Here is a 144,179-nt window from a genome sequence, read left to right as displayed (position 1 = left end):
ATGGAGGTGAAGCCAGGGAGGGCGGTGAAGGAGATCAGGTCGGTGATGATTGACCTGGGCACGGGTTATTGCAAGGCGGGCTACGCCGGGCAGCCGCGGCCCTCGGTGGTGCTCTCCTCCATGGTGGGCAGACCCGTGCAGATGAGCGCCAAGACGGGCGACAACCGCCAGGAGAACTTCGTGGGAGACGAGCTGACCAGGCCGGAGCACAAGCTGAAGCTGATCAACCCCTTGAGGCACGGCATCGTGGTGGACTGGGACGGGGTGGAGGCCATCTGGGCTCACATCTTCTACAAGGCCATGAAGATCCTGCCCGAGGAACACGCCGTGATGTTGGCCGACCCTCCCCTCAGCCCCACCACCAACAGGGAGAAGATGGCCGAGATCCTCTTCGAGACCTTCAGCACGCCGGCCATGCACATCGCCTACCAGTCCATCCTGTCGCTCTACTCGTACGGCCGCACCACCGGCCTGGTGGTGGAGTGCGGCTACGGCGTCACCCATGTGGTGCCCGTCCATGAAGGCTACAACATGCCCCATGTGACGGGCAGGGCCGACTATGGCGGCGCCGACCTCAACGACTACCTGCTGAAGCTGCTCAACGAGGCGGGCAGCAGGTTCACCGAGAAGAACCTGCACATCGTGGAGGACATCAAGAAGAAGTGTTGCTACACCGCCCTCAACTTCGAGCAGGACCTCAGCCTGGACGTCAACGAGTACATGGTGGAGTACGAGCTGCCGGACGGGCATGTCATTACCATCGGCAAGGAGAGGTTCCGCTGCCCTGAGGCTCTCTTCAACCCCTCCCTGATAGGCTCCAAGGAGCCCGGCATCCACTCCCTGGCCCTGCACAGCCTGGACATGTGTGATAGCAACCTCAAGTACGACATGTACAGCAACATCTTGCTGTGCGGGGGCTCCACCATGTTCGACGGCTTCTCCGACCGCCTGCAGAAGGAGATGAACAAGATGGAGAAGGGCATGAACCCCGCCGTGCACTGCATCCCCGAGAGGAAGTACTCGGTCTGGCTTGGAGGGTCAATCATGGCTTCCCTCAAATCCTTCCAGCAGCTCTGGGTGCGCAAGAGAGATTATGATGAGAGAGGTTCATTCGCTGTTTACCGCAAATGCTTCTGAAACTTTTTGCTGCACTTTTTATTTTAATACTTGACCGGTATTCAAACACATCGTCTCATTTAATTTATCATGATTTCTACCGGATCAAAACGCAACCTTTTCTTAACATAATAAAGCATTTCTCAATTATTTGCTTTGCCCAATTCATTAGTACTTACCAGTGGCCCAGCCAAATCATGAATACCTGGGATCCAAGCTCCAATTCACGGGTGGTAACCCACTAATTGCACCTGCCAATCTTAGAAAGATACATTTATTGCCATTCATTGATTTCTGCCTGATAAACAATTCTCACACCGTGTAAGTACATCACCTCGAATGACGCAGGCTCTAACTTGTGGATCAACTGCCAGTTAAAAATCATCCAAAAGTCCAAATACATCACCTTCACTGATTCCCCCCTCATCTATTCTATCGGTCATCCTCAACTTAGTTCTGTTTCGTAAATCCAGATTGACTGCTGCCTTTTTATCTCTTCAAGATAATTTCCCCTGCTACTGGTGTTAGGTTAACATAATTTGTCGGGTCTTGTTTACCGTTCTTAAAATACTGGAGTCAGATTTGCTATTCTCCAATCCATAACAATGGCCACAAAATCTATATGATTTGGGAAAATGATATCCAGAGAATTCGCTATCTCTGTCATTTCTTTCAAAAATCATATTTTTTAAATATGCAACCATTCATATTAGTTTGGTTGAATTGTCTGCCCATTTGTACCTGCTTTTATCATGAATAAAATGTAAACTAATTCTGGATTGAAGTTGGAGAACATCCTTCAATGTTTGTCTTGCTGGTACTTTCTTGGTGTCCGAGTTCAAACGAGTCTGGAGTTGGGCAATAAATGACATAACCTGTCCGATGGAACCATGTGAGTGTAACTAACAATGGCACAGCAATAGAGTTACTGCCCCACAGCGCTTTCAGCGCCAGAGACGTGGGTTTGATCCCGACTACGGGAGCTGTCTGTACGGCATTTGTAAGTTCTCCCCGTGACCGCACGGGTTTTCTCCGACATCTTCGGTGTCCTCCCACGCTCCAAAGACCTACAGGTTTGTAGGCTAATTGGCTTAGTATAAATGTAGTGTCCCTAGTGTGTGTAGTGTTAGTGCGCGGGGATCGCTAGTTGATGCGGACTCAGTGGGCCGAAGGGCCTGTTTCCGTGCTGTATCTCTAAACTAAACTAACACATTATAGGCTGGAGGTTAACCTATGAGAGGATTGGGTTAACCTAGGAGTGGGTTGACTGCTGCCCAGTAGATTATGAGGTTTCAAGAGTAGATCTGGGTTTAATATCTTGATTTCCACAACAAATGTTGAGTTGCCGCAAAGAACGTTATTATGAATTCTCTACTGTGAACATTTCAGTTAGCCTAATGACCCTTTTATCAATCAGGGTGATGACAACGATTAACAAAATAGATTGCTGTGGGATAGATGCAAGAGCACTCAAGACAGGTACACAGTTAGAATTGAGGAGCTCATCCAACTGTTCCTCCCAGCATGTACTGATTGCCTCTCTGCTCTTGACAAAGTTATCTCTGTTCTTGGTTTACAGTAGATTGGGAGTCTGGGTGTAGATGGCCGTATAAAGATTGGGGAAAGGGGATTAAGGTAAAGGTCAGGGATGAGTAGTGAGACAGGTCAAAAGGCAAGTGGAAAAAGCAGTGAGCAAGGACAATGGAACATGATCCCACACATGTGTGTGTGCATATGTTCTAAGGGAGGCCCAGTTCCCATGGTAGCTGGTGTAGAACCAATGTAGCCAGGACCTCTACTACAACCTGGAGGACATTGCCTCCTGAGATGCAGAGCAGCAAAGTGGGCAACTTCAACATCAGGGTTGGAAAAGATATACAGTACACAAGGAAAAGCAGATGCTGGAGTAACTCAGCAGCTCAGGCGGCATTTTTGGAGGGCATAGATTGAAAGTGATTCAGGTCGGGATCCTTCTGGTATGCATTCGGTGTAACATAAAGAAGGCATGGTAGGCTAGAGACACCAGAACAGCTCCCAAAAAAGAATTGGGTACTTACTTTAATAACATGAAAATACAGGTTCAAGGAGATAATTGAACAGGACTGATTGCTCCATAAGAATTCAGATTTGTTGAACCAACTGGGTACCTTTAGTGTTGTGAGGATCGGCATCCCAAGCTCGTCAATCTAATTTTACTATATAAAAATATATCGCCCCAAAGTGTAATCTATTTCTCGTAGCTTCATAAATCATTCTATTCTTTCCTGTTTCTATTGACAATAAATTTCTTGAAAACTATTAACATGCTTTTTACAATCACAAAATATGATAATGCCACTGTTCTACTCTTAATATTATAACATTGGTCACAGCCAAGATTAAAGGAATAAAATAAGACACAAAGTACTGGAATACATCAGCGGGTCAGACAACATCTCTAGAGAACATGGAGAGGTGACATTTTAGGTTGTTTCAGACTGTCAGAAGAAAGGTCACCTAATCATGTTCTCGAGATATGCTGCCTGATTGAGTTACTCCAGCACTTTGTCGTCTTTTTTTTGTAAACCAGCATCTGCAGTTCTTTGTGTATCAATATTAAAGAAATATCTGCATTTTACTTTCTAGAGCCTCAATGGGAGCGTTTTTGATTTGGTCTCAGTTGTAATCACAGCAAGGGATTTTGACAAAACAGTAAGGAAGCCACGGCTTTGGAAGGCCACACCAACTATATTGTGTATAATTTTAATTTCCTCACACAGGGAAAGATATACCTACCGTAGAAATATACCAAACAAAGTTTCATTGGGCAGAGTTTGTTGTCCTGTGTAGAATATAATGACAATGAACTACAGGTGATTTCAGTATACATTGTTCATCAAGAGGACTTGACAGATGCTGAGAATTTGTTTCCTCCCAGCCTGGAGCCAGAAGTCAGGATAAGTGAGCAAATTATTTAAGACTGAGATGGCTGTGCAATTTTTTCATACAAATTGTTTGTGAATCTTTTGAATTCTCAACCAAAGACTGTGGTTACTCAGTCAATTAATATACTCAGGGCAGAAATGAATAGAATTTTGGGCATGAGGATAGTGGATGGATATTGGATTTGACAGAAAAGTAGAATTATTGTTGTAGACACATGGCACTGCAGTTGCTGGTCTACAAAAGGACACAAAGTGCTGGAGTAACACAGCAGGTCCTGGTGAGGGGGATTTTGATTGGCAGACGACAAAGACCAGAGATGAAAAGACAAAAAGTGAGAGATAAGATTATAAGATGGCACAAAATTATGTGTTCATTTAAAATGTTGTAGAATTATGCTGTCTGAAGGAGGTTGGCATACCATTGCTTTTAGTTATTAGATACACATGTTTTCGATTTGGTATAGGTGGTGGTGGATTGCAAAGGTGGTGGAATAAGCCTTGAGAAAAGTTATTTTCTAAAACTAATAACTAGTAATACAGTTTTCAGAAAGCAAAGAAGATAATATACCAAAGCACAAGAATGATAGTAGTAAATTGGAGGTGAAGTGAACATGGCAAGGACAAGGTGAAGGACGACTCGTATGTAGTGTGGAATACAAAACAGGTGAAAATGGAGCAGTATTCAAGGACAGAATCGGACGTAACAGCACTTATTCATTACCTTTATCACTAGTGCACAACACATTTCAGTGTGTTGCTGATAAAGGGAGGAAATATGGTGCTTGTGATGAAGGGAGGAAATGGTTCATTTCATCCAAGATGTTGCTGAACTTCTTGAGCTCTGGGGAGTTTGCACTCATCCAAGTGACAAGTACTAAAGTGGTTTGGATGGTGGAAAGGATTTGGGGATTTGTGAACTGATTAATTTGATGGAAATGATCAGCTTCTTACCCACATTTGTTAAAGCACCAGCAATATATAAATCTCACCACCAGTTATTTCACAATTTACAAAATTACATTTGCACTGTATGTATTTTGCTTACTTATACATTTGGAACCAATCAATCACCATACAATTCTCCAAAAACATTAGAATATACATTGACAACTATCATCCAGAAGAATAACAGACATCTGAATTTGTGTTGCAGTCAAAAAGCAAAATTTTCCAAACGCCTATAAATAAAACCACCTACAACAGTTCTCCATTTGCAAGAGGTCTTGGACTAAATTTAGAGCACATAATGGTACAACGACGCCTCCATACTATTCAGCTTTGTCAGTGATGGCTTCCCTGGTCCAGACTGCATCTGAAGTTTGCGGTTTCCGCTGCAAATTTGTGGAGCGGTTCTGTTCCTGCTGCCTGGCAGTGTTTATTTCACACCAGTTTCCAAGACAAATTGCTTTCTTCATCCCTTTGCTTTGACTTCAAAATTATTATGGTACAATGGAAACATTTGTAAAATAATATAAAATCAAGAATTTTGCATGGAAGTAAGCCAGCATAATCAAGGACGAGTCGCATCCTGGCCACTCCCTCTTCTCCCCTCTCCCATCAGGCAAAACATAAAAGTGTGTATGAAAATGCACACCACCAGATTTAGGGACAGATTTTTCCCAGCTGTTATCAGGCAACTGAATCACCTTACCACAACCAGAGAACAGTGCTGAACTACTATCTACCTCTGTGGTGACCCTCGGACTATCCTTGATCGGACTTTGCTGGCTTTACTTTGCACTAAACATTAGTCCCTTATCATGTATCTATACACTGTAAATGGATCGACTGTAATCATGTATTGTTTTTCTGCTGACTGGTTAGCACGCAACAAAAGCTTTTCACTGTACCTTGGTATACGTGACAATAAACTGAACTGGTTAAGACATTTTCAATTGATGATTTATATTATTGGTATTACATTCGTTTTGAACTGCCTTAACATTGAACAATATCAGCAGGAAAACTTGTCTTGTTAGTTTTACGATTGTCATAATTCTGTAGTTGAAAGATCAGTCACATTTTCTAGCTGGACGAAGCATCCATAGCGCCTTTGTGCATCCATCATTTTTACTTTCCTGCCTTGTATTCACATTGTCTCGTGCTGACTGTATTATACATATGCAGCAACAGACAGTCCAAAGATGGCCATGCAGCTGACTGGAATTGCTTCATAGAATATTCAGCTTCCACTTCACTTTCTTATTGAGTTTTGGTGGAACAAAGATTTCATCATCTAAAAAAAAGAAATACATGCAATCAGACAATACCAATTTATCTGTTGCAGGTACAATGGCAACATTTAATCGACATTTGGACAGGTACACAAATAGGAAAGGTTTAGAGGGATATGGGTTAAATGTAGGCAAGTGGACTACCTTTGTTGGGCAATTTGGTCAGCATGGACGAGTTGGGCCGAAGGGCCTATATACCTCTGACTATGATGAATGGTATAGGTTGAAAGACCTGAGAAACTAGTCAAAGTTGAGCTGTTGCATTGGTCAAATAACAGCAAAGCAGCTGTCTTTAACTGTCAGTGATTATATCATTTTAATTCTCTACTTTTATTTAGTTCTCTCATGTGATCACATTCAGAAGCTCTACCAGCCAACTGCTATATGTCGTCACCGCCTTGTGTTTCAGTAACAATAAGGACTTCTGCTCCCGCAGGACTAAATATCGTTAATGATGTTTAGATAAAACCACATCCTAAATGCTTTGAAATTTAGATCCATGTAGCAGTTTGATTTCTTATTTTCTGATTATGTTATCTACAGGTGTCTTCATCTTCTAACTTCCAAATATTACCATTTTCCACTCAACGCCAAAACCTACCCCAACTCTCTCACAGCAGGAGTGAAGGGGCGGCACGCACACCCCCATCCACATCAACGGGACGGAGGTGGAACGTGTTTCCAGCTTCAGGTTCCTGGGGGTCAACATCTCCGATGACCTCTCTTGGACCCACAATACCTCAACTCTGGTCAAGAAGGCTCACCAGCGTCTCTTCTTCCTGAGGAGACTGAAGAAGGTCCATCCGTCTCCTCAGATTCTGGTGAACTTCTACCGCTGCACCATCGAGAGCATCCTTACCAACTGTATCACAGTATGGTATGGCAACACCTCTGTCTCCGACCGGAAAGCACTGCAGAGGGTGGTGAAAATTGCCCAACGCATCACCGGTTCCTCGCTCCACTCCATTGAGTCTGTCCAAAGCAAGCGTTGTCTGCGAAGGGCGCTCAGCATCGCCAAGGACTGCCCTCACCCCAACCATGGACTGCTTACCCTCCTACCATCCGGGAGGCGCTACAGGTCTCTCCGTTGCCGGAGCAGCAGGTCCAGGAGCAGCTTCTTCCCTGCGGCTGTCACACTACTCAACAATGTACCTCGGTGACTGCCAATCACCCCCCCCCCCCCCCCCCCGGACACTCCTCCCACAGGAAAAACACTATGACTGTATGCATGTAAATAGATTTATTTATTGAAAGCATATTCTATGTCGCTCTTCCAGGGAGATGCTAACTACATTTTGTTGTCTCTGTACTGTACACTGACAATGACAATTAAAGTTGAATCTGAATCTGAAGGAGTGTTGTACATTTGGAGGTGACAACTTTTCAATAAGATATTAATGCCAGGCCTTGTCATCTCTCTTAGGTGGATGTTAAGAGATATTATGGTGGAGAGACCAGAGGAGTTATAGAAACATAGAAAATAGGTGCAGGAGGAGGCCATTTGGCCCTTCGAGCCAGCACCGCCATTCATCGTGATCATGGCTGATCGTCCCCTATCAATAACCCGTGCCTGCCTTCTCCCCATATCCCTTGACTCCACTAGCCCCTAGAGCTCTATCTAACTCTCTCTTAAATCCATCCAGTGACTTGGTCTCCACTGCCCTCTGTCGCAGGGAATTCCATAAATTCACAACTCTCTGGGTGAAAACGTTTTTTCTCACCTCAGTCTTAAATGACCTCCCCTTTATTCTAAGACTGTGGCCCCTGGTTCTGGACTCGCCCCACATTGGGAACATTTTTCCTGCATCTAGCTTGTCCAGTCCTTTTATAATTTTATATGCTTGTATAAGATCCCCCCTCATCCTTCTAAACTCCAGTGAATACAAGCCTAGTCTTTTCAATCTTTCCTCATATGACAGTCCCGCCATCCCAGGGATCAATCTCGTGAACCTACGCTGCACTGCCTCAATCACAAGGATGTCCTTCCTCAAATTAGGAGACCAAAACTGTACACAATACTCCAGATGTGGTCTCACCAGAGCCCTATACAACTGCAGAAGAACCTCTTTACTCCTATACTGAAATCCTCTTGTTATGAAGGCCAACATTCCATTAGCTTTCTTCACTGCCTGCTGTACCTGTAAGCCAACTTTCAGTGACCGGTGTACAAGGACGCCCAGGTCTCGCTGCACCTCCCCCTTACCTAACCTAACCCCATTGAGATAATAATCTGCCCCCTTGTTTTTGCCGCCAAAGTGGATCTCACATTTATCTATATTATACTGCATCTGCCCACTCACTCAACCTGTCCAGGTCACCGTGCAACCTCCTAACATCCTCTTCACAGTTCACACTGCCACATAGCTTTGTGTCATCGCAAACTTGCTAGTTTTGCTCCTAATTCCCTCTTCCAAATCATTAATATATATGGTAAACAGTTGCGGCCCCAACACCGAGCCTTGTGGCACTCCACTCGCCACTGCCTGCCATTCTGAAAAGGACCCGTTCACTCCTACTCTTTGCTTCCGGTCTGCCAACCAATTTTCTATCCATGTCAACACCCTACCCCCAATACCATGTGCTCTAATTTTAGTCACCAGTCTCCCAGCTTTCAAAGGCTTTCTGAAAGTCTAGATACACTACATCCACTGGCCCCCCTTCATCCATTTTACTTGTCACATCCTCAAAAAATTCCAGAAGATTAGTGAAGCATGATTTCCCTTTCATAAATCCATGTTGATTTGGACTAATCCTTTTACTGCTATCCAAATGCCCCATTATTACCTCTTTAATAATTGACTCCAGCATCTTTCCCACCACCTAAGTCAGGCTAACTGGTCTGTAATTCCCTGTTTTCTCTCTCTCGCTCCTTTCCTGAAAAGTGGGATAACATTAGCTATCCTCCAAACCACAGGAACTGATCCTGAATCTATTGAACATTGGAAAATGATCACCAATGCGTCCACTATTTCTAGAGCCACCTCCCCGAGGACCCTGGGATGCAGACCATCAGGCCCAGGGGATTTATCATCCTTCAGTCCCATTAGCCTACCCAATGCTATCTCTCACTTAGTTCTCTCCCTTATCCTGGTCACTATTTATCCATCAAACAACTAAAGCTGGTGATCTAATTGTGAGCTCATTGTTGAGCTGAGTTCACTTAAAATTAGCTGCCACTCTTTCCATATTACAGTGACCGCATGTAAAAGCTTAGTTACTGACTTGGTTTGAAATGTCTTACGTCTGTCGTTTCTTTTCTTGCACAAAAAACAATTGTAAAGTGTGGGTGGTGGGTTGACTTTAAATATCACTGCTGCTTTAAAGGTTACGCTCTCATCTCTGAATTTTAACGCTAGGCTTTGCTCTAACCACAACTTTCACAACTGACCTTGGTGAGCTGTCATTCCACTTATTGGCCGCTGGAGGGCGGCGGCAATACTGTTCGCAGTAGAATCTGGTCCAAGAACCTAAACCAGCAAAACAATTAATACAAGTGGCAAACATTGAAATATGTACAAAGTTAACCTTTTAATATACCAAATTCCTGGTCTAATATGGCCGAATTCTGCTCTATGTCTTATGACAAAACAGCACATCATAAAATTGACATAATAAAATTTGATTAAATCATTTTTTCTCCATTCATTTTAGACAAGCTCACTTTCATAGGAATACTTCAGCAACATATTCAATTGCTTAACCCCATTCTTCTGGCTTGTGACTGGCACCCTTGGTTCAATCTGTGAAATTTGGTGATCTTGCAATCCTTTTCTTACTGTTTGGAGGAATTCACGTACTAATTGGGAAACATCTCTCGAGTGCATAATCTGGATCAAATAACTTTACAAGGGATGTTTCTTGAACAGGCATAATGGAAAGTTTTTCTCCAAGTCACACATCTTCCTGACATGGAAATTTATTGATACCCCTTCATCATAATTGGGGTACCCCTTATCCAATATAGTGTAAAAGAAAAGCAGGAGGGGCTGGATACACATAGGACTTTGGGCAGGACGTGGAGGAGCCACAAACTTGCAATGTTAAATTTCCTTCTCATACCACAGATGCTGCCTGTTCTGCTGAATGTTTCCAGCATTTTCTATTATTAGATTTACAGCATCTACAGCCTTCCAAGTGACACCCAAATCTGGAAAGATTAAAACAAATCTGCAATTCATTTCCCCTTCCTAGAATTTCACCCTAGAATGAAAAGAATCCTCAACTTAAAAATGTTTTCATTTCCGCCTAGCCAGGTGCAAGCAATCAGGTTCTATGGCTTAGTGGGATTTGTTGCTTATCCACTATTTAATGAAATATGAGAACATGGAACAGGTATTAATATTTCTAAATGTAACGGGTTAATTTAAAAAACCTCCTTTCAATTAGAGTATGTTATTTAGGTGTTTTAGTTATTTATTTATTTTATTATTTACTATTAGTTGATAGGAGATGTCAGTGGGATGTTGGCCATCTCAGAATAAGGAGGCATTGGTTAGATTTGTGTTCTTCAGGAGCAATGCCAAAGTACTTATTTACATAGAGGGTTATGGGAACTCTTAAATTCTTCTCCAATAAGTCATTTGAAATTTTCAAACTGAAGATTGAGAGATTTTCAAGGATGAAGAGTTGGACGATGTTGGAAGATATATAAATCACCCATGATCTGTGAAAAAGTAGAACTGGCTTAAACAGTTGAAATCCCCCCCCCCCCCCCTCCTTTAAAGCATATCTGTGATATAAATTCTGCACTTTCACCAACACTACTTCCTGTGCCTTCAGGCTTTTATACAGGTTTTGCATTCTTATCAATTCATTGAAAACTGTTTTTTTTTGCAATTATAAAAACAAAATAATTTAATTGTGCATAATGGAAACTGATTCTTGCACCTGATGACATCGCATACCTGGTAATCTTCCATGTGCAGTGTCTGATACCAACAAAACCAACTTGTTTTACAGTGTACTGCACAGAAAAATATCAGCAAAGTCAAGCCACAGCAATATCATTTTGATTATGCTAGGTATTTGCGGAGGAATTTCCCAATACATTTAGAAACATAGAAAAACAGAAAATATGTGCAGGAGTAGGCCAATCGGCCCTACGAGCCAGCACCACCATTCAATATGATCATAGCTAACTATCCAAAATCAGTACCCATTCCTGTTTTCTCCCCATATCCCTTGATTCCGTTAGCCCCAAGCTATATCTAACTATCTTGTATTGACCTCCACTGCCTTCCGCGGCAGAGAATTCCACAGATTCACAACTCTCTGGCTGATAAAGCTTTTCCTCATCTCCGTCCTAAATGGCCTACCCCTTATTCTTAAACTGTGACCCCTGGTTCTGGAATCCCCCAACATCAGTAACATTTTTCCTGCATCTAACCTGTCCAATCCCTTAAGAATTGTATGTGTTTTTATAAGATTCCATATCATCCTTCTAAATTCCAATGACCAGTCGATCCATTCTTTCATCATATGTCAGTCCCGCCATCCCGAGAATTAAACTGGTGAACATAAGTGCACTCCCTCAATACCAAGAATGTCCTTCCTCAAATTAGGAGACCAAAACTGCACACAATACTCCAGGTGTGGTCTCACCAGGGCCCTGTACAACTGAAGTAGGACCTCCTTTCCTACTGTACTCAAATCCTCTTGCTATGAAGGCCAACATGCCATTTGCTTTCTTCACTGCCTGCTGTACCTGCATGCTTACTTTCAGTGACTGATGTACAAGGATCCCCAGATCCCGTTGTACTTCCCCTTTTCCTAATCTGACACCATTCAGATAATAATCTGTCTTCTTGTTCCTGCCAGCAAAGTGGATAACCTCACATTTATCCACATTATACTGCATCTGTCATGCATCTGCCCACTCACCCAACCTATCCAAGTCACCCTGTAGCCTCGTAGAATCCTCCTCACAGCTCACACTGCCACCCAGCTTTGTGTCATCCGCAAACTTGGAGATGTTATATTTAATTCCTTCGTCTAAATCGTTAATATATTTTGTAAATAATTGGGGTCCCAGTACTGAGCCTTGTGGCACCCCATTAGTCACTGCCTGCCATTCTGAAAAGGACCCGTTAGTTCCTACTCTTTGCTTCTGTCTGTCAATCAGTTCTCTATCTCTGTCTATACCCTACCCTCAAATTCCTCAAAGTTGGACCAAGCTTTTAAAAACCTGTGTGCCTTTCCCATGGTTTAAGGAGTGCATGTGTTCCACTGAAATACTCAAGAGTCATAAAGTCATACAGTGTGGAAACAGGGCCTTCGGCCCAACTTGCCCACAATGACCAACATGTCCCATCTATGCCAGTCCCACCTGATTGAGTTTAGCCCATATCCTTCTAAACACATCCTATCAACGTACCAGTCGAAATGTTTCTTAAATGTTGCAATAGTACCTGCCTCCACTATCTCCTCTGGCTCATTCCATACACTCACCACCCCAGGTTACTATTAAATCTATCCCCCCTCACCTTAAACCTATGCCATCTCAAGTCAAGTCAAGTCAAGTCAAGTTTATTTGTCACATTCACATACGAGATGTGCAGTGAAATGAAAGTGGCAATGCTTGCGGACCTTTGTGCAAAAGACAAACAACCAAACAAACCATAAACACAATCACAACACACATATTCCTCTACATAATAAATAATGGAAAGAAAAACGTTCAGTAGAGTTAGTCCCTGGTGAGATAGGCGTTTACAGTCCGAATGGCCTCTGGGAAGAAACTCCTTCTCAACCTCTTTGTTCTCACCGCATGGCAACGGAGGCATTTGCCTGACCGTAGCAGCTGGAAAACTCAATCAGGTGGGACTGGCATAGATGGGACATGTTGGTCATTGTGGGCAAGTTGGGCCGAAGGCCCTGTTTCCACACTGTATGACTTTATGACTCAGTCCATCTAGTTCTCGATTCCCCTACTGAGCAAGAGACTCTGTGCTTTTACCCAATCTATTCCTCTCATGATTTTGTACACCTCTATAAGGTCACCCCTCATCCCCCTGCGCACCAAGAAATAGAGTTCTAGCTTGCTCAACCTCTCCCTGTAGCTTAGGCCCACAAGTCCTGGAAACATCCTGGTAAATCTTCTCTGCACCCTTTCCCCTCATAAGGACCAATTCACAAAAAGAGACCATTTAACAATGTGAAAATAGAAAATCCACTCGTCATTTACTGGTAACATCATTGCCTCACTTACTGGACAGAGAGTTGATCTCTTCGCATCGGACAGCCAGATATCAGTGATTGACTTTTCCAATAGCTGTAGGGTACCTTCTAATACTTGTTGCAGCTCTGAAGCTAGATCATTAAAGCCAAAAAGGACCAAAACTTTCAATAAGTCGTGAACTTCACCTGGACAAAAGAACCAAAAGTTAGGTTTGTAAAACTAATGTTTTAAAAAAAATATCCGTTAAATAACAAGAACAAGAAAAACAGATAATAAGGAAGTAAGTTTAAGTAAGTAAGTTTATTGGCCAAGTATTCACATACAAGGAATTTGCCTTGGTGCAATGTAATGTAATGAACATCACATTGAACTCAGAGATAACATTCTTTTGCATTTGAACTAGACGTTAGGGTTCAAGTTTCATTTTAGAGACGTGAATACAAAATTAAGGCTGACAGTCCAATGCAGTACCGAGGGACAGCTGTACTATCCCAGGTGGTAGTTTTTGAATTAGATGTTAGATTCAAGCCCACCTTGAGGAATCTAGAAATCCAGATGAATTTGTTTTTGCTCCAGTTTCCAGCATACGTAGTTTTTTGTATCTTAAATTTACAGCTTTACTTTCTTTACAAAGGATACAAAGAGGGTGGAAGAATACCTGTCAGTTTGTCCACAGTGCAGATTATTTCTCTCAATGCTTGCAACAAAGCTACATCTTCCATCGGGCTCCCCTCCTTCAAGCTGTACCTTTTCCTTTCTGCCTTGCGACGGTTTTTTGAGCTACGTCTGCAAAATTCAAAGTGATTGAATAGTAGCACAGATTATACTGAAGTGTTAATAATGGGTTATTATCTATAGATGATTCATCAGCTTATATAAAACCTTTAAGATAATAATCACCAAATATGCCTTTGTAGGTTTCACTCTCATCTCGAGTCAGAACATGTGGCTTGAGCGCAATGGTCTCCAGTACATTGCTGAGAGGGCGCTATATTGCTGGAAGTGTTGTCTTTCAAATGAGGTAAAACCAATAGACAATACACAATAGACAATAGAAAATAGGTGCAGGAGTAGGCCATTCAGCCCTTCGAGCCAGCACTGCCGTTCAATGTAATCATGGCTGATCATCCCTAATCAGTACCCTGTTCCTGCCTTCTCCCCATATCCCCTGACCGCTATCTTTAAGAGTCCTATCGAACTATCTCTTGAAAGTATCCAGAGAACCGGCCTTAGTCTGCAATCTAAGGTGGATGCAGAAGATACCACGGCACTATTCCAAGCAAGGTCTGATCCTCAATGCCCACATTTATCATTTAACTAACATTATTAAATAAATCAAGTCCACTTGTTATCACACTGCTGTTTGTGGAAGGTTGCAGAGTTCAAATTGACTGTTATTTTTCCTATATCACAATATGTACTTATACCTCAAATCTTCTTCACTGGCTACAAAATCCTTTGGGATGTCCAGAGTTTCTGAAAAATGTCAGTCAACTGCATCTTTTTTTCCTAAATGTCTGCTTACATTTCGAGTCTTTGTGGTAACAAATGATTTTGCAAAGTTGAAGTTCAGGACTGCAAAGTAACAGTTTACAAGAATAGAGTTTTTGCAGTGAATCATGCTTATTAATTAATCTAGTTTAAATGTTACTGCTGATGATGCTCTAAATGGCTTAAATGATGCACCGTCAGTAAGCCCTAAATAATATAATACTTTTCATTTTTACAGGCCTTTAAAAGCACCAGCGAAATGTAGCAATCTATAAATGTTGTTCTTCATGCTATATCAAACCCACAGTCTTTCATGAACAGTCTGCATTTTGCAGTGGTTAAGAATCTGATCTCATTTGTATTTAAAAACATGTGCAAACTCTGTTCTTGCAGTACTGTTACTTTGCAGTGCTGATCTTTGAATATGTACCATCTTCTGTCACCACAAAGACTCAAAACGCAAGCAGAGACTTGATATAGTAGCAATGTTACAAAATTTTGAGATTTAAAAAATCAAGTCTGTAATTTATCCCATCAGATAAAGCATAAAAAGAAGTTTATTTTGACACCTAATTCACTTTCATATCTCAAGTATTTAAAAAGTTATGGTCATTTTCATACTCGGAAATTAGCATCTTGTTCCCTATTGATTTTCTATGGACATAACAAAAAAGCTGTGATCGTGTGCAGTCAAAAGCCCATAACCTTCTTAAAAATTAAGAGAACTGAATGAAATTTTCAGTTATCGTAGATTGAACCATTCTGAAACAAATATAAAATAATCTTACTTGGATGACCTGAAATTAAAGCATATAATTAGTTAGTTACCCAAGTGTAGCTAATTTCAAACTTCAATTACTAGATCTAAACATCTATCCATTTCTTAATAAATGATTAACATTTTTAAATAGCCTAAGTGTCCAAATAATATTCATAAATAATTCACAATAAAACATGATTTTTAAATCTCATTTACATTAATTTATAGGCCAAATGGAAGGAATTTAGTGTTCAATTGCTGTAAATTAAAGTCCATTTAAATCAGTTTTCTAGTGGGATCCTGAGAACGCGCTGGTTTAGAACGTTCACATTGCGGTAGATTTGTGCCCTCAAATGCCCAGAAAAATACTGCGGGATATAATGGGCCCAAAATGAGCTACTCGCAATATTAAACTTTGTATAAAGGGATCTTAAGAAGCCCTTTTTAATGTAAAAATAAGCAGCATACCTTCTATTATTTGCTCTCTGCGACCCTGACAGCTGCCGGTGGTCGCGGGTTTAGAGATTGATTTTTAAACTACTATAACTATTATACGAGGCCTATAAAACTAATAATAGCTTTTGCGACGGGGTCTTCCAGCGATTTTTCGTTAATAATTAACTAGGCTGAACATCTTCGATTTGAACAGCCTAGAGAAAATCGCGTTTTAAACCCGCCCCCCTCTAAACGGCGCCTAAATCGCGCACACCCGCAGCGACAGATTTTCAGCGACGCTTCAGGTAGGCTTTGCAACATACCTAGATATAGCATCTTCTACAAGAGAAGACTTTTCACAAATTAGTAATTTAAAATGCAGGAAACATATCTTTTAGACTATACAATTTTCTCAAGATGTGCCTGTCAAAACCATTCATTGCTGTTCAATTCCTGGAGTAACTTCTCACTCACCCCCTCACATTCCCCCAAGTTCCTACCTCCAGACCATGGTGTCATAGAGAACTACAGAATGGAAACAGGCCCTTCGGCCCAATTTTCCCATGATGCCCTATCTACACTACTCCCACTTATCCATGTTTGGCCCACATCCCTTGTGACAGCCCCCCACCCCCCCCTCACCCACCCCAGGGAAATTGTCCCTCAGGTTCCTATTAAATCTTTCCCCTGTCGCCTTAAACCTATGTCCTCTGGGTCTTCATTCCCTTACTCGGGGTAAAATACTCTGTATTTACCCTATCTATTCTCCTCGTGATCTTAACACCTCTATGTCACCCCTCATCCTCCTGTGCGCCACAGAATAAAGTCCCAGTCTGCCCAACCACTCCCTATAGCCGAGGCCCTTGAGTCCTGGCAACATCCTCAAATCTTCCCGGTCTTGACCCGAAACGTCACCCATTCCTTCTCTCCAGGGATGCTGCCTGTCCCACTGAGTTACTCCAGCTTTTTGTGTCTATCTCAAATCTTCCTTGTGCTCTTTCCAACTTAACAATATCCTTCCTACGGCAGGGTGACCAAAACTGAACACAATACTCCAAATGTGGCCTCAGCAACGTCTTGTACAATTGTAACATAACATCTCAACTTTTATACTCGATGCCGTGCCTGATGAAGGCCAATGTAAGACTGATGAAAGTCTTCTTGACTAACCTATCTACCTGTGACGCCACTTTCAAAGAACTATGTACCTGCATTCCTAGATCCCTCTGCTCTATAACACTCCCCAGGGCACTGCCATTCACTGTGTAGTCTTGCCCTTATTTGACTACCCACCACAGATTAACTGGAAGTACTAATGCCTCTGATCAGAAAATCACGAGTTGACGTCCCACCTCCAAGATGATTCAGTCCAGTACAATAATTCAGCAGTGCCATTCTGTTGCAGGTACCTTCATACAGCAGTGTCATTAAATCAACAAAGGGAGCAGGAGTTTCCTCCAGTGTCGTGGTTCATGTTTATCCCTCAATCCACACCGTAAGAATGCATTACCGTGGATCATCAAACCTAATCTTGATGAGAATATTAACAAGAAACTTACGCTGATATCCTGGAGTTACTGTGTGAATGTTTGGAGCTCATTCCACCCGCTGACCACAAGCTGCTCTTCTCTGAATACAGATCGGAGTCTGGGCCATCAGCCATCTCCTCATCTACCGAAGTTTAAGAGAATTAAACCACAAGTCAGAGCTCATTATATACACAAAAAAAAACTGAACCATTACTAAAAATAACATGCCCTAGGTAGATTGTGCAAACATACCTAAAAATCCTTCCTGCGCTTTCATTTCCCATACAATTTTCAGGCGGGATTTATGATGGATAAATAAGGTTTTCTGAGAATCTAGGAATGTCATCTGGTTGCTATGAGCTAGAAGGGGGGTAAAAAACAAAATAATGCTCATTATTTATACCATAAATTTCTTTGATTAGAAGCAATTCTACAACATAACTAAAGGTTTGAATTTTTTTTGGTTTTAATAGGTAAAAAGCAAAAAGCACACTAAATGGCCAACTGGTAACATTTTATTCCCACCACTCAAAATAAACTACTGAGGCAATGAATAGTAACTTGGTAATTAAGATAGTGGTAGAGAAAGGCAATATTTTACCACTGCTACCCTACTATCAAGTATGCTTATTGCTCCATCACTCATCCTCATTTCCACCAGTGTGTTCGTTAGTGCTGCATCTGCTGGCTTAAAGACAGATTGAAGCATGAGGCACCAATTAAAAGAGTGGTCGAAGGATGAGCGTTTACTTCAGAACTACCTTGAGTCAGTGGACTGGAACACGTTCAAGCCTGAATGAATATACCTCATTTGTCACCGCATTCATCAAAGAAAGTGTTGACAACTGCATTCTGACAAATACAACTAAAGTCTGTCCAAACTGAAAACCTTGGATTCAGATTAGTTTATTGTTATGTGCACAAAAGTGCAATGAAATTGCATGTTGGCATGAAGCTCAGAGTTAACAGTATACATAATAATAAACACAGCAACAAAATGGTGCAAAGATAGCAGTATAATCTGAAGTGGTGCAAAATAAAAATTCAAGTACATTAACAGAATAACTGAATGAAGTTGAGTTAAAAGTAATTCCATGTGGCACCACATCTGGGAAGTGGGTGGGAAAGAGGTGATTGGTTCAGAGCAGACACAAAATGTTGGAATAACTCGGCAACGGTTTTGGGTCGGGGCCCTTCTTCAGACCTTTTGATTACATTTTGATTGGTTCAGCAGTGAGGAAAAAGCTATTCTTAAGTCTGGATATCTGGCTTTTCCCAGAAGAGAAAAAAAGGAATGGTCAGGGTGGTAGGCATCCATGACGATTTACCAAATACCAGCAGCTATGTTAACGAGGACATTATTGTGTTCGCCCCTCACTTCCTTAGGTCACCAACCATCTGTTTTGTCTTGCTGACATTCAGGGCTAGATTGTTGTCCTGACATCATGACAGTGGCATCATTGGCGAACTTAATGATCGAATCGTCATTACACATGGCCATGCATTCATCGTTATACAGGAAATAGAGCAGGGAAATGAATAGGGAGATTCACTCCCTGCTAAAGTTCAGATCCAATGCTTTCAAGAAAGATGATCTAGGCCCTTCTGCACAATTTTCATCCACTGACCAACATGCCCCATCTAGACTGGTCCCAGCTGCCAGGTATTCTTAGGCGATTACAAAATAAGCTTGATGCTCAATTCAATTACTTTTGTTGGTGTCATAGTAGATTTTGCATGTCCTTGAGGATTCTCTTGAACTCCTACAGTTGCGCTAGAGAAAATATTCTGACAGGATGGATCTCAGCCTTGAATAACATCTGCCCTGTTCTTGATGCCTGAACTTGAAGAGAGTGGTGAACACAGCCCAGTCCAACACAGGCTCGTCAGTTCCTTCCATCTAGTCCATCATCATGGTACATTGCATCAGGAAGGCTGAAAGTATTGTCAAGGATGCCTGACACCTTAGCCATTCCCTTTTCCTTATCCATTCTTTCTTCCGGGAGAAGATACAGGAGCTTAAAAGCTTGGACATGCAGACTTAATGAGAGTCCCCCCCCCCCCACCAATGTTATAAGAATCCTGAACCAATCACCTCTTTCACAACCCAATCCCAGAGGTGCCACCACATTAACTCTACTTCATTTGACTATTTCATCATTGTAACTTTAATATTTCTTTGCACTATTTTGGGTTGCATTACAATCTTGCACCATACTGCTGTTTTACATTTATTGTATTTATTATTACTGTATGTATACTGATAAATCTGAGATTCATCTGAGCAAGGAATTTCATTGCACCCCTGATAATAAACTAATCTGAATTTAACTTCAAATAATAGTTGAAGATCAAGACTTCAGCCTAGGTACAAAACTCATGGTCTACTCAGCAGCAGGAATCTTTGTCCTCTTATATGCTTGGACTGTCCACCACAAGCACCTCATGGCTCTGGTAAAATACCAGTAATAATTTCTCTGGAAATCCTCCAAATTCACTGGAATGATAAACAAACCAACACCAGTGTTCTTTGGATCTACAACTGACAGGATCACATTCTGTGCTGAAAACCGCTTCCCATCAGATTGCAACTAGGGTTTGATCCAACTCCGTGCAAGTGTAAACAAAGCACCTAACCATACAAAATCTGATGCAATTTATTGACTTAAGCTTTATTTCAACAGCTAAAACGAAAACATTTTACTGAATGCTAATAAAAACTGAAAAGACATCCCCAAATTAAATCAAAATAAAAAGCAACTAATTATGCCCTAAATATAACCTTGATTTATTACATAAATACACAAATTCAAGAACATTTGGGTCATCTACTGAGAGAACTGGTACCAATGTCAAATGACATTCAGGAACACTTACATTTGCTTGAAGCAGCGAGCATCAGTTGCTGCATTAAATTCTGTAAGGCAGTGCAACTTCACCAGTGGAGCAACCCGCAAAGGATCAAATAAGTCACTTACCTTCCAATATGGAAGGTTTCAGGTTGGTTTCCAAAATATCAGTCCTTTTGTACTTGTAAATCTAGGAAAATTTGAGAAATTTGTTTCATTATATGTTCTAGTGGTTGGATTAATATTTATCCTGAGTCAACATCACTAAAATCATTCTAGCTTTGATCTGTGTGGGAGTTTACTATGCATAAATTGACTAGGTCACATTTTCTACAGTTCAAAAGTGCTTGTACTTTAAAAAGAATGCATGGGTTGTTATGGGCTGTGGGATTTCCTAAGGATGCAAGAGACATTATATCAATTCCAGTTATCTTACATACAATACTGGAGGCTAAAACAGATGTTACCCATTAGATACTATATCACATCGGTAAGAGTTGCAAAAACAACACATTTATTGAGGAGTTATAGAATACCAAATATATTCCAGGAGAACTATAAAAGTTGAATATAAATTTTTAGCTGTAAAGTACATCCAGCCTGACTAGCTGAGTCTGCAGAATATCAAACAAGAGGTAACTAGAGGGACGCTGTAATCCATATAACGTGGCAATTTGGGGAACACAAAGAGGGAACAAGGATTTAGAGGTCATGTATCCTTATGTCTATAAGCCGATACACCAAGTTGTAAAGATGCAAAGCATTCCTCATTCTGGCACAGTAATTGCAGTAAAGCAGGAAAATGACTCCAGGTTACAGTAACTATAAATACAAATTTGTGGTCTCCACTTAAATGAACCCACAACTTTACGTAAAAAGTTATTAAAAAATATTACCAGTCTTAATGACTCGTCCCAGGCACCTCCTTCTAAAAGTGAGGTAATGGCTTCTTCATAGTCCTGCAGTGAGAAAGGTCATCGGAATAAGGACAAAATTCTAAAGGTTGCAATAATCACACAATGGAGTGGATACTTATTGAGCGTTGGGCAAGAATGGCGAACAATTAGCTGAAATCTTGAATAGGATACTTTCTAAAAGTATGTTGGTGATATTTTAAATGGAGTTGCAATAAACTTGTCTAAAACGGTCTTCTCATCCTCAAAGAAGCCATTCTCGATTCGCCACTGACCTGCAGCCAGGTCTGGATTATGTGTCTGGAAATCAACTGAGGGAATTCCTGAGGATACAGAGTTGGCTTAATTCAATCGAAAAAGGCATGAAATCAATGAATTAACTCAAGGGCAAAGGGGAAAAAAATCAGTTGGCAGTGTATGGTCTTGAAGTACAAAATGGGACTGGTTGGCTTATTGTGCCTTTGTTGGCCTTTCACAGAGTTGTACGAGTCCCACTCCCCCTGCTCTTTCTCCACATCTGGCAAATACTTCAAGTATTTGTTCAGTTCTTCTGAATCTACATCCATCAATCTTTCAGTCTGGTCAACAATTTGCTGTAATTTTATCTGCCCCCTGCATTCCCCCTTGCCCCACCCCCCTCCACCACAATATCTTGCTACTTGTTCTTGTACAAATCATGTTATGTCTGCGACCTCTGATTATTAAAAACATATGCTCCTCATTTAGTCCATCAAAACCTTTCCTAGTTTTGGTCACCCATATCATGCCTCTCCAGTCCACAACTTTCTCTACTCCAAATGAAATAAATCTTACTGCGTAAACAATATCTTTCACCCAGGTACCATTCAAGTACCGTATTTCCCGGCAATGAAGACACACCTGCGTCGAAGACGCACCCCCATTTTGAGTTGCTAAATTTTGAAAAAAGGCTGGCGGGACATAGTTTCTCACGCTCAAAAAGATAAAAATAAAGAAAATAACAATTCAATTTGCCCAAGGCTTCCAGATCTCCTCCATTCTGAATGACTGAATGGGTGGGGCAGTTGGGGGGTGACCGCAGGTGGACAGATGGTGGGAGAAATGGGAGCACACGTTAAATCAGTTGTGATCTTATTGAATGACAATACTAGTTCAACTAGTTCAAGGGACCAATTGGGGGGAGAGTTCCTTTCACAGCTTGTGGGGAGTCTGGTCCGGGTCAGCACGGGCAGGAGCGTTGAGAAGGAGGGGGTCGGGGATCATGCCAGCAACTCACTCACTCACCACTGCCGCGGCACTCTGGGCGCGGAGCCACCACATGGTGGCCGGGGAGGGAAGTAGCTCAGGTTGCTGCGAGCGGCCGCCGGGGCCTCAGCGCTTTCTGCCAGCCCGCTCACCTCTGGCAGTGCTCTCCGTCTGAACATCTCTCTCCTGCCGCTCGCCGGCCTCGCTCATGTCAGCCGCTTCCCACAAATCTTTAAATTCCGACTGCCGCCGGGAGTAGGACATGGCCTCACTGGCTGCGCTGGGAGACACTGCACGGCATTCACTACCCGGTCCGTGTCTTTCAAGAGCAAAGATCATAGAGCGGAGTGGGTCAGCGGGCGATGGATAACAGGACAGCGGGCAGTGGAGCTTACTCATGTGTCAGCGTAAGTAACCTCAATTGGTCCCTTGATTGCACTGACACAGGAGTAAGCTCCACAGCCCGCTGTCCTTTTATCCATCGCCTGCTGACCCACTCTGCTCTATGATCTTTGCTCTTGAGCTGGTCCCCTCACTGTCCGGTCACGGCGGCCACTCGCAGCCACCCGAGCTACTTCCCTCCCCAGCAGCAGTCGGAATGAGCGGCATGAGCGAGGCTGACATGAGCGAGGCCAGTGAGCGGCAGGTGAGAGGTGTTCAGACGGAGAGCACCGACAGAGGTGAGCAGGTTGACAGAAGGCGCTGAGGTGGTGGCTGGTTCCGCTGTCCGGTCCTGGCGGCCGCTTACAGCCACCCGAGCTACTTCCCTCCCCGGCCACAATGCGGTGGCTCCGCGCATGGAGTGCCACGGCAGTGGTGAGTGAGTTGCTGGCATGATCCCCGACCCCCTCCTTCTCAACGCTCCTGCCCGTGCTGACACGGGCCAGACTCCCCACACGCTGTGAAAGTGTGATCTGAATCTGAATCTGAATCTGAAAGGAACTCTTCCCTCCCCCCCCCAGCGGCGCTGTCCTTTTACAGCCGCTTCCCATTTTACAGCTGCTTCCCATCAGCTGCCAGCAATGAGGGATAGACTTGGCTATCCCTCAGTACAGCAACATCGTTCTTGATGTTGCTGTACTGAGTGATAGCCAAGTCTATCTTTCTTGGCTAACAACCTAACCTGCGGCCTCCAAGATGCAGGTAAATTTTCATGTCTTATTTTTAGTTGAAAAATAGCATCTTCATTGCCGGGAAATACAGTAAATTGCCTCTGTGTCCTTTCTAAGGTTTGACATGCTCACTAAAGTGTGATACATATAAATGACAACAATGCTTTAAAGCTGGGATCTTACCACCATTTAATAAAATCACAACATTAAATTTGTGGTAGAGTGGATGATCATCAGCTATGTAATTGAAAACCATACAGTAAAGTATTTTTACTTAATGCATGTTGTAACACACAGTCTAGGTTAATGAAGCATTTTATTAATACGTTTCTGCTTTGCTGTCTTTTTGAACACAATTTGTTAGACATTGTCAGGGGCAAATTATCAGAGCTCTTCAAGCAGTAATTTTTTCCTGTGTAGAGTCGGTAATCTAACTTCAAATTAGAAAATATTGTTGCTGGAGATTAGCAAATAACTGCATGTGTCAGTATAGATTAATCTTCAGTTGGATGTATGGGGGGGGGGGGGGGGTGGACAAGAGTATTATTAGGCACATTTTTAAAACACAATGTATTTAGAACATTAATAGTTACCCCATATAATGAAGAAATGGTTCTGTTTGATTTTTTTAATGCTATAAACTGCCACATAGCAGGGTAATTATAGGGATGATTTAGACAAGCTGCTGAAACATGCTTATTTTCCGATAAACCTATTATTAACTGTATTAATCAAATTGCATCAGTTTATCGCTCTTAAGCAAATTAAATAAACCTCGCAAGTACGTTGCTTTAAAAAGTCCTGCCCAATTACTATGGTTCATAAGAAATTTTATATTATTGAAACAAGACGATTATTTTGAATGGAATTGAAAGTTTAAAAAAAATGTTTGTAACAAACATGTGCATGTTACAATGTTCACACAGATACCGGGGACAATGCAATTCGGAGATGGTATATGATCCAAATAATAACAAATGAATAAACTAAAGGGCAAAGTCTGCCTAACGAAGACACATGCCACACTACTTGGCTGGCTAAAAAACAGATCCAATATACTGTATCAATCATATACACATACATAACTGCAAGCATATCTTGGATGCCTGCAACTCCATATTTTAAAAAAACGGTTTAATCTCACATACTGCAAAACTCGAAAGCCTGGTCATTTCCTAATTACATTTCTTTGGGAAATAATAAGTGGACAAAATGGCAATTTCTGAACAGCATTACACCTTAGAATTGTTTAAACAATGTCTGATGGCAAGTTTAACATTTAAAGCTCTTCAATTCAGCAGTCCAAATATTTGCCAGGGCATATTTAAATAAGGATACTGATATGTACTTGGTAAGGGATCTCAGAATCACACTTACCTTGGCATATTGCTCCAGGATTAAGGCTGCCTCCGAATATCTCCGCTGTTCCTTCAACCGCCCTAGAAACCACCAAACAAATATCTTACTTTTTCTTTTGCTCAAATTAACTTTGAGCTTTTCAGGGTGAAGGGTGACAGTGAAATTTAATGGAATTATTTCCCATATATTTAAAATTGTTGGTAGCAATCGTATTTAGTCAGTTGCAGAGTGCAATTTCATCAATGACAAATAAAGTGGTTCAGTTCAGACTCAGAACTGCACTGATGTGACACAGACATACTGCAACGCCCACATTGCAGCACATCCATCAGATTTTAGCAAGGTGAGATGAACTGCTTATTGGAAGAGGCTGAACATTAAGAGCCAAGCCAGTCATGCCAGCCAAGCCAAGCCAGTAAAACAGTCATGATCAAACTGGTGAAACTACTCAACTAAAGTGGTTTCCTTGTATCTATGTGATACTCCCTAAAAATCATTACACCAAAGATGTACGAGCTCTTACCTGATATAATCCGTGCCATGTTAATAATTTTGTCCTCAGTATAGTGGAGCTGAGCAGCCATACAAAAGGCTTGCTGCCAACTACAGCACAGCAGGAAAGCATCGAGTGCCTTTTCATAATCCCCGCATCGTGCGAAGATTAGCCCTGCTTGTTCATGGCATTGCTTCTCAATGAGGTACTCGCCAAATGCACCACTGATATCCTGAAATTGCAAGAATTTGCAGAGTTGTGGATGTAGCCCAGTCGATCACACAAACCAGCCTTTCACTCATTAACTCCATCTACACCTCGCAATACTTCAGGAAAGCAGCTAACATAATCATGGACCAACCTAGTTATTCCCTCTCTTCCTCTCTTTCATTAGGTAGAAAATACAAAAGCTTGAAAACACATGCCACCAGATTCAGGAACAGCTTATTTCCCACTGTTATCAGACTGATGAACAGTCCTATAAGCCAAGGTGCAGTTCCAATCTCTCAATCTTCCTCATTGTGGATTTTGCACTTTTCTTTTCTTTCTGCACTGTCTCCATAATTGTAAAACAATAAAGCAGTAACACTATATTCTGCATTTTGGTATTTTTCTCTTTCCACTAACAGTTGTATTTTGTATGTGATTGTATTCTTGATTAGTTTGATTTGACTGGATAGCACCAAAAACTGCTTTTCACTGTATCTCTGCTACACCTAACAATAATAAATCAATACCAATTAAATTTAAAAAAGCAACAAAAGCCAGCATTGTGAAATTTGAGGCACTTTCTCCATTTTCATTTACCATATGTTACACAGAAAAAACAGCACAAAAAGTGGTCATTTATTGTGGCCTGGATTTTACTCTTTCATAGTTTTTAACCAATAGTTTTAAAATCTGAACATTTTGATTCCATTTGTTGAATATTTAGCATCAGAGCAATTTATCATTAGGTTTCACGGTACATTTTATTAAATTGTTCTGCGATTTTTAACCCCTTTTTGAGATTGCTTTAATTTGCTTTTTCTATTATTGATGCATTAGATATTTCTTTTTGTAATAGTGTTTATAGTCCATAAAATTCTTTTCCTTTTCTATCCACCTCATTTTAGCCATTCAGCATGCCTTTACTATGCTGCTCAGTCTTCAGTTTATTTTATTTTGAAAGCCGTATGTGTGGTAGTGAATTTTGAACCACTTTCTGAGTAAAGAAATCTTATTTCCATACAAAATTATTAGAAACTGCCATTAGTCGGACTCTTTCCTTTCACATCAATCCTTTCAAAGTGTCTCATCGTTCAGGTCCCATCTCCAAAGGTAGAAGGCCCTGTTCAATCCTTCCAAGACACAGGGTCTTGGGACCTGAAGATTAATGTTTCTGTTTCCACAGATGCAGCCTGACCTGCTGAGTGTTTTGGTTTTTGATTATGATAGTTTTACTCTCTCTGTTTGGGTATAGTTTGGCAAAATCCCTAAACTTCAATAGCTCGGTGTTTGGAATGAAGACAGCTTGATTTATACACTGTCCTTAAGCTTACTAAATCATTTCAAGGCTATACAGCATAACAATGAGCTATATATTAGGTCTGGGTACCAAATGTGGGGTCAAAGAGAGCTTTAAGGAACATCTTAAAAGAGATTGAGGGCTGAGAGCTCCAGAGCTGGGTTTTTTGAAAGCTGAAGACAAAGCTTTCAATACTGGAGTGATTAAAATCAGGAAAGTGACCAGACATCTTGTGCACTGCAGGACTAGGTTAGAGATAGGGAGGATGAGTTTGTGGGAGGATTTGAAAAAGGGGGTCAAAATTTTACTAATTGGGAATCCACACAAAGCACAGAGGAAGACCTGCTGCCGGTTGGGATTGTCGGTAGATTTATGCAGACAGGCACAAACCTTGTATTCTTGGCTCTTTGCTGGGAATAATTTCAAGGTATCACTGTACATCTTTTGGTCCTTTACCAAGTTTAGTAGCTCAGTGAAATGTTGACAACCTGGAAGAAACCGACAACATATTAGTGGAGCAATAGTGCGCTCTACAACATCACATGAAACACACCAATGAGAATTATAGTGTGGGCTATGTTACTGATGTGATATCTTCCACACCAGATGTGTAAAAGACAGTACAAAGTGTTCCAATGGGGATGGCAGATAAATGGAATGCAATATTAGCAAATCCGGCAGCATGCAAGTTCAAATAACTTCAATCATCATTCATGTACTTCACAATACGTTTGATCTAGCATTGCACAGTAAATACAAAATACAGCTACTCTGATTGCTCTGTCTGTACTGCAGAGGTGTCCAAGAGAATGCATCTTAATGAGCATTCAATCTATCTTTAGTTGTCCACACTAAATGTGTGCCATGATATCAGGTTGTACTCATTGCACACATTTCAATCCTGTGAAAGTCAGCAGGACCAATATGTTGGAGATGTGCAGCATCGAAGGCTGACAATCTGTTTAGTGTTATTGACCAACGACATCCCCTCTCTTAAAGATAAAATTATTGATCCGAATAGGATATTGCGTATGATAAACCTGTAGCTTTCATGTCCAAATTCAGTATTCCAGAAAAGTATACTGTTGGGTGTTTTATTTAAATGAAAACAAAATCTCATCATCTCATCTCTTTCAAAATGAGCATCACACATCATAAAATCAACCTTTTTTCCATCCTTACAAAAATGACCTCAAACCAGACATCTTTCCTCTCCGGTCAAGAAGAGCCTAAAGGGTCCCAATCCGAAACATCACCTATCCATGTTCTCCAGAGATGCTCCATGACCCATTGTGTTACTCCAGCACTTTGTTTTTTCTTTTGTAAACCAGCATCTGCAGTTCCTTGTATCTCCTTGAACATTCAGAAAGCTAAAATACCATCTTCACCCTCTCAACTTGTCTGAAATCTTTTTATGGGTACAGGCACCATCACCCTCATTACCTAGCTGGGTGAGTCCACCTTCTCCTGTTTCCATTCTTATCAAGTGGCCAGTGCCAGTTAGGCTTTTATCCAGGATTCCCTTCTTAGTTTCAGTTTTGTTTAGCGACTGACTGTGGGAACAGGCCCTTTGGCCCACCGAGTCCACTCCGGCCAACAATCACCCATACACTAGTTCTACCGACACATTAGGGACAATTTACAGAAGCCAATTAACCTAGAAACCCGTATGTCTTTGGAATGTGGGGGGAAACCAGAGTACCTGGAGAAAACTCACGTTGTCACAGGGACAACGGACAAACTCCATGCAGACAGCACCCATAGTCAGGATCGAACCCAGGTCGCTCAACTCAAAAGTTAAATCACTCGTAAATACCCTAAACAGTGAAGACCCTGAGCCCTGGACTACACTCTCTAATGACAGCCTTCCAATTACTTTTATGACGATCATTAAAACTTACTTTGACTTTGCCCAACTATCTCCTTACATTACTTGGCATGCAAATGTGTCGTCACTGAGACAACACAGAATGTAAATCAGGATCAGTTGCCAATACAATTCCACACAGCATCACATATTAACCGTCTTGAAAATTATTCATAATATTTGCAAGCATGCCACAGATTTGAACTTGTGGAACTCATGAAACTGGTTACATACTTCTGTGGGGTGTAGGAAACAGGCTAGGATTTGTTAAGAACAACCTTGTGTAAGTTAAGTTCTTAAAGTAGATGCCAGAACTGGAGGGGCACAGAGATCACATTTCAAAAGAAGGAACTATTAATCTCAAAAGTAGAGTTTCAAATAATTTCCACGCAAATCCAAACCTGGTTATCTCTTCAAGGCTTTGCAAATCAATCCTCCCTTCCAGCTACACCATATGCACAAGCACATTCACAAGCATAGACATTACACTCAGATACATTCCTGGGAAATAAGTCAGAACACAATGCTCCTTTTGTACTTAAGATGTAATAACTTCTGAAATGCGCAGCTTATCCATCCATAAAATCCCAAGGAAATCTGAAACTGTACTTACCACATTTACTAAGGTGCTCAACAGCCTTTTTGTAACGCTTTAAATATTTGTCTATGGTGTATCTCTGGTAATTTGTCTCCATTTTCTTTAATTTGTTCAAAAATGGTAAATATTCCTTTGGATCCTAAAACAATAAAGTGATAATTGCACTAAGATAAACCAGAACATGCTTGAGATCACAACTTCAAAACCCAATCGCACTTGATGCTAATGTAAGTTTTCTTTTAATCAACCATTCTCCGACTGCATTCCCTCCATGCTCTTTATTTCAAGTCGAGGAATCAGTCAATGTCAAAAGATCTCCTCTTAGAGGAAGTGGGAAGATAATCATGCCTGTCGTTTTTAGCAAAGGAACTATGTTTTTACTAAAAACTGTTCAACTACTTGATACGGGCAATTTCCATAAACACATCTACAATTTATGAAATTTTAGCTTTATTTGTAAATATTATTTCATTCAGTTTTGCCTTCTCTTCTATTTCTTTGATCATTGCTTGCACTTTGCTCTTCAACAACTAGCAAAGGATGATAAAGCTTACTTTAAAAATATAAATTAAGAACATTTCAAACCTTTTGTGATTTTTCTGCTACCATCATCACTAGATCAAAGTCATATGTACCCACTGCATGGTCATAAAGTTGGTTAATGTCCACTAGGAAGAGGAGATACTTCAGGGCCTCCTCAGCACTGACTGCCTCAGGGTCACTTGGTGGATTCACTGCAATTTAAAAAATTTAAAACATTTAAAATGGTTGCAAGAAGGTGCAGTGTGTTAATATTAATCCCTATGGCACACCCCTTCATCTGTTAAGAGGCCATATGCATTTAGTAAAGTATATTATGGCCTTTTGTCCTGGCACTAACTGCGTATGTACAAGAGTGAGATAATCTCTCTCTGAAGAAAGAGAAAATGGAGTATCAATATAAACTGGAATTAACAAAACCAATGGGGAATGTAGAGAAAAAAAATGTTTATGCAAAAAATAGCCATACATGAAACGATAAAAGTTTCTCAGCTGCTTAACTTGGATGTATTTATGGGGAAATTGGATGAGCACGAAGGATGGAGGGATGTCGACTGGGTGAGTGAAACTGCTGAAGTGGACTGCGGATATCAGGACACATTGGGATGGAATGATCAGCTTCTGTACATGTGTTTATGCTGTGCAGAATTAAGAGTAATAAGTGTTAAAGTTACTTTATTACCAACTCACAGAGATATTTTCCGCAAGTATATCTTCCAGTGCTGGTTAGCTATTTGGGAGGGTTAAATGCATATTTTATCAGCACATTTTACCCACTTTTTGGATAAATTATCCCTTTTTTATTGCAACTCTGGTCATATTCTCTTTCCTAGCACTTCAAATGCTCGTTTTTATATAAAAAGAGAGCTGTACTACAAAGAAAGAGAAAAGGTTTTTCAGGACATAGGGAACATCAGTACCCCTGAGGCTATTCCCATGTGAATGACAGTGCTCTTTCTGTTTCTGATTTAAATGGATTGACATCATCCAGTTTGGTGATATTATCAAATCAGATTGCAATAATTCTGAGACATATATATTACCTCTGAGATCATGGACCTTCTGAAGAGCAGTTTCCAATTCTGGAGTAGTTTTTCGTACATGGCAAGTCAGTATAGATAAACCATACCTGCGTAAAATAATACAGTGTGATTGATGAGTAAATATATTTTCTTTCTTTGAGAACAAAATTCTTTTTGAAGATGTGGTAATTTTAAATAATGAAAAAAGATGTGGAAATGTGGATAACCTGTGGAAATTAAAATGTATCATCTTGTGGGTTTAATCATACTAATATCTGGTGCTACACCACAGACAAATATCAAAAACAAAATGCAGTTGCTGGAAATGAGAGAAAAACAGAAAGTGCCATTTACACTTAGCAGGCCGGGCAGTAACAGAACAGGTCGTTTTGAGGATCCCAGATCTGAAATGTTAACCATTTCCTTTGTTCTCTTTATACAAGAAGTCTCTCTGTCCACAGATGTTGCGTAGACATCAGAGTGTTTCCAGCAGCTCAATAGATGGAAGTTTCCTCTCAGGAGCAAGATGAGCATTGGTTCAAGGGGCAAGAACACAATCCAGACTCATGCTTCAGTGCACTGTCGAAGGTGCTGCTTTCTGAAATGCACATTGAAAAATTCCACACCAAAATTTTTGCAGAATAGCAAGGAAGTTGTACCATGTGTCTGAGCTAATGTTTATCCCTTAATCAGCTAAAAGAGTGGTCAGTTGGGTGTTTGCTGTGTGTTCATTTACTGCAGCATTTGCTGCATCACAATGGTGACTATACTCAGAAGCACCATGGAATTCTCCCTTACTTGTGAGGGTTTATTCTCTCCATGGTAGTTCGCAATGCATCACAGATTGTGTCCACTTTATTGGCCGTTTCAGGTACAGAGGTTGTTGAGTTTGGACCATATGGATACATCGTTTTTGTGACATCTTCTTCTCTGGAAAAGAGAACGGGTGCACATACACCAACAAACCATCATCAGGTTTGAAGATAATCTGAAGTTGATATAGATTTTGAAAAAGAAAAATTGATTTGCACTTAAATAACATCCAGATGGAACAAACAAAATAATTGTGGAAGTGAACTACTTGAAGAGTGTTCTCTTGTGAAATCAAGATATGTCAAGCATCATGGGACACATCTTGGCCCAGGAAAATGTGGAGGCTGAGGAGAGCAATAAGAGTAGTTATATGACAATAGGATCACGCATGGGAAATATTTGGGAGTTATGGTGGGGCTGTGGTGCAGTGTAATCAATGGCCAACAACAGCAGCATTTTCATTATGAAACTATAAGAACCCTTAAGTTCTGCCACTTCTGATAAGGTTATATTTAAAGTCTGCAATTAACAGTCAATATTTCGGACAATATCATTTGACTGCTGATGCATTATACGTCATATCTGGCCATAAAATTTGTGTTGACATCCCTAGAACTGTTAGAGGTACAGTCTTTTAAATGAGACTATTAACTAAGAGTATTGTTATTTATTTGAAGTTATCTCCAGGGTTCCATACCAATATCTATTCTGTAATATCACATACAAAATGTATTTGGTTTATCACATAAATGACTATGTTTAAAAGACAACTTACTTTAGTTCAGTCAGAAACAAGTTGATAGAATTTATGGAAGCGATCTGTTTCAGGAAGTTCTCCACATTTTCTAAAAAGACCTGAAGTTAACAGATTTGTTCGTAAACATAGACTGAAGCGACAAATAAAGCAATCTGAATCAAACTCGCAAACAATGTACAGCACATCTAAATCTTTATGTAAATCTTTATGTAAATTCTTTATGTAAATCAGTTGTGGAACAAAGTGGTGCACTTAAATGTGGCTCTCCAGCATGAACTAACATACAATGAACTGGTTCCTACTTTCACATTATGAAAATGGTTGATTGTGATAGAATCCACACAGCAAGTCTTAAACTAATCAATGATTCACATATGGCGGTTAAGTAACACTTCCATCATTTCTTTCAGAGAGAAAAAAGTGTAATTGCGTTTAACAGCTGAAAACTAATATTTTGAGAGTCACGGAACCAAATCAGTAGAAGGCATATGATTAAGGTCAACTCAATGGAAAATCAAAAATTTGACGTTGCTTTATTTATTTGTCACATATGCAACCGCACAGTGAAATTCTTTTCACATATTTACACAAATGAGTGCTGCCATTTCTAAAGTATGAAGATCTATCAAAAGTTCTCACCTTTGGATTGTGATCATAGATGAGATTGAGATTTATTCTCAGCTTTCTCATACATTCAAAGGCCTCCTTGAACTTTAACCTAAATAAAAGGAATGTAAAGATTGAAAATAGTTCAAAGAATAAAAGGTTCAAATTCCAAGGATTTTTCAAATTAGTCTTAAGGGCCTGTCCCACTTAGGCGATTTGTCAGCGGACTGCCGGCGACTGTCAAGTTCGCTGCACTCGCCTGAAAAAACGGAAAATGGAACGGCGAGTGAAGAGTGGAATACACACACACACACAAACACATCGCAAAGGCGGGTGCCAGGGAAAGCGGGGGAGCGCTGTCTGAAATTCACACGGTGCAAAGCCAAGGTGATACAGACACACACCGCGATGAACAGGAAGGTTAAGGCGGCTAGCACAGTGTACGGTAAGTCCTTTAAAAGAGGGGGGAGGGGAAGAAAGAGTGGAGACACTTTTAAGAAGCCAGACAACTTTTAATAAGCCAGAGAAACATTACCGGTCAGTTATCCTTAGTTCTGAAAACTCGTGCTTACGTTTTATTTCCCCAATGAGCCAATGAAAATGCCCTACTCTACTGCTTTTTATTTTAATTGCTGTTTTTTTCCCTTTTTCCTTCCGCCCACAATATTTAATATGTAAAAGAATATGTGATTTTGTTCCATTCTGTTTGTAGTTTGTTTGGTTGTTTGTCTTTTTGCACAAAGTCCGCGAGCATTGCCACTTTTTATTTCACTGCACATCTCGTATGTGTATGTGACGAATAAACTTGACTTGACAATCAGCAAAGGCGATTAACTAAAACTACCTACGACTACCTCGACTACCCACGACAACTGCACCTACGACAACGGGATTATCAATTTTCTCCATGGCGATCATGTTGAAAAATATGCGGCGACCATACTGAGGCCGCGACTAGTTCCCAGAATGCGAGAACTCCTCGCGACCATGAAGGAGACTCACCAGAGACCACCAGCGAGCATGTGGCGACCATGTGGCTATTATGAGGCGAGCGCAGAGTCTCCTGCACTCGCCTAAAAAGTCACCTAAGTGGGTCAGGCCCTTTACTGTATTAAAACAGTGAAACCTGGAAATCTGGATAGTGCCAAAACCAAGAAACCTATAAAGAACAAATTAATTGAAAATGCAAATAATACCTGTGCTACCTACAAATGATTTATCCGATACTCTTTCTCCATAGCTCTGCACATTTCCCAGTTCAAATAGCAGTTAATTTTTTGCACAGTTATTAATTGCTGCCCCGTCCCCTTCATGAGGTGCGTTTCAGATCATAATAAATTCATCTCTGCTGACTTTTCAGTCAATTGTCTTAAAACATGTCATCTGGATAACGACCTTTGTGCAAATGGAAACATCATAACTGACTAGAGCATTTAATAAAGGTGATAACCATTTTTAAACATTATTCTAACCATGAAACAATTCAACACACTAGCCTGTTTGGGTGATTCAAAATGCTTCAAAATGTTCATCACCTCTATTAAATTTTTCTTAAACATCCAGACGCTGGATGCACAGACTGGAATGTTTTCCATGCTGCAGGTGACCTCCACGACGTTACCGTTGCAGTGACGTCATACGTCAATTACTGCGTGGACCTATGCATACCACTCAAAAAAGTCAAACACTACAATAATAATAAACCGTGGTTTAACAAGGACATTAAAAAATTAAGAAAGGAGAAAAATTCAGCTCATCTGGCAGGAAACAAAGAACAATATATGGCTGCCAAATACAAACTGAGAACTGCTATAAGAAGAGCCAAATCCAATTATGCCACTAAACTAGAAGAACAAATCACTACTAGTGACACACGTTTCATCTGGAAAAAACTCCAAAACATGACGAACTACAAAAAGAAACCCACCCCCACACCTGACAGCGACAATCAGCTTCCTGATAAACTCAACTTTTTCTATGGGAGGTTTGAGCAGGCACCGGCTCCACCGCCATCTCCCCCCGACCCCATCCCTCCCCCCCCTTTCACCATCTACGAGGAGGAGGTGAGGAGCACCTTCAGGGGACTTAAGAGGAATAAAGCCCCCGGCCCAGATAACATCAGCCCCTCCGTTCTCCACCACTGCGCTGCGGAACTGGCTGGGGTTTTTACCAACATCTTCAACACCTCCCTCTGTCAAAGCTCAGTACCCAACTGCTTCAAAGAATCTATTATCATCCCGGTTCCCAAGACCAAGACCATCTCCAGCCTCAATGACTACAGACCCATTGCCTTGACATCGGCAGTCATGAAATCATTTGAGCGCATCATACTCAATCACCTGAAAACTGTCACCACCCCACTCATGGACCCATACCAATTTGCATACAGAGCCAACAGGTCAGTTGAGGACACCGTCAACTTAGCAACTCATCACATTCTGAACCACCTGGAGTCCGCAAACACATATGCCCGCATCCTGTTCGTGGATTTCAGCTCGGCATTCAATACAATAAACCCGGCCATACTGTTCAATAAATTACTGGACATGAACATTGACCCATGCATCTGTTACTGGATTCACAGCTTTCTCTGGAACAGGAAACAGAGGGTGAGGATCAACAATAATACATCCTCCCCTCTGTTCCTCAGTACAGGCACACCCCAAGGCTGTGTTCTCTCACCCTGGCTTTTCTCCCTTTACACAAATCAGCTCATATACCACCACAGCTCTGTCAACTTGTACAAGTACGCGGACGACTCAACCATCATAGGATTCATCACCAACAACCAAGAAACTGAATACCGTGCACAGGTCAACCAAGCAGTGACCAGGTGCACAGACCATGATCTCTTACTCAACTCATCAAAAACAAAAGAACTCATCATCGACCTAAGACGCCAGCCATCCCCCAAAACTCCTGTGCTCATTAAAGGTGAATCCATCTTCATCACTGACACTTTCAAACTCCTTGGAACCCACATCAGCAACAACCTCAAATGGAGGACAAACGCAGAACACATCTATGGAAAAGCCCAGCAAAGACTTTTCCATCTCCGACAGCTAAGGAAGTTCAGAGTAATGTCTCATCTCATGCTCCGCTTCTATACAGCCATCATCGAAAGCATCCTCACTTCATCCATCACAGTCTGGTTCGGCAGTCTCGACTCACTCTCCCGGAAGAAATTACAGCGCATCATAAACAGAGCATCCAAAATTATTGGCTTACCCCTACCATCCCTTGAATCACTTTACCACAAACGGACACTTCACAAAGCCCGCAAGATCATCTCTGACCCCACTCACCCTGCACACTATGCCTTTCAGCTACTGCCCTCTGGGAGGCGTTACAGGTCAATTGCCTCCAAAACAAACCGCTTCAAAAACAGTTTCATTCCCACTGCAATTAACTTTTTAAACTCTGTACGGTGAGGAAATACGAATAAGCATGGCCCTTATGTATTATGAAATGTGTCTGTTTGTATGTATATCTATGTTACAAGTTTAATGTTTGATGAAATGTTGGAACCTGTACCGAGCTGTACTCAAAACAAATTCCACCAGCCTGGCTGTGTGGTCATTAAAATACAATACAATACCAATTCCATTTTCTGAGAAGATCTATAAGTAGCAATGGTAGTGTCCAAAAATATCTTTCAACTCAGTAATGACTTTTGTTGGTGTACAAACCTGTCCAGGTATTTTCTGAGCTGGGCAAGTATTAACGCTCTGTGGTGAATAACTTCCAGATTTCCTCGTGGCATCTGCAGTGAATGGAAATGCATAATTTATTCTAAATAATAATCCAAACCCACCAAGATCTCTGCACTTTGAATTTTGGTTCCTTGTCAATTATTATTTAGCCACCATTGGCATTGTTCCTTCTGCAGACTGTGCCATAGTCGCTGAAGAGATTCCTTCCTACTCATTCTCGCAGTCCCACTGCTAACCTGTAGAACGAGTTTGGCATCCTGGGGTACCACAGTCACTATACGAGATCCTCTCTCCACTCTACGTACTGTTTCATCATTTGGCTGGGAGTCGGTACTTGAAAGATTCAGCAAAGCTGTTTGTAAAAAAAGTAAATTCCATCAGTAGATCATAAAACATTTAAAATATAATTTAAATAGCCAACAAAGGTGGAAATACAACAAACATCCACAAATTCATGAATAAGGGGTGCTTAGCAATTGTGCTTAACATAAACACAGTCAAGTAGCTAGGTGACATTTTCTCAGGTAATTTTAAATACATTTATGAAGTTAAGTTTATGAAGTTAAGTTATGCATGACTATCCCATAGGCACTATTTTACAGAGTGGCCATATTGAGACGATTTAACCCATTCTTAATTAATTTTGCCATATAACACCTTCGCCACCGTCTCTGAATGTTATGTTCACAATCCTAAGATTGTATTTGACTGTAACTCTCCCAACACAATAACAATCTGCTTCTAATCGCAGATGATCGCATATTTCTACCTTCTCCTCAGCTTGCCGGCCGATTAAACCTTCATATTTTCCTCGGTCACCTTTAATTTATATTATTTCAACCCTCTGCGGTATGATCACCTAAACTCAAAACTGGTAAAGCTCAGCTCCAGTCATCGCCTAGTTAATTTTAACATTGGTGGCATTGACAGGATCACTCCAGCTATCCATTTCATCTTTTAGGAGATAACTTTAAAAAATATGAATGACTTATTTTTCAGGCAGTGTTTAAATCTATTTATGATTCCACATCTCTCCAAACTCTTTCAGATTTGTAACTGACCCAGCTTCTTGCACATTATCTACCTATTGGAGGCCATTGGTTCATTCATTTGGTCAATTGTCAAATTTGCTCTACCATAGCCCTCTCTTTTAAGAATCTCCTTGAAACCTGCCCTATGGACTCAGTTTTTGTATCAGTCCAAGGCCCAATGTCAATCTTTTTTCCCTCAATTACATTCAATTTTTTTTCTTGCCAAAAGACATAATATAAACCTAAGCCACTATTTGCATAGATTTGCCTAATCAAAGGAAGCCCACAGGTTTATTTTTCTCCTTTGTAACAAACAACATTACTTCAAGAAGTCCCAGATACACACGGTTCTGTGGATAATTTATAAACTCACCTTTTAATGAAGTAGTCCTAAGATTGAGACAGCGACAAGTGTGTGAATGGGTTGTGAATAGCAGGAACTCATCATACACTATAAATGAAGTAACGTTGGAGGCTAGCTGTTCAGAAGAGAAACACCCCACAATAAAATTAACAGCATTTGCTTACTTCAATGTACAAAGAAAATAATTACTTTGAAAAGACACTGAAATTCTTACCTCAGACACATTAATAAAAAATCGAAATCTTTCTGTCAGACCCAATACCATTTCCTGGAGGAAGCAGGAAAAGGTAAACTCAACTTTGAAATCACCAGTTACCCAGCAAATGCCTCCACTGGTTCATGAAATTAGCTCAGACATAAAAAGTGTTTTGCCCTAACGTTACCTGATTTTGGATAGCAATTGGACCACTGCAGCTGGGCAGCAGAATGGATAACTGGAATATGGGGGAGTTGATGGGAAAGTAGGGAGAGGAAAATAGGATTTGTACAGGACTGGTGTAAATCACAATTTAAAGGTGGTGCAGATTGTGAGGATTGAAGTTTCCATTTGGGTGCCGCACGACATTACTCTAGGGTGGCACAGTGGTAGAGCTGCTACCTTACAGTGCCAGAGATCCAGGTTCTATTCTGACTATGGGTGCCTGTATGGTTTGTACGTTCTCACTGTGACCACGTGTGTTTTCACCGGGTGCTCCGGTTTCCTCCCACCCGCCAAAGACGTACAGGTCTGTAGGTTAATTGGGTTCAGTAACATGTCCCTAGTCTGTGAAGCATAGCGTCAGTGTACGGGGTGATCATTAGTCGGTGTGGACTCGGTGGGCGAAGGGCCTGTTTATGCACTATATCTCTAAAGTAAAGTAAACACTAAAGTCTTCGAAAAGGTAAATTGACAAAGGTTCTGCTCTATCGAGGTTGTCAAACTTATCTGAGTAGATGCCTAGGTGGTGCTAGATCAGATCTGACACTTGATATTCAGGCATCATGAATGCCCTTCAGCACAGGACTATAAATTGCATCTAGTGTCAATGGTCTGCACTTCAGCAGGAGGAGAGAGGACAGCAAAACAGGGCAAAATGGATGAACTTGCTTACCTCTCCTTCAATAGCACACAAAGCTATCTGAACACAAGGCTGAGAAAATTGTACTAAGCATCCATCAGCTGACCTCCATGGTTGGACACATGGCTCAGTGGACTCAGTATCTGAAACAAGACATTGAAATTCGATTAAACAACTACAGGAATTTTCACAGTGCCTTTAATTCCTAAAGCATTACAAATCACGCAATGACATGTTAGGATAGTGAACGAAAATCTTTGTCAGAAACTAAAGGTTTACATGGAACAACATAGAATATAGAAAAGTACAGCAGGGGAACAGGTCATTTGGTCCACAATATCTCTAAAGTAAAGTAAACACTAAAGTCTTCGAAAAGGTATTACAGCAGTGCTTTGGCAGGATAGATTAGAGGGCTCGTCTAGGGAGGCTATTTGGGTGGAACTGAGAAATGGGAAAGGGGTAGCAACACTTATAGGGGTGTATTATAGACCGCCAAATGGGGAGCGAGAATTGGAAGAGCAAATATGTAAGGAGATTGCAGATATTAGTAGTAAGCACAAGGTAGTGATTGTGGGAGATTTCAATTTTCCACACATAGACTGGGAAACACATTCTGTAAATGGGCTAAATGGGTTGGAGTTTGTAAAATGTGTGCAGGATAGTTTTTTGCAACAATACATAGAAGTACCTACTAGAGAAGGGGCAGTACTGGACCTCCTGTTAGGAAATGAGATGGGTCAGGTGGCAGAGGTATGCGTTGGGGAACAGTTCGGGTCCAGTGATCACAATACCATTAGTTTCAATATAATTATGGAGAGGGACAAAACTGGACCTAGGGTTGAGATTTTTGATTGGAGAAAGGCTAACTTTGAGGAGATGCAAAAGGATTTAAAAGGAGTAAATTGGGACAGTTTGTTTTATGGGAAAGATGTGGAAGAGAAATGGAGTACATTTAAAGGTGAAATTTTAAGAGTACAGAATCTTTATGTCCCTGTTCGGTTGAAAGGAAATCGTAAAAATTGTAAAGAGCCATGGTTTTCAAGGGAAATTGGACACTTGGTTCGGAAAAAGAGGGAGATCTACAATAGTTATAGGCAGCATGGAGTAAATGAGGTGCTTGAGGAGTATAAAGAATGTAAAAAGAATCTTAAGAAAGAAATTAGAAAAGCTAAAAGAAGATATGAGGTTGCTTTGGCAAGTAAGGTAAAAGTAAATCCGAAGGGTTTCTACCGCTATATTAATAGCAAAAGGATAACGAGGGATAAAATTGGTCCATTAGAGAGTCAGAGTGGCCAACTATCTGCAGAGCCAAAAGAGATGGGGGAGATATTGAACAGTTTATTTTCTTCGGTATTCACCAAGGAGAAGGATATTGAATTATGTGAGGTAAGGGAAACAAGTAGAGTAGCTATGGAAACTATGAGGATCAAAGAAGAGGAAGTACTGACACTTTTGAGAAATATAAAAGTGGATAAGTCTCCAGGTCCGGACAGGATATTCCCTAGGACATTGAGGGAAGTTAGTGTAGAAATAGCAGGGGCTATGGCAGAAATATTTCAAATGTCATTAGAAACGGGAATAGTGCCGGAGGATTGGCGTACTGCGCATGTTGTTCCATTGTTTAAAAAGGGGTCTAAGAGTAAACCTAGCAATTATAGACCTGTTAGTTTGACGTCAGTGGTGGGCAAATTAATGGAAAGAATACTTAGAGATAATATATATAAGCATCTGGATAAACAGGGTCTGATTAGGAACAGTCAACATGGATTTGTGCCTGGAAGGTCATGTTTAACTAATCTTCTTGAATTTTTTGAAGATGTTACTCGGGAAATTGATGAGGGTAAAGCAGTGGATGTTGTGTATATGGACTTCAGTAAGGCCTTTGACAAGGTTCCTCATGGAAGGTTGGTTAAGAAGGTTCAATGGTTGGGTATTAATGGTGGAGTAGCAAGATGGATTCAACAGTGGCTGAATGGGAGATGCCAGAGAGTAATGGTGGATGGTTGTTTGTCAGGTTGGAGGCCAGTGACGAGTGGGGTGCCACAGGGATCTGTGTTGGGTCCACTGTTGTTTGTCATGTACATCAATGATCTGGACGATGGTGTGGTAAATTGGATTAGTAAGTATGCAGATGATACTAAGATAGGTGGGGTTGCAGGTAATGAAGTAGAGTTTCAAAGTCTACAGAGAGATTTATGCCAGTTGGAAGAGTGGGCTGAAAGATGGCAGATGGAGTTTAATGCTGATAAGTGTGAGGTGCTACATCTTGGCAGGACAAATCAAAATAGGACGTACATGGTAAATGGTAGGGAATTGAAGAATGTAGGTGAACAGAGGGATCTGGGAATAACTGTGCACATTTCCCTGAAAGTGGAATCTCATGTAGATAGGGTGGTAAAGAAAGCTTTTGGTGTGCTGGCCTTTATAAATCAGAGCATTGAGTATAGAAGTTGGGATGTAATGTTAAAATTGTACAAGGCATTGGTGAGGCCAATTCTGGAGTATGGTGTACAATTTTGGTCGCCTAATTATAGGAAGGATGTCAACAAAATAGAGAGAGTACAGAGGAGATTTACTAGAATGTTGCCTGGGTTTCAGCAACTAAGTTACAGAGAAAGGTTGAACAAGTTAGGGCTTTATTCTTTGGAGCGCAGAAGGTTAAGGGGGGACTTGATAGAGGTTTTTAAAATGATGAGAGGGATAGACAGAGTTGACGTGGAAAAGCTTTTCCCACTGAGAGTAGGGAAGATTCAAACAAGGGGACATGACTTGAGAATTAAGGGACTGAAGTTTAGGGGTAACATGAGGGGGAACTTCTTTACTCAGAGAGTGGTAGCTGTGTGGAATGAGCTTCCAGTGAAGGTGGTGGAGGCAGGTTCATTTTTATCATTTAAAAATAAATTGGATAGTTATATAGATGGGAAAGGAATGGAGGGTTATGGTCTGAGCGCAGGTATATGGGACTAGGGGAGATTATGTGTTCGGCACGGACTAGAAGGGTCGAGATGGCCTGTTTCCGTGCTGTAATTGTTATATGGTTATATGGTTAATGTGTGTGCTGAACATGATACCAAGATAAACTAGACTCATCTGCCTGCACATGATCCATATGTCTCCATTCCCTGCATATCTATGTGCCTAACTGAAAGCCTTTTGAACACCATTATTGTGTCTGCCTCCACCACTACCCCTGGCAGTGTGATCCAGGCACCCTGTGTTTTTTTTACCCTCTGTCAAAAAACTTGTCTTGCACATCTCTCTTAAAGAAGGGTATCAACCTTCTGTCTGTCTGACCCACTGAGTTACTCCAGCTTTTTGTGTCCATCTTCCTTTAAACTTTGTGTGTAGGAAAGAACTGCAGATGTACAAAGTGCGTGTGAGGTGTCTTGGACATAGATAGGGATGGAGTCGAGGTATGTGGAAATCAATTTGGTGGGACATGAACAAGTAGAAACAATAGGTCTGCCAGAATTGTGGATTGATGAAGAGGCGTGTGAGGTTTCGACCCGAAAAGTCACCCATTCCTTCTCTCCAGAGATGCTGCCTGTCCCGCTGAGTTACTCCAGCATTTTGTGTCTACCTTCCTTTAAACTTTGATCCTTTCACCTAAAAGATATGCTCTTTTACTTTGAAATTTAGGTAAGTCGAAAAGAGAAGTGGAGATTTAGGGAGAAAATTCAATGAATGCGCTCAAAATTCTCATCTTGCTCAAATGTTTCTGAATTTCTTCCTCATATGAAAACATTCTCCCTGTGTGTACTTTCAAAAACCATTCTCATTTTAAGAACCACAACCTGTCTGCCGTCTCTTTACAAGGCAAAAGAATCCCAGACGACTCATTATTTCATGAAAAGCTGATTTTTGAAATTACTCTGCTAAGGATGGAGTGTCCCACCCTGTGGAAACCATAAGGAGATGTTTACGGTTGATCTCTCCTTGGGATTATTTTTCATTGCAAAATCAAGTTAAAAAGTTCATGTCATAGGAGCAGAATTAAACCATTCAATCATGGTTGATCTATCTTTCCCTCTCAACTCCATTCTCCTGCCTTCTCCCCGATATCTTTGACACTCTTACAAGAACTTATCAATCTCCGCTTTAAAAACACCCAATGGTTTGTCCTCCACCGCCGTGAATTCTACAGATTTACCACACTCTGACAGAAGAAATTCATCTGCATCTTCTATCTAAAGGTATATCCTTTTATTCTGAGACTGCGCCCTCTGGTCCTAGACTCTCCCACTAGCGGAAACATCCTCTGCACATCTACTGTATCCAGGCCTTTCACTATTCCGTAAGTTTCAATGAGGTTCCCCCTCATCCTTCTAAACTCCAGCAATAAAAACGCAGAGCCGTCAAACGCTCATCTGATGTTCACCCAATTCACCCTTTAGTCTAGGCCTTTGTGACAAAGCCACCACGTCTTTACACATATTCCTCTGCCCCCCCCCCCCCATCAGAATGACACCTTCAAAGATATTGCTGCGGAATAATGAAAGCATCAGTCAAGATCAATTTAAATGTTTGAGTAGGAATATACAAACCCCACAGGTATCTTAGAATTTGTCCATTAGAGAGTTCCAAGGCAACAGTCTGTGTCTTATGGTTGTGGCACAAGTTGGTAATCTGCCTATCAACAGTTACGGGAGTCCTGGAACAAATAAGAACCCAAAATGGTGAAAATAGTTATAACATACTGCAAAGTCATCTTCAAGTTCAAGATTAGAAACTAGAATTGTGCAAAACATGATTGCACAATAGCAGCTAAAACACAAACTAGTTAAAGCAACAATATACAAACAGAGACACAAGGAACTCCAGTTGCTGGAATCATGTGCAAAAAAACCGCTGGAGGAATCAGTGGGTCAGGCAGCATATGGATTAAAATTGACATTTTTGGGTCAAGCCTTCATCTGGACTGAAAGTAGAGGAAATATAGAAATATAGCTACACACATCAACGGAAGGGTCATTTGTACACCTTCATTGACAAATTTTAGTACTATTGATTTATTTAAGGGGCACAGATAAAGATTATTGCACAACATGGTAAACATAGAAACATAGAAAATAGGTGCAGGAGTAGGCCATTCGGCCCTTCGAGCCTGCACCGCCATTCAATATGATCATGGCTGATCATCCAACTCAGTAGCCTTCTCTCCATACCCCCTGATACCTTTAGCCACAAGGGCCACATCTAACTCCCTCTTAAATATAGCCAGTGAACTGGCCTCAACTACCTTCTGTGGCAGAGAATTCCAGAGATTCACCACTATGTGTGAAAATAACTTGACATGAGCAAAACTAAATCTGTGTAGAAAATTAAGAGAACAATGGAAACCAAACAACTATAAACAAACAACTACAAGCGCAGGCTTGGCGATCGCTTCGCCCAACACATCCGCACAGTCGCATTAACCAACCTGATCTCCCGGTGGCTCAACACTTCAACTCCCCCTCCCATTCCGAATCCGACCTTTCTGTCCTGGGCCTCCTCCATGGCCAGAGTGAGTCCCACCACAAATTGGAGGAGCAGCACCTCATATTTTGCTTGGGTAGTTTACACCCCAGCGGTATGAACAGTGACTTCCCCAATTTCAGGTAGTCCTTGCTTTCTCCCTTCTTCCCCTTCCCTTCCCAGCTCTCCCACAGCCCACTGTCTCCGCCTCTTCCTTTCTTCTTCCTACCCCCACATCAGTCTGAAGAAGGGTCTCGACCCAAAACGTCACCAATTCCTTCGCTCCATAGATGCTGCCTCACCCGCTGAATTTCTCCAGCATTTTTGTCTACAAACAACTGCAATTACATTTTTATATACTATATTTTATTATATAATAATCACTGCATTTTTCAATGCCTACAAACAAATATCATTCCACTGCCACTACCCTGAAACCGAAACTTCTGTGAGCATTCATGTTGTTACATGAAACGTAGAGGTGCAACCTGACTATCATCTTTCACGGGAGGGTCCTGACCCGAAACGTCACCTATCCATGTTCTCCAGAGATAATGCCTGATGTCTACATCTCATAAAAAATGAGCTGCACGTATGATGTGCTGCTAAAATGTATGAACTCTAACCATGGAGAATTCTGCTATGATTATTATTGATAATTGGACTTTTGATTTTTTTGTCAGGAGGGGTTATGAGTTCTTACCTGATTGATAGTTCTCCCTCCTGATTCTCATCCGATGTAGTTATCAGCTGACAGACAACAGATTGGGATGTGGTCAGACCTTGAAATACACCCAGAAATCTATTTTCCTTTACCCAGGTTATAAAACGTAGCTTCAAAGGCTTCAGTGAGTCACTTTTTTCTTCTTCAAAATTAATTCTGACATTTCCACAAGAAAACAAACGTCAGAGAAATATTGTCTTATGCGATAATTATTTAATAAAACAATTAATATAAACTTAATATATTGAGCATGTAAGGCTCTTCTGAAGCAACTTTGTTGACATAATAGCCTGCAAAACTGATATCAATACTTCAGCATTTGCTTTGTCCTTCTACTGTTCTTTGGTTTTAATGTATACAAACAGTTACAAAACAGATGAAGGGATTTGACCCTTCACATGAAATAGGCCATTAAATATAATCACGGCTAATCTTTTAGTGCAGTCCCGTTGCTGCACTAACCCCTTATCTCTATTGCATTAATATCTATCTTGTATACAATGCGTGACTGAGCCCTACGCCCCTCTCAAATACAGGATTTCAAAGATTTACTCCCCTCTAGTGATTCCCAGAGTAAATACAAAACATGGGAAAGCAGGATTTAGTCACTATGCAACAAATAGCTGGAATAAACTTCCTGAAGATTTAAGACTTGCCTCAACTTTGACCACTTTTAAAACAAGACTGAAAACTTTTATGTTTACTTTAGCTTTCAGCTAAATCTTAACTACATTGCACTTTTAACTTTTGCACTTTTTATAATGCATTTTTAATTTTGCTTTTCTTTTCTTTTGGTTCTTCTATTTTATTTCATTTTATTATTTCATTTATTGTATGACATGTTTTTATGTGAAGCACTTTGAGTCTGCCTCGTGTATGAAATGTGCTATATAAATAAAGTTGCCTTGCCTTGCCTTGCCTTGCCTCCAAATCAAATATTTTCTTCTCATTTGTGTCAAATGATCAACCCCTTATTTTGAGTCTGTGATCCCGGGCACTACTCACTCCAACTTAAATCCACTCAGTACGGATTTTATAATTTTTCAATGCGATAATTCTTTTAAATTCAAGAAGGTACAAGTTTATTCTGCATAATCTCTCCTCACACGACAACGTCGCCATCAGAAGCACCTTCACCGCACCCAACCTATTCCAAGTATGACCTTCCGTGGCTAGGGATGAAAGACCTGTACATGATATTTCAGATGTAGTCTTACCAGGGCTTCACCAGGTCATCTTTACTTTTGTACTGGCAATAAAGATCAACATCCCATTCACTTACTGATCCACACACTAACTCTCAGTGCTGCATGTAAAAGACAGTGCCGATTCCTTTGAACACCAATGCATTTGTTTCTCACCATTTAGAAAAAATACTCGCTATTCTGTTGTTCCTGGCTGTGCATGTAATTTTCAGTGTACATATGCAATTGTGGCAAAAATTGATTAAACCTTGTCTTATGCCTTGGACTGTGGGCTATCGTGGGACAAATCAGGAGATGGGTTGGCACTGTCAGGTTAAATTCTCTGATCGCACGTGCAACGTATATGTTAATTTGATTACCTTTCAATCATCAATGTTTACTTGACTACAAACTGGTCGATTTAACCCGTCCTAAAATTTTAACCCTTTTAACTTTGGTCTGGGCTCATACTCGGTCTCAGACTCAGAAAGGCAGAGGCAGCAAGCATTAAACATCACATGTAAGAGTCGGCTCAAAAATATCAAAATAGACAAACCTGAATGTTTTGACCAATTTGGGAGCTGTCATGTGCTTTGTCAATCCACTTCCTCCGACAGCGTCAGCTACAATGGTGGAATTTTGCTTCACATTATCACCTGCCCAGGATGTGAAAATGCAAAGCTAATTATTAATGCTTCAAAAAAAACTTTAATATCCTGTAAATCTCTTAAATGAAAGCATCACAACTTCATAATGTACCAAACAATATCACTGCCAATGGGGCATTTCTGAATTGTACTTCATAATGAAATACAGGAAGCCCAAAAGAGGCGATGCGTGCAAAGCAAGAAACCGTAAATAGCAATGCGAATATGACCAGATTATCTATTACTGACGGCTGGATAAACAATCGTTGAAACTGAAAGATGAACTTCCCTGCTCTACGCTGAAAACTGCCATTTAATGTTTCTATTTCCACTTATAATGGATGGGATTTATATAGCGCCTTTCTAATACTCAAGGCGCTTTACATCGCATTATTCATTCACTCCTCAGTCACACTCGGTGGTGGTAAGCTACTTCTGTAGCCACAGCTGCCCTGGGGCAGACTGACGGAAGCGTGGCTGCCATTCTGCGCCTACGGCCCCTCCGACCACCACCAATCACTCACACACATTCACACACAGGCAAAGGTGGGTGAAGTGTCTTGCCCAAGGACACAACAACAGTATGCACTCCAAGCGGGATTCGAACCGGCTACCTTCCGGTCGCCAGCCGAACACTTAGCCCATTGTGCCATCTGTCGTCCCGAATAACTTATGAAGGCACTCTTACCCCTACACCTACAACCATGCCACGGTAGACTTGTTCACCTTTCTACAACAGAGTGATAGCTCAGATCATTTAGAGTAAATAGCAAAAGTTCTATCGCTTGAACAGGTTAAAGAACATAGTTAAAATTGTGAACAAATTAGGTCCGTTTAATAAGTAAGTTGTGTAGTTGATGTTTCCCTTTTTAGTGGAAATTAAAATTAGGGTCCATATTTACAGTGCCCTCCATAAGATTTGGAGGGCACGTTATTTACAACACGTGATTTTTTTCTATTACAAATCTCAAATTGTGGAGTACAGAGGCAAATAAATATATGATGGGTCTTAGTCCTGAACATTGTGGAGGACACTGTATATGTCACTCAAAATTCAATGGAGGATACAGGAGAAATATAATTATCTAGAGAATATGGAACTTTGCATCACGTGCAGTATTTGAGGCAAAATGTAAGAGAGTTACTCCATTCTTAGGCCATAACACTTCTACTGCGGGGGTGTTAAGTCTAAAATGGAGAGGTGTGCATGTACTCTACTGAAACAACAGATGCGATAGAATGATTAGTTCTTCATGCATGATACTATTTTAGCAAAAGACCATGATGTGCTTTTACTCCTAAAAACCCTTTTAACTATATATCCAATCAGACACTCACCAGCCTGGTAGATTGAGATCCGGTCATCAGCTGTTAAGACTGCTAAATCATTGCTCCTTTGTGGATCCGAAGAGAATATAATCTGATTAACTGGACAGGGTAATTGCAATTGATAGGCACACATTGGCGGAGGAACTACTGTCTGGCGAAAAGGTGTCACATGTACTTTATCTGCCGTTAACAAGAAAACAAATAGCCAAGTCAAAAATACAATTTTAAAAGTCCTTGATTTTAAAACATTGGTGAAAAGAAAAAAGAATTTCAATTTTGCAAATATAAATATGACAAATCAAAAATGCTGGAAATACTCAGACCAAGCTGAATCAGTGGAGTAAAACAAAATTAATATTACAGATCAATAATCTCTCATCAGAACCAGGAAAAGTGAAATAAACAATTTAAATTGCAGAGATTACTTGGACAAGGATGCAATAGGAACAGGAAAGATCAGTAACAGGGCGAAGACCAGGAGTGTAAATGACATACGTGACAGTGAAGTGTCCGAAGGTGATAGCAAATGGTAACGATTATCAAAAGGTGTGTATGGGCGAGGTATTAATAACTCACGATAAACGAAATAGCAAAATTACTGGAAAAGATGGAAAAATTACTGTGTATACTGAAAACATGATAGTGCATGAAATGTGTAGGAAGGAACTACAGATGCTGGTTTAAACAAGTCTGTTTCCTTTATCATCATTACTTTTTTTGCATATATTTGTTTTGGTCTATATCTCTCTACATCACTGTCTATATCTCTCGTTTCCATTTCCCCGAAACATCACCCACCCTCTGTCCAGAGATGGTTCTTGTCCCACTGAGTTACTCCAGCTTTTTGTGTCTGTCTAGTGAATGAAATCATTGATTCACTGCTGAGTCGACATGGTCTAATATGTCCAATCAGGAGATGAGATTCTGTTGTTTTTTTTCTATGGTTCATTACAACATCATAGGGGACAGAAGACTGAGGTATCTGGGTGCGTGTGGGTTGGAGTGTTAAAATGTCAGGAAACTGGAAATTTAGGAGTTCCCTCAGCAGAACGAATTACCAGATTACCCAGAGCTATTATCATCTGGAATGCATGGCCTGAAAGTGGCAAACAGATTAAGGAAGTGTACAAAAAGTAGCTGGATAAATAATTGTAGGCCTTCAAGGAAAGTGGGACTGATTGGAGAACTCTTACAAAGAGCTGGCACAGATACAGTGGGTTGGTGAAGTCTTTGATTTGTACATTATGACCATGGGCTATATTGGCCAATGGTATGGTAAGCTTTCATTCAATCCTTCAAAACAGTAGGAATTAATTCATTCTATTTGAATCATTGGAGATAGGTTTGTGTTCGGTAGTATTACTCTTAAATTAAATACTCTGGCACCTGTCTTGCCTGTGTTTTTCCCGATCAAAAAGGCACAAGGACCAATGTAAACTGTCACCACATGATACGTCTCAACCACAGATAAAAAGTTTTACCTCCATTAATCACAGCTACATTGGCAAAGTCATTCCTGTCATCCCCTTCACTTCTGTCTGTAGACCAATGCCAGTTATAGGAGAGGTAACACCATCCACTGCAGAGAATGTGGAGTCGATAGGGGTTCTCAGGATCCCACATTAGGGCCACAATGCGTTCACAACCAAAATGTAAACTCTGTTTCAGGTACCAATGATAGTTTCCCACAGTCCACAACTGAACTGCACAACAAAAACAAAAAATATTATTTAATTGATTGGACAGAGGCTACATATAGTTATTTCTTAACAGAAAGTGTAACTTCTGTTTCAAATACTTTGATTGACACAGCATAGAAACAGGCCCACTGAGCCCATGATGATCATCGATCACCCATTCACACAAATACTATGTTATCCCACTTTCGCATCCACTCTCTACATACTAGGGGCAATTTACAGAGGCCAATTAATCTGCAAACCCTCACGTCTTCAGGATGTGGGAGGAAACCAGAACACCCAGAGGAAACCCATGCGGTCACAGGGAGAACGTGTTAAACGCCACATAGGCAGCAGCCGAGGTCAGGATTGAACCTGAATCTCTAGTGTTGTGAGGCAGCACCTCTATCAGCTGTGCCACTTCCTATTCAGCACCAGTATTTTAAAGATAGGCAATCGTAAAAAATGTACGGCAAATTGTCCAATTTGTTGAAAATAGTCAGGTGCAACAAGAATAGGATTTTTTGCCCTCGCCCTACAGTAAGTGATTGAAAATCAAAACTACAAATGCTGGAAAACAAAAGCGGAAAATCCTGAAAACATTCAACAGATCAGGCAGAATCTGAGGACCCAGAAATAGGGTTGAAAGTTGGAAAGATACAGCATGGAGACAGCCCCGTTGGTCCACCGAGTTCACAACAACCATTGATCACCCATCCACACAGACAACACCCGAGACCAGGATCGAACCCGGGTCTGCCGCTGTGAGGCAGCGGCTCCACCAGCTGCACCACTGTGCCGCCTAATATTTCAGCATGAGGACCCTGAATATCAGTACATTTCTACTGTTCAATTTCCAACCATTGTACAAAACAAGGAGAATTAAACATTAAAATTGAGAATACATTTTCTACGTGGCTATAGGATTTTCATAACTCAGGAAGAAAAATAAATCAATGATCAGATTGATAATTTATTACCATATGTATTTTGCTGGCCATCTTTGTTCCCCTCGTCCGCTGATTTCAAATCTTCTAGCCAAATTGCCAGAACAGTAGATTCATTATTCCAGAGCAGCTCCTGTACCTGATAAGCAATAAACAGCCAACCAGTTACACCACACTGAATACTACACACACAGAATATTAAACATATTGCATGAAGTTATCAACTTACAAAAAAAACGCTTTCAACCCACAGTGAGGTGCACAATTTGATTGTTGGAAACAGGATAAGTGATATAAATATATTAACCACTAACAAAAAGAACCTATATAAAACCTATTCAACATGCTTCCTCTTCTTTGCTTGCCTTATCTTTGCCTTTCATAATTTTAAATACTTTCTACCAAGTCTCCCTAAGCCTCCAAAACATAATTAGTTTCCACAAACAACTAGCTGTTTCCCATTGCATTAACAAGATTCTGTTTGCTGCAAGTCCATTTCTGCCTCCTACACATTAACTGATGCAGAAATGTCAACAGACATCTGGTGGTTAATTTGCTAAACTGTACAGAAAAACAATGGGACTTAGTGTCCATGGGTTACGGAAAGAAACACTGAATAGTATTCACTAATAATTCAGTTGACTCACTCTTACTATGCAGATAGGGACTTCCATGACGTCCATGGCCAAATATGAAGAACGAGAATCAGATCAAAGTATGCATTGGAAAAGGAAGTTCAAGTAGGGGAAGGGGTGAAATTCTTTTCAGTACTTGCTTTGACTTGGTCTTTGTTAAAAGGAAGCGGAAATTCGCCATGTAGCAAACCGTTCTGTTCGAAGAACACAATATTGTGTTTGTTAAGCTTTCTCTGTGTAGATGCAATCAAGCTCCCTGATGGCCTAAGGAAAGAACATAATGGCAAAAAGAAAGTTACAATGGTGTCTCACACAAGTAATTTTAATATCATAAATGGTACATGTGGATTCTCTCAAACTTCTGGAGGTCCATTAAAATATTCTTATGCAATGCTTCTCAGCTTGGCATAGCAACTGCTTTGCTCTTCACCACCTGAACCTGCAGAGAGTGGTGAACGCAGCACAGTCTATCACAGGCTCATGATTTCTCTCCATGCAGCCCATCTTCATTAGAAAGGCTGGAAACGTCGTCAAAGATGCCCGTCACCTTGGCCATTCCCTTTACTATCCACCACCATCTGGGAAAAGATACAGGAGCTGGAAAGCTTGGATGTCTAGACTTCAGAACATTTTCTTCTCTGCTACTATCTGGCTACTGAACCAATCACCCCTCAGAACCCCTTCCCGAAATAAATAATAATAATTATTATTATTATTATTTACTCTTAACTCAACTTCATTCAGTTATTCCATATTGGGCTTTAATATTCTTTTTGCACTACTTGGATGTTACACTATAATCTTGCACAATTTGATTGTTTTGCACTCGCAATGATTGCTGTATTTATCATTACTGTATGCATACTGTATACCCAGAGCAAAACCTGGAATTGCATTGCACCCTGGTTTGTATGACAATAAACAAATTTAAATCTTAATCTATGGTAATAGTGACCATATCCTATTAGTTTTAAAACAATTATGGAAAGAGAAAGGATTAGTGCACGAGTTTAGGTTCTAAATTAGAGCACAGCTAAGATAGACACAAAAAGCTGGAGTAACTCAGCGGGACAGGCAGCATCTCTGGAGAGAATTAATGGGTAACGTTTCGGGTCGTGACCCTTCTTCAGACACCCTTTTAGCGCACACGACATTAGATAGGAACTTGCAGAAGTTGATTAGGAGATGTTTGCAGGTAGGGTGATGTCTAATAAGTGGAAGGCTTTTAAAAGTGAAATAGGGAGCGTTCAAGAACAACGTACTGTTTTTAGTGAATGGCAAGGCTGGCAGGATCAGCAAATCCTGTTTGATGACAGGGGTCTGGTTTGCCAAGGATGAAGCCTAGAGGGTGTTCAATGTTTGTGCCTTTACTTAAGGACAAGCCAGGGAACTACAAGCTGGTGAGGCTAATATTAGTGGTGGGAACATTTCTGGAGGAATTCAGAAAGACAGGATCTATCTGCATTTGGAAAGGCAAGGACTGATTAGGAATAATCTGTATGGCTTTGTGCATGGAAAATCATGCCACATGAATTTAACTGGGCTTTCAGAAGAGGCAACCAAGAGGGTTGATGAGGCCAGGGCAGTAATACTTTTGACAAGATTCAACATCTTAGGTTGGTCCAAAAAGTCAGATAATTTTGGATCCAGAGTGAGCTAGCAAATTGTTAGATTGAAAAATTAGCTAGGAAGGGGGAATCAGAGGGTGTTAGAAGATAGTTATTCTTTCAGATTGGAGGCATGTGATCAGCGGTGTGCTGCAAGAATTGGTGCTGGGTCCCCTGATGTTTTCATATACATTAATGATCAGGTTGAATACCATGATTAGTAATTGATGTTGTGCTGATCAGACATCTCAGGCGAGATGAGACGGAAAGGGGAAATCAAGCAACTCAGAATTTTCAGTTCATTTTCTGCCTGCCTGTTACACAAAAACATTGCCAGATCTGGGAAAGTAGTAACTGAACAATTCATTGAGCAGGGCACTGATTCAGAGGCACCAAATGATGGGAAAGCTAAAAATATATATATACATATCCCTTATATACATATACATAAGCATGCATGCAATTAACTACATACATTGCACCTACTGAGAATACCTATGTGAATTTAAAAAGTCCATGCCTTGCAACACACAAACAGAACCTCCTACTTATGTTAATTAGATTGACAAACTTGTCAACCAAGTGATGGCAAGTTACCCACACAATTCATTACACAAACCTCAAAAAGGCACACAGGGATGCAATTTGAGTTCAATTACTCACTTCCAGCACAGGGCCTGTTCAAGTCCATTAACAAGTTCACTGGTTGACTGGAGCACACATTCTCTATTCCATACCCTCAGCTTTCTGGACCCTGTGCAAAGAATTTTAGATTAAATTGGATTAAGATATATTTAAATTGCGAAAATATCAGACTTCCCCAATGGATAACCAAATAACTAAAAGAAAAAAATGTCACAGAAACATAGAAAAATAGGCGCAGGAGTAGGCCATTTGGCCCTTCGAGCCAGCCAATATGATCATGACTGATCATCTAAAATCAGTCCCCCGTTTCTGCTTTCTCCCCATATCCCTTGACGTTTTTAGCACTAAGAGCTAAATCTAACTCTCTCTTGAAAGCAAAATAGGTTTGCTGACAGTATCCAGATGAACAATGAACTACATGGCTCTTAATGAGCAAATATTGTTTAATAAAAGCTCAATAGGTCCATGTTAAATTCTTTCTCCCTTCTTTCTGACTGAAAACAGCTTAAATATATTAAATCATTGGGTGTGATTAGTGGTATGCCTCAGGGTTCGGTGTTGGGTACATTGCTGTTTGTCACCTATATCAATGACTTGGATGAGAACGTACAAGGCATGATTTATTAGTTTGCAGATTACACTAAAGTATTGTAGTGAAGATGGTTGTCAAAAATTGCAGCAGGTGGGCTAAGGAATGGGTGATGGAGCTTAATATGAACAGTGCAAGGTGTTGCATTTTGGAAAGTGTGAATGGCAGGGCATTGCGGAGTGTTGTAGAGCACTAGGGTTGAGGAGTGTAGGTGGATTCACAGGTAGATAGCGTGGTCAAGAAGGCTTTCTGATGGCCTTCATCAGTCAGAGTATGAATATTGAAGTTGGGAGGTCATGTTACAGTTGTACAAGACTTTGATGAGGCCACATTTAGAGTATTGTGTTTAGTCTTGGTCACCACATTTTAGGAAAGATGGTGTTAAGCTGGAAACGGTGCTGAGAAGATTCATGAGGATGTTGCCAGGACCCGAGGGCCTGAGCTATAGGGAGAGGTTGAGCAGGCTAGAACTTTATTCCTTGGAGTGCAGGGAGTGAAGGGTGATCTTATAGAGATGTACATAATCATGTGGAATACATCTGGTAAACGCACTGTCTTTTGCCCAGAGTAGGAGAATCGAGAACCAGAGGACATATGTTTAAGGTGAAGGGAGAAAAAATAATAGGAACCTGAGGGGCAACTTTTTTTGTACACAAAGCGTGATACGTATTTGGAACAAGCTGTTGGAGGATGTAGTTGAGGCAGATACTATCACAACGTTTAAAAAACATTTGAACGGCTACCTGGATAGGGTAGATTTACGGGAATATGGGTCAAACTTAGGCAGGTGGGACAAGTGTAGATCGGGCATGTTGTTCGGCATGGGCAAGTCTGGCCAAAGGGCTTGTTTCCACGCTGTATGACTCTGTATTATTAGTTATTGAAAGAAGAGTTTGGCACAGAGTTTCACAATACTTCAGCTTTGAGAGCTTCACAAGTCATGACTGGTACCCACAACACACAGAATTACACAGTGCAAATTGTCAGCGGCCTGTCTACTTTAGAAACTACATTCAAACATTAGGTTTTGTTTGAGCAAGATGTCTCGTCAACACAGAAATCAATAATCAGGTTAATTAATTCAAATAGCACAATTCCAATTAACCGTTTTTGTGTAGAGGCACCAAACGTCGTGAATAAACGGGTTACTTTATTCAGGCATAATAGGTTTGAAATACATACATGTTGGTCCTCTAATACAAAGTTGTTGTTGCTGCTGCGAGGCTGTTGCCTCGTGGGCTCGAGCTGAGTTCCTGCTGAGGTGGAAGGACACTCACCCAAAGAGAAGAGAGCTGGTCAGCTCGAAGTCAGAGAGAGAGAGGGTTGTCCCGGGGTTCGTTATATATACCAGGACACACCCTTATACCGCGTGAAAAACTCCTCCCTGCCATTGCCCAGTCACGTGACCGTACCCCCGACTGCTGAGGATTCCTGGAGCAAGTGGGCCGCCACAATTACATCTATATTCTTTCCTGGTTTCAGAATATTTGTACGTGGGTTTGCTGAGGTAATCTCATATTTATATTTCATTACAACATTCAACCCATTGATCCCATTCCTTCACTTTTTTCACTGCAAGCTATTTGTTCTCACATCCGTCAACACCCGCTTTTCTGAACATGCATACATACACATTAGGAGCAACTCCCACATATTACCCTTCCTTCCATTGACTCCATCTAGACTTCACGCTGCCTCGGCAAGGCTGGCAACAGAATCAAGGATCGGTCTCACCATGGTCACTCCCTCTTCTCCCCTTCCCCATCAGGTAAGAAGTTTACAAAAGCATACCAGTTTCAGGGAGTTTCTTCCTGACTGCTATCAGGCAGGTCCTCTCATCAGCTAGTGCGATCCTGACCCCCCATCTACCTCACTGGAGCTCTTTGAACTAATTTTAATCGGACTTTATCGAACCTCAATGTTATATCTTGCACTGAATGTTGTATCTTTTATCTGTGCATCGTGGCTTGATTGTATTCATGCGCAGTTTTTTCTTTGATCAAAATTCCAGCTCTCTGAGAGAGATTGAACATTCTGGTTTCCATTGACAAGTCAGACGTGCTAGTAAACTATCATTAGTGATCAAAAGTATTGCCCACTCTCTGCCTCAGCATTTGGAGCAGCACGTCTACGACACTACCGAGTGGGTTCAGAAATTCTAATGAGTGTATACACTTGCACCCAATTCAATACAGGCAGTGCCTATCACCTGTCACGTAGGATGCAGGGCCAATATCAGATCACCATAAAAGGTTCAAGGACACACAATATGAACAGCAGTTATCAGATCTTTATCATCTGTGAATGTATTTGTCAAATGTGTGCATACTCTCAAAGGTGGCATTATATCCCAAAGCATGATAGTTTCATTTCAGAGATGCACAGCAACAATAAATGTGGGGATCTGCCAGACCTTCAGATAACTAACCAACAGCTATCCATGTGGGTGTCAGTTTTATTATTTGCAGGCAAATCCTTCCAGCCTGGTTGGAAGGCCTCCAATGGAACCCTGCTTTACAACAGGTACCCGGATGTTCTGGATAATCAAATCCATTGCCATGGACCAGGCCAATTTATGCATTATTCCATTTCCCCATGCAAGGGATTTTGATAGAGATTTTTGATTAGTACAGGTGTCAAAAGTTATGGGGAGAAGGCAGGAGAATGGGGTTAAGAGGGAGAGATAGATCAGCCATGATTGAACGGCCGGGTAGACTTGATGGGCCGAATGGCCTAATTTCTACTCCTATCACATGACCTTATTGACGTGGAAACATACTGCCATTTCTTCACCTCTTTCAGTTAAATCCTGGAACAGCATTGTGGGAGTTACTCCACTATACAAACTATACAGTTCAATGTGGTAACCTACCATTACCTTCTCAAGGACAATTAAGGATGGATCATACATACTGGCATGCCAACATTGTCTACATATTATGAATTGATTAAAATAATCTATCTCCGAGTTTGGTTCTGAATCCCACAAAAAGCCTGAAAAAAGGGTCATCCATTGCAGTAAGCATGCATACATATTATAACACAGGCCATTTGGCCCATTGGTTTCATACCAGTTCCCAACAGAGCAATCATATCAATCCCATTCTATGGAGCTTTACTTCTCCAGAGCCCTGCAACTTAATCCCTCTCACATCCACATTAACAACCTACTGCCCCATTATTTGGTTCTATTATCAGTTACATCCACCAAGGGGTAATTTTAATGACCATTACAACACCAGCAAATGTTTGGGAAGTGGGAAAAATCAGAGTCAGCAGAAAGCCATGTAGTCAAAGCACAATCCACACACAAACTACACCCGAGATCAAGATTGAACCCAGGCCCATGCAAGTGTTAAGCAGCAGCACTAACTGATCCTTCTTGAACAAATAAGAGGTGGAAAAAAACAATGCAAGTGAACATGCTTGTAGCATTGCAACAGCATGCAAAATTGTTTTGTAGTTTTATAAAAAGACAGGTTACACACTAACCTTAAAGTGAATATTTGTATGTTGAAGTAGATGTTGGATACATACCTGTCAAAGGACAAATGGCACTAACTGCAAACAATTGCCCATCACCTCGCCAGGTCACACGGGATTTATGATCATCCCAAGGAACGGCCGGCACAATTTCCTAACATACCAAATAAGAAATCACATTAGCAGAACTGCACTTTGTTTCGGGAAGTGATAGGTTATATTGCAAAGGGTGGGTGAGCTAATTGAAATATACGTTGCTTTAGATAGCTAAGCAACATAAAGATCTCAGGATTGATTCATGGGCAGTGCTGAGATTGAGTGGGGGGTGGAGGAGCGGGAACGGTAAAGTAGCAGCATTAGTGCCCAGGAACAGGGACAAAAGAGTATGTCAAGTAAAGAAGTAAAGAAGGCAGAAACACTCCCAGAAGACTGTAATAACAGGCATAGAACACAAGTTAGATTGATCATCCAGCCATGATAAGAATTTGTTTCCCTCACAAATGCTACAACTGTTTCTGGCAACTATCATATATGACCTTAAGATGATTCCAGTTCCACAGTTCGCAATGATGTATCGCTCTTCGGATCACATCACAGGGCCGCACGGTGGCACAGCGGTAGGGTTGCTGCATAACAGCGCTTGCAGCGCAGGAGACCCGGGTTCGATCTCGACCACGGGTGCTGTCTGTACGGAGTTTGTATGTTCTCCCTGTGACTGCATGGGTTTTCTCCAAGATCTTCACTATCCTCCCACACTCCAAAGACATACAAAGTCTGAAGAAGGGCTCCAACTCAAAACTCCGCCTATCCATTTTTTATAGAGATGCTGCCTGACCCGTTCAGTTACTCCAGCATTTTGTGTCTATCTTTGGTATAAAACCGACATTTGCAGTTTCTTTTTATTACATTTGACCTTGAAATGAGCTTTGGATAACTTACCAGTGCCATCACTAAGATTGCCTAGTTTTACCTCTATAACAGGGGTCGGCAAGCTCAGTCTGCATAGGGGCTGGGACGCATGTCTGTGAGTGGATGGCGGGCCAAATCTATCACGTGTACACGTGGATCCTGCCCCTTCGAGGACGCCCCTCATATTCACTCGTCCCCGGCCTATTGACAACCCCGATCCCGACCAAAGATCATAGAGCGGATCTTTGATCCCGACAGTGAAGCCCAGACACAAAAGGTGCGCGGCCGTCCCGGTGGCTTTGCGCAGGATGCGGTACAGCCAGAGCTCGGCGCTCAGTGGCTCCGCCACTGCGGCCGCCAGCGCCGGCCTCCTTGCGTCACCTCGCCTGGGCGCCGCAGCCTCGGGCCCAGGAGGTACCGGAGATGATGGAAGTCTGTTGGCCGGATAATTACGGGAAAATAGAAATACGCCTGTGGGCCGGATGATTTCGGGTTACGGGCCGCATTCGGCCCGGGGGCCGTAGGTTGCCGACCCCTGCTCTATAACATCCCATTCGCAGTTCATATGCTGCTGAAATCCTTGGTGTTGCCTTTGCTACATCTAATAGACAATAGACACTAGGTGCAGGAGTAGGCCATTCGGCCCTTCGAGCCAGCATCGCCATTCAATGTGATCATGGCTGATCATCCCCAGTCAGTACCCCGTTCCTGCCTTCTCCCCATATCCCATGACTCCGCTATCTTTAAGAGCCCTATCTAGCTCTCTCTTGAAAGTATCCAGAGAGCCAGCCCCACCGCCCTCTGAGGCAGAGAATTCCAGACTCACAACTCTCTGTGTGAAAAAGTGTTTCCTCATCTCCGTTCTAAATGGCTTACCCCTTATTCGTAAACAGTGGCCGCTGGTTCTGGAATCCCCCAACATCGGGAACATGTTTCCTGCCTCGAGCGTGTCCAAACCCTTAATAATCTTTATGTTTCAATAAGACCCCCTCTCATCCTTCTAAATTCCAGAGTATACAAGCCCAGCCGCTCCATTCTCTCAGCCATCCCAGGAATTAACCTTGGAAACCTACGCTGCACTCCCTCAATATCTAACCTCTAGATTTCCAATGCTCTCCAAGATGGCCTCTATCTACATACCCTTGAAATCTTTCAATATTGTCTGCAAATTCTAACTGCCACAAATGAGAATTTTTTGTACATTTGCCATATAACCACAATAGCAGAATAGATTACATTTCATTTGAGCTTTCTATGGAAGCCAATTGAACACCTGATCTTTTCCAAAAAGATTTACTAATAGTGTCAATGCAAATGAACATATGTGACACCGAAAATATTTGATCCTTACATTTAATGAAAATTAACTGATTAATTGAACAACATTAAATGAAAGGGTTTGTTCAGCGGAGATGATCGTTTGTGAAAAAAGTTGGTAGAATACATGACATTGATGGGTAGAACAGATTCAGTGTGTATAACTGTCAGAAACATTTTTATATTGGAAGTAGAATGGAAGATTAGAGGGTATGGATTCGAATTAGCAAGAAAATAATCCAAGATTCTAGTACAGTTTCTCAATGTAGTTACGAATCAGTGCCCCACAGAACTCAGATTGATCTGATAAATTTGGCATGTCTGTAGAATGGGGAACTGCCTGGTTAGCCTTATTATTCCACTCCATTACCAACAGCGCCCAAGTTAAATTTAATTGAATTTCTTCCTGCAGATCTTTGAGCCATTTTGAGAAACTGCCAAACTACAGGCTAAGCCAAGCTGAAAACTCTCAAATCAATTTACACTCACTGCATGAAGTAAAAACTAAGTGTCACTGAATTTAAACATTAGAACTGGAAGGATTATTTTATGTACTATGCATAACAAAAATGACGACTATTTTGCCCAATGGTCTTTGGAGTGTTAAGATATCTCTCTTAGACTTCATGCAAGCCAATGTGCAGATCACTGCCTGTGTTCTGCCGTTTAATTGAAACATCATGAAAGCCATAACAAATGCAAGGTCAGAATAGCGTCTGAACTAGGAAGTTCCATATTCTCCCCACTATCTGAACAAAGAAATTATTCTTGAGTTCAATGTTAATTTACATTTAAGGGCTGATTGGGGACTTGACACAAGTGCATGTCCCTCCACATCTTCCCTATCAAAATCACTTGAATTCTATTGTCATTTTAATTCTGCTTTTTAAACCATCATTGTAGATTACTGTCTCGAAGTCATGCAGTCTATGCAACTCATCATACTCAAGTAACATACTGAACATGTTACCAATACTGTCTAGAGTAGGGAGATATATTACCAACCATTATCACCCCAATCCCAGCCACTGAACCCTGCTCATTTACCCAGCAGACATTTACCCAGCAGAAATCAAAGCAAAAGCATCAGCCGCAATTGCTTTACAAGCAGAATCACAAAATCTTATTCAAATCACTGTCATCTTATTCAAAATCTTATTCAAATCACTGTCATCTTATTCAAAATCTTATTCAAATCACCGTCCCATATTTATTTCATTTAACATGAAAATTGCAGCATGTCCTCAATGCAATGAGTACAGTTTAAAAATGAGAGTGACATTAAAAAGCACTTCCATAGACAAAAGGTTATAAAAGTTCAGAACTCACTTCCACAAACAGTACTTGAGAGTAGATCTAATGCTAATATTAGAAACAAAGTCTGAAGAAGGGTTTCGAACCGAAACGTTGCCCATTTCCTTCGTTCCATAGATGCTGCCTCACCCGCTGAGTTTCTCCAGCATTTTTGTCTACCTAAGAGATCTTTATTTGGTTCAATTATTCAGGGACATAGGACAAGGGCTAAAATTTGGAATTAGGTCACAGATTAGTCATCCTCTCAATGAATGGCAGAACCTGCCAGACCCTCTACTGAACCTATCCAGACAGTAAAACAAATTTAGATATTGACCACCTAAAGAACTCGTTCATATCTTCATTTAACAAGAAATAGAAACAATGTGATGATGTTGAACTCTTTGTCATAACACTCACCATTAGCTTATGGACAGCTGCTGCTTTCCCTTCCGTTCCATGGAACTGGGTTTCCTTTTTCCCCCAACCAACAGTAATGAATTTTCCTGAAGCGAGAAAGGAAGTGATAGGTATGCAATACATAAAACAACCTGTGCAGATGAATCACTTTGTTCCTATTCCTTTAATAAAATTCACCTGTAAAGTAAAATTAAGATTTTCTTTCTAATTTTGTTTCGGAGTATTTGTGCCTGGGAACATATTTTGTCAGGGAAGGCATAGCGTGACATTCGCAAGTACCACAAACAAACCTGTGAGGATTTTTGACTGCGGAGGAGAAACAAAGAAGGGGGGATTCCAGATGCAATTGCACAGAACTATAATGGAATCACAAAGAACACAAGAAAATGGCTCTTTCGAACATCACCTGTGCTGGAAAAGCTAAGATAGACGTGTCCTCCCGTTGAGTTGTTGGCATAGTTAGAGGACATGCTTCAGTTCTTTAAATTTATTATGGGCATTTGAAAATACATAAATTGTCCTTGCGTTATAGGGTCAGGAAGAATTAGGATTGTGCATATAAAATTAAGAGATCTGTGTGGTAAGGGAGGAAGAACTAAAGGGTAGGTACAAGGGGACAAGTTCATTACGTAGTGAGGCACACATTGGCCTTGTAATGTTTGGTTATCTTGAGTACACCGCTGTAAGATGAGGTACATATTAATCAGAAAATTATAAAACATTAAACCATCGTGCATAAATACAACTCCAAAATGTGAGAATATTCTTTAAATTACAATAGGTTTCTGAAAAAATGTAGAATACATTCTAAACCAGTTGCTGCAAACCCTCTTCCTACAAAACCGTTTAAAAGTACTTCTGCATTACTCTATGTTATAATTCACTCTTCATTAAATCTACAAATGACTGGCAGCTTGTATTAGAATTGCAGAGATCAAGGAAAGAAACAAGTTTTCAATTGTTTTTTAAAAATAAACCATTACACTTACCTTCACCAAACTCATCCTGGTGAATTTTTACTTCAGTGACTGGCTCAAAGTCCTTGGTCATCATTATAATTGTTTCCTGTCCTAGAAAATAATATTAAAAAAATATTCCACATGCTTTTGCTAAAAACTGCATGGTTAAAGCATGGTTGACGCAAAACCACTGCCAGCAGTTTAAAAGATAAGAGCATCTGTGCAAAGAGAAACTTGAAATGTTAGATCAATCAATCAATCAAGTTTTATTCGTCACTTGCACATAAGTGCAAGTGAAATGAATTTGCCAACAGCGGTACAATAAAAAAGAACACAAATACACAATTAAAAAAATGTACACAAACATCCACCACAGCATTCATCACTGTGGTGGAAGGCACAAAAATTGGCCATTTTGCCCCGTGGCCGGGACCTCAACCCTCCGCAGTCGCCGCTGCGGGCGTCCAGATGTACTGACAAGGTAAGTCCAGGTAAGTCCTGAATAAGTCCTGAATCGGTGCCTCCCCACCGGAGACCGCGGCTTCAAGATGGTGTAGGCCGCAGGCCGGTGGTCGAAGATCTAAAGTCCCCAAACAATTACCTTTCCTTGAAATTTGAATCAATATGTTACTTTTTGGATGCAATTTGACGCTGCCCTGTAACAAAATTATACAAGCTATTCCACCTCTGAGGCTGAATTTTAGTTTCCACAAAATTCTGTCTAATATCTTTGGACTCTTGCTATCACTGAACGCATAGTAAAACATTTTATGATTATCACACAACATATACTAATGCTTCAACTGAAAAGCATTGCTATGTAAAATGATTGCTAGTTAAAACGTGTTTTTTGATGCTTTATTACGCCAAGTCATTTGCAGACCTCATCTTTCCAGTGAGTACAGCTAAATGTGGCAGTAATATGATGAGTAAAATTTCAATGAAAATTAAATAAACTGAAACTTCAGCTGTTTCTCTTTCCACAGAAGGTAGGAGGCATTGTAATCAAGACTAATTCTAGCTTTGGTCAACATTCAAAGGGTCACGGGAATGAGAACCATCCGGATATTCTCTTAATCTTTGGCCCTGGGAATGACAAGGTTAATTACACCACTGAATTATCTTTTAAATTTAGTCAGTGCATCTGTTATTCAGTGATCCATACATTTGCTATTCCGCACTTGTGGTCCAAACATAAAGAATGAGAGCAAGGTTGGTGTGGCTGGTTCAGGATAATTTCCTGTTAATTTTAATCAACCGAGGGAACTTATTAAGTTTATGCAAAGCCTACAAATCCATTATGGTGCCAAGGGGTTGGAAATAGGTTAACCTCAAGAAAGCAGAAAATCCAAATGCTTATGACTGCAAGATCTGCAGGGAGAACTTTGTTTTTGTTGTGTGAGTTTATAAAAATAACTGATTCTTTCACAGCTGTTATTAGGCAACAACAGTCCTATCATAAACTAATAATCAGCATTCTTACAGAAACTCTATAGTTTTATTAACACTTGAATGTTTTAGAGTCCAGGTAGACTACCTAAGGCAACATATTTCAACCTAAATGGTCTTGTAATACATAAGAAGTAAAATTAGATCACTGAGGCCCTTCCACAAGATCATGGCAGAAACTGGGCATCAAGCTCACTTTTCCTCATCTAATTCAAATCCCTCTATTTTTGATGCATGTGTGTCTAATATTAGCTTTGAATATATTCAATAATACCCACAACTCTCCGAGTAAATTACTTCCGAGATTTACAACTCTCTGTACGGTCATTTCTCATATATTACAAAGAAAGTACGACCAAGAGCAAGCCACTCGACATAACTGTGACTGATCTGCCCCAGGTTTCAGTTCCCTTTCTGTAGCTGTTAAACATTGCTCACAATTCACCACCCTCGGTGTGAAGGAATTCCTGCACATCTCAATTCCCTTGATCAAGATTCTTCCACTCAAGGAAATATCTTAACATCTATTTTACCATGTCTCCTTTGGAACGTCTGTGCTTTAATAAGATTATTAATCCTCAATGTGGCTAACAATTTAGTTCTTCAATATAGGAAAATCATTTCACGAGGGTGACTTCACCAACCTCCTTGTAAACTGCAAAATTACATCTCAATTTTTAAACTCCAACCCTGAAGTAAAAGGAATTGCATTTACCTTCTTAGTTTATTTACCTACTTGCTGAACCTACACTTTACAGGTTGAACATTAATTTTCCAGCAACTTATGGTCCTCCCACCCCCTATAATCCAGACAACATTTCATGAAGTCAGTTGACATTCCTTGAGTTGTCACAAATGGCATTGGTCGCTGCGAACGCTATTTCCGGTTATGTCCCTCTGTTATAAGAGCTATTTGTTTACATCTAAACATTTAGGGGGAGGGGGGAAAAGAGACTGGCAAGACAGAGCGACGGGAGAAGCAGACAGCGACGGTCAAGTGTGGAGTGGACAAAGCCACTGCCGACAGCAAGAAACAGCAGCAGGTGAGAGGGGAGGGAGCCCTACGGTAACCAAGTGTGTACTGTCGATAGCGGCAACCTGAAGAAAGCGCTGTCCCCAGGGGTAACAACATGAGCCGCAACAACAGCCGTGTCACTGGACCATGCGGTGGGTGAAGAAGTAAGTAAGTAAGTAAGTAAGTAAACTTTATTTATATAGCGCATTTTAAGCCAATTTGCATTGACCCCAAAGCGCTTTACATAATTTAAATAATAATAAGTTCCATTGCAAACCATAGAAAAAGGTTTTAAAAAAAAAAATGAATAAAAATGGACACAACATATTACAGAGTTCAACACAAACATCCCCCCACAGCAGAATCAAAACATTTCCACTGCGGGGGAAAGGCACCAGAAAGTTAAGTCCTCTTCCTCTGTGAAACATCCCGAGGTCAGGGCCCATCTGTGGCCGTGCAGCCAGTCCGATGATTTTCAGGGCCCTCTTGCCGTAAAGATGAAACATCGGCGTCGGGTGAAACATTCCTCAGCGGCTTGGAAAAGTCTGGAGCGGCTGTCCCCTCCCCGGAGACCGGAGACCGCGGCACTCGTAGAAGAAGGGCTTGCTGGTGCATCTAGCAAGTCGGGAGTGGGGTCGGACGTAGGGGCTCTAAACAGCCAGGGAGACAGTGGGAGCCGAGGATGAGTTGGCAGGTCATTCCATTCACATTCAGTTTACATTTTATGTTTGTTTTATTTAAGTTTCTGGCACTACATGGTGTTTTAGAGACTGAAGGGGTGTAATTAGCAGGCCAGGGGTATATTGTCATTTCATTCATCACGAGAAACGGATAATCCAGAAAGGCTCTTGAACTGAGGGTGCTGGAAAATCATGCAACCTGTACTACAAAAATGTTTTTGTCAAATACCCAACCAATCTATCCTGTTGCAATGTTCAAATATCCTCAATGCAGAAGGGTCGCTCATGTATTTTTATGTCAAACTGGGATACCTTACATTTTGTCTCCTCTTCCAAGTCATGAACATAGTAAATAACTGCAGGCAGAGGATTAATCCATGGGATAATCAACTTGATAGGTCTTTCCAGTTTGAAAAAGTTCCATTAATTCTGACTGCCTTCTACGTAATAACCAGTCTTCCATCCATGTTAACACCTCCCAATACTAGCCTTATGCAGCAGCCTTTTTTGTGGCAACTTATCATATGCCTTCTGGAATTCAAATGCATCAATAGACAATAGGTGCAGGAGTAGGCCAGTCGGCCCTTCGAGCCAGCACTGCCATTTAATATGATCATGGCTGATCATCAACAATCAGTACCCCGTTCCTGCGTTCTCTCCTTATCTCTATCCCTAAGAGCTCTATGTCACTCTCTCTTGAAAGCATCCAGAGAACCAGCCTCCATCGCCCTCTGAGGCAGAGAATTCCACACACTTATAACTCTGTGTGAAAAGGTTTTTCCTCATCTCCATTCTAAATGGCTTACTACTTATTCTTAAACTATGGCCCCTGGTTCTGTACTCCCCCAACAATGGGAACATGTTTTCTGCCTCTAGCGTGTCCAAACCTTAAGAATCTTATATGTTTCAATAAGATCCCCTCTCATTCTTCTAAATTCCAGAGTATACAAGTCCAGCCGCACCAATCTATCAACATATGACAGTCCCGCCATCCCGGGAATTAACCTCGTGAACGTACGCTGCACTCCCTCAATAGCAAGAATGTTCTTCCTCAAGTTTGGAGACCAGAACTGCACACAATACTCAAGGTGTGGTCTCACTAGGGCCCTGTACAGCTGCAGGAGGACCTCTTTGCTCCCATAAATCTACAAAGACTCTTGCTTGTTAAATCTTCAAAGAACCAGCAAATTTTTCAAACATTACTTTCTTTCAAAATACCATTTTGAATTGTGTAGGAAGGAACAGCAGATGCTGAAGATAAACACAAAATGCTGGAGTAAATCAGCGGGACTGGCAGCATCTCTGGAGAGAAGGAATGGGTGATGTTTCGGGTTGAGACCCTTCTTCAGACTGAGAGTCAGGGGAGAGGGAAACTAGAGATACGGAAGGGTACAAACAGCATGCAAGGAGTAAAAAGGACAGATCAAAGCAGACGATGATCAAGGAAATGTACACTGGTTCATTGTTGGCTGAGGGGAGTTGACAACGAGGCATACAAACAGTAAAATTTGTCAGGACAGTTAAGGGCCTGTCCCACTTGCCGATTTTTTCGGCGACTGCCGGCATCATCGACTGACATATCAGGGTCGCCGAAAGATTTTGAACATTTCAAAATCCAGCGGCGACAAAAAATGTTGCGACACTTGAGGAAATACCGTGCGTCAATACGTCATCACGCCGCTTCACGGCCGCGACTTTATCGGTAACCTGATACGTCAGTCAATGATGCCGACAGTCGCCAAAAAAATCGCCAAGTGGGACAGGCCCTATAAACTGGTTGGAGAACTAAGGTCGGGGAGGGACCATTTCATTTTGAAACTATTTTGCTTTGGTTTGATTGCATGAAGATTATCTAAACAACTAGTTATTTCTTCCTCCATTGTAGACTCTGGCACCTTATCAACAACAGACATTAAGATAACTGGTTTATTGCTTCTCATTTTGTGTGTCTCTCTCTATTCTGCTGAAATAATTTATTGTGTTGTTGGGTTTCGTCAAGACATATTCTGCCCTAATAACTTGCTTGCTCTTTATAAAACTTCAATCAAAAATAGGGATCTTGTGTACTTTTTGCAAATAATATTCTCTGTACCTCTAACTATAATGACATTAAAATAAGAAATTAAAGATAAACAATGTTGATGGTAAATAACAATTTGCAGCAAGGCACCAGCCATACTCTGGGATGGGGACAAGTCTCCATGGACAAACTTAAGCTGGCAATATAATAACAAGAAACAATTAATACAGATTTCATAGAGTCTGACTAAGCAGAGGGTTGAATCAGCCAATACACATTTACATTTGCTAAAAGAGCTATTCAAGTAAATCTATTACTTTGATTTGCACATACCTGTGATCAGTACAACCAGTTCCTGGTCTGGACTCCAGCTCATCCCAGTTACACCACTGTCGACACTGCCGACACATTCCAGCTAGAAATAACAAAAGCACAAAATGAAGGAAAAACTGTTTTGCTGATATGTACCTGTAACAGCCATTCCTTTCTGTTTCTCTTCTTCTCCTAGATCTCCACTAATCCAAAATCATGAACTTTGCAAGCCGTTGTTTTACCGCTAAGCTTAAGAATTCATTAAAAAGCCTGTTATTCATTTCCAATCATTAACCCAATGTTTTCCGACTTGCATTATCTTCTAGTGCCCTGTTCCTGGATTTTAAAATGCACCCACATTGTAAAATACACCAACATGCCCGATCGCATCTTCATAATGGCCTTGAGCCTATTATCCTCTAATATCATGCAATCCCTTTCTGGCTCATCAAGTACCCTGAATTTCCATCCTTCTCTGCCTGCTAGATTCCTAAAATCAAAGCTAATTCACAACCTAATTCTTCGGAAATATGTTAAAATCCACCTCTTTGATTATTTCATTGCTCCTTCGTTAATTTTACTTTGCCGAAGTGTCATATTCTATCTGGTACTGCTTGGCTGAAGCAAGTTCTACGTTGAAAGCATTAAGATATGCTAGTCATTGCTCTAGTTTTTATGAGCAAATACCTTTTACTTATTTTCTATAATAAAATACCTCAAATTACATAATCAGCAAACAAGTATCAGATTACTGCAAAAAGCTCGTCTAGTAAGTACATCCCAAGTTACCAATTCCCCCCCGTTTTACCTGATTTGTGCTTAGATTATAAAGTACAACATCTCCAGATGCAGTGGCAATGCAGACTGATTCTTGATCTGGCAGGTCCTCAATACCAACAATACAACCAGTGCCATCATCGGGGAGAAATGCTTCTTCAACCAACGATACCTTTTTGACCACCTGCAAGAGGATGATTCAAAAGAACATACAAGACCATGTGAATAATATTATCAAAGGTAAACTGGATTAAGACAGTTTAGTTACATAGAGCCAAACACCAGCACATTGAAGTCTATACATTAGACACGTGGAGGGCTACAGCTTTGCTCTTTCGCAGGTGTGCTTTTTTTCGAAATTGTTGTGCAATGTATGATTTACTATAAAATAAATCATGAGAGTGCAGTACTTCACATCCACAGCAGAGAAACCCTTCTAGCTCCGGGAGTGTGAAATGCTGGAATTTAATTACTAGAGATAGTTTATATCTCTGTCACCGTTCCATTCATTATTGGTCCTTTAATTTAATCCATTGTCACGTCACACTAACTGATAAAAAATGACCCCACCACAATTTTTCATGGAGAAAAATCCAGCCACCAGAGAGAAGTGCCAGAAATAACAATAAAATGAGAACTCCAGACCCCACAGACTTGCAAAGCCTCAAGAGCTTAGTGCATTAAAGACTGATGCACATAATTTTATTGGCCAGTCCATGTTCGATATCTCAATAAACATCCATTGTTTTGAAGTTTAAATAAATATATTTTCTACGGAATTATTCATGTCCCAATTAAAAGTAAGACTTGTGAAATGTAATATAGGAATTTGCACACAGCAAGATCCCACTCTACGACATGTGATAGGAGCTAGATTTTTGTAAACAGCATTGACTGAGGGATAAATACTACCAGGGCATCGGACAGAAACTTATAACTTCAAAACAGCACGAAGAGATCTTAATGCAATTTATTTATTTAATATCAGGTTTGCGTGTAATAAAGAGAAAGACATAAGGAACTGCAAATACTGGAATATTGTGTAAAACACGAGGTGCTGGAGTAACTCAGCTGTTCAGGCAGCATCTCTGGAGGACACGGACAGACAACGCTTTAGGTTGCGACCCTCCTTCAGACCCATTGTGGTAGGGGAGAGAAAGCTGCAAAAGAGCTATTTTTATATATTTTGTCACCTTACTATCTTCTTTTCATCTTTAACCTTTATTCACCCATCTGCCCATTAACCCCCCCCCCCCCCACTTCTATCCACCTGTCACTTGCCAGGCTCTGCTATGACCCCAACCTCCTTTCCAACATACTCCCCCCATTCTAATCAGTCTGAAGAAGAGTCCCTACCCTAAACATTGCTGACCTCAAGAGACACGACCTCAACCGCTGAATTACTCCAGAACCTTGCATTTACTTTGTTTTTAACATGCTAGGTTACGAAAGCAGATTGGACATCCATCCAAATTAAATCTAATGTGATTGTGGTACCTCCAATATTTCAGTACCGCATTGGAGCATCAATCAAGATTGCAGGAAAGGTTGCAGGGAGATTATGGGGAGAAGGCAGGAGAATGGGGTTGAGGGGGGAAAATAGATCAGGCATGATGGAATGGCAGAGGCTCAGTCGGCTGAATGGCCTGATTCTGCTCCTATGTCTAATGGAGAGATTTGATGCAAAGAAGCTAGAATGACACTGGAACCTGAAACTACTTGATTCACATTCAAAAGTATAAATCATTGAGTCACAGCTTTCTTTTAGAATGGAATCATACAGCATGGAATCAGGCCATTCGGCCCAACTCATGCATGCTGTCCCAAAATGCCCATCTACACTAGTTCCATTTGCTCGTAGGTAATCCATATCCCACTCAACCTTTCCTGTCCAAGTATCCGTCCAAATGCGTTTTAAATATTGTTATTGTACCTGCATACGTACTACTCTGTGTGACAAAAAATCCCCTCAGGTTCCTTGTTAATCCTTCCCCACTCACCTCAAACCTAGTTCTTGATTCCTCATCCCTGAAGAAAACACTGCGTGCATTCACCCTGTAAATGCCCCAATAATAAGGCAATTAATAAGAAAACCAATTCTAAGTTCATTCAGATGAGACTCAGAAGTTACATCCAGTACTGCACTAATGGAGTATTGCACCGTTCACACAAACATACTTTGGGTAGGGACGTCACCCATTCTTTCTCTCCAGAGATGCTGCCTGTCCCGCTGAGTTACTCCAGCATTTTGTGTCTAACATACTTTGGGATGAAACATTAAACCAAGGCCCTGCACACTCTCTCAGGTTTGCGTTAAAGATTGTATTACATTCTTGTAGAACAGCATATTGTGGCAAATATTTATCCATTAAGCATCACCATTTGCGGGAGATTATTGCAAGAAAATTGATTACTGTATTTCCCACGTTACAACAGTGACCACGCATCAGTCATACTTAATGATTAAAAATAATCCTCAGCCTGTGAACCGCAGTGCCAGACCGTATGGACATCCAAGCATTGCAAGTATTATCAAAATTGCTTTATCATTGACTTTTCAGATATATAGGTATGGAACTAGTTGACATGAATTCATTAACATGTATCCATAGAAGACAAGTCTGGAGCCAAGAAACAATGATCACCATTTACATTACACTGTATCGCAAACACATTTTTCTGTTAACTATGGATACTCAGAGGGAATAAATTGTTGCGAGAATTTGTAAGCATCAAAACAAATCAATACCTGTTCTGTACGTGGATCAAGTTCTGTGATTCCCAAGTCCGAACCCACCAACACTGTGCCTGTATCTGTACGAACTGTCAAACACTGAGGTGTTCCCAGGCCCTGCCATCGGTTGCAGTGCAAGCTTTGCAGCAATTTCAGATTACGCATGGCGAATGCTGTAAAGGCTTCACACGTGGAGGAAAATATTAATGCACACAACAGTAACCAAACAAAACAGAATCACAACTCATTATATATGTGCCAAAATAAGTTTAAAGAACCAGGGCAGGCACTATAGACCACATTTTTTTTTAAAATCTTACAATACAAAGAGGCTATTGGGCCCATTGTGAGCCTGCTGCCTCTGACAGACTGGCCAAACTGCACCCCACTACCCTGATCATTCTCCATGGCACAGCAAATTTTATCCTCCAAAGCATTTCTCGAATTTCCAAATGGAAGTTAACAAGGAATTGAACTCTCATGTCAGGGATTTAGAATACTATGTTAACATTTGGCCTGCTCTCTGCTCAAGGTTGGGCCAGGCACAGTTCATTATCTTGACAAGGCCACTCATGAGTTTTCCCTTGTGCATGTCAACAAGAAGATATCCATCTCTTGACAGTTAAACATGTGAAGAAGGAACACCTTCTCTTCATTGTTGCAAGAGTGGTCACAAGTGTGTCTACAAGCAGGCACATCATCAGGTACACAATCATCAAGAGACAAGAATGTTTTATTGTATATCCCAAAATAGAACAATGAAATTCTTACTTGCAGCAGCACAAATGTGTAAACACATTACTCTGTGAAACCCATAATAAACAAAACAAAATTCAGTATATTTAAAACAGACAAATAAATAGCTATACAAATAGATAAATCCACTGCTATTGTGAAATTCACAATGGCTTCTTGATGATCTACAAGAGAAATTTAGTTTTTAAATTATAGCTCAGAAGGGGTTCAGTTTATATCATTGATTTGGAGATGGGAACACCTTGGCAAGAGAGCCAGATTAAACCAGGAAACAGGTAGGTCAATTCAAAGTCTTAAGTTTGTCTCAAGATGGCTTGGTGCTGCTTTGACATTTCATGTATTGTCAGTTTAGTTTTAAAAAGCTCTGCCCATAGGACAGGTTCCTCTCCCATCACAGTTGATGTCACCAGGATTGTCCTGGGATGATAAATAAATCATAGGAGCAGAATTAGGGCATCCAGCCCATCGAGTCAACTCTGCCATTCAATTGTAGCTGATCTGTCTTTCCTTTTCAACCCCGGTCTCCTGTCTTCTCCAGATGTTGGGGGAGTTCAGAACCAGGGGTCACAGTTTAAGAAAAGGGGTAGGCAATTTAGGACTGAGATGAGGAAAACCTTCACCCAGAGAGTTGTGAATCTGTTGAATTCTCTGCCACATAAGGCAATGGTGGCTAATTCACTGGATGTTTTCAAGAGAGAGTTAGATTTAGCTCTTAGGGCTAAAGGAATCAAGGGATATGGGGGAAAAGCAGGAATGGGGTACTGATTTAAGATGAGCAGCCGTGATCATATTGAATGGCAGTGCTGACTCGAAGGGCCGAATGGCCTACTCCTGCACTTATTTTTCTATATTTCTATAACCGTTTGACACCCTTACTGATCAAGAATCTACACGTGGAATGGTCCTGATGCTGAGCTAGTGTTATTGATGCTGGGCTAGTGTTATTGATGCTGGGCTGGTGTTATTGATGCTGATGGAATCGGTGCTGTTGGAGACTGAAGGCAGATTATTTTGGAGATTGGGTTGGGGTTGAGATGAAGCTCACCGGTGTTTGCAGGGCCTCTGTAGTTGCGGGGAAAGGGAGGGGATGGGAGGACGACAGTTGGGGCTATGGGAAGAGATACGGCGGGTATCACCAGAGCTACATGAGCCAGTGAAAGAGGAGCAGAGCGGGTGAAAGACTGCGGGGGGGGGGGGGGGGGGGGGGGGGGGGGGGGGGGGGGGGGGGGGGGGGGGGGGGGGGGGGGGGGGGGGGGGGGGGGGGGTGACGACCCGGTGAGCGGACGGGGGGAGGAGGGCTCCGGGGGGGGGGGGCTAGGTCTGGGTCTGGGTCTGGGGTCTCCCCGCCGCGCACAATTCCAGCCCAGAACCACCGAGATGCAGAGACAACTCCTCCCACACCCATCAGACAGTGAGTGAGCTCCCTCCCACCAGCGCTCTGCCCGCATCCATCCATCTACCTACCGCCACCACCCGCTCCCGGCCACACGTGAGGCCCTGGTCGGTTCACCTCTGACCCCGGCGCACCCGCCACACCGGCGCCCCCTGGCGGGGAGGAGGACTCGACGCATCGCTCCGCCCGGGGAACCGGAGCCCAGCATCAAAGATCCTATAGCGGATATCTAGTACCTTTGCCCAGCCAGCATGGTGCTGGTTGGTGGGTCTGAGCCCGGCATGGTGCTGGTTGGTGGGCCTGAGCCCGGCATGGTGCTGGTTGGTGGGCCTGAGCCCGGCATGCTGCTGGTTGGTGGGTCTGAGACCGGCATGGTGCTGGTTGGTGGGTCTGAGCCCGGCATGGTGCTGGTTGGTGGGTCTGAGCCCGGCATGGTGCTGGTTGGTGGGTCTGAGACCGGCATGGTGCTGGTTGGTGGGTCTGAGCCCGGCATGGTGCTGGTTGGTGGGTCTGAGCCCGGCATGGTGCTGGTTGGTGGGTCTGAGCCCGGCATGGTGCTGGTTGGTGGGTCTGAGACCGGCATGGTGCTGGTCAAAGATCCTATAGCAGAGGATCTTTGGTGCTGGTTGGCGACTTCTTCTCAGGCTCTCTCTGGGAAAGTCGAGGGCGGTCGGCGTCTATGGATGACTGTGTGATTGAAGTGCCTCGTTGTTGACACACTTGAGAACACTCCTGCCACAAGGATGAGAAGGTGTTGCTCTTTCACATGTTGATCTATCATGTCATGTGTATCTTTCTATTGACATGCACAAGGCAAGGCTTCATGGGTCGGCTTTGGGAAGATCCTGAACTGAGCACGGCTCAACCTTGTGCAGACTGCAGATCAAAAGTTAACTTGTATTCTGAAAGGTACTTCTGAAGTGAAAGTTCAATCAGATTGATGACTAACTTTTATTAGGAAGTTGGGTAAATGCTTGAAAAGGAGAACATTTGCTGTGGTATGGATGGTTCGCTCTGTGGCCTTCAACATGGCTGATGAGGCCAATCTGGGATATGCGGCCTCTGCCACAGTTGGGGCAGTGGGTGAACGACAAAGTGGGTGGGGTGATGGGGATACCTTGAGGTACTTATGTTGATTTCCTGTGTTTCTCCTGGAGAGAGTCGAGGTGCTCGGTATCTTCTGCTGTTCCCCCACTTTAAGGAGTCAGGGATTCCAACGAGTCATTGAGGATGATACTGTTTTTTCACAGGGACATTGTGAATGTCTCTGTAGCCCTATCTTTGTCATCCTGTGCACTAGTGGTTCCCAACCTTTTTTAGTTCATGGCCCCCTTGGGCTCTTTAATTTTTCTGTGCCCCCCCCCCGATATTATTAGCGGAAAAAAAGTGGGCCCCTTCATTGAACCTGTGGCCCCTTAAATCCCCAAATTTTTCTGTGGCCCCCCTGAAACTAATCTGTACCAAAAATCGAGCGGCCATTTAAACTAATACTACTTAATCCCATTTTATTTTCCCGACATTCCCATTAACTCCCCTGCAGATGTTACTACCTGTACTCACTTAAACACTAGGGATAATTTACAGCAGGTAATGAACAAGTTCAAGTTCAAACCTAGCAGCCTTAGAGATGTTGGAGTAAAGTGGAGAACATGCAAACTCCACACAGGCAACATCCAAAGTCTGGATCGAGCCTGGGTCATTTGAACTATGAGGCAGCCTCTCTACCAGCTGTGCCGCTCTTGCTTTCGCCATGCCCTTTGTCAATCCCCTGAAGAATCTTGTACGTTTCAATAATATCAATTCCATTTTTCTAAACTCCATTGATTAAAGGCTTGGTCTGCTTAATCTATCTCCAACACCAAACCATCACAGGAATCAACCTAGTGCACATTCTCTGCATTGCCTTCAATCCAATGGTGTCCCTCTTAAAAATGGAGTCCAAAACTCTTCCCATGGTTACGAACACCCAACGTGGGGACACACTGTACATACAAGTGAGTGTTTGGGAGACAGGTGGGATGGATTTGTCGGCTACTGCGGGGCTGTAGGCATCTTTTGCCAGGTGGAAGCGGGGCATGTCTGCGTACCTACTTTCCACCACCACGCCCCTCTGAGCTGCAATAATCGAGGGCTTGGTCAAGCTGAGCAGAACTATGGTCAAGCTGAGCAGACTCACTTGCACATTCACTGAGTGTGTGAGGCCAGCTGGCGGCTGCTCTCTTGCGTCACCTCATTCTCCCATCGCAGCTGTTTCTAAGATCCTCTCACACTGTTCATTTCCGACTTAGGAACAGATTGGGTTGCACACAGTTCTCTGGAATGAAATTATGTCATAACCAGGGAACTTCCTGCGTTGTTTTACTTGGCTCCAGTTTTCTATGCATTACAAATGTTTATTTTTTTTAAGCGTTTCTCAGAGAGTAGTGATATTGTGGAATTCTGTGCTCCAGTGGGTGTTTGAGGCCAGATCAATAGACGTATTTAAAGCAGAGATAAGTATTTGAAGGATTGTGGAATTGAGAATAGACGCAAGTAACTTCAAATGCTAGTTTATAAAAGGAGACAAAGTGCTGGAATAACTGAGCAAGTCAGGCATTATCTCTGGAGAACTGGATAGGTGGAGTTTCAGTTTGGGACCCATCTTCAGACAGTCACGGGATACTGGTCTTGAAGAGGAATTGAGTCCAGCTTTGATCAGCCATGAATATATTGAATGGTGGAGCAGGGTTCAGGATCATGGTGGCCTACTCCTACTACTATTTTCTTAGGTTCTTGTGTATGTTCTTTTTAACTCCACAGTAGCAGCTTTTTTAAAAATCAATTAAGGCAACTGGGATGTCTGAGGCACGTTTGTTGTTGATGAATGGGAAGCGCAAGTGCTTTTGCAAATGCTCCAACTTTAGTTCTTGCTCAGTTGACTACATGGTAAATTAAAAAGACGAGGAAGACATTCTTGACAATCATAGTTTATTATATTGTATTGATTTTTAAGGATGCTAACAGTGGTTTTGCACGTAGCCTGAAGACAGCAATGCATGAGCTGGAGTTGAGAGCCCTAGCTGCATTAATGCAATATAAAGATGACAAAATGATTTTGAATGAATGAATGAATACTTTATTGCCACACGTGACAAGTCACGGTGAAATTCTTTGCTTGCATACCCAAGGTTATTTGCAACATAAGACCCCCCCACGCCGGCTCCCCATTGTTCTTCCCCCTCCCTCACGGCGGTCCCCACATGCTGGGTCCTCCTTTGTTCCTTCCCTCGGCAGCGACATCCTCACTCCACGTGATCTGTCAAATATCTTAGGTTAATTAACCATATCTGAAGTTACCGTTGGGGGAAATGTAGCAGCTAATTTGTGTATAACTAGATCCCATGAATTGGAACAAAAATAACTCTAATAATCTGCATTTTAGTAAAGTTCAACAGGCGATCAGAAATAACTCCAATAATCTCCTTTGAAATAGTATCAAGGAATCATGTATGTCTACCAGGGAGACTGGACGGGGCCACAAAATGCTGGAGTAACTCAGCGGTGAGGCAGCATCTCTGGGGAGAAGGAATGGGCGACGTTTCGGGTCGAGACCCTTCTTCAGGGGAGACCCTTCTTCAGTGAAGAAAAGTCTCGACCCGAAACGTCACCCATTCCTTCTCTCCAGTGATGCGGCCTCACCCACTGAGCTTTTTGTGTCTACCTTCGATTTAAACCAGCATCTGCAGTTCTTCCTTACACAGACTGGATGGGGCTTCAGTACAGACGCTATGGCTAATGGCAAAATTATAATTTTGGGAGGCTTTATGGTAAAGTTCTTATTAATTTATTGTTTTCAAAATGGGCAGAAATCTTGTTTGTTTTGTACATTATTAGAGTTTATTGTCATATGCAAGTGTATAATAAAAGGGTGTCAGAGCAGGAATGAAGAGGAGTGATAAAGAGATAAATCATCTGCATGAAGCGCTGACTCAAGAAGGCGGCATCTGTCATCAAGGATCCCCATCATTCAGGCCCTGCCCTGATCTCACTGCCGCCACCACCTGGCAGGAGGTACACAAGCCTGAAGTCACACACCACCAGGTTCAGGAACACCTACTTTCCTACTATCAGCTTCTTGAACCAATCTGCACAATCCTATTCCTACAGACACCACGGACCATCTCTTATTTATGTCTTATTTATTGTGCACAATTTTGTCACCATGTGCCTGCGATGATGCTACAGGCAAGATTTTCACTGTACTTGTCTCTCTTGTGCTTGAGCAAAAAACCCGAATCGACTATAATTATTTCCGCATTATCAACTCAAATTTCACTGTACATTTAAGGTACACAAAAAAGCTGGAGAAACTCAGCGGGTGCAGCAGCATCTATGGAGCGAAGGAAATAGGCAACGTTTCGGGCCGAAACCCTTCTTCAGACTTTCACTGTAAATTAATTGGTACATGACGTGACAATTAAATTGAATCTTGAATTATACAAATTCGGAATAAGGTTGTTGAGGCTTGAATTGAATTGAAAACAATTTATTAGTCAAGTATGGATACATACAAGGAATTTACCGGTGCTTTGCTCGCAAGTAACACGATATACAGTAAACAATTAAGAATAAAACATTATAACTTAAACATGTGAAGAACTTTACATGTGAAGAATGAAATAAAATACCAGAGCAAAAGGAGGCTAGGCAAAAGGATGTCAGGAATACTGTACAGAATGTCGCAATTTTATTATGCAACCAGGGTTGTATCTGCCCGAAGTTGCACGGTGACTGCTGCTAGTTTAATTCAGCCTCCCGGGTTATAATTTCCGCATTTTCAACCAATTGCATCTCCCGCAGAAATTTGGAATGAGTGTCGAGATGATTCAAGTCAGTCTCCAACACTTGAACGAATGAAGGCAGCAGCTGCTCAAAGGCGCTGGTCGCTGGGAAATCACCTCTTTATCATAGCCCATCCCATCAAGGAAACACGGACCAGCCCTATGTAGGTGTGCTCAGGACCAACATTAATCTCGGGAGCTCTGCTGTTACTGTTTTTTTGGGCGTTGAGACAAGGAATATACCAAATGCTACTTCTTCGGCGGGGAATAATTATATTAATGCACAAAGTTCGAACGCACGTAAGTAAGGTCGATTGCTTGGAAGTAAATGCTAATGGTGTGTATTAGCAAATCAAAACTTTAAATTAAAAGGGGATCTGTTGAAAAGCAAGTGTCGTGCCGACCCAAGGTGATTTTTTTATGGCCGCAAACTTAGTTTGGACTATCTGTTGCGACTGGATCGTTGAAGTTCCTCAGATTTTTTTTTTAGTTATTGCCTCGGTATTGTGTTGAGTCAAGTTTTACTTAAAGAAGAAGAAATAGTAAGATATTAATGCAGCACTTTCCACGCTCGGCTCCTTCCAGAGCGCTTTACAACAAGCCAATATTGCAATGCAGAGTCTGAAGAAGGGTCTCGACCCGAAACGTCATTCCTTCTCTCCAGAGATGCTACCTGTCCCGCTGAGTTACTCCAGTATTTTGTGTCTACCTTGCAATGCAGAGAATGTTTGCACGGCAAGATGCACGGGGTAATAACAAAGCATCTGTATAAGTCAAGTCAGGTTTATTCGTCACATACACATCCGAGATGTGCAGTGAAATGAAAAGTGGCAATGCTTTCGGATTTGTGCAAAAAAACTACAAAACAGAATGGAACAGAATCACATATTCACATACTACATATTTGTGGGAGGAAAAAAACAGCAATTTTTAAAAGACACCACACACCAGTAGATTGGTACAGTAAAGTTAGTCCCTGGAGAGATAGGAGTTTACAGTCCTAATGGCCTCGGGGAAGAAACTCCTTCTCATCCCCTCCGTTTTCACAGCATGGCAACAGACTGTAGCAGCTGGAACAGTCCGTTGCTGGGGTGGAAGGGGTCTCTGGAGTTGCACCTTCTGATGTATAGTCCCTGCAAGGGGGGGGGGGGGGGGGGGGGGTGTAGTTCCCATAGTGCGTTCGGTCGAACGCACGACTCTCTGCGAGCCTTCTTGTCCTGGGCAGAGCAGTTCCCAAACCAAATCGTGATGTTTCCGGACAAGATGCTTTCCACAGCCGCTGAGTAGAAGCACTGGAGGATCCTCAGAGGCACTCTGCATTTCCTCAATTGCCTGAGGTGGTAAAGGCGCTGCCTTGCCTTACTCACCAGTGCAGCAGCGTGTGATGTCCATGTCAGATCCTCTGAGATGTGGACTCCCAGGTATTTAAAGCAGCTCACCCTATCCACAGTATCCCTATCTTCAATGGTGTGTATGTCCTCGGATGATGTGCCCTCCTAAAGTCCACGATCAGCTCCTTAGTTTTTTTGATATTCAAGAGGAGGCTGTTCCCCTGACACTAAAATGCCAGATCATGTTTTAATCGTGCTGATTGAGGATAAACTGGATAAGGAGAACTCCATTTTCTTCAGTACTACATTATTGGTTCTGTAATATCCATCTGAGAGGGCAGATGGGACATTGGTTTCAAATCGCTCAATGACACAGCTCCGTTGGTAGTGCGTTACTCTTATTATTACCCTGAAATGTTAACACAATATTCTGGATCGAAATTTAACCCCTCAACCTTTCATTTAAAAAGGGTGACTTGTATTTTTATAGCACATTTCAAGTTTCAACGAAAGCATTGCAAAGTGCTTCACAAAAAGTAATACTCGCTGTTAATAGACACGGAAAGCTGGAGTAACTCAGCGGGTCAGACAGCATCTCTGGAGAAAAGGGACAGGTAGCGTTTCGGGACCCTTCTACAGACTGTTAGACTGTACTCGCTGTTAGTTGATTGATTCAAATGTGTAACGTGGAAACAAGTCCTTCAATCCACTGACTACCCCGACCATTGATCCCTCTTCACACTTTTTATATGTAATCCCACTTTCTCATCCACTCCTTACCCAATCGGGGAAATTCACAGCCAATTAATCTACAAACCCACACGTTTTGGGGATGTGGGAGGACCACATGGAGGCAACCCACATGGTCATGGGACAAAGTGCAAACTCCACATTTTCAGCACCCAAGGTCAGGATTGAACCTGGATCTCTGGTGCTGTGGGGCAGCAGCTGCACCGCTGTGCAGTCGTAATGAAGGAAATGCTATATTTGAAGAGTGCTTTTTAAATGATTCCTCCATTACTTTTGATGTACTTATAGTACTTGCATATTGGATGATATTTAGATTGCACGTATGATTGCAGGATTTGAAGAATGATGACAAATGAATTAGAAGTGGGCAAGTCCAGCCAGATGGAGATGTTCACATTACCAGTCAACGCAGCTGCTCAGAAAAAAATTGATGATGTGCATGAAGAACCAATTGAGAACGAAGACTTGGCAAGCTATTTGGAATCGCTGAGTGAGGTACCATCGCAATCTACAAGGTTGTGCGGGTATCTCAACAAGCTGGGAGGCAAAGGACCACTCAAACGCTGCAAGACCCGTTGGTTTGTCTTTGACTCAAGGAAATGCCATCTGTATTATTTCCGAAATGCCCATGATAACAGTCCACTGGGGAGCATGGATTTATCAAATGCTGCATTTAATTATTGCCTGGAAGCCGAGGAAGGAACTTTTGAAATTAAAACTCCGGAGAAGGATTATACTCTAAAGGTAAGAACTATGTTAAAGGTTTGTTTCCTGCTGTACTATGATATCAATTCTGTACAATGTACCAATGAACAATTACATTTTTATTAAAGTATCATTAATTCTGCTTTTAAATACGCTGAAAGTTAGTTTTTGAATAAAAGAACCAGCAGCTTTTTTAAAAATCAGAAAACACTGTCTTGATAGAGATTAATCAATTTGATTGTAAAACAAATGTTTTAGCTTTTGGCACCCTCTGGGTCAACTAAAAGTGTGTTCACTAGTTGTAATGGCAATTTTTAGACTTTTCAAATGTCCAACTTTTAATTACCGTTGCTACTCAGGGATGTGGTGGAGATATTTACGCACTCGCTGCACTCGCCAATAGCAAAAACGAATCTTCCAGTCGTTTCTTGATTAATTGGTCTTTTATTGAAGTAATACAAAACAGAAATAATTCATAACTTTCCGTTCTTACTAGCTGTTCCATCCGTGTCGTATATAATCATGTGAGAGTGTTTTCTTGTGAGAGTGTGGTGTCTCGTGGTAAAAAACTGTTTTCTCCCTATCCCTCTAGGCTAAATTAAACTCCCAATCTATGAGTCTGCGGTAGCCTCCTAAAATGTAGACACCCCCTTCTACGTATATAATCCCACCCACAAGTTTAGGAAGAAGATACAGAAATACTATTAGTAACTAATAGTAAGATTAAACGAGAACTTACCAGTTTGAAGTTTGATCTGTATTTTATGAGGAGTTCCGATGAGGGATTACGTGAAGAAGACCGCCAGGACGCATGCGTGTCATTGTTCAAACCAGCGGTGTGAAATCACAGATAACTGTAATGACTAAACATAGTAAGATTAGAGAAGAGATACCAGTTAAGTATATGATCAAGGGTGGGAGCGGAGGGCACGTAATCCCTCATCATAACTCCTCATAAAATACAGATCAAACTTCAAACTGGTAAGTTCTCGTTTAATCTTACTATTTTACTTCGGAGTCACATGAGTGACTACGTGAAGATTTTAAAGCTCTGTGATTTCATGCCGTGGAAACGAGTCCATGCATCACGTCTGCCTTGATGACTGTAGGAGGAATTGCGTTAATATAATTTGGACATGAATTCGACATTGAAATCATAAAATTTGTTAACACAAAATTATATCCCCTTTTAATGGGTTTAAATTAATTTACAGAACTTAAAATTGTTTCTGCAAACGTTCCAGGTTTCATTACTGGTTTGTTGTAAAATAATTGGAATGTTTTTTCCCCAGACCATCCTGCTGCCTTGAGGATTTGGTCCATTGGTACATCCAACTGTATCGCTGCCGATGTAGCTGCAGCCCTGGTGGAATGAGATTTTAAAATATCAGTATCCACTCCAGCCTGTGTTAGCACCCGTTTCAGCCATCTTGAGAAGGTCTGGACCGTCACTCTTTTGTGTGGTTGCTTGTGGCTGACCAAAAGTGCCTTCTCATTGCCTCTTAGGATTTTCGTTGTCTCCATGTATAACGACAGATGTCTTACTATACAGAGACGGTCATCTGTTGGGTATGACTTGGGTATAACGTGGATAGTTATATGGATGGGAAAGGAATGGAGGGTTATGGTCTGAGCGCAGGTATATGGGACTAGGGGAGATTATGTGTTCGGCACGGACTAGAAGGGTCGAGATGGCCTGTTTCCGTGCTGTAATTGTTATATGGTTATATGACCTAAATTGTATATTGAGGCCTGCTGATCCCTGTCTGTTCTGCTTTACTAACTCATAGATATGAAACGTAATATTTTCTGATGAGGAAGTCATGTTGTCCAGTATTAGTTTATGCAGTGACTGTACCCTCTGTGCCGTGACCAATGCCATTAGCATGACTGTTTTTAATGTCAGTCTGTGTAGGGACAGAGCTGTTGCTGGAGACCAATTCCTGAGCATCTTTAGGACAATACTTACATCCCATATTTGGGAGTACCTGGTTCTTGGGGGATTAGTATTAAAAATTCCCCTCATAAATTTTGTTACCAGTGGGTGAGCCCCAACAGAGTAACGCTCTGTCCCCTGCCACAGGTAAGTCGATAGGGCACTTCTGCCGCAGTTGATGGCACTGTAACTGAGCCCCTCATCATAGTGGAGGCCTGCCAGATATTCCAGAACAGACGGGATGTTCATGTCTCTGTAGGTGATGTTGTTTTTATGGCAGTACATCTCCCACTTCCTGATATAGACCAGATACTGTTTTTTGGTTGACTGTCTTTGGGCCGCCGAGATCATGTTCACTGTTTGGTCCGTCAGTCCCAGTTGTAGTAGAGGTGTTTTTAAACTCTACAAATTAATAAGTTCAAATGTTTATGGCATGGGTGGCTATCCCTTGTTACGGGATGTAGCAATAAGTCTGGTCTATGTGGGATGGTGATACATGGTTCTAATACCATGTTTAATACCACTGGGAACCATGGTTGAGTAGGCCAATCGGGTACTACCAAAATACCAGACGCAGAGTCTTGTTGTATTTTCCTTAATACCCGACTGATGAGGCAGAAAGGAGGGAATACGTAAATAAACAATTTCCCCGCAATGCAGCGAAAATGCATCTGTCGCCGCTGCCCCAGGGTCTGGTTCCCATGAAACATAATTTGATAACTGGTGGTTAAGTCTGGATGCGAATAGATCGATATCTGGTGTTCCATATTTTGCTGTAATATCAGCAAATACTTTTTTATTCAACATCCATTCGGTGTTTTCATTAAATTTGATTTGCGTGACCTGGTGTCTGCCACTAAATTTAGTCTTCCTGGTAGGTAATGGTATGTTAGCTTTCAGAAAGCGAATGGTATGTTAGCTTTCATAGCAAAAGGATTTGAGTATAGGAGCAGGGAGGTTGTACTGCAGTTGTACAGGGTCTTGGTGAGACCACACCTGGAGTATTGCGTACAGTTTTGGTCTCCAAATCTGAGGAAGGACATTATTGCCATAGAGGGAGTGCAGAGAAGGTTCACCAGACTGATTCCTGGGATGTCAGGACTGTCTTATGAAGAAAGACTGGATAGACTTGGTTTATACTCTCTAGAATTTAGGAGATTGAGAGGGGATCTTATAGAAACTTACAAAATTCTTAAGGGGTTGGACAGGCTAGATGCAGGAAGATTGCTCCCGATGTTGGGGAAGTCCAGGACAAGGGGTCACAGCTTAAGGATAAGGGGGAAATCCTTTAAAACCGAGATGAGAAGAACTTTTTTTCACACAGAGAGTGGTGAATCTCTGGAACTCCCTGCCACTGAGGGTAGTCGAGGCCAGTTCATTGGCTATATTTAAGAGGGAGTTAGATGTGGCCCTTGTGGCTAAGGGGATCAGAGGGTATGGAGAGAAGGCAGGTACGGGATACTGAGTTGGATGATCAGCCATGATCATATTGAATGGCGGTGCAGGCTCGAAGGGCCGAATGGCCTACTCCTGCACCTAATTTCTATGTTTCTATGTAAGTGGCTGATATCCAAATATCTCTCTGGATACACCATTGCCAAATTGTATTAGCCAGATTGTCACATGGTGTCGATTTGTTTCCACCCATGTGGTTAATGTATGCTACCACGGTGGTATTGTCTATCTGTAGTCTAACATGCTGGTGATATGACCCAGTACAATATGACTTTAGGCCATGGAATGCACCCAACATTTCCAGGTAGTTTATGCCCAGTGTGAGTAATAATGATGCCTCCTGAGCAGTCCATCTACCTCCACAGCTGGTGATGGTAGGACTGCTTTCACAATCTTTTTCATTAGGGAGAACATCTCTGACAATGTCCTGTAACTGATTGTTTTCCCTGATGGAAGAAAATGTTAATGTAAACTTGAAAAAAGTGAAAAGTGGTGCAAAATTTATTTTACTCTTTATAACAAATAACACAAAGTTTTGTTATCCAATCACAGTGAAGTGCAAACATGGAAAGTCATTCACCCTAATATGTTAAGCTGGATATTTATCTTTCTTGCTGCTAATTCAATGTGTCTCTTATATTCTCACCTTTTAAAAATTCTCCTTTCAAAGGAAGGCCTTTTAAACAGTCTGAAGAAGGGTTTCGGCCCGAAACGTCGCCTATTTCCTTCGCTCCATAGATGCTGCTGCACCCGCTGAGTTCCTCCAGTAATTTTGTGTGCCTTTTAAACATTGATAGGTTGATGTGATTTCTGCTTCAGGGTCAATAATATTTAGTTATATGCACTGAGATCGAAATAATGAAATTCTTACTTCTTTGCAGCTTTCGAGGCACATTAATGAACAACACAACAAATAAATACACAATAAACAGTTACACAATAAATTATCAGTTATATGAGGTAGCCAAAACATAATAGCGCCAGGTGAAGTACGTTGTGTAACCTTATACAAGGTCCATAGTAGTTCAAACCTGAGGTAGAGTTGTGGTTAGGATTGTGCAGGGTAGTTCCACAGCCTGATGGGAAGATAGACCGCTCCTTCTAAATGCAATGGGCTGACGTGTAGTACGCAACGGAGCGGAACGTGGGCCTTTTTTTCATCCATTTCAGTAACCCGACCCAACTCGCAGTGTAATCAACGTTGCGGGGGAAACAGTTTGTGTTAATAAATAATAATTCTGAAAATGAGGAGAAGATTTGTACCAAATAACCTTTATTTTTACGAGGATGTTTTCGTAACTGGCTTCCGTCTCCGCACTAGTTATCTTTGCTCCGCTCTGGGATCTTTGGTGCGGAGACGGAAGCCGGTTATGGAAATGGGGCCGAAAATTACCCATGAATCGGCCCATGACCGTACTACGTCTTTTTCATCGAGTGATCTATCTTGCTTGCTATAGGATATTTGGTTCTCAGGCTTCTTTACCTGCTTCCAAATGGCAGCAACAAGATGAGAATGTGGCCAGAGTATTGTGGGTCTTCTTCAGGCAGTGCCTTCTGTAAATTCCTTTGAAGATGGGATTCTCAGTACCTCGTGGGGGATTTTCTGCAGCCTCCTTTGTTCTTGGGCATTCAAGTTACAAAACCGGGCCATGATGCAATCTGCCAGTACGCTCACAGCCATGCACCTGGAGAAGTTCAATGGAGTATTCCGCAACATGTCGAATCTCCTCAAATTTCTGAGGAAGTGGAGGAGTTGGTGAATTTTCCCATTGACATTGATGAGTCAAAACTGGCTGTGTATTCTACAACTTTGCAAACCTCTGCACAAGGTATTTTCTGCCGTTTTTCTTCAAACGTTCACACTTAACCTTATGTAAATGTCCTCAGCAGCGGTGAACAGTATTTAGTGTCATTCCAGTTCACACAGCTGCTGACATAGGAAAGCAACAGCTTTTCTGGTACAATTTCCCAGCTTCTTAATTCAAATGAAATTATAATTTTTGTTTGGAGGGACGGGGGGGAGGGGGAGAAACATTCCTCCCGTCAGGGTGCGTACAAGAGAAAGTTTCTCAGAATAGAAAGAGATCATCGAGACCTTTGAATCTGTGCCTGCCTTTCAATCCAAAAGGATACCACTCCATTTGTTTTCATCCCATCCTTACAATATGTCCTCTGCTTTTAAGTATTATTTATCCAGTTCTATCTTGGAAGCTACCATTGAATTTGTCTCCATTGCCCTTTGAGGAAATGCATCCCATCTATTAATATTGTAAAACGACATATCTGTATATAACTCTTGGGTATGGCGCAATAACGATAGCATGGAGCTATCAAGAAGTGAATGCAACTGCACACAGAACTATTTCCATGTTCTATTTTTAACCTAGTGCAAGCTGGCAGCATGATAGTAACTATCCACTCGTACTCACAGATTAATAAACCACAGAAAAAGGCCACTCAGCCTATTGTGCCTGACAGTTCTTTGAAAAAACCCCAATCTAATTGTTGTTCCCACATCCTGCACTCCCTCCCTCTGCAACGGACAGTAATGACATGCAACCGTTCCCATGTGTCCCCCCCCACCCCCACCCCCATCCCCCGTGTCCAACCCGTTTTATCGTCTTCTCTTTCTGCTGCTCCATTGCCGGATTCCAATGCAACATATGCATCATTTAAAAAATGAAAGTTGTTTTGCAAATAACATTCATAAATTCAGCGAATGGGCCCATTGTTGCTGGCCGACTCATGGTTATTGATGAGGCAGTACACAGGAGAGAGATAGAATATCCCCCAGGTACTGAGAATGCTATCTTCAAAGGAATCTGCAGAAGGTGAGTAGTGCTGCAACAACCACTTTCTGCTCAACGTCCACAAAACCAAGGAACGTTGACTTCAGAAAGAGGAACTTAGGAGAGCAGGTTCAAGTTTCCATTGGGGGGTTGGCAGTTGAGAGAGCTGGCAGCTTCAAATTCCTGGGCATTTCCATTTCAGATTACCTCTCCTGGGCCCAGCACATAGATGTTATCTTGAAGAAGGTGTACCAGTACCTCTACTTTCTTAGAAGTTTAAAGAGATTCCGCATGTGTCCAAAATGCTCCAACAAAGTTCTACAGATGCACTGTAGAAAGTATCCTGACTAGTTGTATCATGGCCTGGTATAGCAATTTCAATGTACAGAAATACAAGAGGCTGCAGAGAATGATGGACTCAGCCAGGCCAACACAGGCACAGCCCTCTCTACCATTGAAAACATGTACATAAGGCGCTGCCTCAAGAATTTGGCATCAGTGATCAAGGATCCCCACCATCCGGTTAAGACCCTCTTCTCACTGCTAGCATTGGGCAGGAGTTGCAGTAGCATGAAGTCCCACACCACTGGACTCGGGAACGGCTACTTTCCAACAACTAAGGTCATAAGTAATAGGAGCAGAATTAAGCTAATCGGCCCCTCAAGTTTATTCTGCCATTCAAACATGACAGATCTATCTCTCCCTCCTAACTCCATTCTCTTGCCATCTCCCCATAACCCTGACACCCGTACCAATCAAGAATCTATATCTGCCTTAAAAATATCCATTGACTTGTCCTCTACAGCCTTCTGCTGCAAAGAATTCCACAGATTCACAATCTGACAAATTCCTGAATCGTATTGCACAACCTTAATCTTACCTCAGCAATGGAACATATGGTCCACTGCTTGCACCTCCATGGACTTGCTTTCCACTTGTACTCTGCAGTAACAACTTGCTTTTTGCACAGTCTTTTACTTTTACAGCCGTGCAGTATTTTGTGTCATTTGTGGATAATTCTTGTGTATTGTCTAAGTTAATGTGCCTGTGATGCTGGTGCAAGCAAGATTTTCATTGTACCTGGACCTTCCCATACTTGTGTGTATGACAATAAACATGATTTGATGGTGGTCTTTGTGGACTTAAAACGTAGAACATCTGAACATTACAAGTCGCATTTAACAGAAGAAACATACCTTCAAATTACGTAAAAATAATTGAAGAGTTTAAAAGAATGAAAAGAGATCGCCTTTAAACTTAAGTTCTTAAATTACTTCACAAGTAAGATGTGGGGAGGATGTTTCCTCTGATTGAGGAGTCCAGGAACAGGGATTATACTTTGAGAATAATGGATCCGCCATTTAGGACTGGTGTGAGGAGAAATTTCTTTGCTCGGAGGGCGAAGAAACTTCAGAATTCTTTGGAAGCTGAGTCACTGTGTTCACTCCTAACAAAGACTGATAGATCCCAGTTTATTAGGAGAACTCGGGGACATAGGAATGGTGCTGGAAAATGGTGCTGAAGTAGAGGATTGGCCGCAAAGGGGCCTTATGGGCTAGTATAACCATAACTAGTCTTAGTTTGAGTGGAGATGGCACTTCCTATTTGTAAACTCAAGGACATGTGTGGATTAATGTACACTGATTAATTAGTAGATAATAATGTGGTGATTAAGGTGGAAGTAAATGGTGCGGCAAGATGATCAGGCAATCGGCAACACTCTTAAAGACCAAAATGTGTCTGACTACTGAAATCTAATGAAGGAGGTAATCAGGATAACGACAACGGATACAATACAATACAATACAATACAATACAATTTATTTGTTGTCATTTGAACCTCATTGAGGTTCAAACGAAATTTGGTTTCTGCAGTCATACACACAAGAAAAAGAACCAAGACACAACACAATTTACACAAACATACATCACAGTGAATCTCCTCCTCACTGTGATGGAAGGCAAAGTCTTATCTCTCCCCGCACTCCTCATTCTCCTCCCGATGTCAGTCAAAGCCCCCGGCGGGCGATGGTATGTGTCCCGCGGCCATTAAAGTAGCAATGTTACAAAATTTTGAGATTTTAAAAATCAAGTCTGTAATTTATCCCATCAGATAAAGCATAAAAATAAGTTTAATTTGACATCTAATTCACTTTCATATCTCAAGTATTTAAAATGTTATGGCCATTTTCATACTCGGAAATGAGCATCTTGTTCCCTATTGATTTTCTATGGACATAACAAAAAAGTTGTGATCGTGAACAGTCAAAAGCCCATAACTTTCTTAAAAATTAAGAGAACTGAATGAAATTTTCAGTTATCATAGATTGAAGCATTCTGAAACAAATATAAAATAATCTTACTTGGATGACCTGAAATTAAAGCATATAATTAGTTAGTTACCTAATTGTAGCTAATTTCAGACTTCAATTACTAGATCTAAACATCTATCCATTTCTTAATAAATGATTAACATTTTTAAATAGCCTAAATGTCCAAATAATATTCACAAATAATTCACAATAAAACATGATTTTTAAATCTCATTTACATTAATTTATAGGCCAAATGGAAGGAATTCAGTGTTCAATTGCTGTAAATAAATGCCCATTTAAATCAGCTTTCCAGTGGGTCCCTGTGGAACGCGCTGGTTTAGAACGTTCACATTGCGGTAGATTTGTGCCTCAAATGCCGAGAAAAATACTGCGCGATATAATGGGCCCAAATTGAGCTACTCGCAATATTAAATTTTGTATAAAAGGATCTTTAGAAGCCCTTTTGAATGTAAAAATATACAACCTACCTTCTGCTATTTTCTTTATGAGACCCTGCGGTTGCTGACGGTCGCGGGTTTAAAGATTGATTTTTAAACTACTATAACTATTATTCAAGGCCTTTAAACCTAATAATAGCTTTTGCGACGGGGTCTATCAGCGATTTTTCGTTAATAATTAACTAGGCTGAACATTTTCGATTGGAACAGAGAAAATCGCGTTTTAAACCCGCCCCCTCTAAACGGCGCCAAAATCGCGCACAACCTCAGCAGCAGATCTTCAACGACGCTTCAGGTAGGCTTTGCAACATACCTAATTAAAGCCGCGCCGGGTGATGCAAGGCCGCGCTCCGGGTCTTGGTGTTGGAGCCCCCGGCATGCGCTAGCAAGTCCCGCGGCCATTTAAAGCCGCGCCAGGCGATGTAAGGCCCCGCTCCAGGTAATTTTCAACCCCGCAACTCGGGCGGGAGAAGTCGCCGTTGCGGAAGCCCCGAAAAGCACTCTCCCAGCAGGGACCCGCGGCCTCCCAGTGTCACCGTCCACCAGACCTGCGGTTGGAGCCTCCGAATCTTTGGGGTCGGGTCACAGCGGCGCGCCACCACACTCCTCCCACTCCGAACTCGGCCAGCTCCATGATGGTAAGTAAGTCCGCAGCTCCGCGACTGGAGCCTCAGGTCATTCCGGTTGGAGGCCGCTCCACGGTGCTAGGCCCCAACGACAACGGAGACCCGACAGAGAAAAGGTCGGGTTCTCTGTGCAGGGGAAAGATTTTAAAAGTTTCCCCACCCCCCCCCCCCCCCCCCCCCCCCCCACACACATACCCAGTTTTTTTTTAAAAAGCACTTTAAACTACATTCAAACGAGACAAAAAAAAATTTAAAACGACAGATGGACTGCAGAGGCCGCTGCGACGTGACTGCCACCCAATGTTATTCAGAATGTCATAGAGAGTCATACAGCATGGAAACTGGCCCTTCAGCCCAACATGCTATCCAAGGTGCCTCATCTAAGCTGGTCCCAGTTGCATGCATTTGGCTTGAACACCTCTAAACCTTTCTTATCCATGGAGCTGTCTAACGATATTTTAAATGTCGTTATTTTACCTGCCTCAACAACCTTGCCTGGCAGCTCATTCCATCCGTCCTTTGTTCAGAAGGCCAGCAAAAATTATTCAAGACAAGAATGGAACCTAATACTGAAATGATTATATTTGGCGTAATGGAAGATGGGAATAAATTGAACACATCTCAAAATCTATTCTTTAACTATGATTTAATAATAGCAAAAAAATTAATACTTAAATTTTGGAAGGGTACATCAATGCCAACGCTTAAAATGTGGATTGCAAGTATGTTGGACACCGCTCATTTTGAGGAAATGCGATTCCTCCTAATGGATAAATCAGACCAATTCATAACGAGTTGGTCTCCATTCGTCGTTTTTTTTGGAATCATATGGTGCAACACAATTGTAAAAAATAACTGTTTCAGGACTGGACGAGGGTTGGTCAAGATTATAAATAATGATCTCCTTTTTTTATTTTCTTTTCTTTTTTCTATTTTCTCTTTCTCAACTTTCTTCATTTACTCGTTTTCTTTCTTCACACACTATATATTTCACATCTTTCTATCCTTTACTATCTAACTTCTTTTTCTTATTCTAATCTTTTTTCAATATAACAAAAAAAAAAAGAAGTTGTACATAAAATGTATTATGAAAATATATATTAGGCACTTTGGTGCCATATGATTGTACTTACTTCTAATAAAATAAAAAATTAAAAGAAAAAAAAAAAAAGAAGGCCAGCAAAATACATTAGAAAGTTAATAAGCAGTAAGAAGTGACAATAACCTGAAAACAGCAAAAACCTACAGAGATGATGTATTTCAACTGGAAAATCAGAAACCTAGAATCTGAAGTTGGGATCTGGAGGTACAGTTAAGCAAATTATTAAACGCATTGTCAAGATAAGTAAAGCAATTAAAACTGGCTGTCTTGGAATTTATTTCTAACCGTACAGAATTCAAAATAATTGAAGTGAAAGCTTATCAGCAAGATTCAAATTATAGCTATGTTGTTCAAGAAAGAAATGAGCAAGCATTTATATGTGGCAGAATTTGCTTCTGCTAAATTCAGTATACACTGGGTGAGAAAATGTAAATGAACCCCATGAAAAATGATTATTGTTTATGCATTCTTGATGTGTGGATATCACAGTCACTTGGTGCCCATCCTTAACCTCCTTGTAGTGAACGGCATGTACTGCCACAGAGTTTCAGGGTTTTGACTCGGTGATGATGAGAAACAATGATACATTTGGAACTAGGATATCATAGGTGGTGCTCTTTCTATGAACCTGCTGTCCTACCTTGGGAGTAGTTTGGAAGTAACAAGCATGGGAATAGCTGTTAAAACATTGCCTTATTAAGTTATTGTAGTCCATTTTGCAGACGGTACATATTACATCATATTACTGTACATCATTAGTGATGTGAGGGATTTTTTTAAGGTTGCTGATCACATGAATATTTTGTTTTAGATAAGATTAATCGATATTCTTGAGTGCTTTTGGCAATGCACTCTTTGCAGTAAGTGGAGGTCCCTCTGAGACCACACCGACCATCGATCACCCGTTCACAATAGTTCGATATTATCCCACTTTCTCATCCACTCTCGACACACTAGGGGCCATTTTATAGAATCCAATTAACCTACAAACCTGCAAGACTTCGGGATGTGGGAGGAAACCAGAACACCCGGAGGAAACCCACACAATCACAGAGAATGTGCAAAATCCATATAGACAGCACCCAAGGTCAGGATCGAACCCGGGCCTCTGGCACTAGAGGCAGCAGCTCTACCAGCTGCACCAATGTATTTAAATTAAGTAAATTTCCCAGATTTTGCTTTGGAATCCCAAATGAAAACAATGGATTCACTGACTGGACAGCAAGTTTGATCTGACTCTGGGGTGAACAGACAGATACAGTCACTTGGTCCTAGAAGTTTTTCACAGTTTGTGCATGGATGCTTGAGCCTTTTGTGTTCAGCTGCTGAAATGATTCCAACTAATGTTTGACGAATATTAATTTAATAACGTAGCAAGTACTCTCATCCATTATGGAGGCTGAGCAAGAAACTTGGCTAATGTTATTTTGTCAATCCATACAAAAAGTTTCTGATTCGCTGTTGCATTATATTATGATGTGTAGTGTCAGAGTTTTTGTTTAAGAACTTGGAATGATTAAGAAATACTTTGGGGATAGAAGGTGGTAGTTTGATTTAAAAACCTATGCCACTGTGTTGCTATTAATACTAAATAACTTTCACCTTTGTGTATGCTGCCTTGCATTGAAACCTGTTTAGATATACGTCAATGTTATAATTACCTCGAATCATACTTTCCACCTCCCGTCTTTGAATTCTCCAACAGCTCTTTAAGACTCTACATTTTCCTGTACTGTTAATTTACTGGTCTCGAGGTCAACTCTGATTTTCATTCATCAAGTATTGTCCTGCCATGGGCTGCCTTAGTCAGAAAGCTCAGGAATTCGCACTGTAAAACCCTCCTCCTCTGCGTTTCTTCCTGAAAGGAAACAACTTTTATTAACTTAATATCTCCTTGTGGAGCTTGGTCTCAGATTGTGTCCGATAATGCTCTTTGTTTAGGATTTGGGATGTTCTGCCACTTTAAACATGCTTTATGGATGCAAATGTTAATATTTCTGTGCCTTTTCTTTTAATATTCTGAGTGAATAGCTGTACAACCTGATTATAGACATGAAAGGAATCTGCGTTGATATGGGGGAAAAGTACTTCTTTAAAAATATAATTTGTTTCCAGGCAAAAAACAAAGAAGTCATGATGTACTGGTTACAGCAATTGCAGCAGAAACGTTGGGAACATGATAAGCTGAACCATCTCTTAGAAGGTGATCTCCCCACATCTGATCCACAACCTGACACTCCACCAGCATTCAAAACAGAAGGTATGTCCAATGATATCACACTGGCATGTTTCAAAGCTCAACTGAAACACATTTTTCACCCTCAACATCTAATGTCCTGGTAAGGAGTACCATATATTGATTGAAAGATACTACATTGAAACAGGTCCTTCAGCCCAGTGAGTTCACACTAAAATCGATCACCCTTTTACACTAGTTCTCTTGTTTCCTTTTCACATCTACTCCTTACACACTCGGGGCAATTTACAGAGGCCAATTAATTTACTAACCAGTAAGTCTGGAATGTTGGAGAAAATGTGTGTGCCCTGAGGAAACCCCTGCAGTCACAGACAGAACGTGCAAACTTCACACAGACAGCACATAAGGTCGGGATCAAACCTGGGTCTCTGGTGCCATGAGGCAGCAGCTCTACCAGCCATGCCACCTGTGCTGCCCTTTCTCCACATTTGTCCACACTTTCTCCCAGCCCTTTTCAAATTAAAGCTGCATCAGAGGGACAATAAAACCCAGAAGTGTGGGCGTGGCTCAGTCTCTGCAAGATGGAGGAGGGCGAGGTCACAACTCGCTGGCTTCAGTGGCCTTGCACCCTGCTTGAAATGGTATGAAACTGCACTTGAATTTGGTGGCCTTGCACCCTGCTTGAAGTGGTAAGAAACTGCACTTGAATTTGGTGGCCTTGCACCCTGTTTGAAATGGAATTTCAAGGAATAGCCGTGAGTCAACTGCCAGCCCATCAACCGTGAGTGAGTGAGCTGCCAGCACAACAGGCTTGAATGACTGAGTCGCCTGCCCAAGAATCCATTCGGCCCACAATGTCCATACTAGCCCTCTGGAAACCAGTCCCTTCAGCCCACAACGCCCATACAAGTGCTCCAGAAAGCCCCCCCCCACACTGGCCACCAATATTGGAATTGGTGGAGAGGTGGAATATTGCAATGGGGGACCAGCCCTCCTGTGTGATGCTGTGACCCAACGGATCCCACTTAGCCTAGTACACTATAAATGGTGGTAGTAATATTTTTTATTGACTGGCAGAAAGGCCCATGAACTGAAGTCTCTGTGAACTTCTTAGGTTATGAACCCATGAATAAAGAATTTGATATTTAAGCTTTAAATTGGACTGAACATGATTGTACTGGAAATGGTGCAATGAATATTAATCAAAATTTTGCTTGAGAAATGAACTATGAAGAGAGAATTGTGAAGAGAGATCAGTTCAGCTCAGTTAATTTTCCTTGGAGCAGAGGAGGGTGGGGAGGTTACCTGCCTTCGATAAGGTCCCACATAGGAGATTAGTGGGCAAAATTAGGGCACATGGTATTGGGGGTAGAGTGCTGACATGGATAGAAAATTGGTTGGCAGACAGGAAACAAAGAGTAGGGATTAACGGGTCCCTTTCAGAATGGCAGGCAGTGACTAGTGTGGTACCGCAAGGCTCGGTGCTGGGACCATAGCTATTTACAATATACATCAATGATTTAGATGAAGGGATTGAAAGTAACATTAGCAAATTTGCAGATGACACAAAGCTGGGTGACCGTGTGAACTGTGAGGAGGATGCTGTGAGAATGCAGGGTGACTTGGACAGGTTGGCGGAGTGGGCAGATGCATGGCAGATGAAGTCTAATGTGGATAATTATGAGGTTATCCACTTTGGTATAAAAAAACAGGAAAGCAGATTACTATCTAAATGGCGTCAAGTTGGGAAAAGGGGAAGTTCAACGGGATCTGGGGGTCCTTGTTCATCAGTCTTTGAAAGTAAGCATGCAGGCACAGCGTGAAGAAAGCGAATGGCATGTTGGCCTTTATAACAAGAGGAGTTGAGTATTGGAGCAAAGAGGTCCTTCTGCAGTTGTACAGGGCCCTAGTGAGACCACACCTGGAGTATTGCGTGCAGTTTTGGTCCCCTAATTTGAGGAAGAACATTCTTGCTATTGAGGGAGTGCAGCGTAGGTTTACAAGGTTAATTCCCGGGATGGCGGATCTGTCATATGCTGAGAGAATGGAGCGGCTGGGCTTGTACACTCTGGAGTTTAGAAGGATGAGAGGGTATCTTATTGAAACATATAAGATTGTTAAGGGTTTGGACAAGCTAGAGGCAGGAAACATGTTCCCGATGTTTGGGAGTCCAGAACCAGGGGCCACAGTTTAAGAATAAGGGGGTAAGCCATTTAGAACGGAGGCGAAGAAACATTTTTTCTCACAGAGAGTTGTGAGTCTGTGGAATTCTCTGCCTCGGAGGGCGGTGGAGGCCGATTCTCTGGATACTTTCAAGAGAGAGCTAGATAGGGCTCTTAAAGATAGCGGAGTCAGGGGATATGGGGAGAAGGCAGGAACGGGGTACTGATTGGGGATGATCAGCCATGATCACATTGAATGGCGGTGCTGGCTCGAAGGGCCGAATGGCCTACTCCTGCGCCTATTGTCTATTGTCTGCCTGAGGTATACACATATATGAGGGGTATAAGTTGGTTGGGTAACATGCTTAGTGGGAATCTCAGAGAGTGAACCCGCGAAAAGTAACTGACTTGAACAGAGTTGCCAACCATATCCTCGGGAACCGCGCAGACCAGCTGGCTGGAGTATTCACAGACATCTCTAATCTCTCTCTACTCCATTCTGAGGTTTCCACTTGCATAAATAAGACCACCATCATCCAGTGCCAAAGAACAGCGAGGTTTGCATGCCTTCTTGACTTGATTAGCTCTGGTTAACATCCATCATCATGAAGTGCTTTGAGAGGTTGGACAAGGTGCACATTAACTCCAGCCTCCCAACAGCCGAGATCTATCGCAATTAGCCTGTGTGGATGCGACCGGCGACTCCTTCCCGGCTCCATAGTCATCTCTGTAACACCTAGACAATAAGGACATCAACATCAGACTCCTATTTTTTTGACTGGTTCTGCTTTCAACAGCATATTCTCAGCCAAACTCATCTCCAAACCCCCGAACCTAGGAGTCGACATGCACCTCTGCCACTGAATCTGTGACTTTCTGGCCCAGAGAACAGTAAGGATAGGCAACAAAACTTCCTTCACGCTAACACTGATGCTCTGCAAGGATGTGTTCTCAACCCAGTTACTGTAATCCCAATACACTCACGACGCTTTCGCGAAATTCTCCTCTAACTGTAGCTGACACCACCATAGTGGGTCAGATCTCGAACATTGACAAGTCAGAGTGTAGAAAGAATATAAAGAGCTCAGTTCAAGACAACAGCCCTTCTCTTAATGAAAGCAAGGCAAAGGAGCTAATCATTGACTACGGAAAGCGAGGTGGAGTACGTCCCAGTGAGCGAGTTCGGTATTCCGAAAAACGCAAGGAATCATGGGATTTGTCAAAGGTTATTGGCCATAAAGAAAAAGTGCTGGTTGTATAAATTCTTATCTTTATTCATAATTTATGTGTAAATTAATATTTAATCTGAAGAACGGGGGTGCATGGTAGCGGAAGAGCGGGGTGTAACAGCGAGAGAGAGAGGGGGCAGATGCGAGTGGGAGACAGGGGAGAGACTTGACCGGCGGAGAGACATTCTCAGCAGCTGCCTGCACACAAACCCGCGCCTCATCCGCAGCCAGGATCAAACCTGGGTCCCTGGCGGCGCAAGCCCTGCCGACCCCCGAGTGTCCTATCCCTGCCCGGGGGGCAGCCGGAGACGTCCGGGGTGACACCAGCGGCCCCAGGCCCACAGCCTGCACCGAGAAGAAGCGCCAATGCCAGCCCAACCCTGCTCCAACTCCAGAGGAACCTGCTCCCCGACGTGCCGGGGACCGCCAGCAGCACCCCTCGCCTGGTCAACCGCGCCGGCGAAAGCCGAGCACCAGCCATCAACGGGGATACACAAATAACGCTGCAGCAGCTCAGCTGGACAGGCAGCATCCCCGGAGAAAAGGAATGGGTGACGTTTCGGGTCAAGATCCTTCTCCAGAGATGTTGCCTGACCTGCGTAGACACTGCAGCACCCTGTGTGCATGCCCACCGATGACCGGCGCTCGGCTCCCGTTGGCACCGAGGGGACCAACCGACAGCCATTGGACTAGGAGAGAGGCCCGCCAGGGAACACACTCCCCAGGAGCTGGAGCCAGCGCCTCCCCCACCCCCCACCCCCGCACCGGGCCACCCCGGACACCTCCGGCCGCCCCTCGGACAGGGACGGGACACCCGGGAGAGGACAGGAATGGCCCAGCAGCAACTCAACAGCGCCCGCAGTGCCAGAGACCCGGGCCCGAACCCGACCACTGACGAAATGCAGGTCTGCATCCACTCTGCAATACGATCTCGCTCACTCACCGAAGCATAAAGCAATAAAGATGACAAAATCATCATAGCTGTACAAAGGAACAATAAATACAACTAATTCATAGTTTGAAAGCTGTATTTTCTTACCTAGAAGAATCAAAGTTGGAAAATACGGATGAAACAAAGGTCTGTATAGACACAGTAGCTCAGGTCCCGACAATGTTTATAGTGAGTGACCTATGACCTGACCATTAGCAGTCAGAATACCGAACTCGCTTATTGCCCTTGTGCTTGATGGGGCTTCAACTTCCAGAGGTGTGTATTGCCAACAATTTGTCCTGGACCAAAAGCTTTGAAGTTATAACCGAAAAAAGCACATCAATACCTCTTCCTCACTATTAGCAGACAAGGGAACAGTTCCACAACCTATGGTTTAAACCGAGGATAGACACAAAATGCTCTAGTATCTTTGGTCATCGGTTCAACGAGGCGGGCGGGAGGTGCCGACGGTCATGTGGTCTATTCGATCACGTGATGCGCGGGTCACGTGCCCTCTATGATCACGTGGTCCCCGGGCGCAGGGATCCATTTGCTGGCTCTATGTCCATAACAGGTTAGTGTTGTTGGCTGGACAGATTTGAAGATTTTGCTGAAGGTTAAGTGTTGGCCAAAATATTTGGGAGACTTCCTATGTACTTCGTAATAGCACTTGTGGGATCTTTTACATGTACTCAGATCTGGATTTTATGTATATCCTGAAATACTGTACCTCTGCACTCTCCTGCACTGTTTAGATCTTGGGCATGGGACTTCAACGCACAGTTTACTATACATAAGCACAATCATACCCAAGTCCAAGAGTTTAAGAATAGTAGATCATACCCAGGCTTTGAACAAATGTTGCCATGTTTCTGGCGCTAATTTGTATCCTTCAAGTTTCAAATTCCTTAAAAATGTAGAGTCTTGCCTTACCCTTAAAGGTCGGGTTTCATGACTGAGGTGAAGGAGCTATCTACTGAGCCTGAACAGTGCAAATTATTATCATGTTAGTTTAAAATGTCAACAAATGTGGCATCTATTTTGTGAACAAATTCAAACAAATGCACTGATGGTGTTGTAGGTGAAATACCATCATAAAATTCCCTGCTATTTGAAGAGCATGCTATTATTATCCATTCTATCTGTGTGAACAGATGAGTGCCTTGGGCAACCAAACATTCTTCATGAGTTTCGAGTTTCAAGAGGGTTTATTTGTCATATGCACTGGATATGAACCAGCACAATGAAAGTTTTACTTGCTGCAGCTTTACAGGCATAATTACACGTTCCACATTATGTTTGTATCCATGGTACCTAACCAGAGAGGTTAGGTTGTGGCCACGGAATCAAAATGCGATTATTGACAAGAATGATAATTGCCTGGAAGAAGAAAATGCAGCAAGAATGTTAATTGTGTGAACATTTGGAAAATAAATACTGGATCAGGATTTAAATAGCCTTTTAAAAGTATTACAATCCAAGTTAAGTCAACTTTATTTGTCACATACACATACATAAAAAGACACAACAGCAATTACATCCTGGTAAGATCAGAGTTTACAGTCCTGATGGCCTGTGGGAAGAAACTCCGTCTCATCCTCTCTGTTTTCGCAGCATGACAGCGGAGGCGCTTGCCTGACCGTAGCAGCTGGAACAGTCTGTTGCTGGGGTGGTAGGGGTCCAGATGAAGGGCCTACACCTGAAAAAGTTGCCTGTCCATTTCCCTCCATAGATGTTGCTTGACCTGCTGTGTTCTTGCAGCTGCTCTCTTTTCTCGTTGAGGGATAAATCTAGTCATGGTGCAAAATAATATTTTATGTTCTAATGATGAGAACAGACCTGACATCAACAGTGCAGCACTCCCTTTGTACCACATTGTACTGTCAGCCTAGAGTTGGTGCTCTAGTCTCTGGAGTGAACTTGAAACTCCTGACTTGGGAGAGCATTCCCAATATGCCATCTGAGATCCTAGAAAGAAATCAGCTTATTGAAACATGTAAGCATCTCAGTCGTTGACCATGTTTGAAATAAATATAAATCTTGCCTAAACTGAGTGTCTGCCAGAAAAAAACGCTCGCTAACAAAACCAAAAAATTAAAACAACTCTGCCAACCAAATGCATATTTATAGAAACACAAAGGACAGCTTCCTAGACTAGCAGCCTCCATTCCATCTGTTGCATGACTCCAAGTTTGCATGTAACTGCATGTAGAGATACGGTAAGTCTCAGTCAGAACAGCAAAAATCGTCTATTTTACTTCGGAGTCACGTGAGTGACTACGTGAAGAACCCCGCCAGGACGCATGCGTGTCATATCGCTACACGCATTGCAATGAGTCACAGCAGGGGAAACGACGTTCCCTTAGCGGCAGAATTTGAAAGCCGGGAACAGCAGGTAAGGAGACTCTGCGTTCCTTCCACTTATCTTACAGGTGGAGACATGGACCAGATCCACGAAGGCTGCGAAAAAGCTGGCGGGGGAGAACCGCGGAGTTGCGGGCAGCTGGCAGCAGCAGCCAACGGCACGCCAATCTCCCGAAATGTGGGAACAGCTGTGCCCGACTTCGCTCCCGCACCGGCCACGGGCGGACGGTAGAGTGAAGCAAAAAACTAACAGAGTCGTTGACTCCGATGAATCCGACTCTGAATAGCCGCGAGCGGCCAGTGCCCGTGAGCATTGGGGCCGGTTGGAGCGGCTTCAGGAGCAGGCGCGAGCGGCCAGTGCCCGTGCGCATTGGAGCCGGTTGGAGCGGCTGGGAGCGGGGAACAAAAGCAGCCGCGACGGCCAGTGCCCGTGAGCATTGGAGCCGGATGGAGCAGCTGCAGGATCAGGAGCAGCCGCGACGGCCAGTGCCCGTGAGCATTGGAGCCGGTTGGAGCGGCTGCAGGATCAGGAACAGCCGCGAGCGGCCAGTGTCCGTGAGCATTGGGGCCGGTTGGAGCGGCTGGGGGATCAGCAGCAGCCGCGAGTGGCCTGTGCCCGTGAGCATTGGGGCCGGTTGGAGCGGCTGGGGGTGAACAGGAGCAGCCGCGAGCGGCCAGTGCCCGAGAGCAAAAGGGCCAGTTGGAGCGGCTGCGGGATCAGCAGCAGCCGCGAGTGGCCTATGCCCGAGAGCATAAGAGCCAGTTGGAGCGGCTACTGGAGGAAATACTCCAAAGTGGCAGGCTCCGGGAGATGGAGGCTAGCCACAGTGGGCAGGTAGTAAGCCCCACAGCAGTACCTCTTGTGGGGCTGCACAGTGTTTCTCCCTCATCAGAGGGGAGCACGGAGGGTCAATTCTGGGCTGACCCTGAAGAGGGGAGTGATCAACATACCCCTAGTATGCCTGGGGTGAAAGAAAACATGTTGGATATGGTGTCCCAGTTTATCCAACCCGACCAAACTGGCCTAAACCTGGAGCCGAAAATAGCGGCAAGCATTGACTACATGTCTTTTAACCAACTACAGGGACAGGCATTATCGGACACCACAGCACGACACTTACCACCAGGGAACTGCAAGTCGCTAATTGTTCCCAGTGTCAACCAGTGCATCTGGAAACATGTCGGGGCATCAATTAGAACCAGGGACTTAAAAATACAGAAAGTCCTAAAAGTCCTAACAGCAGGAATTACGGCTTTTGCCCGCACATTGAATGAGCAAAACATGACCCAAGACCACCAAGATGCACTGGCTTTACTCTGCAACTCACAATACGAGTTAAACAATATTAGGAAAAGTGCTATCCAACCAGCTTTAGAACCCAAATTTGCACTACTACGGCCAAAAACATCACCCCTACGCATCCACCAGTCGGCCAAGACAAACTGGAGAAAACGCAAAAACCAGCAACACCCAACATCGGTATTTTTTAGGCCATGGCCAGACCGACCTTCCTGGAAAATGCACAAGCCCTCAACACCAACCCAACTACAGACCCAGACAACAGCGCCTCAACGCCCACGGAAGATGCCGAAGAAGTAACACATCTACCACTGATAACCATGGAGGTAGGTGGGTCTGGTTCCTTAAGAATTAAAGGGAGCATGGAAGTTGGTGGGAGATTACGATATTATTTGGATGCATGGAATAAGTTAACTACCGACACTTATATTCTAAGCAGTATCCAGGGTTATACCATAGAATTTATACAAAAACATAACCCTCCAGTTCAGCATGTACCGAACCGAATGTTCGTGCTCACGGGCATAGAAAAATCTAAAGCACATGCTGAATTACTGCGGCTATATAAAAAAAGGAGTAATTGAGAAAACCCAACACGAATCACAGGAATTCATGTCCAACATCTTTATAAAAAACAAGAAAGATGGTGGTTGCCGCATCATCATCGATTTGACTACTTTGAATACCTTTGTACAATATATTCATTTCAAGATGGAAACCTTTGTTACTGCTAAGCAATTGATTTCCGAAGGCTACTACATGGCAAGCATCGATTTAAAAGATGCTTACTATACAGTACCCACAAGAGGTGACCACAGATGTTATTTAAAATTCAACTGGATGGGTCAGCTGTGGCAATACAGGGCACTACCTAATGGCCTAACATCAGCCCCCAGGCTGTTCACAAAAATTTTGAAACCAGCCCTAGCGTTACTGCGGAAACAAAAACACATGGTAATGGCATATCTAGATGACATACTTATTGTTGGCAAAACTTTGGAATTGGCTAAACAAGCGGTAACAGCCACAACACAATTGTTTGAAAAACTGGGGTTTATCATCCATCCAGTTAAGTCTAAATTAACGCCTTCAACAAAAATGGATTCTGTGGGGTTCACCATTAACTCAGTTCTCATGTCAGTGACTTTGCCGAAAGAAAAGGTTACAGCCTTAATAGAGGCTTGTAGCGAAATCATTGACATCACCAAACCATCCATTAGACTGGTAGCTAGAATAATTGGGAAGATAGTGGCTGCATTTCCAGCCACACAATTCGGACCTTTACACTATCGAAATTTACAGAGCGCAAAAATAAGAGCACTCAAAATTAATGGTGGCCATTTTGACAGACCAATGAAGCTACCAACAGAGGCCATAATGGAACTACAATGGTGGGAACATAACATCAGGTATTGTTCCAATCCAATAATTATCAGCAACCCGTCTATAGTACTACAAACTAATGCCAGTGCACTTGGTTGGGGTGCTACCAATTCCATCTCCAGCTGTGGAGGGAGATGGAATGCACAGGAGGCATCATTATTACAAACACTGGGCATAAACTTCCTGGAAATGTTAAGTGCATTCCATGGCCTTAAGTCATATTGTTCTGGGTTAAATCACCAGCATGTTAGACTACAAATTGACAACACCACCGTGGTAGCATATATCAACCATATGGGTGGAAACAAATCGACATCATGTGACAATCTGGCCAACACACTTTGGCAATGGTGTATCCAGAGAGATATTTGGATATCAGCTACCTACTTACCAGGTAAACTAAATTTAGTGGCAGACACCAGGTCACGCAAATTCAATGAAAACACTGAATGGATGTTGGATAAAAAATGTATTTGCTGAAATTACAGCATGGTATGGAACACCAGATATCGATCTTTTCGTATCCAGGCTCAATCACCAGTTATCAAATTATGTTTCATGGGAACCAGACCTGGGGCAGTGGCAACAGATGCATTTTCGCTGCATTGGGGGAAATTGTTTATTTATGCATTCCCTCCTTTCTGCCTCATAAGTCGGGTATTAAGGAAAATACAGCAAGACTCTGTGTCTGGTATTTTGATAGTACCCGATTGGCCTAATCAACCATGGTTCCCGGTGATACTAGACATGGTATTAGAGCCATGCATCACCATCCATCATAGACCTAATTTACTGGTCCATCCGGTAACAAAGGAAAGATCACCCACAGATCTATGAACATCCCGTCTGTTCTGGAATTCCTGGCAAGCCTCCATTACGATGAGAGGCTCAGTCATAGTGCCATCAACTGCGCCAGAAGTGCTCTGTCAACATACCTGTGGCAAGGAACAGAGCGGCATTCTGTTGGGACACACCCTGGTAACCAAACTCATGAGGGGCATTTTAATGTTAATCCCCCAAGAACCAGGCACTCCCAAATATGGGATGTGAGCATTGTACTGACCATGTTAAGAAACTGGTCTCCAGCTACAGCTCTGTCCCTACAGAAACTGACTATGAAACAGTCATGCTGATGGCCTTGGTCACGGCACAAAGGGTCCAGTCACTACAGAACCTAAGGCTGGACAACATGACTATTTCATCTGGAAATTTAACTTTTCACATCAATGAATTAGTCAAACAGAACAGACAGGGGTCAGCAGGCCTAAAAACAGAATTCAGGGCATACCCGACAGATGATCGTCTCTGTATTGTAACACACTTACTATTATATATGGAGTATACTAAGATCATCAGAGGGAAAGAAATGTCACTTTTAATCAGCTACAAACAGCCACTCAAAACAGTGACAGTCCAGACCATCTCTAGATGGCTAAAACAGGTCCTAATAAGGCTGGAGTAGACACTAGCATTTTAAATCTCACTCCACCAGGGCTGCCGCTACATCGGCAGCTATGAAGTTGGATGTTCCTATGGACCAAATCCTCAAGACAGCAGGATGGTCAACGGAGAAAACTTTCCAATGATTTTATAACAAACCAGTCATTAAACCTGGAACATTTGCAGAAACAATTTTAAGTTCTGTAATATAATTTACCCCATAAATAGGGGCTATAATTTGGTGTTAATATATTTATCATTGGGTTTTCAATATCGTATTGATGTCTAATGATGTTAACACTATTCTCCCCATAATCAAGGCAGATGTGATGCATGGACTCATTTCCACGGCATGAAATCACAGAGCTTTAAAATCTTCACGTAGTCACTCACGTGACTCCGAAGTAAAATAGTAAGATTAAACGAGAACTTACCAGTTTGAAGTTTGATCATTATTTTATGAGGAGTAACGTTGAGGGATTACGTGCCCTCCGCTCCCACCCTTGATCATATACTCAACTGGTATCTCTTCTCTAATCTTACTATGTTTAGTCATTACCGTTATCTGTGATTTCACACCGCTGCTTTGAAGAATGACACGCATGCGTCCTGGCGGGGTTCTTCACGTAATCCCTCAACGTTACTCCTCATAAAATAACGATCAAACTTCAAACTGGTAAGTTCTCATTTAATCTTACTATTTCTGTATTCTTCATGACTGGAGGCTGCATTACTGTAAAGGAAGGGTACTGATCTTAGCACTTCATCTGCTTTTTGTGGTTATTCTACACTCATTGCATTTTGCAGTAGAAATAGTTTTGCCTTTTATGAAAGGACTGTTTTTGATCTTGAGCTTCATTTGCTATTGTGTGATTTGGGCTCTTACATAGACTGATATATTTTTTTTTAAATGTGTTTACCTAAGGAATAGACTTTATCGTAAAACACACCTTTTATTGGAAGTCCTGCCTCCAGCTCATCGTCAGGGATGTAAATATTAATTCCATACCGAATGGTAAATCTTGCCAATCTTGTTGATCAACTGTGAAAAGGATGGTGAGTCAGACTATTTTAAGCCACACCCTCGTCCTGATAACTTGCAAAAGCTCAACTTTTGGACCAGTAGATCATCGTAGAATGAAGAATTCACTGAATGAATTGCTGAATGGACTCTTGTAAAGCGGGTAGTCGTTTGATCTGTGCCGTTGTAGGCATCAGCAAGCTAGGTGGATATACTCGACAGACAACAATGAGATGTAATCATTCGATCTTCCAAATCAAGTAATTACGTGAGATGGTTGTTGTGCTGTCAAAATTAATGTCGGGCTGGAAATTTGCAAGAATATTGTGCTTCAAAACAGTGCCCTGTGGATTTTTATAGCAGCTGTGAGAGTAAATGGGGTTGCGCTGATTTAACATCAATATCTTGCAGGGGGTACCCCATTTGTGCTACATCTTCTTTAGCAGCCTCAGATGTGGCACCTTATCAAAGGCCTTCTGACAATCCAGGTAAACAATATACATTGATTCTCCTTTGTTTATCCTGCTGTTCCTCAAAGAATTCCAACATATTTGTCAGGCAAAATCTCTCCTTCACAATACCATGCTAACTTCGGCCTATTTTATCATGTGCTTCTAAGTAGTAAGAAACATCCTTAATAATGGACTCTAAAATCTTACCAACTACAGAAGTCGGGCTAACCGGTCCATAGTTTCTCTCTTTTGCTTTGCTCCTCAGCAAACTCTAAAGCTACCATTTCCTGAACCCTGGGTATAGTCCATCTGGTCCAGGTAACTTATCCACCTTCAGACATCTGAGCTTCTCAAGCACATTCCCCTTAGTAATAGCAATTCCACCTTCTGCCCCAATTCTCTTGAATTTCAGGCACATTATTGTTGTCTTCTGCTGTGAAGACTGATGCAAAAAACTCATTCAATTCATCTGCCCTTTCTTTATTCCCCATTATTAGTTCTTCAGCATCATTTTCCAGTGGTCCAATGTCCACTCTAGCCTCTCACTTACTCTTTATATATCTGAACCTTTGCTATCCTCTTTTATATAATTAGCTACCTGAACTTCATATTTCATCTTTTCTGCCCAGATTGCCTTTATACTTGCCTTCTGTTGGTTTGTAAAAGCTTCCCAATCCTCTAGCTTCCCACTAATCTTTGTAATATTATATGCCTTCAATTTTAGTTTTACCCTGTCTTTGACTTCCCTTGTCAACCACGGTTGCCTCATTCTCCTCCTGGAATCTTTCTTCCTCTTTGGGATGAAAAGATCCTGCGTCTTCCGAATTATTCCCTGAAATGCCTATCAAAATAACCAGTTTAAGTAAAGGGTGCTCAGATATTGCCTAGTTCATATATTTCATTTAGCGCCGAGAGATGGAAAAGCCATCTGTGTGAAGACCATATTCTTTGCGCTGGGCAATCTATTTGATGAGGAAATGTAGGAACGAGGAACTGCAGATGTTAGTTTACCAAGGAAAGACACAAAGTAGTGGAGTAACTCAGTGGGCCAAGCAGCATCCCCGGAGAACATGGATAGATGACGTTTCGAGTCAGGTGAATTGTCACTTATCCATATGCTCCAGCGATGCTGCCTGACCCGTTGTGTTACTCCAGCATTTGGTGTTTTTCCAAGCTATTGGATGAGAACAGCCTTTTGCTTATCAACCATTTACCATTGAATAAATATTTACATCTTTGATAATGAGCTGGAGACAGAACTTGCAATAAATTATGTATTTTACAATAAAGTCTATTTCTTCATCTGTTTATATATTGGTCAAAGTAAGAGCCCAAATCTACTGCAGCAAATGAAACTCATGATCAAAAACAGTCCTTCCATAAAAGGCAACATTATTTCTAGTGCAAATGGTAACGAGTGAAGAATAACCACAAAAAGCAGAGGGTGCACTCGTACTAAAGCAGCCGCCAGTCTTTAATGACAGTGGAATTAGCCAATTTTTGTTGCTCTACCAGACTGATCTCGAAGTGCAGTTATTTGCAAATTTGGTGTCATGCAACAGATGGAAATGAGGCTGCCAGGTCAGGAAGCTGTCCTGGTTTCTATAAAAAATATATCTGGATGGTAGAGTTTTTTTGGTTTTGTAAGCAGATGTTATTTTTCTGGCCTAACCTTAGAGGTCCTTCAAGGGCTGTCAGAGACCAGGAGATGAGCAGCAAGATATTTCACCGAAAGGGTTGGCAGCCAGTGTCATCCAACAAACTTTGTTTTAATCCATCCAAGAATGATAGTTCTTGTGGCTGTTTACAATTTGATGTTTGCATGTTTTATGAATTGCAAAAATAGAATGGATTCTGGTCTTTTGAGTGCAGAAGAAACCATAAGAAAAACTAGTTAGGTGTTAATTTTAGACATTTTTTAGGAATGATGTGAAGACCATTTATAAGGTGTAGAGATTTTCCAGGATGATGCTAGGATTCAAGTTGCGTGAGGAATTTGTGGTTATTTTACAATTAAGTGACAATGTTGCTCACATTATGACCAGAAGATGACTTCCACTGAGAAAAAATGTCATTAGAGGACAAAGATTTAAGATTGACAGAAGAGCCAGATATTTTTTGGGGAAGTGACTGGTTCTGATCTGGTGTGCACCACTTGGAAGCTTATTTGGTTTTGGTTTTTACAGTGAAAAGCTTTTGTTTCCAAACTATCAAATCAAATCGGATAATACTGCACATGAATAAAATCAGGTCATACGCATGTACAACAGGTAGAACGAAAAGAGAAATACCATAGTGAAGAATAGCTTATCTGCATTATAGCCCAAAAAAGTCCAATATCCGTAATGAGGTAGGTTGGTAGATCGGAACTACCCTAACTTATGGAAGGACCTGTCAGTAGTCTGATAACAGAGGGTTTTGGGCAACCCCTCAAGATTGAGGATGGATTATTTTGATTTTGGTATTATTGATTTTGAAGTAGCTATTGAGTAGATGGCAGCTTATGGGAAAGTGAGTGGGTAGTTTGAGGTGGGTGCACTGTTTTTACCACATACATAAGGTATGTCTATCTGACGCGCGGCCATGAGGTTCTCTACCATCATGAAAGTTCCTTCTACATTTTCAACAGGCATGAGCCACAGATGCTCAGGAGTCGGTGGGGATTTTGCATTTCTTCAAGAGGGTTTTGAGCAAGATCACTGCTGCCTGGTAGAGCATAAATAATGTAATGGTCTAAGGCATGATCTTGAATACCTATTTCCTCCATTGACTCCAAGCTGTGTTGAAGCACTGAAATGTTGAATTTCATAATCAATGTTGAACTTGGTTGAAAAGTGGCTTATGAGATACGGGGAACCAGATGCATGTACTTATGGGATTTGCCATGAATGATTGTAGTCAACAGTGTGGTGCAACAAGTTTTTGGAAGGCCTTTGTAGTACAGCTGCTGACTATAAGGCCTACTTTACCTGCTCGAGTAAAGGCAGCACTGAAGGCTTTGAGCCAGGCATCTGAACACGCAGAATTCCAAGTGCTGTCTGCATACTGTTGCTCAACTACTAAAGTTTGGACATTGTAGGTTCTAGATTGGTGTTGCCAGAAGTTGAACAACTTCCTATCATCTCTGAAGATGAGCAGTTTAATGATGTCTCTCATAAAAGTCAATTGTAATTACTTGGAAAGTCAATTGGATAATTACAAGGAATCACAGGTTCCTTGGGGAAAAGGCAGCAAAATGAGGTATTCCTTCCTTCAAAGATCTGGTTCAATGGACTTCATCTGCACTAAATAATTGATGTAAACCACTTTGAAACTTCATAATCTAAACCAGTTTTGCTGAGCTGCATTCTGAGGATGCGAAGTATGCCGGGTGTTGAATAACATTGTTCATGATGATCTTGTATTGGAAAAATAGGCAAAATTCTACTCTCAGCTGAGAGCTCACTTTATGTGAGTTTATATTCGTTACTATACTCAAACTTCCTGGGATAAAATAATTGCGAGGAAAGAATAAATAGAGAGCCTTTTAAGGCATTTTAGACTGCTTCAGAGCCATTGAAGATGTTTTAGTAGTGCAGTCACTGTTATCAGGAAGGGAGTGTGGCAGGTCATTTCAGCACAGCAAGTTCCCACAAGTGATAATATGATAATGACTAAATCATCGGCTTACAAACAATTCAATATGTTGATTTAGTTTACATCTGTGTTGTTGGATGGGTTTATTTTTGTTTAAAGATGTGATTTTTTTTCTCATTAAAGCCATAATTTAAGCAACGAATTTCAAATATGTATCAAGACTAAGAATACATTCCGTACTGTGTAGCAATGTTACAAAATGTTGAGATTCTAAAAATCAAGTCTGCAATTTATCCCATCAGATAAAGCATAAAAAGAAGTTTAATTTGACATCTAATTCACATTCATATCTTCAGTATTAAAAAAGTTATGGCCATTTTCATACTCTGAAATTAGCATCTTGTTCCCTATTGCTTTTCCATTGACTTAACTCAAAAGCTGTGATCGAGGACAGTCAAAAGCCCATAACTTTCTTAAAAATTAAGAGAACTGAAAGAAAATTTCAGTTATTGTAGATTGAAGCATTCTGAAACAAATATGAAATAAGTAAGATTACTTGGATGACCTGAAATTAAAGCATATAATTAGTTAGTTACCTAATTGTAGCTAATTACAAAATTCAATTACTAGATCTAAACATCTATCAATTTCTTAAGAAAAGGTTAACATTTTTAAATAGCCTAAGTGTCTAAATAACATTCACACAAGAATTCACAATATAACATGATTTTTAAATCTCATTGTCAGGAATTTATAGGCCAAATTGAAGGAATTTAGTGTTTAATTCCCGTAAATTAATGGCCATTTTAATCATCTTGCGAGTGGGTTTTTGTGGAACGCGATCGATTGAAACGTTGCGGTTTGCGGTGAATTTAAACCCCATATCGGCAGGAAACATAGACATAGAAACATAGAAAATAGGTGCAGGAGTAGGCCATTCGCCCCTTCGAGCCTGCACCGCCATTCAATATGATCATGGGTGATCATCCAACTCAGTATCCTGTACCTGCCTTCTCTCCATACCCCCTGATCCCTTTAGCCACAAGGGCCACATCTAACTCCCTCTTAAATACAGCCAATGAACTGGCCTCGACTACCTTCTGTGGCAGAGAGTTCCAGAGATTCACCACTCTCTGTGTGAAACACTGCCGGTTTGTATGGGGCCCTAATCACATTTTTGCAACGTGAAATTTTGATTAAAGTCATCCTAAGAAGCAAGTTTATATGTAAAATAAACAACTTACCTTGCTTTGTCCCGTACGTGAGATCCGTTCCATTGCCTGCGTTGACGGCGTTAGATGTCGCTTTTTATTTTACTCCAGCGCTGAAATTGTCCCGCGGTTTAAAAAAAAATTTAGAGAAAGGCAGTCGGAACGAATTTTCAGCATCAGGTAGCAGCCCGAGAAAATATATCTCGGACAGGCAGGAGAAAACGGCATTTTAATCCCGCCCCCCTCCTCAAAGGCGCCAAAGTCGCGCACACGGCCAGTGACAGAACTGCAGCGCCGCTGAAGGTAAGTTTTGTAACATACCTATACTGTTGACCATTAGAGGGAAGCATAGCTTTAGCACTGCAGGTGTTTGTTGAACGCCAGGTGTGAATTGGTTGGCAACAAGCAGCTTTGTGAGAAACATAAAATCATAGAAAAATAGGTGGAGTAGGCCATTCGGCCCTTCGAGCCAGCACCGCCATTCAGTACGATCATGGCTGATCTAAAATCAGTACCCCGTTACAAGCAGGGAAATAACACTATCTTTCTCCTCAGAGGAAACAAATGAGTTCCTGGATCCGGTGAAGATACCGACAGGCCTGGTTGGGGAAGAAGCAGCCTCGTTGCCTGCCCCTCTACAACCAAGCACTTTGTCCAACATCTCCCTCAAGCATCTGGGAACTGAAATCCAGTGAGTATTTGTCATCATTTGTCATTTTTAATGGGAAGAATATTTAAAGGTCAATTTGCTACAATTGAAAGGTGCTGTCTGAAAGCAGCAGTTCGAGTGGGTTCAATATAGAATGAATATTTACAATATTACAAAAAGGTTGCAGTTGTGTACCAAATTAATTAGACTAATTGGAGAGCTCTACCAAAAAGCTAGCGCTAAAGTGATGGTCTGAATGGCTACCTTCTATGCTGCATCATTATGTAAAATCTGGGAAAGGCCTTGGTCTACATAATGACCCCTAAACCTTTCAAGGGCACTTAATTGCCTTTCATTTTTTTTATTCTTCCCCATTCCCACCCTTCCCAAACCTTCACTAGGCAATTTGGCCATTATTTTCAATTAATTTATGTGCTAATTTACTGCAGACATTTAAAAATGTTTTGACATTTTGGACATTTTGGTCTGAGCTATATCGTATTAACCATCCCATCTCCTCTGTTCCACTGATAATTCAGCAAGGGGTGATGGCTCTTGGGTGATGTGCTGGGGATAAGGTAATGAATCTGTAATGTCTTGAATCAGGGAGGGTTGAAAAAAAATCCTGTGCAGAAAGAAAGAATGCAGCCATTCTTCCACCCTGACTTGGAAAACAAAACATGCAGGCTCATTTAATAACTTTAAATTAGATCAATGGATAATTGCCAAACCAAAAGGTTTAAAAGGACATAGAGCCAAAATGGATTGTACTCGAATGGCTGTTTCTACTGGAATTGATCAGGGCTCAGCTTCCATTAGTCAGGGACTGTGCATTGGAAAAATATATTTTAATAATTCTGTTTGGAATATATGAGCCACAAATGCATTAGGTTTGCTGATAAATTCATAGCAGAACCAGAGAGAAACTTCATTGCCCAAGGAGTGGTTAAAATGTGTAACTTGCTACTACATAGAATGGTTGACACAAATATCTGAAAGGGGAAGCTGAATAAACATGAGGTTGGGGAAAACGGGCTGAAATGATTGAGGGAGAATGAAGAGGTGCTTTGGGTGGATGCTTGTGTAGAGTGTAAACATTGCATTGGGCCAACTGGGATGTTCGCAATATCTTTGCTCCGTTAGCTCTGAGTTTTGATTTTGATTCTTGATAACAATCTGATGTTCCAGTTTTAACACCAATGGAATGCAATGCTGTGTGCGATGAAACTTGGAACAGCTTTCAAACTTTAGAACTTTAAAAATATAGAACATTTACGGAAGGAAATATGCAGAATGTCTGCAGATCGTAAAAGTGTTGGACTTTAACCCAACAATGTGCATATTTGAGTGATTTCAAAGTTGGATTTTAATAAAAAAGCAAACTGTCGAGGAACTCAGCGGGTCAGGCAGCATGTGTGGAGGGAACTAGACAATCTCGAATAAAGGTCCCAACCTGAAATATTGTTGGTCCATTTCCCTCTAGATCTGTTACCTCAGCCACTAAATTCTTCCAGCAGTTTTTTTTTTAGCTCAAGATTCCAGCATCTGGAGTCTCTTTGTGTCTTGGTTTCGGTTTAATGTTGTTTCTAATAACTGCATGCAGCCACTCACTGAAGATTTTGTTTATGCCAATAACTGCTCAGTTATGATTTCATTCTTGTGTTTCTGCTCTACATCCCCTCCTCCCTCACCCCCAATCTCCACTACTGACCCCTCCCCTCATGCAGAAATTTTGGTTCAAAAACTGTGCTTCAGTTCTGTGGGAACAAGCCGTTGAGGGAAAATCGAACAAGCTATGAAGAAATGAACCAGGCAGCAAGTGAAATGAGCGGAAGTCCATCCCTGCCCAAAGGAGAGGATACATCAGGTAGAGCTGGGTGGATGGACCAGAGGGTGCAAATGGAGGTGATGAGAAGAAATGAGAGTAGTTCCAGGCAATAAAATAAACCAAGCCCATTTTGGTTATTGGATTTAGCTATGCTGGAATGTGCTTTAATCTGGGGATATATATGTCATAATTTATTGTAGTTTTTTTTTTAAACCTGGTTAACCTGGGCTGCTAATTAATTGTTCTTTTTAGTGAATATAGTGCTTGTGAAGTTAGGTGCTATTGTACTGTGTGCAATGCATGGCAAGCCCTCACAAACACGCTTAAAACAAGGGACCAAATATTCTCTCAGATAATATAAATTGCCTGGGATGTCGAGTAGATCTTTTGTCATTGAAATCATATTGCAGGATTTTTTTAAGACTGGAAGATTGGGGCCTTGGTTTATAGTCTCATCCAGGGTAGGAGTTCTCTAACAGCACCGGAAGTCAGATTACAACTCTGGGTGAGAGGAGAACCATGCCTTCTGCCTCACGGGTTAGAACATTTGCTGCAGCCCTTGAAGCTGATCTGCAGGACATACAGGCATCTTGATTAATAGCACAGATTAATATCTAGAACTACACACAGATAATAAATGTTACACATTTGGTTATAAAACCAATGGAATGTACTGCTTGAAAGGGTGGAGGTAGCAAATTTTGTCTTATCTTTTCAAAAAGGAATTGACTAGATATTTGAAGGAGCTAAATTTGCAGGATTACAGGAAAATTGCAATCAGGATAAGAACAAAGAATAGCTCTTTCCATTGGCTGGCACAAGACCAAATGACTGATGGCAATGCTAATACCATTGTACGAATACAAAAGGATTTAGTGCAGTAATGTTGGAGGGAAATATCTTTCCCTGAAGTGAAACTCAGTTCCATTTTTTAAATGTAACCTGTAGCCTGCGGCTTGGGAATAGAATTCTTAATTTGGACCTGCATAAATCAAATATTGAAGCTGTTGTCTTGCCTGTTTCTCTTTACAATTGGCTTTAGTAGAAAGAAATTGTGCTTGGATGAGTGTGCAATGGGCCTACATCTTGCCCCGCATCCCACCTACCACCCCTTCTCCACATTTGTTCCCTTCAGTTAAGGAGTGTCACCTGGAAGTACAGAAGCCTCTACCCCGAAAGACTTCAACAGGCGGCAATTTGAGAAACTTAGTCAATTTTCTCAACACTGGTCCAATGTGGCAGGAGAGGTTTGCAGTGAAGGATGGGACTTCCCCAGCCGAATTAAACAAGGATGTCTTGAGACTCACCAGGGAGCTGAATGCACAAAGGGTAAGGCAACTTATGCAATAACTACTGTAGCAGGCGTGTTTATTGAAGTTGTGCCCAAAATATAAGTTCCATTTCTAGAGGGTGTTTCTTCCTGTAAATTTTGTAGCAGCTAGTTAGCTTCCCAGGCCTCTTGAACAGGTGTTTGTGAGAGAGAACAAACTTGCACTTTTGTATCATTCCACAGTCACTGCTTTGTGAAGTGACTTGAAATGGGACACACCCAACAGCCCTGACCTTTGGCTTCCTGGCGAGAATGGGAACAACCCACTGAGCTGTGGCTCATGTCCAAGGGAGAAGATCTTGAATCTCTCCACATGATCAAAGTCCCGCAGCCCTGTTATCACCCCAGCAATTTCCTCTGCATTTTATCAAACATCTGTTTAACTTTGGGTTTTCATACCAAGGAGGTATTATAGCTGCCTTCAATAAAGTACAATAAATTGATTGTGGAATTCAGGATCCCAAAAAACCTTAAACATTTTTTGAGCTTTTCTGCCTCCACTTTCCTATCTGACATTTGAGTTTCAGACCCCCATTCAAAATTATTGAATGGAATTATTTTTCCTCTGCTCACCTCAAATTATTCTCTTCTGAATTCTCAGGTAATTGACATCCCTGCTAAGTCATAGAATCATAAAGTGATACAGTGTGGAAACGGGCCCTTTGGCCCTACTTGCCCACACCGGCCAACATGTCGCAAAGTGAAATGAGTAATTCCTATTCATGATAATCTGGCCACTAATTTAATACACATCAATAAAATGTCTCCTCCTGTACCAATATTGTGAGGAAAAAGAGCCTAATTTAACCAATTCCTCCTCATAATCAAACTTCCCTCCAGTCCTCGTGAGTTTACCCAGCGGCTTCGCTGGCGTAGTTGCACCCATCCTGCAGTGCAATGACCATTTGTTGATTCACCACCACAGGAACTGGTGAAGCTCCTGCACAGGGCTCTGGAAGCAGCGCAGCAGGAGAAGAGGGCTTGCGGCTCGTTTCTCACGGCTGATGACTCCACCCGCCTGGAGCTGGTGCGGCACAAGGTGCGGCATATCAGGGAGCTGGAGAATCGCGTGTGCTCGCTGGAGAAGGAGAGGCACGAGATGGAACAGAACCTGAAGCTCCAGCAAACCCACGTCGACGAGCTGAAGCAGCATGCCCAGCTGCTGATGGACAAGAACCACGCCAAGCAGGAGGTCATCCTAAAACTCACGGAGCAGATGGTGGCCAAGGAGACTGAAAAGCCAGAATTTGACGAGGTTATCGCCACAACCCTGGACGAGTTAAGGACAAAGGTTTCACACATGCAGGTAAAGGGATAAAGCTGACAAATTATGACAGTAGCTGATTGTACCAGAAAGTGACTTGCCATCATCATCTTAAATCAGTTAGAAATGGACAATGGGATAAATAAAGTTATATCGTATGCATACTGAGAGCACTATGACAAAGCTAATGGAGCTGCCACCTCACCGTGCCAGGGATCTGGGTTCAGTCCTGGTGCTCCCTGTGTGGAGTCTCCCTGTGGATGATCAGCCATGATCATATTGAATGGCGGTGCAGGCTCGAAGGGCCGAATGGCCAACTCCTGCGCCTATTGATGGGAATTGGGGGAGAAGAGTTTGCAGGAGAAATTATGGGGGTGTTCTGTGAACTTACATTGTGTTGATTGGTCAGGCAGCTTCCTCTTGGGTGGTAAGGTAATATTGGATGCTTGAATTAGAAAAGACGTTAAAACAGGCTGAGGGCATTCAGCCCTCTTAGGATTGCTTCAATTCATTTCCATCGCTCGTTAGCATCATGGCTGATCTGTGTCCTGGCATAATTCTCAGATTTAATAAGGCTCTTTTTTTTTTTTCAGTCTCCAGAGGTGTTTGTCAGGAAAGAATTCCAAATTTTCACTTGCATTTGTGTGAGGTGGTACTTCCTGACATTACTCCTGAATAGTCATCTCTTTGACTTAGCACACCCATTGAAACACAAAAATAAAGGAAAAATATGAGTAGGAGGCACCAGGCCCTTTGTTCTTGCCCTGCCATTTAATGCTTCCATACCCCTCTATTTATCTATCCATCACATGTTTATCCATCTCCATTTTCTACTTATCAGAGGCAATAGCTTCTCTCTAATGAACATGTCCATTGCCTTAATAACCCAGCATATCAATTTGTAACTTATTTTCCTTTGTATTTCACGGAGAGATAAACAAATTGCCGTTTCTACCTTGATTTCCTTTGATTTGTATTACATTAAAATAGAAAAAAACATTTATTCCCTCGAACTGTTCCACTTTTCATTTAATTTGTGGATGAATTGTGTCCTGACTCTGCATGCTCTCCTCCTTCCCTCACCCTATCTTAGTACTCTTGATTAACAATCATAGGTTTATAATTAACAGTTGATCTTGCATCAATTGATGATTGAAGAAGAGAGTTTGGAAGTCTTCACATTCTCCCAACACAATTGCTGTCTACCTGCACACGTGCCTCTAATTCGTAAATATTTCTGGGTGATTCGCAGGTATGCTGCAGAGCAAAACGTGGTCAGGCACTCCATAAGGAAAATTCTAGAATAGATACAGTAAAGCTATATTTGTGTTTGATGGTTTCATGGATTAGAGAAAGGTTGAAATGTTGAAGTGAGAATTCAGGAGTTGGGGGCAGTGCAGTTGAAGATACAACTGCTAAAGAGGGGGCAATGAAATTTGTAAATAACAAGTGCCAGTTCTGGATGGGTGCAGAGATCAAAGAGGTTTCTAGAGCTGGAGGAAATTGTGTTACTGCGGCAGAGGACGGTGGGGTGTAAGAACATTTCCCCTTTTTTTTTTAAAAAGGCCATATTTTGTTGCGTAAATGCAAGATCATCTTGGTAATGTGTCTCAGCAAACAACATTGTATTCAACCCAATAACTTCCTGCTGAATCATAAAATTAAGGCCTTGTGTTTCATTTTTATTTAGTCATTCCCCTCCTCATTTCCATTAGATCTGCAGTTGCCCACACCACTTCAAATATTTTTGCAGTTCCTTTTTTGGAAGTCCCTATATCCTTTAAGGTAGTGCATTGTAAGTTATGGACAAACCTGAGATACTTGGAGGTTATCAATTCAATCATTTGGTTTTTCTTCAAATAGGATGTTCAAGAAGCCTACAATACGCAAAACAAGTTCTTGAATTCTGAGATCTATCAGGTCACCAAGTTGTGGCAGAACGCCAGGGATCGTGAGAAGGCCCTGTCCATGAAGGTACTGGGGGTGGTGTGGGGGAGGGAGCTTGTATCTGGTTACCTATGTAATGTGGGTCATGCGACAGATTGTATCAGTTTGCAACTCGAGTGGTGGCGCCATCGAGCGTGGCAGCCTCGCCAGCAGCTGTCCGTCCTTTCACCCTTTATGTTATTTTTAGTCTGTCAAAGAGTATGTTTTTGGATGTCTTTTAGTCTTTTATGTAGGGGTGGGGTGGGGGGGGGGGGGAAGAGGGGAAACAGTTTCCCAGTCACTTCCTGGTCAAGAATGCTTCTTTTCTCCAAGCCGCATCTTCGCCCCCACACCCTCGCGGCCTACCATCTGGATTGGCGCGGCCTTTCCTGCCGGAGACCGGCCAGAGCTTCAGCAGCGGCGCAGAACTGAATTCCATTGCGGAGTGGGCGATGCCTTACCGGGGATCGCCATGTTGGAGCTGCGGAATGTTGGGACTGCCGACTTTAACACCGTGGAGCTGTGGTTTGCAGAGCTTCCAGCCGCAGGTGGCGCTGACTTTAACATCGCAGAGTTAAAGATCCTTTGCCGGGGATCGCCAGTGTTGAATCTCCGCCCAGCTCGGCCTGTGGACTTCGGAAGCCGCGGTCTCCGGTAAGAAGTGGCCGATTTGGAACTCCAAGCCACTGAGAGTGTTCTTCCGTTCTGACGCCGGTGCTCCGATCATCCCGGCGAGAGGGCCTGAACATCGGGCCACCGTAGCGGTGACTGTGGAGGGCTCAAAGCCCCCGACCACGGGTGAACAAGAGGAAGACGACTGAAGTTTATTGCCTTCCCTCACAGTGGGAAAACATTGATTCCACTGTGGGGGATGTTCATGTTAAATTCTATAGTGTTGTGTTCATTTTATTTTATCTGTGTGGCTGTATGGTAACTCAAATTGCACTGCACCAATTAGTGTATGTGACAATGTAACTTGAACTTGAGAAAGTTGGCTGTAAATACAATGGCGGGTTTTTATATCAATTAATATTTGTTTGTTTCCAGTGAACTGGAGTTGCCATTCTCTCTTTGCAAGAGCATAATAACTATGAACAGGAGCAGGCCTCCAGGCTGTCCCACCATTCAAAAGACCATGTTTGAGGCTCCTCCTCAGCTTTACTTTCTCACCTGATCCCTTCCCTTAGTATCCCACAGTCCATTAACGCAGCCTTGAATATAATATTTGAGCATCCACAACCTGCAGAGATAGAGGATTCCAAATGTCTGCAACCCACTGATCTTCTGCTCATCTAAATCCTAAGTGGCATGCCTCTTACCTTCATACCATTACCCATTTCAGGTACCCTCCATTCTTTTGTCTGGCACTGTAATTCCACTAAAATATGATAGAGTCAGATCTGACATTTTAAAATGCAGTATGCTGAGGCATTGTGGACTATCATCTGAAACATACACCACCACAAACTGACATTGTGACTCTGCATATTTTTCAGTCTATTATCACTGTCAAAGTCAACGGATTAACCCAGGTTAAATTCATTGAGTTCCGAAAGGCAGGTTGCGAACAGAACCAGGCAAACTTGAGAAGGCAGTACTAACCTAATGAAGCTGATCTGTTAAACACCATAATAATCAATCTAAAAGGACAAAACTAAGCAGCGCATTTTGTATCTTGGATGATAAATTAGAACTTGCATCAATCTCAAATAGTTGTCAAGAGTTTGGCATCAAATCCATTGGAAGCAGTGAATTTTAAAGAGGCCACAAGATTAAGGAGGATTTTGAATGCAAGCTGGCAAGACAGACAATGACCAAAGCACACGGAATTAAGAAAGTTGGCTAAGGAACCGGAGTGGGACACAAAGAGTAATTTTTATTAAGGAATGTTAATCTCAGGTGCTCTGCCTGAAAGGGCATGAACAGAGTGAAGTTTCATAAACTGAATCAAATTAGTTGAAAATCTTGGAAGCTTGAACAAAGAGGAGAGGAGGGAGGCAAACCTCCCTCGGTTTGAAGAGCAAGAAGGGCTCCTACTGTTTTGTATAACATTTTCACTGTGCTTCCAATTGATTTGATGGTAAATTGTTGACAACTATTTGAGATTGATGCAAGTTCTAATTTGTCATCCAAGATACAAAGTGACTTTGGCAGTTGCTTTGTCTGATGTACCAAATGACATAAATTGCAGACACCGAGTCAGTAACTGAGAGCTAAAACAATGGATGTAATTGGGTTTGCAATTATTTTTTTCTTTATTCCTAAGGTATAGGCTGCCAGCAGTAGTTTAAGCCTCTCAAGGTCGACTTTACCTTGAACCCATTGCAGTCCTGCCAGTGACTGTACCCGTCAGTGCTATTAGACAGGACGTTTGGCAGGATTTGGACCCAGTGGCAATGAGGAATGACAATACTGTACAGCATACTGCCACGTCTAGATGTAAAAAAGAAACAACTTGCTTTTTTCCCCTGTTAATCTTGTCAGGAATCCCTTTTCAAACAAACGGGGATTAGATCCCACAGGGAGTGATAGCAAATTCCAATGTGCACAGCATTAAATTATTTGGGGGAGGCAGACTTCAGAGTGTCTGGCTTTAGAACTGCTTTCCACAGCCAATCCAATTTGGCCCATGAAGTTGCAGGTGTGTGACTGGTGTTCCCACCTGCTGAGCACGTTGAGTACATCAAAATTCCCCCAAATTGTTGCGTTCAATATAGCCAGCCAGTAGACCCAGAGTATGTCCAGAAGCCACCTTTATGTATTTTGTGAATCTTTCTACTGTCTCTCCTTCCTCGTGATATTTGTCACTGAAGGTATTTGAAGGATATTCTGAAACCTTTTCTGAATCGGCGAACACTCTGTCTGATTAACCCTATATCCCCCAAACCTGCCAAAATATTTCCTTAAAAAGTATTTGTTCAATCCCCTTTGGCAAATTCCATTAGAATCTGCTTCTAATGTCTGTCTAGGCAAAGCACAAGCCTCTGACCAAAAAAACATTGTTTATATAAAAGTTTTGCATTTTACTTAAAGTGCAAATTTTAATGATTACTAATTCTCCCACCAATTAGAACCATTGCTCACTATCTGTTCTGTTGGAAAGACTCTTGTCTGGAAATTCCATTTACTTTCTGGATTACGTCATTGCACTGTTAAATGAGCAGATATTCTGGTTTACTTTTGGAACCTCCCTTTCTCTTGTTCCAGTGTGCATATCTCGAGGCCAGATACTGTCAGATTGAGAGTAAATACCTGGTCATGCTTCACAAGCTCCAAAACATAAGTGGACAAGATGAGACCTGCCAAGAAATAGTAAAGCAGTTTATTGCTGAGCAGCTGAAATGGGAGATTAAGGACGAATCCAATCTTGCAGTTGGCCGGATTTGCAGGTGAGTAAAACAAGGTGATATATTTTATAGGTGATATATTTTGAAGCATTAAAGAAAAGTCATACATGTCACCTCGGGTTGTGCCTATGAAAGAACATCGGCAGCTCTATCCATAAAAATATAATTATGTGAAATTCATTGTATCTACTCTCCTTGCCTCCGGATTGGATTTTCGAAACAGATTTGCTCAGCCCCTGCTATAATTTGCATAATTTAAGGAAATAAAGGGCCTGTCCCACTTTCACGACCTAATTCACGACCTTTTTTACTCGTGGACATTTTTCATCAGGCTAGAAAAACGCCCCGACCTACTTGATGCCACGAGCACCTATGACTAGCATCACGACCTACCTACGACCTCGTGACGACCATGCTGCGAGTATGAGTCAAGGGTAAACTCGGCAGAGGTCGTGAATTAGGTCGTGAAAGTGGGACAGGCTCTTCGGGCTCTTAAGGCTCTTAAAATTGGTAGTGGGGAACAGATAATCTTACCATAGGTGTTTGGAGGGAAAATTAGACTATTTGTAATCCATGAAGGTGTTGAAGGGCTTTCCAGCCAGTGAGGTTCTTTTGAATTGTAGATCACTGTTGTAATATAGAAAACACACAGAAAGTTTGTGTTCTGCAAATCTCCCAAGCAGAAATGCAATTATGCAGAGATAATTTGCTTTAATAATGTCGATTAAGGGTTACCAATTGGCTGGGGCATTAGGGGAGATCTATCCTACTCTTCCATGCTCTCTTACATTTGAGTGAAGAACAGGTGGAACACCTCATCCTAAAGACAATGGCACAGAGTCACTTTCTTGCACTATAAGTCTTAAGTTTTTGTGAACTGGTTTCTGGATAAAGACTTGACTTAATCCTGTCTCTGGGAGGGCACTCACCATTAAGCCACCATTGTCTTTAAATATTATGCTCCCATTCCCGTTCTGTGTTCCGAATAATAAGTCTTCCTCCCAAAGCTGCCTCAACCTCTAATGAATGTAAAAGATTCATTAGTCAATAGTTCAACAGAGATCCCAAACCTCTGTCCACTACACCTGTCTTCCAGCCAATAATTGTAAGTAGAACATATAAAAGTACATCACAGGAACAGGCCCTTCCACCCACAATCTCTGTGCTAAACATATGTCAAGATTAACTAATGTCATCTGTCTGTACATGATCCATATTAATTTGCCTAGCTAACAGCCTCCCATACCGTCGTATCTGCTTCCACCACCACTCCGGGCATCACATTCCAGATATCCACCACCCTCTATGTAAAACAAAAATCCTTCCCCACACATCTCCTTTGAACTTGTCCCTCTCATCTCATGTCTTTGAAGCTTAATGAGCTGGTCTTCTTTACAGATCTAACGAAGGGTCTTCAACCTCTGTATGGTCACACTACAGTTTCCCTTGTTCCAGGGCAAAGAACCCTGCCTTTCCAGCCTCTCCTTATAACCTAGTCCCAGCCACAAGCATGTGAATTTTTTTCTGCACCCACTATAGCTTAATCACATCGTTCCAATAAGATGGTAACCAGAACTGCACATAATATTCCAAGTGTGGTCACATCAATGTCTGCTACAGCTATAACATGACTCTTGTGTTCAGTGCTCTGACCAATGAACGCAAGCCTGTTATAAGCATTCCTCTCCTCCCTGTCTAAAGGGCTTGTCCCACTGTACGAGGTAATTCAAGAGTTCTCCCGAGTTTTCCCCTGATTCAAACTTGGAGAATGTCCGTAGCGGGTCCATAGGAGTTCGTGGATGTCTCGAAGCGGCTCGTACGAGTAAAAAGTAACCAGTTTTTTCATCACGAGTATTTTTTTACTCGTGGACATTTTTTGCAGTGTTAAGAAACATCACGAGTTTACCGGATTTCCCGAGTACCTACCGTTAGCATTAAGAGCCGCTCCGAGACATCCACAAACTCATACGGACCCGCTACGGACATTCTCCGAGTTCGAATCAGGGGAAACCTCGGAAGAACTCTTGAATTACCTCGTTCAGTGGGACAGGCCCTTAACTGTTGCCACTTTCAAGAAACTTTGCAATTGTACTCCTTGGTCTCTCTGTTCAACAACACTCCCCAGCGCCTTGTCAATTACTGTTTATGTCCTGCCCTTTTGTAACTTCCCTAAATAGTTCACTCTGCATTTGTCTGATTTAAATTCCATCTGCCATTCCTTTGCCCACTTTTCCAATTAATCGAGATCCTGTTGTAAATTCTACCACTCTGACCAAGCTTCTCTCTAACATCTCCTTAATTTTAGTTGATAAGGTTCCTGTGAAGGACTTTTTGTCAAGTTAAAATCATTAGATACACAATTTGATGCTATTGAACTCCCTAGTTGGTCATTTGCAGCTACCTAAGGAACTGGTGCACTACAATCTGAGAACTATATTCTGCATTCTGTAGCCTCCCTTTACTCAATCTATTGTACTTGAATTTGAACTGATTGTATCTATGTTTGGTATATCTGATCTGTGTGGACAGCATGCAAAACAAAGCTTTTCACTGTACCTCGGTACATGTGACAATAATAAAGCTAAATCTAATATGTTCACTAATAAACTGTTTCTGTCACCTACTTTCTCCCATCCTCAATCCCAAGTGAGCATGATGAATATGGCTTCAAGTTGGTATCTTCCCCGGTGCAGGACCAAAACATCCTAGCCAAAATCCAAGCTCTTGAACGAAAATCCAACGACCTGATTCTCGGCCAGGAAGGTCAGGAGAAAAACATCCAGGTGAGGTGGGAAAACCAACTGTCCGGTAAGAGCTTTGGAGAACTCATGCCATCACCAGAGTTAAAGAACCTGATCAGAAATGGCATCCCCAAGGAGCATCGAAGGCACGTTTGGAAATGGTGCATCAATAGACGGGTTCGACACATCAGGGAACGATACGGCAGCAACCGTTACCAGGAGCTGCTGAAGCTTTGCAAGAACAAGCAGCAAGCAGCCTCCAAGCAGATCGAGCTGGACCTCCCACGGACACTGACCAATAACACACACTTCAGCTCGCCCTCTTCCAAGATGGTTCAGATGTTGCGCCGGATGCTACTGGCATACTCATGGCAAAACCCAGATATTGGGTACTGTCAGGGACTGAACAGGTATCCACCACTGTGCCACATGCACACACATTCATTGATTGATTGAAACGTTTAGGCCGTGGGCCGAGGTGCCAAAAGGGCTCTAGATTTTAACTTTTGTGACCCATGTCTGGTATCTACTTGAAATTTAGCACAGATTTAGATAAAACATAATTGATAAGGAATTCATAACTCATCAGTGCAAAAGGTTGCACAATAATTAATTAAGCTGATTAGAAAAAGTAACAGCACCCTCTTGTGCTCAATAAGATATAGCTGTATATGGGAACATTGAGTACGGGACTGCCGCATAGATCCCATGTTTCACCGGCTCCGGAACCCGCCTAATTAATGAAGTGCGTTCCCCAGTTTACTGAAGCCCACTGACTGCCAATGTGTAGAGTGGGGGTCACGACATTTCCACTGAGAGGAAAATGCCTAACCCTATCGCCCCCCCCCTTCCAGAGCTGCCCACGGCTGGAGCTGGAGCCGCTTTGGGACCGGCTGCAGGCTCCGTATGTGTGGCTGCTCAGCTTGTCCACCTCAGCCAGCATGCCCTCCTGGATCATCAACAGCAACCTACCCGATGCCACGATTACACCAAATGTCAACATGGTGGGGAGCAGCACTGCCCAGCATGCCACCCAGGCCGCTACACTATACACTAGGAGCAATTTAGGGGGCAATAAGCCTGCAAACCCAGCATTTCTTTGGGATGTGGGATGAAACTGGAGCACCTGAAGGAGACCCATGCAGTCACAGGGAGAATGTCCTATCTCCACACAGACAGCACCCGAGGGCAGGATTGAACCTGGGTCTCTGGTGCTGTGATGTAGCAGCTCTACCAGCTGCACCACTGTGCTGCTCTTGTAGACAGACCACCCATGCCGCCACTGATGAAAGGAAATCTGCCAACCTTAGTCTGTCCTATGTGCAACTCTGGGCTGATAGTGATTGGCTGTGAATTGCTTTTGCGCCACTTGGGTCCTCTCCATTTAAATATAATTGATGGGAATCTCCCTTTTTCAACACCCACTATTTTCACGTCTCTATACTTTGGCTGCCTACCTCTTGCGTTGGCTTAGAACAGGACGTGGGCCTGGAGCAATTCCTGCTTCAGATTTCAGTGTTCGACCCTCGGCATTCCTGCCTACCATCATCCCTATCCATACTAATCTCACTTGCCTGCATTGATTCCATGTTCAATCATATGTATTATTTCCAACACTAGCTGAGCTCCGCATTGTGATAATCCCAAGTTGCTTTAAACCAATCCTGAGTTTGTTCTACTTGTATGGAAGGCTTTGGAGTTGAGAACAGTTTGTTGACTGAGAATGTATATCGTGTAAAATGGGATGATGGACGATTTATTTTTAATAGCGCCTTTCACATCACTTACAGAACTTCCCAAAATCTGTTTCATACATTTTTAAGCTATAATTACTGCTGTAAGATATATAGTAGCTAAATTGTCACTAAGATGTACATCATAGAACAGGTCCTAGGGCCCACCACATTAATGCCAACCATCATGTCTATCTCAATCCCATTTGCCTGCATTAATTTAATATCGCTCTATGCCTTGCTAATTCAATTACTTGTCAGGATGTCTCATAATACTGTTATTGTTCCTGCCTCTGTCACCTCCTCTTGCAGCTCATTCGAGAAATCCACTACTCTTTTGTGAATAATTTACCCCTAGGATATTCTTTAAACCTTCACTTTAAACCTATGCCCTCTTTGTCACCTCTACAATGGGAAAGTGACTGGCTATCTACTCTTCTATGCCTCATAATTTTATACACCTCTATTATGTCACCTCTCAGGCTTCTTCACTCCTGGGAAAACAGACCCACTCTCCAACCTTGTGATAACTCAAGCCCCCCAATCGAGGCAAGCTCCTTGTGAATCTTTTCTGTGCCCTCTCTAGCTTAATCCCTTCATGCCTAATACATGGCAACAGAACTCCACACGATACTCTTAGTGCAGCCTATTTAATGCCTTGTACAACTGGTGCATGATATTCCAACTATTACCCTTGGTGTCTCAGCCAATGAAGGCAACCATGCTGTACATCATCACTACCCTGTCTACCTATGTTTCCACTTTCAGGAAACTATATACTAGCACCCCTTGGTCTCTCTGTTCAGCAACACGCCCATGTCCTGGCCTGGTGTAACTTTCCAAAGTGCATCACCTTGAATTTGTCTGAGTTAAATTCCCTTACAAACTTACTCAGTTAATCTATATTAAACTTTTCAACTCTCAGTTGAACTGACTCCAGCTAATGTATGCATTGGCCACAAATGGTAGGATTTCATTCCCTGTTGAATAACTGCATTGAGCAGTAAGGAAAGGTTCATCCGTACGAAAGCAAGTTTACAGTCCAGTCCAACCTATGTTACTCAGGAGTGAAGCTTAATAGGTAGGATCAAAAAGAATAACAAGTGCTCATGCCTGGAACAAGAAAGCCGACAAGAAAGGTTCATTGGTGTGGTCAAAAATGTAGATTTTAAGAACTTAAAGAAAGAGGGAGACATAGGAAATGGCAGATGCTGGAATCTTGCAAAACATGCACTGCTGGAGGAACTCAGCACTTTGTGTTTTAAAGGAAGAAAGTCTTTGGGAGGAAATTTCAGGGACTGGAGCCTAGTCTGTTGACATCATGGCCCGCTGGTAAAGAAGTAATTGACACGCAAGAGGCAAGAATTAGGGGGGCATATATCGCTGGGGGGTCCAATGTGCTAGGGGATTGCGAGGCCATTAAAGGGTGTAAGCGTAGGGTTGGAAATTTGAAATTTAAGGAATCCATTGAACAGGGTAACAGGTGAATGAGATGGTGGCAGTTTAGACAGCAGAGTTTTGATTGAACTCAAGGTTATAGAGGAAGGAAGGTGGCCAGATAACCAGGGGTGTCCCAGCTAAGCAAATCACACTAATTAATGCTATTCAGTTGGGAGAGAAGGGGTGAAGGAAAGGTTGAGGAGATGTACTACACAGAAGAATGTTAGTGATGACATGAATGTGAGACTGTCTGCTCTCTCTGATGAACATGCAATATCGAACAGTATATCAAAGTTACTCCTGGGCAATATTTAGTCTTCAACCAACATTGTGATTAATGGAATATCATGTCACTTTATCTGCTGGTTGAGGGAGCTGCCTGTGTACAAATATCTGTTGCACTTTCCCACCTAACAAAGGACTCGCACTTTGGGATGTTACAAGGTAATGAAACACACCACAGAAATGCAAATTTTTTTTGCAAATTATTTTTTCTCTGCCTGTAACTTGAATGAAGCTTGGGAGTCGGGAAGGTGTTACTGATAGAAAGGATGGAAACATTTGTTTTAATTATTGAATATCAAAATAAATCGTTTTCCAGACTGGCGGGTATTGCGTTGTTGGTGCTTCAGGAAGAAGAAGATGCCTTTTGGTGCCTGGTCGCCATTGCTGACTGCATCATGCCAGAAGATTACTACAGCAAAACTCTCACGGGTTCCCAGGTGCGAGACTCACTTGCATCACTCAATTAACACAAGGCTTAAAACTTCTTTGTGGAGGGTAGTGCAAGAGCTTTGAGAAGCCATCTTTTGGGATTGAAGTAGAGTTGTTTTATCTTAATTCTTTCAAGGAATATGGGTAGCACTATGTGGCCAGTATTTATTGCCCATCCTTTACTGCCCCTCAATCTGAGTGGTTTCCCGACTCTTTCATGAGGTGGTGTAAAATCAACATATGATGCTTGTTTGACAGCACTGGGCCTGTACTCGCTGGGGTTGGACGGATGAGGGGAGGACCTCATTGAAACTTACCAAATAGTGAAAGGCCTGGATAGAGTGAATGTGAAGAGGATGCTTCCACCAGTAGGAGAGTCTAGGACTCGAGGCCAAAGGGGTACACAGATGTACTGTTATAAAGAAGATGAAGAGGAATTTCCTTAGTCAGAGGGTGGTGAGTCTGTGGAATTCATTGCCACAGATGGCTGCAGAGGTCGTCAATAGATATTTTTAAGGCAGAGATCGACAGATTCTCGGTTAGTAAGGGTGTCAGGATTATGGGGAGTAGGCAGATGAATGGGGGTTGATAGATTCACCTTGATTGAATGGCAGAGTAGACTTGATGGGCCAAATGGCCTAAATCTGCTCCTAAAACTTAGGAACTGCATTAATGTGGAATTGGAATTGCTCATGAGGTATTTTTATAAAGATGGTATATGTTCTTCTGTGAAAGACATGAAGGTGCCAGATGGGGGTTTCTTTTTGCAACAATCCAGTTGTTTCATTGTCACCTTTGTGATATTGTCTTCTGCTCCACATTTAATAATTGGTGGTCCAATATCTACCAATCAAGCTCCCGTCGCCATTTCATGAAAATCCTTTTGGTCACATCTCAGCTACACTTCGCTGGAGAAAACGGTCACAACCCACTATTTGTTACGATCTTCTTCATAGGCTGCAAGGGAGGTGACTTGGATAGGACTTGAGCATTGTGATTGAGTTTGGGGACAGTGTAGGCCACCATTATACATAAATCCAAAGAAGATAAAGCATTGGTTTTAGGCCTGACCATTCATTCATTTTGTAGAAGATTGTGAATTAAAAACATAGGTTAATGTTACTTGTGCCATTTAAATTCTTTCTTTATTTTGTTACAGGTTGACCAGAGGGTGTTTAAGGATCTATTGTCAGAGAAGATGCCTCGGCTGGTGTCTCACTTCGATCAGTACAATGTAGATCTCTCTTATGTCACATTCAACTGGTTCCTGGTGGTTTTTGTGGACAGCCTGCTGAGTGACATCCTCCTCCGGGTCTGGGATGCATTCCTCTATGAGGGAACAAAGGTACTCAGAAGATCAGGGCCTTTTTTGATTTTAGGAAATAAGTGCAGGAGTATAGTGAAGTTAGCAAGGCAGCAGGGGTCAAGGAAATAGCGTTCACACCGCAGCCCTGTTTCCACCAATCTTTCCACCACTATGCACAAGAAGCACAAGAAGTGCAAGATGCCATTGTATGCAGATGCCGGGAAGTGGATTCAGCTCTGGCTGAACTATTTCCAATCTTGTGATGTGGAATCGATAAGAAGAAGCAAGGCAGCAATGTCTACCATGTGCTTTATATAAGAATCAACTCTCACCTTAAGATCATTAGTCTCGACTTGTGGATTTCTGGTCCTGTGACTCTACCACGGTGCCCACTTGCCATCTTCCAAAAATAAATCTAATAAATACTGAACAGACACTCGTAAAGATAAAGATCAAATTACTTGGTCAAGATCAATTAGATGTAAAGGGAAGTACCCAGTAGGTGCAGGGAAGGAATATCAATAAGGTATGTGAGGAATTTGCTTGAATAACCAGAAGGTGGTGGTCAGAGGGACCTCGACTGCCTGATGAAGATCAGAGCCTTCAGGAGGCTCGTTCTTTGTATGTGACATGGCCACAGAGCTACATCCAGCCACTTCTGCCATGTAAGGTTTCTTTGAAGAGTAATTCTGTCTGTGAATGGCTGGACTTCGAACGACCATGTGGTGGCAAATTCCTGTGCTAACTCTCTCTGCTCCTGTGGTGTAAAAGGGAAAGTAGATCAGTAGAAAGTAGATCTACTCAGTTCCTTGAGTAGGAAGCTTGCATGACATGACCTCTTTAGTGCAGCAGTGAATGACAAACTTGGATGTACAGTAGCAGAGAGCAGCAGCAGCTCTCGGAGCAAGAAACCAAGGGGGAACATCATTTTAATCTCCATTTGGAAAACAGTCAACGCATATGTGAGGGTGTATTTGAAGTTGGAAGAGGTGATCGAATACAGTTAGTGGAATGGTCCTTTGAAGAAACATATTTTCGGGGATTAGCCAAGCTTCTTTGTTCTAAAAGTAATTGGAGGCTGTCATTTTCAAGCCAGTGAGATTCTAAATTAGATTGGAAACAAAGTTTGGGCCGGTACTTTTATGTTATTTGGGGAAGTTTTATATTAAAAAAATTGTTAGGAGTCAAATTATAAACCGATGCTAAAATAAGCAGGAATATACACAAATTTGATGCTGTGTGGTAAACTGATTTTAAACAGCAAAGCACATTTATTTTGGAACTCTTTGAAGGTATTTTAATGACTTATTTTGCCTCGGCTATAAGATTAACTTTTGAGGCACCAGTGGTGCAGAGATGGGAGAAGTTGAGAGTGACCTTACTTTACAAGGATCAACTCAAATGTAATATCTTTATGCAGCAAAGCTAAGACTTGAAAATAGATATATTTGTATAAACACATTCGCTGATCTCCCTACATGATAAATGTTTTGGTAGTGGCTAGGTGAGGTTGCAACACTGATATTCCTGTTTAAGAAGGAAAATTGAAGGTAGACAAAAATGCTGGAGAAACTCAGCGGGTGAGGCAGCATCTATGGAGCGAAGGAAATAGGCAACGTTTCGGGTCGAGACCCTTCTTCAGACTGAATGGAGGGTGGGGTGGCGGAAGAAGAAAGGAAGAGGCGGAGACAGTGGGCTGAGGGAGAGCTGAGAAGGGGAGGAGAAAGCAGGGACTACCTGATATTAGAGAAGTCAATGTTCATACCGCTGGGATATTCCTGACTCTTGCAAGTGCTTTAACTGAGGCCATCGCACACTATCTCTGTTGCAGGTTATATTTCGGTATGCACTGGCAATCTTCAGGTGCAACGAGGAAGACATTCTCAAACTTCACGACAGCCTGGCAATTTATGATCATCTGCAATGCCTGACCAAGAACATTTCTGAGGAAAAGTAAGAACCAAGTCTCATTAAAAAGAAATTGACAAAAATTGTAGATAATTTAGAAAAGAGTTCCTATTAATAATAACAACATCATTATTGGCCTGATGATGTACACGTAATCTGATATTGCTGGTGTCGATTGGAAAGTATTCTTATTAATGTGTTTAATCTGGTTGTTTGGTTTTGATGGAGGACTTGGTTCCACAGGCTAGATGTCATTGCTTTCCGCCTCCTTCACCAGCCCTCATTTGCGATCATCAGCCAAACGAAATTGGAATGGTGTTCCTCACTATACCACTCTCACTTCCTGGTTGTGGGTTTCAATTCCCTCCGAGGCAGTGCAGAGAAGATTCTCTCAATTGATTTCTGGTATGAAGAAATATTGAGCAGGCGCATGAGAGGCTATGTTGCATAAACCTGCAAGCTACCAAAAGAGCTTGAGAGACTAGTGCAGTGAGTTTGTTTCCCCTGGTTGGGGAATCTACAATTAGAGAGCATAATCTCAGGATGTGGGTAGTCCCACGATGAGGAATTCTTCTCAAATCTTCTGAATGCTCTGCATCAGATGGCTATGAAGGCTGAGTCATTGGAAGTGGACCGACATTCTGGCAGGAAGGTTTGCTAGTGCTGCACGGGTGGATTTAAACTAAAAAGTGTGGGGGTGGAGTCAAGAACGTGGCAGCGTATCCGTGCAGCTAACGGGATTGAGAGTGCAGGAAAGGTCAAGTTTAAACTAACAGGGCAAGGGAAGGGGACCCAATGCAAGGAGACAGAGGGCCATAAAAGGAGGACAGAAGCAAAAGGTAGAAGGGAGATAAGAAAAACTAACCTGAAAGCTTTGTGCCTTAATGCGAGGAGCATTCGAAATAAGGTGGATGAATTGAATGCGCAGTTAGTAGTTAAGGGATATGATATAGGAGGAATTACAAACACATGGCACCAGGGTGACCAAGGCTGGAAGCTAAACATGCAGGGGTATTCGATATTTGGGAAGGTTAGACAGAAAGGAAGAGGAGGTGGGGTGGCATTGCTGGTTAAAGAGGAGTTTAATGCAACAGCAAGGAGAGACATTAGCTTGGATGCTGCAGAATCAGTACGGGTAGAACTGCGAAATAGCCAAGGGCAGAAAACGCTTGTTGGAGTTGGATACAGACCACCAAACAGTAGTAGGGAGGTTGGGGGTTGCAACAAGCAGAAAATTAGGGATGTGTGTAACAAAGTACAGAGGTTATTATGGGTGACTTTAATCTACATATAGATTGGGCCAACCAAATTGGTAACAGTGCTGAGGAGGAGGATTTCCTGCAATGTATACAAGATGGGTTTTTAAACCAATATGTAGAGGAACCGACTAGAGGGCAGGCCATCCTAGATTGGGTATTATGTAATGAGGAAGGATTAGTTAGTGATCTTGTTGTGCAAGGCCCCTTGGGCAATAGTGACCATATTATGGTGGAATTCTGCATTAGGATGGAGAGTGACACAGTTAATTCAGAGACCAGGGTCCTGAACTTGAATAAAGACTTTGAAGGTATGAGATGGGAATTGACTAGGATAGTCTGGTAAATTATACTTAAAGGGTTGACAGTGGAGATGCAATGGCAAAGATTTAAAGACTGCGTGGATGAACTCCAGAAATTGTTCATCCCTGTCTGGCGAAAAAATAAAGCTGGGAAGACGGCTCAACCGTGGCTGACGAGGGAAGTCAAGGATAGTGTTAAATCCAAGGAAGAGGCACATAAATTGGCCAGAAGAAGCAGCAAACCAGAGGACTGGGAGACATTTAAAACTCAAGGGAGGAGGACAAAGGAGTTAATTAAAGGGGGGAAAAAAGAACAAGAAAGAAAGCTTGCAGATAATATAAAAACTGACTGTAAAAGTTTCTTTAGGTATGTAAAAAGGAAAAGATTGTTAAAGACGAATGTAGGTCACTTACAGTCAGGGACAGGTGAATTTATAATGGGGAAACAAGGAAATGGCAGAACAGTTAAACGAGTATTTAAACAGTTAAACAAGTATTTTGTTTGTGTCTTCCTCAGTGAAGACTGAACCAATCTCCCGGAAATCCAAGGGATCTGAGGATCTAATGGGAGGGAGGAACCGAAGGAATTCACATTAGTCAGAAAATGGTGTTTGGTAAACTGTTGGGACTGAAGACAGATAAATCTCCAGGGTCTGATGGTCTGTATCCCAGAGTACTCAAGGAGGTGGCCCTAGAAATCGTGGATGCATTGGTGATCATTTTCCAATGTTCTCTCGACACTGGATCAGTTCCTGTGGACTGGAGGGTAGCCAATGTATCTCCACTTTTTAAGAAGGGAGGGAGAGAAAATGGGGAATTATAGACGTTAGCCTTACTTCGGTAGTGGGGAAGTTGCTGGAATCTATTATTAAAGATGTTATAGCAGCGTATTTGGAAAGCAGTGACGGGATCGGTCAAAGTCAGCATGGATTTATGAAGCGGAAATCATGCTTGACTTATCTTTTGAGGATGTAACAAGTAGAATGGATAAGGGAGAGCCAGTGGATGTGGTGTATCTGGACTTTCAAACAGCCTTTGACAAGGTCCCACACAAGAAATTAGTGTGCAAAATTAGAGCGCATGGTATTGGGGGTAGGGTATTGACATGGAAAGCGAGCTGGTTGGCAGACAGGAAGCAAAGAGTAGGAATTAACGGGTCTTTTTCAGAATGGCAGGCAATGACTAGTGGGGTGCCGCAAGGCTCGGTGCTGGAACCCCAGTTGTTTACAATATTCAGTATATTAACGATTTAGGCGAGGGAATTAAATGTAACATCTCTAAGTTTGTGGATGACACAAAATAGGTTGACAGTGTGAACTGCGAGGAGGATGCTATGAGGCTGCAGGGTGGCTTGGATAGGTTGGGTGAATGGGCAGAAGCATGGCAGATGCAGTATAATGTGGATAAATGTGATCTTATCCTCTTTGGTGGCAAGAACAGGAAGGCAGATTATTATCTGAATGGTGTCAGATTAGGAGAAAGAGAGGTGTAACGAGACCTGGGTGTGCTTGTACATCAGTCATGGAAAGTAAGCATGCAGGTACAGCAGGCAGTGAAGAAAGCTAATGACATGCTGGCCTTCATTGCGAGAGGATATGTGTTTAGGAACAAGGAGGTCCTACTGCAATTGTACAGGGTCTTGGTGAGTGCAGCTGGAGTATTGTGTGCAATTTTGGTCTCCTAATTTGAGGAAGGACATTATTGCTATTGAGGGAGTGCACCGTAGGTCACCAGGTTAATTCCCGGGATGAAGGGACTGACATATGATGAAAGAATGGGTCTACTGGGCTTGTTTGCTGGTGTTTTGAAGGATGAGAGGGGATCTTATAGAAACATACAATTCTTAGAGGATTGAACAGGGTAGATGCAGGAAAAATGTTCCCGATGTTGGGGGAGTCCAGAACCAGGTGTCACAGTTTAAGAATAAGGGGTCGGCCATTTAGGACTGAGATGAGGAAAACCTTTTTCACCCAGAGAATTGTGAATCTGTGGAATTATCTGCCACAGAAGGCAGTGGAGGCCAATTTACAGGATGTTTTCAAGAGATAGTTAGATTTATCTCTTAGGGCTAACGGAATCAAGGGATATGGGGATAAAGCCTGAATGGGGTACTGATTTTGGATGATCAGCCATGATCATATTGAATGGCGATGCTGGCTCGAAGGGCTGATGGCCTACTCCTGCACCCATTTTCTATGTTTCTATGTACATGCGAGGCTGAGTCATTAAGTATATCTTGTGGGGCACAGGCATTTTAGACCAAAGGTCTTGTTTTTGTGCTGTACTATTCTATGCGACATGTGTATTCAAGGCTGAGGCATCACATACATCTGATACATTACGTATACTCGAGGCTGAAATGTAGTAGATTTTAGATCAGATGCACTGAGATTAATGGTTGGAAGCCAAGATCAGGCCAACCATGAATTTACTGAAAGATGGAGCGGGCTTCAGTGTCTTTATTTGGGAGGGAATTGAAGAATGCAGGTGAACAGAGGGATCTGGGAATAACTGTGCACAGTTCACTGAAAGTGGAATCTCATGTAGATAGGGTGGTAAAGAAAGCTTTTGGTGTGCTGGCCTTTATAAATCAGAGCATTGAGTATAGAAGTTGGGATGTAATGTTAAAATTGTACAAGGCATTGGTGAGGCCAATTCTGGAGTATGGTGTACAATTTTGGTCGCCTAATTATAGGAAGGATGTCAACAAAATAGAGAGAGTACAGAGGAGATTTACTAGAATGTTGCCTGGGTTTCAGCAACTAAGTTACAGAGAAAGGTTGAACAAGTTAGGGCTTTATTCTTTGGAGCGTAGAAGGTTAAGGGGGGACTTGATAGAGGTCTTTAAAATGATGAGAGGGATAGACAGAGTTGACGTGGATAAGCTTTTCCCACTGAGAGTAGGGAAGATTCAAACAAGGGGACATGACTTGAGAATTAAGGGACAGAAGTTTAGGGGTAACATGAGGGGGAACATCTTTACTCAGAGAGTGGTGGCTGTGTGGAATGAGCTTCCAGTGAAGGTGGTGGAGGCAGGTTCGTTTTTATCATTTAAAAATAAATTGGATAGTCATATGGACGGGAAAGGAATGGAGGGTTATGGTCTGAGCACAGGTATATGGGACTAGGGGAGAATACGTGTTCGGCACGGACTAGAAGGGTCGAGATGGCCTGTTTCCGTGCTGTAATTGTTATGTTATGTTGTAACATGTTGGATAACAACAAAGCCTGTGGTATGGACTGCATTACTGCAGAACATCTAAAATATGCCAGCTATAAGCTCTGCCCTTTGCTTTCCATGTGCTTTAATGGCTGTCTGGTTCATGGTGTCTTGCCAAATGATATTATGTCTGTAATGCTAGTGCCTGTGATTAAAGATAAGGCTGGTAGGCTCAACAGTATTGATAATTACCGACCTATTGCACTAGCCAGTATCTTATCTAAAGTACTGGAGAGAATACTGCTGACAAAGCTAGAAATGTATGTCCTTACTACTGACAATCAGTTTGGGTTCAAAAGAAAACATGGAACTGACCTGTGTATCTATGCTCTTAAAGAGATTGTGTTCAGGTACACAAGCCTGAATTCATCTGTATTCCTATGTTTTATTGATGCGTCCAAGGCATTTGATAGAATTAACCATGAACACTTGTTTGTAAAATTGCTAAATAGAGGTGCCCCTAAATTCTTAGTGAGAATCTTAGTGTTCTGGTATGCCCATCAAACGTTTTACGTTAAATGGGACAATGTTGTATCTGCTCCATTCTGTGTTAGTAACGGAGTGTGGCAAGGAGGAATTTTGTCTCCTATTTTATTTAATGTTTATATGGACGAATTGTCAAATCAGTTAAATAGGCTAAAAACTGGCTGTCTTGTGGGCAACACTATTGTTAATCATCTGATGTATGCAGATGACCTGGTCCTGCTCTGTCCATAGTAGTGCTGGGCTGCAGCAGATGCTGAAGGTGTGCTCTCAGTATGGCCTTGATTATGACATTAAGTATAACGCTAAGAAAAGCCGCATAATGGTAATTAGAAGCGCTGAGGACAGGGAATCAACTTTTCCGACCTTTTATTTGTCAGACAGTCCTCTTGCTGTGTGTGAGGAAATTAAATACTTAAGTCATGTCATATCTGATGACTGGAAGGATGACAAAGACCTCTACCGACAGCGCTGTAAAATTTATCTTCAAGCCAACATGCTTATAAGGAAGTTTTATATGTGCTCTGATTCTGTGAAGTGTTCCCTGTTCAGAACCTACATCACACCGTTATATACTGCTCAATTGTGGTCTAATTATAAGAAAAAGAGTATGCAGAGGCTTAAGGTTGCATACAATGATGCAATGAGGTTGCTACTTCGTGTCCCTAGGTGGCATAGTGCCAGTCAATTGTTTGTGTCCACTAGAGTGCCAACCTGTGAGGCACTCTTAAGACAGCTGATGTTTAGTTTTATGTGTCGCCTGGACAAATCAGAGAACCACATAATTGAAGCTCTAGTCAGCCCTCTGAAAAGCTGCTATAGATTCACTTCTAGGCTAAGACGCCATTGGTGCAATAGCTTATATATATTTTAGGCTAATATGCAATTTTTTAATGTATCTTTGTAATTCTTTGTACTGTTTGATGTGTTATATGGACCTGTGTCTGAAATAAAGCTTTAATAATTATATGGTTATGTGGTTATCGCTGCGTTCTGGTCTTTAGGCTCGCATGCAAGGTAGTCTGGTAATAAGGTTCCTGACCAGTCATCCAGGACACTAGAGCAAGATCAAATAATTCTATGGCATTTTAGAATTTAAATTCTTAGATTTGAAGTTAATCCAGAATAAAAACTGAGTATCATTTGTGCTGACCAAAAAACAACCAATTTTCATAAAGCAAACTGCTGGAGCACATCAATGGGGGGTGGGGAGAGGGATCTGCTGTTTCCCCCATTGTCCTTGAACTTTAAAAACTTACCTTTTGCACACCTGATCAAGAGAGTATTGAACATACCATTAGTATGATAGCTATTCTTGAAAGGTGATTAGATAAGATAAGATGGCAATGGAGGAGGTCTGGAACAGAAAGCATGACCTGCTGAGATACTTCAGCACTTTGTGCCACCTGCTCTAATGTTGTATTTCCCCCTGGGGTCTGTGATGATTGGCACTTCATTGGGGTGGGAGATTGCAACCTTCACGTGGTCTGCCCTGTTTCGACGAATGCAATCAACCCGGCGTGCACAATCAAATAAGATCAAATAGAACAAGTTGTCGTACAACTTTAGGCTGTGTACGCAAGAAGAAGAAGAAGGCACTTCACTGCTCAGTTTTCTAATTCTAATCTAAGAGTGAAAGGGCACAATGTCTGAAAATTATCGTCACGCCCAAAAAGATGGTGAGGGCATTCATAAATTCCTCATCCTTCCATACATACTATGTAACAAATCCATTTTGCGCAGCGATCACGTCTCAGTGAGTTGAAAACCCACCTCCAATTAACAACATTATGGGTTCAAGTCCAGCAAAGTGGACCCACACAATCTACACTGTTGCTTTAGTACAGTGCTGAATGAGTGCTGCACTGCCTTGTGAATACGTGATTAAACTGAGACCGTCTTTTCCCCTCAGGAACCTTTTAAGATTCCACAGCATTGTTTAAAAGAAGAACTTCTCCTTTGTGTCTTGGATCAATATTTATTTTTCAAGTAGTGCTATAAAAACTGACAATCACCACTATGTGCTACTTGTGCGAGTTTTCTGTCCACAGACTGGCTATTGAGTTCATTGACTACAACTTAAAAAGCACTCTATTGACTACATAACACTTTGGAATATCTTGAGGTCATGAGAGGTGCTATATGTTCTCTCTCATCTGTTTCAAACATTCATTCTCTTTTTGACATCCCACAGGAAACTCATGAACATTGCGTTTGTTGAAATGAACCCATTCCCCATGAGGCTGCTTCAGAACCGACGAACTGTGCATCTGGAGAAACTCAAAGCTGAGCTGAGGGAGCTGGAGAAGATACGGGTAGAATACGTGAAAGATAGAGAAGAACACAAGGAGCTAATTGCCGTTCTTAGCGAGGATGAGGAAGAAACATAGAGAGCTTGTCCTGCAACCTCAAACTTGGGCGTTTCTACACAGGAGGTTTTGAAAATCTGACTGTCTTCTAAGATTCCTGCAAGATGCGTTTGCAGGAGAATGCACTTGAGTAAAGTTGCCAGATTTTTTTATTATGTTTACCTATTTCATGCTTATCGTGGCCATGTATTGCTGGCCAGAAAAAGCAGGGTGTAGACACAGACTCAAACCTATTGGGAAAACAAATGCGGCCTTGCCAAAGAGTGTCCCTTGGAAGACTGGGAATAGTTTTGCTTCTCTCACGCCAAAGCTTCCTATGAATAAGACAGGTTAATCTATCTCGAGGTATTCCAGGTAGTTTTGTGCTGTATAATTTGTTTGGGATTCTTCCTGATTTCTATTCATCTGAGCTCCAAATATGGGAGATCCTAACAATGACAGGACATTAGACCTGATGACTGATTGCACAGGAATAAATTTGGTGGCTGATTGATAATTCAGCAGAAAGGTTTGCACACATTGATCGACTGGGTTGGCATGCTTTAGATATTAGCTCTATAAATGGATTTCTGTGTAGACCTCTCTCTGTGGTCTCCAGTGGGGAAAATATTTAATCTCAAATGTATTTCTTGAGAGTATGGCAGTGCCCCTGAATGAGTGAGAAACTATCTTTATTTATGTACTGTTAACGTTTGACTGTTGATCTTGTATGTGCTGCCCAGAGGTTTTTGTAGAAGAAATTCTTGTGCTGTGTCTGGAGTTTCATCTTGTTGGGTATTTGTTAAGCTAGGTTTTGGGGTGCACTCCAATTCCAACCTAAATTCACCCTAACTCTGACTTTGTCTAATGAATGGGATTATTGAAGCCATTGGCTCAGCAAGAAAAGTTATCCAAATGTACTCTGGTCCTGGAAACTGGTTTTCCTAATGATTGAGAGGCGGGAGATGATCTTATGATGTTAAGACGCTCCAAAGACGTACAGGTTTGTAGGTTAATTGGCTTTGTATAAATGTATAAAATGTCTCTAGTGTAGGACAGTGTTAATGTGCGGGGATCGCCGGTTGGTGCGGACTCAATGGGCCGAAGGGCCTGTTTCCGCGCTGTATCTCTAAACTAAACTAAACTAGAAGACAGCCAGTGAAAACTTTGGTATAAGAACCGAGCCAAAAGTATATTTCCAAAATATGCCTAAAGACCCTTTTTGTCGTCAACTTTCATTGTAAAGTGTCATCTTCGACAAAACTGTATTGTTGTGGTCATTCACTGGCTGGTGAGAACACCGACACCATGGACCCTGTTTTCCCTAGCACTGACATCAGGGCTAAACTGTAAAACCAATTTAATCTACCCAGTCTTTCCATGAATGTGCTGGGCTCAGAATAAAAACTATCCATATCTGATGTAATATTGACAATTGACCTGACATTAATTTGTTGTTTGGAAAAAGAATTCCACCTTCTTTATCAGCTCAATGAGAGGTTTAATGCCCACAACAATTTGGAAATTGATTTTTTTGGGGAGAAAAATAATCCATTTTACTCCATCAACGGGATTTTATTTGATTTCATGCAAGCTTCATCTTCTAACAAATTAATAAAACAAATCATCAAATTATAATGAGTAAATTTATTGTTTGCCATTATAATTTAGATAACTTTAATTATAAATTATTGGGACAATTTATATTTTCTGTTTTCCTTTAAGTATGAGCTAGAAAATATTAATTGTTCTAGGAGGAAACTAATTCGGTGATCAAGAAATCAGGCAATAAGAACAAAGTGCTGGCAATGCCAGAAAGGTAATCAACTTTAAATGTTAACTCTGTTTCTTTCTCCTGTACTATCTGACTTGTGGAGTGTTTCCAGCATTTTCTGTTTACATCTCAAATTTCCAGCATCTGCAGTTTTATGTTTTGCTTTTTGGAGTCACAGAAGTTGGGCATAAATTTTACTAACCTTCTCCTCACTTGTCGCCATGATCCCTTTCAGGAGACTGTTGCCTGTTCCACAATGTGAGAAACTGATTTTAAAAAATGACTGCTTCCAAAAATCCCAGGTGTATTGTGTCGTCTTTTAAAGAGACATTAACTATTGTTGTTAAGGGTCTTGTCTCAAACATAAAGACCTACCAGATGCTGCTTTTGACTGTGTGGTTCTTGGTTGTGACAAGGGATCTTTGACTTGAAGTGTTAAATGCTCTGTTTCTCTCCACAAATTCTGTCTGACCTGTAAAATGTTTCCAGCATTTTGTTTTTTCCTATATTTCCAGCGTGCATCACTTTCTGGGGTTTCGTTCTTGTGTGTGCACATTTTTCTCCGGTTAACGGTGTCATTCAAATTTGGTGTCAGTGGGCATAGTCATTAAGTCTGTATCTTTCTTTTTAAAAAAGCCATCAGAATCTAAAAGCACAGATGCAATGTTAAATGCTCAATTTTTCTGTTAACAAAAATTATAGATTATTTCACAATTATCTTTAAAATTATCACAGTAGATTATTTTGCAGCATGTAGTAACTATATTTGCAACCGCTAACATGCAAATGATGGTTTTCATTGGAAATGTATTGAAAATAGCCATGCATGGCAAATTGCCAAAAAGGTGAACAATAACTTTTTAAAAGGTGTCCTCTTGAGTCATACTTGTGATTGCCATCAGAGTTAAAGGAAATAACAGTATTTCATGTCACACACTGGTTTGTACTTTTTAAGTCTGCAAAGATAAATCTAGAGAGAAGAGTCTTCCAAATATGCAAACCTGACTTTAGTTTTGCTGGTAGACAAAAATGCTGGGGAAACTCAGTGGGTGAGGCAGCATCTATGGAGCAAAGGAAATGGGCAACGTTTTCAGGTCGAGACCCTTCACAGTTATGCTGGGTTTTGTCATAATAATCTCTATAAAGTGCTTAGTGCAAACTGAACTAAGTACTCTCATTTTTTAGATTAATTATATGGCTGTCAGACATAATCTACTCGAAGCAATACTTGAGAAGCTTAATTTAATCTTCCTTTGCAAAATAAATTTCTACTTCGTGCTTTGTGAATTGTGCCAACTGAGGTGATATTCTGCTAATATGCTTAAAAGCCTCATTAGTAAACATGCACTTTATTAAACAGAGCCAGCCACTACTGCACTGATGATGTTATTTTACCATCTCTTTGTTCTCAAAGCCCAAGCATATAATATTTGTGCATTCTTCCCTCCCATTTATCTTGTGTCCTATTATCCTGCAAGGTGCAGTGAAGTCCCATTCCTGCAGGTGGCTGCTTCATGTTGCATGTGTTAGTAGGCTATTTAACTGAGGGTACAAGCACAACCGTAGAGTTGTAGAGAGTTACAGCATGGATACAGGCCCTTATACCCAGTGTCCATGTCAAGTATCAATCACTCATTTACATTAATCCTACACAAATATATATTTTTATCCTCATATTCTCATCAACTCCCCCATAGATTTCACCCACACTCTGGGTGGCAATCTGCAGTGTCCAATTAACCTATCAACTCAAACATCTTTGAGATGTCAGAGGAAACACATGTGGTCCACCTGGTCTGATTCTTACTGTCACCTGCCAAAGACGTACCTTCCCATTAGAATTCTGTGATCAAAACTGGAGAATTCTGCTTTGTATTTTAATTTCACCCCATCCCTCTCAGCCTGAGATCGATAAACGCACAAATCTTTTAGCTTCCAAAGCTTCCTGGTTTATTTCTGAGTTTTTTTTATGGTTTACAAATCTAAAGTCAATAAATATTCAGCCTAACCCAAATAGAAAATGATTCCTTATGTCAATTGCTTTTTATTAAATGCTTATATATTTTTGAGTAAAAGGTGCATTCATAATTGTTCTAACCACCAATTTCTAAAGAGTTGCGTGTCACTCCTTCATTGTGTGACATCCTTTGACAGCACTTATTTTGTTATTTAAAGGACCACGTATACTTGGCCATAAACAAGCATATAAATCAAATCAAATCTTGCTTTATTTTTAAATGTTATGTGTTGACTATTGGTGTATATTTTTGATAAAAGTATTAAAATGTTTCAAGTGATGCTGTGGAATGTTGGAGACTTTTTTCTAAAGTGTATTTTCTTTAACTTGTTTGCAAAAGTTTATAGAAAATTTATAAAAATAGACTGCAAAGTTGAATCGATACAGTGTTATTTATTTGATCAATTTTTTAATATTATCAACAGGGTGGTATTTATTGCTGTTTTTGGAATTGCCCTTCAAATGTGTGGTGTTTTGGGGGCATTTCACAGTTCAATTAAGATTTGAAGACATTACTGTGTCTCAGGTCACATTGGCCCATAGTGTGTAAAGACACCATATTTACATAGAGGGTGGATAGGTTTTTA

General features: G+C 41.8%; 3 protein-coding genes and 1 long non-coding RNA gene across 5 annotated transcripts; 2 read left to right on the top strand and 2 right to left on the bottom strand.

Moving 5' to 3' along the window:
• actl7b (actin like 7B) lies at positions 1–1,137 on the top strand. The gene has a single exon (XM_033018142.1). It carries the CDS (start codon positions 1–3, stop codon positions 1,135–1,137), a length of 1,137 nt encoding a protein of 378 aa, XP_032874033.1.
• Positions 1,138–5,925: 4,788 nt separating this feature from the next.
• On the bottom strand, positions 5,926–74,559 carry elp1 (elongator acetyltransferase complex subunit 1). 2 transcript variants are annotated; one of them, XM_033018140.1, is made up of 37 exons: positions 74,525–74,559; positions 72,320–72,486; positions 69,602–69,754; positions 68,815–68,896; positions 63,348–63,428; positions 62,359–62,444; positions 58,474–58,573; positions 54,366–54,456; positions 52,236–52,359; positions 51,494–51,599; positions 50,316–50,537; positions 48,844–49,014; positions 47,415–47,514; positions 45,654–45,830; positions 44,038–44,144; positions 39,527–39,636; positions 38,650–38,703; positions 38,445–38,550; positions 37,277–37,392; positions 37,017–37,090; positions 33,361–33,439; positions 32,740–32,819; positions 31,950–32,081; positions 31,173–31,258; positions 30,175–30,323; positions 29,605–29,728; positions 27,515–27,612; positions 25,648–25,849; positions 25,143–25,204; positions 21,412–21,474; positions 20,645–20,705; positions 17,919–18,026; positions 17,697–17,808; positions 14,110–14,237; positions 13,482–13,636; positions 9,663–9,741; positions 5,926–6,276 (listed from the first exon to the last, which is right to left on the bottom strand). In XM_033018140.1, the coding sequence occupies exons 2-37, from the start codon at positions 72,467–72,469 to the stop codon at positions 6,212–6,214; spliced, it is 3,993 nt and encodes a 1,330-aa protein (XP_032874031.1). In that variant the 5' UTR covers positions 72,470–72,486; positions 74,525–74,559; the 3' UTR covers positions 5,926–6,211. The 2 variants fall into 2 exon arrangements, with proteins under 2 accessions (XP_032874031.1, XP_032874032.1); XM_033018141.1 differs by lacking the exon at positions 74,525–74,559 and adding an exon at positions 73,937–74,213.
• LOC116971183 lies at positions 60,660–62,352 on the bottom strand. The gene is made up of 3 exons (XR_004411430.1): positions 62,119–62,352; positions 61,616–61,620; positions 60,660–61,454 (listed from the first exon to the last, which is right to left on the bottom strand). It is a non-coding gene; the product is annotated as an uncharacterized LOC116971183 (long non-coding RNA).
• A 4,655-nt stretch (positions 74,560–79,214) lies between the features above and the next one.
• tbc1d2 (TBC1 domain family member 2) lies at positions 79,215–143,964 on the top strand. The gene is made up of 14 exons (XM_033018139.1): positions 79,215–79,573; positions 81,687–82,098; positions 94,856–95,000; positions 112,562–112,697; positions 114,383–114,522; positions 115,619–115,812; positions 116,739–117,119; positions 118,941–119,051; positions 122,211–122,392; positions 124,998–125,501; positions 128,866–128,986; positions 130,138–130,323; positions 132,116–132,237; positions 139,648–143,964. Exons 2-14 carry the CDS (start codon positions 81,697–81,699, stop codon positions 139,841–139,843), a joined length of 2,820 nt encoding a protein of 939 aa, XP_032874030.1. The 5' UTR covers positions 79,215–79,573; positions 81,687–81,696; the 3' UTR covers positions 139,844–143,964.
• The last annotated feature ends 215 nt before the right edge of the window (positions 143,965–144,179 follow it).

Source organism: Amblyraja radiata, chromosome 3 (genome assembly GCF_010909765.2).
Source record: "Amblyraja radiata isolate CabotCenter1 chromosome 3, sAmbRad1.1.pri, whole genome shotgun sequence".
Taxonomy (NCBI): Eukaryota; Metazoa; Chordata; class Chondrichthyes; order Rajiformes; family Rajidae; genus Amblyraja; species Amblyraja radiata.
This window is presented reverse-complemented; position numbering and strand designations above follow the sequence as displayed.

Excerpts from the sequence above, each read along its gene's own strand:
- actl7b (XM_033018142.1), top strand. The coding sequence starts at position 1 with ATGGAGGTGAAGCCAGGGAGGGCGGTGAAGGAGATCAGGTCGGTGATG.
- tbc1d2 (XM_033018139.1), top strand. The coding sequence starts at position 81,697 with ATGATGACAAATGAATTAGAAGTGGGCAAGTCCAGCCAGATGGAGATG. Across the intron at positions 128,987-130,137 it reads AAACTCTCACGGGTTCCCAG|GTTGACCAGAGGGTGTTTAA; the intron begins GTGCGAGACTCA and ends ATTTTGTTACAG. Across the intron at positions 130,324-132,115 it reads TCCTCTATGAGGGAACAAAG|GTTATATTTCGGTATGCACT; the intron begins GTACTCAGAAGA and ends TCTCTGTTGCAG.
- elp1 (XM_033018140.1), bottom strand. The coding sequence starts at position 72,469 with ATGCGTAATCTGAAATTGCTGCAAAGCTTGCACTGCAACCGATGGCAG. Across the intron at positions 29,729-30,174 it reads TAGCAGAAAAATCACAAAAG|GATCCAAAGGAATATTTACC; the intron begins GTTTGAAATGTT and ends TTATTGTTTTAG. Across the intron at positions 21,475-25,142 it reads TCCTGGAGCAATATGCCAAG|GACTATGAAGAAGCCATTAC; the intron begins GTAAGTGTGATT and ends TTCTCACTGCAG.